The sequence below is a fragment of the Hemitrygon akajei genome, chromosome 12 (genome assembly GCF_048418815.1).
Source record: "Hemitrygon akajei chromosome 12, sHemAka1.3, whole genome shotgun sequence".
Lineage (NCBI taxonomy): Eukaryota > Metazoa > Chordata > Chondrichthyes > Myliobatiformes > Dasyatidae > Hemitrygon > Hemitrygon akajei.
The window spans coordinates 112,065,210-112,176,729 of record NC_133135.1 but is presented as its reverse complement, the minus strand read 5'-3'; the positions used below and the strand labels follow the sequence as shown (position 1 = coordinate 112,176,729).

The 111,520-nt window shown below is 44.2% G+C and overlaps 1 protein-coding gene across 2 annotated transcripts; it reads right to left on the bottom strand.

The window, feature by feature from the left end:
• Nucleotides 1-4,012: 4,012 nt before the first annotated feature.
• sars2 (seryl-tRNA synthetase 2, mitochondrial) lies at nucleotides 4,013-111,235 on the bottom strand. Of its 2 annotated transcripts, XM_073063864.1 has the most exons (16): nucleotides 110,973-111,235; nucleotides 102,663-102,758; nucleotides 94,136-94,165; nucleotides 89,845-89,985; nucleotides 88,548-88,602; nucleotides 87,274-87,337; nucleotides 61,165-61,270; nucleotides 59,318-59,365; nucleotides 52,569-52,677; nucleotides 48,450-48,495; nucleotides 35,088-35,175; nucleotides 31,364-31,476; nucleotides 28,086-28,179; nucleotides 17,097-17,189; nucleotides 13,846-13,911; nucleotides 4,013-7,710 (listed from the first exon to the last, which is right to left on the bottom strand). In XM_073063864.1, the coding sequence occupies exons 1-16, from the start codon at nucleotides 111,219-111,221 to the stop codon at nucleotides 7,579-7,581; spliced, it is 1,530 nt and encodes a 509-aa protein (XP_072919965.1). In that variant the 5' UTR covers nucleotides 111,222-111,235; the 3' UTR covers nucleotides 4,013-7,578. The 2 variants fall into 2 exon arrangements, with proteins under 2 accessions (XP_072919965.1, XP_072919966.1); XM_073063865.1 differs by lacking the exon at nucleotides 59,318-59,365.
• Nucleotides 111,236-111,520: the final 285 nt, after the last annotated feature.

Below are 111,520 nucleotides of genomic sequence, written 5' to 3'. Positions count from 1 at the left end.
TGTGGGAAGACGAATCTCAGGGTTGTACACTGCATATGTCCTTTGATAATAAATGTACTTTGAATCTCCACTTGGAAGGCTGACACTTTGGCTTTTCAGTCTGGGAAATTGCCTCATGTGCGATCATTTTGAAATGTTGAAGTGATGAAACACAATTATGACTTCAGTGTGTATGTATGTTTGTGTGTGAGAACCAGTGCTCCCTCTGTAAGAAGGATGACATGAGTTTGCTCTTCACCAGGAACATTAACGTAGAATGTACTTGCACATGAAAATCAGAGGAATTATTTGAGAATCAAGAATAATCATATGTACAAATAGTCTTAACGGTGTTATTCCCCATGTGACGCCAGAAGAAACAGGATGAATATTTATTTTGAATGCCATCTGTGACAGCAGAGGAAACGGGATGAATATTTCCATCATGGATAATTTATGATCCCTCTCAACCTCATTCTCCTGCCTTCTCCCCATAGCCCTCGAGGCCCTGACTAACCAAGAACCAATCAACCTCTGCTTTAAATATTATTCAATAACTTGGCCGGCTGTGGCAATGAATTCTGCAGATCCACCACCCTTCAGCTAAAGAAATTCTTCTCATCTCTTTTCCAAATGGACGCCCCTCTACTCTGAGGTTGTGCCCTCTAGTCCTAGACTCACCTTCTGCAGGAAACATCCTCTCCATGTCCACTCTATCTAGGTCTTTCAATATTTGATAGGAGGCTCCATGACAGAAAGATGAAGGTCCATGTGGGAGGGAAGGGTTAGATTGATCTTGGAGTTGGCTGGCACTGCAGTCTAACACTTCATAGTGCCGTCTATAAGATTAGGGTTCAATTCTTGCTACTATCTGTAAGGAGTTTGCATGTTCTCCTGGTGACCATACAGGTTTCCTCCCATTCCAAAGATGTACGTGTTAGGATTAGAAAATTGTTGGGATGCTATGTTAGGGGCAGGACTGTAGCACTGTGCTTAGTATAATGCCAATGCAGTAGCAGAGACCCAGGTTCAACTTCCACCATTGTCTGTAACGAGTTTGTACCTTCTCCCCAGGACCACGTAGCTTTCCTCTGGGTGTTCAAGTTTCCTCCCATGTTCCAAAGACATCCAAGTTAGTATGTTAATTGGTCACATGGGTGTAATTATGCAAGGCAGAGATACATCTCACCAAAGCTGTAATGTGCTCCTTCCCTCCACCAGCCTGCAGGTGTAGTGCCTGTTTAGCCCCCCCCCCCCCCCACCCCCACTGAGTCAGGGTCACTTGAAACCACGGGAGCAGGTGGTGGACGGTCGTACGAGCAACTGGTACATATCACAAGTCTGGTTATGTGACCACTGACACTAGGCAGACAATCTCTGAAGAGTATTGATAATGGCTGAGGTCACCTGTCTTGTAAAGACACTGCCCAGAAGAAGGCAATGGCATACCAGTTTTGTAGAAAAAATTTGCCAGGGACAATCATGGTTATGGAAAGACCATGATCGCCTGCATCATACGACAAGGTACGTAACGAATGAATGGGCTGATTGGGCTGGTGGGGCCTGTGCTGTTCTGTTCTGTTTGTTCATACTAATGCTTGTGAAATACTGTTCTAATGCAGGAGGGGTAATGTAAAGAGCAGAGTGCCAGTGATAATCTCTTACTGAAGAACTAACGTAGCCCAAGGACACTGGACCAACTCTCTGAAAATGAGACTTTACACAGGGCAGAATGGAATCATCTGAGGGTATAGAGCTAGCCCAGAACTATCCAAGATGTGCCTGCCTAGATAAGGCCTTAAGGCCATAAGCCATAGGAACAGACTTAGGCCATTTGAACACAGAAATCTACAGCACATTACAGGCCCTTCGGCCCACAATGTTGTGCTGACCATATAACCTACACTAGAAACTGCCTAGAATTTCCCTACTGCATACCCTCTATTTTTCTAAGCTCCACGTACCTATCTAAGAATCTCTTAAAAGATGCATTTGGTTCATTGATTCTGCTCCGCTATTCCATCATGGCTGATTTATTATTCCTCTCAAGCATATTCTCTTGCCTTCTTTCCATAATCTTTGATGCCCTGACTAACCAAGGACCTATCAACGTCTGCTTTAAATATACTCAATGACTTGGTCTCCATGGCAATGAATTCCACAGATTCACCACCTTCTAGCTAAAGAAATTTATTCTCATCTCTGTTCTGTTGGGATGTCCCTCTTTTTCGAAGCTGTGCTCTCTGGTCATAGACTCACCCACGATAGGAAACATGTTCTCTGCATCCACCATATCTAGGCTTTTCAACATTCGATAGGTTTCAAGCACAAGGATAGATCTTATGCTTGGGACTCAGAAGCACAAACTCAGCTGCTAACACAAGGGTTCCCAACCATTTTCATACCATGAAGCCCTAGCATTAACCAAGGGGTTTGTGGACTCCAGGTTAGGAACTCCTGCGCTAGGAGGAATTAACCCACCCAAAGGTCGCAGGTGCAGACTGGAATGGTTGAAAGATCAACACCGGCAAAACACCATTCTGCTGAGCATTGTGGGTATGCTACGTTGGCGCCAGAATGTGTGGCCACGTTAGCAGACTGCCCACTGTGCAGCTTTGGGTTCTGTTGGTTAACACAAATGGCACACTTTACTGCAGTGAAATTTCACGTATGTGTGATAAATAAATGTATCTGAATCTGACACGCTTTCTTTTCCAAACTAATGGGAAATAAGCAGCAGAAGCAGTGATACAAAACATACGTCAAATGTGCAAGAAATCCCATATTATTGTCTACGTAACTCTACTACAACTGAAGTGGGAATCCTACTTCAGCCAAAGTTGTCAAGTCTGGAAGTCAGAGGCCCAAAAGTCAAAGCCCTGGAGTCAGTGTATCAAGAAGCCAAGAGTTCCAACGTCTGCGAGAATGGAGGTTGTAGGCTTGGAGGCAGCTTGCCCTGTGGCTGGAGGCTCGTCTTTGTGTGTGAGTGAGAAAGTGGGTTTGCTTTACTGTTGTTTGTTGTGTTCTGTGTTGCTCTGCTAAACACTGTGGGCATGTTCTGTGGTGACACTTGCAGACGTTTGAAGGAGGTTCATGAAAGTTATGCCTGGATTGAAAGGCTCATCATATGAGAAGCATTTCATGGCTTTGGACCTGTACTCTCCAGAATTCAGAAAAATGAGGGGGTATCACATTGAAAACTATTGAATGTTGAAAGGCCTTGAAAGAGTGGATGTGGAGAGGATGTTTCCTATAGTGGGGGAGTCTAGGACCAGAGGGCACAGATAGAGTGGATGTGGAGAGGATGTTTCCTGTAGTGGGTGAGTCTAGGACCAGAGGGCACAGATAGAGTGGATGTGGAGAGGATGTTTCCTGTAGTGGGGCAGTCTAGGACCAGAGGACACAGATAGAGTGGATGTGGAGAAGATGTTTCCTATGGTGGGGCAGTCTAGGACCAGAGGACACAGATAGAGTGGATGTGGAGAAGTTGTTTCCTATGGTGGGGGAGTCTTAGAATAGAGGGATCTCCATTTAGAATGGAGATGAGGAAGAATTTCTTTAGCCAGGGAGTGGTAAAATCTGTGAAATTCTTTGCCACAGCCGGCTGTAGAGGACAAGACGCTGGGTGTATTTAAAGCAGAGGTTGATAGATTCTTGATTAGTCAGGACATGAAGGGTTTTGGAGAAAAAGTAGGAGACTGGGGCGAAGAGGGAAACGGATCAGCCATGATGAAATGGGCCACAAATGGCCTAATTCTGCTCCAATATCTTATGCTTAGGTTGCTTTGGCTTTCAACACAAATGTTCCCATGTACATGTTCAAAGAAGTAAATTTCAAACTAAATTTTAACCAGTGAACACATATGTCATCATATACTATCTGGAGATTAATTTTCCTGTAGGCATCCTCAGCAAAGATACAGAATAATAACTATAACAGGATTAATGAAAGGTCAACTAGAGTGCAGAAGACAACAAACCGTGCAAATGCAAATATAAATAAATACAATAAATAAAGGGAACATGAGTTAATGAGATAAACAACTTTAATGACTTTACGGAAACATCCATTTTTGGTCAAGAGGCTGATGGGTGAGGGGTAGTAACTGTTCTTGAACCTGGTGGTGTGAGTCCTGAGGCTCCTGTACCTTCTACCTGATGGCACCATGCCTGGGTGGTGGGGATTGCTGGTAATGGATGCTTCTTTCCTATGGCAGCATATCACACAGGTGTGCTCAATAGTTGGGAGGTCTTTACCCGTGACGTACTGGGCCGAATACATGTGAGAAATAAATGAATCTGAAGTACTCTCTGCAGTTTACCAAGTAAAATTGTGAGAAAGAAATCTTGCAGGGTGTCCCCAGCATATTCTTGGGTGTTGGTTGATTCAAACATGTTTCACTGTATGCTTCGATGTATGTGTGACACAGGAATCTAAAACACTCACAGAACAGCTTACAAAGTAAAATTGTTAAAAACAAATCTTTATTCTCCTGCTGCAAGTAATTGTGCCGCCAGTGATTCACACCCAGACGCTTTATGTTTTGAGCAGTGATCTCCGCTGATTCTCATGAGTGCCTGCAGTAAAATTAAAATTCCACCATCTGCTCTGAGACTTGCTGTAACTGCTCCTGAAAGTGCATCGGATATTCTCACAGATGGTTGAGACCAAAGACACAGGTGGCTGAGGAAGAGGTGGGGTGCACACTGGCACCCTGTGGGTGAGCACACTTGAGATTGCAGGTAAGATGAAGTGATGTACCCAGGACAAGGGGAAGTTGCAGCTCCACAGTATGTTGACCCTCACCACTTTGGGCAAAAGGTTTCCAAAAAAAACCTAAAACAACACTAGATTCTGCAGTTGCTGTAATCCCAGATCAACACACACAAAATGCTGGAGGAACTCAGCACATCATGCAGTATCTATGGAAATGAATAGAAAGTTGATGTTTTGGGTTGAGAATCTTCACGGAAAGGAAGGGGACTGAAGACAGAATAAGCGAGGGGCAGGAGAACAAGCTGACAGGTGAGGAGGAGAGGTGGATGAAGTAAGAAGCAGGGAAGGGATAGGTGGAAGAGGTAAAGGGCTGAAGAAGAAGGAATCTGATAGGAGAGGAGAGTGGACCATCAGAGAAGGAATGGAACCAGAGGGAGGTGATGGGCAGGTGCCTGATGCATCGACTGTTTATTCCTCTCCGTAGATGCTGCCTGACCTGCTGAGTTTCCCAGCATTTGGTGTGTGTTGCTCCAGGTTTCCAGGAAAGATTCATAGAGAGACACAGTGTGGAAACAGGCCAATTAGCCCACTGGGTCCACTTTGACCCTCAACCACTCTTTGTATTCATCCTACCTCCATTCTCTTTTCTCAATCATCCTCATATTCCCTCTAAACTTCCAGCCCCTCAGATTTTAACACTCACCTGTAGGGCGATCACTTGAGTCGAGTACAATGTTCTCCTCAGAGGTTGTCCACTAATGCTGGGTCTTCAGAGGCCAGTCCGGGATTCACATATTCTGGCGCGTTAATCTGGGATGTTCGGGCGGATTCCCTTAACGGAGAATGCCTTAATGGTGACTTCATTTAACACGGGAAGGCTGATGCACGGGGAGTCGCCACACAGTCTTTGACAGACCGGGGTCAGGGTCCAGTGACGTGGAGTGCAAAATGACTGGGGACCCCTCACTACTGCAGCTTTCCTCTGCCTTCACTGCCCTTGCGATACGTTGCCATCTTCTGCCAGCTCCACTTTTGAGGTCTTGGTTCTTGTGTCTAGAACCACCCCCTTGACTTTAACACCATTAGTGACAGTACCAGGAACTGCTAAACTCCAGAATGCATTGCTCTTGGGAGCTCAGGAACTCTCAAGCCTCTTCACCATGACAAGGTGACGATCCTCAGAGAATGCTCATCCATACACGGCGGCCAAGGGGTAACGGAAACCGAAACAAGCCAAGAATGTATTCAGGAGTAGACATCACCACCAAGGTACATACTGTCTCATTGGAACACTTGGGGCTGCTTCACTCCCACTGAAGAATTCTGTGCTTGATGCCCACACCATCATAAGCAAACCGTCAAGTCACTGGCTGCAGTCTACCATCGCTGCATGACTTGTATGCATCCAGGACAAAGAAGTGGGCAGGAAAAAAATTAGTCTGAATACCACCCGCCCTGCAAACTGCCTTCAGTAAAGTATTATAGGACTATTAAAACAAAAAAATCTATGCCATCTGACAAGATTCTTCCCCCAGGCAGTTAATCTGATCAAACATTCTAGCTAGCCCCCCACACTCCCCTCTATTTATTACCCCAGTCACTGTAAACAATTTAAACTACTTCTTATAGCACTGCTCACATTGTAAATATATGCAGATATTTGTGCACATTTTATTCCATATCCATACTTTAATCTCTGGCTTTATTTTTAGACAAATCTTTCAAATTGTTAAGTATTGTTGTTTGTTGCGTGTCATGTCAAGACATCACAACGAAGTCCTAATACATGGAAATGCAAATGGCAAATCAGGTAGTAGATCCTTTGATAAGAAGGTGATGTTCTCGGGGAGGTCAGCCTTGCCAGTCTCGATCCTGCCCCTTGTTGGGTCAGCCAATCAGCAATATGGTGCACATTTCAAATCCGTCTCTGGTGGTACAAGGGCATTCATTACCTCATTTGATCGGTTTTGAAGAGTGGCTCATTATGTCATGCCACGGTTACTCTTGGATTACACAATGCTGCAAAGCCAATGGGGAAGGGGAATTCCTCTTCCCAAGGTGAAGTACATTAAATCAACACACTAGTTACCCATTGACCCCAAGTCTTAATTGATGTATTCATGGTTTGGACTCTTCATTCGACGCTGTTTGCGGTTTGGACTCTTCAGTCGATGCGGTTTGGGGATAGGACTCTTAATCTGGATTGGGCTCTTTAATTGAGGCGGTATGTGGACTGGATTCTGTAGTTCACATTATGGTGCGTTTCTGGTTTTCCTTTCTTTTTATTGCTGTTTTGTGTGATTCTGATCGGGGTGGACTAGCACTGTGGTCTGCAGATAGCGAGGGACTGGATTGAACTGAACTGGGATGACAGGATATGGCTGGACTCTTTTGATGTCTTTGTGATTTGGTGTTTTATATTCTGTTTCTACTTTTCAAAAAATAGTTTTCCTTTAAAGAGATTCCAGGGTTTTCTTTATTTCATGGCTGTCTGTGGGAAGATGAATCTCAGGGTTGTATACTTTACATATACTTTGATAAATTAATGTACTTTGAATCTTTGGAATATTATGTTTAAAATGTTGTTCAAGGTACAATTAGATTGCACCAAACCTCCTCCAGACCTTAATTGTAACCCCACCTCTGCACCTTGTCCTTTCCCTTCACCTTTCCAACAAGAGTTTTCGACATGTCTCTGGGTTAGGCGCAGGAAAGCAAGACTTTGAGATATCAGGCACAGGGTGCATGTTTCCAGACCCAGCTGTAGAAAAGAGACAATCGGTTGTCCAGTGAGATGAGTACTCTTGGTCAAGTCTCTGTGGCAACAGCCTCAACATATCAAAAATAGGTTGATTGAAGGGATCCTCAAATCCAGATGCCCGTCAGTCCAAATGGTTGAGCTTCCTGTGGTACTGGTTAGGTCCGATATATCGTAGTGGACTGTGTTTGGAGTGACTGATGATTTCTTTGCCAAGATAAGGCTGCAAGACTGTTGGTACACGAACACTGCCATCCTGGAGATGAAAAATGCATTACTACTTAATAGAAATAAAAACATCTCTGTTTACCTTTCTTTATCCTGCACAGCACTAACATCGAACTCTACCCGTAACATCCAGGATACCTTCAAGGAGTGATACCTCAAAAATGTGACGGTATCCATCAGTAAGGACCCCCATCACCCAGGACATGGCCTCTCTCATTGCCACCATCAGGGGGGAGGTTAGGACCCTGAAGGCACACACTCAATGATTCAGGAACAGCTTCTGTTATCCAGTTTCTGCATTAATTACTCATAAAATGTCATTTGATTTTTTATCTAAGTCACAACAATAGATAAACACAATTTGTTGAAACTAATAACACATGTTTTTATTGAACACATTGCAAAAGACCACCTGGATGTTTAACTCTTCTGGCACACCGCTATGTTTGGAGGAAAAAGGGCTCTGCACACCAACACCAAAACCTCATCCCAACTGTGAAGCATGGTGGAAGGAGCATCATGGTTTGGGGCTGCTGTGCTGCCTCAGGGCCTGGACAGCCTGCAATCATTGAGGGAACAGTGAATTCAAAGTTGCATCGAGACATTTTACAGGAGAATGTCAGGGTAGCAGTCCATCATCTGAAGTTTGATAGAAGTTGGATGATGCAACAAGACAATGACCAGGAACACAAGAGTATATCAACAACAGAATGGTTGAAAAATCATAACATTTGTGTTTTGGAATGGCCAAGTCAGAGTCCAGATCTTAACCCATGACCTGATGAGGGCTGTTTATGCAGAAATATTGATGAACTGAAACAGTTTTGTATGGAGGGAAGGTCTTTAATTCCTCCTTGCCATTGGGTAAGTCTGATTAGCAGCTACAGGAAACATTTGGTGGAGGTTACTGCTGCTAAAGGAGGTTCTACCAGTTATTAAATACAAGGTTTCACATACCTTTTCCATCCAGCCTGGACTGTGAATGATTAAACAATGTGTTCAGTAAAGAAATGGAAAGTACATTTGTTTCTGTGTTATTAGTTTAGGCAGATTGTGTTTGTCTATTATTGTAACTTAGATGAAGATCAGACCACATTTTCTGAGTAATTAATGCAGAAACCCAGGTAATTGCACAGGGTTAACTGTTTCTTGCAACTGTATATATATTTACTGTGATTGAGAGATTTTTCCTATTATTATGTGCTGCACGTTACTGCTGCCGCAAAGTCAATAAAGACAAGTTTCATGACATATGCCAGTGACATTACACCTGATTCAGATCCCGGTTTGTTTGATAAAGTTCTTGTCTGATACCCATATCCCTCATGTCCAAAGGTCTCGCTCTTAATGTTGGCTTGTGCCTTTGAGGAGTCTCAGAAATTCACAAGTCCATCAGATAACAAATTATTATTTGTTTAAGTTTAGAGATACAAGTCCTTCCAGCCCAATTACACCCCCATGACCAATTAATCTACTAACTGATACATCTCTGAACTTTGGGAGGAAATCAGAGCACTCGGAGGAAACGCATGCAGTCACAGGGAGAATGTAGAAACTCCTTACAGACGGTGATGGATTTGCACTCAGGCTGTTGTAATATCTGCAATGTTACCATGCTGCCCAACTTGTCCAATGAAATTTGTTGTCTCCAGTGATTATGGCTGCCCTCTTATCCTGAGTGTGGGCCAGTATCAGGCTCCCCAACCCAAGGAAGTATCTACCCATCAGTCCCTCTCAGAATCCCTCATGACAAGCTCACTGCTTGGGTCCTCTGGACTCCAGTGAGCACAGCTGAACGTCAGCAGTCTTTCCTACACTCATACCTCTCAAATCAGTCTAGTGTATCTGAACTGCCTTCTACAGAGGCTGGAAATCAGAGCAACAAACACAAAATGCTGGATGAACTCAGCAGGTCAGACAGCTTCTACGGAGGGAAACAAACAGTGAAAGTTTTAGACTGAGATACTTCATCAGGACTGGAGAGGAAGGGGGAAGCACCCAGAGTAAGAAGGTGGGAAGGAGTGCAAGGTGGCAGGTGATAGGTGAGACCAGGTGAGGGATGAAGTACAAAGCTGTGAGGTGATAGGTGGAAGAAGTAGGAATCTTATCACAGAGTCATAGAGAAGTACGGAACAGATATCGGCCCTTCGGCCCATCTAGTCTATGCCGAACCATTTAAATTACCTACTCCCATCGACCTGAAGTGGAACCATAGCCCTCCATACCCCTACCACCCATGTACCTATCCAAGTTCTCTTAAACGTTCAATTTGAGCTCGCATGCATCACGTGCTGGCAGCTCATTTCACACTCTCACCATCCTCTGAGTGAAGAAGTTTCCCCTCATGTTGCCCTTAAAATTTTCACCTTTTACCCTTAACCAATGACCTCTAGTTGTAGTCCCACTGAATCTCAGTGGAAAAAGCCTGCTTGCATTTACCCTATCTATACCCCTCATAATTTTCTATACCTCTATCAAATCTCCTCTCAATCTTCTACATTCCAAGGATTAAAGTCCTAACCTATTCAATCTTTCCACATAACTCAGGTCCTCCAAACCCGGCATCATCCTTGTAAATTTCCTCTGTACTCTTTCAACCTTATTTTCATTTTTCCTGAAGGTAGGTGAACAAAACTACACACAATATTCCTAATTAGGCCTCACTAATATCTTTTACAACTTCAACATAACATCCCATCTCCTGTACTCAAAACTTGCATTGCTGAAGGAATGTGCCAAAAGTTTTCTTTACAACTCCAACTACCCGTGATGCCACTTTCAACGAATGATGGATCTGTATTCCTGAATTCTTTTGTCCTACCGCACTCCTCAGTGCGCTTCTGCTCACTGTGTAAGACCTGCTCTGGTTGGTCCTTCCGAAGGGCAACATCTCAGACTGACGGCGAGGAGAACGGACCATGGGAGGAAGGGCACTTTGCTACACCTTCTGCTCACTCTGCAGTCAGCCTGTCAAGACTCACCAAGAGTTAGTTTCACTTAAAGGTGAAAAGGAATAAGAAAAATGCTGAGTTTAAAATAAACTAATTTATGACTCGGTAGTATTGCTGGCATTTTCCTAATGATCTATTGAATGATACATGACTAGGAAAAAATAAATGCAGTGCTATAGGACAGCAGCTGGGGATCATGACTAACTATACACTGTTCCAGCACAAAAAACATGGGAAACATCAGTTCTCTCTACGATTTTACAGCTGGGATTATCAGCTAAATGCAGAGATTATACGTCTTGTTGATCATTGTCAAAGAACACTACAGCATAGAAACATACCCTTCCACCCATCCTGTCTGTGTCACTATTAATCTGTCCTGTCCCATCGACCTGCACCCAGACCATATCCCTCTGTAACCCCCCATGTACCTATTCCTATATTAATCTGTCTCATCCCATCGACCTGCACCCAGACCATATCCCTCTGTAACCCCCCATGTACCTATTCCTATATTAATCTGTCCTGTCCCATCGACCTGCACACAGACCATATCCCTCTGTAACCCCCATGTCCCTATTCCTATATTAATCTGTCCTGTCCCATCGACCTGCACACAGACCATATCCCTCTGTAACCCCCATGTCCCTATTCCTATATTAATCTGTCTCATCCCATCGACCTGCACACAGACCATATCCCTCTGTAACCCCCATGTCCCTATTCCTATATTAATCTGTCTCATCCCATCGACCTGCACCCAGACCATATCCCTCTGTAACCCCCATGTCCCTATTCCTATATTAATCTGTCCTGTCCCATCGACCTGCACACAGACCATATCCCTCTGTAACCCCCATGTCCCTATTCCTATATTAATCTGTCTCATCCCATCGACCTGCACCCAGACCATATCCCTCTGTAACCCCCCATGTACCTATTCCTATATTAATCTGTCTCATCCCATCGACCTGCACACAGACCATATCCCTCTGTAACCCCCCATGTACCTATTCCTATATTAATCTGTCCTGTCCCATCGACCTGCACACAGACCATATCCCTCTGTTCCCCCCATGTACCTATTCCTATATTAATCTGTCCTGTCCCATCGACCTGCACCCAGACCATATCCCTCTGTAACCCCCATGTCCATATTCCTATATTAATCTGTCCTGTCCCATCGACCTGCACCCAGACCATATCCCTCTGTAACCCCCCCATGTACCTATTCCTATATTAATCTGTCTCAACCCATCGACCTGCACACAGACCATATCCCTCTGTAACCCCCATGTACCTATTCCTATATTAATCTGTCTCATCCCATCGACCTGCACACAGACCATATCCCTCTGTAACCCCCATGTACCTATTCCTATATTAATCCGTCTCATCCCATCGACCTGCACACAGACCATATCCCTCTGTAACCCCCCATGTCCATATTCCTATATTAATCTGTCCTGTCCCATCGACCTGCACACAGACCATATCCCTCTGTAACCCCCCCCATGTCCCTATTCCTATATTAATCTGTCCTGTCCCATCGACCTGCACACAGACCATATCCCTCTGTAACCCGCATGTCCCTATTCCTATATTAATCTGTCTCATCCCATCGACCTGCACACAGACCATATCCCTCTGTAACCCCCATGTCCCTATTCCTATATTAATCTGTCTCATCCCATCGACCTGCACCCAGACCATATCCCTCTGTAACCCCCCCATGTACCTATTCCTATATTAATCTGTCCTGTCCCATCGACCTGCACACAGACCATATCCCTCTGTAACCCCCCCCCCATGTCCCTATTCCTATATTAATCTGTCCTGTCCCGTTGACCTGCACCCAGACCATATCCCTCTGTAACCCCCCATGTCCCTATTCCTATATTAATCTGTCTCATCCCATCGACCTGCACCCAGACCATATCCCTCTGTAACCCCCCATGTCCCTATTCCTATATTAATCTGTCCTGTCCCATCGACCTGCACCCAGACCATATCCCTCTGTAACCCCCCATGTACCTATTCCTATATTAATCTGTCCTGTCCCATCGACCTGCACCCAGACCATATCCCTCTGTAACCCCCCATGTACCTATTCCTATATTAATCTGTCCTGTCCCATCGACCTGCACACAGACCATATCCCTCTGTAACCCCCCATGTACCTATTCCTATATTAATCTGTCTCATCCCATCGACCTGCACCCAGACCATATCCCTCTGTAACCCCCCATGTACCTATTCCTATATTAATCTGTCTCATCCCATCGATCTGCACACAGACCATATCCCTCTGTAACCCCCCATGTACCTATTCCTATATTAATCTGTCTCAACCCATCGACCTGCACACAGACCATATCCCTCTGTAACCCCCCATGTACCTATTCCTATATTAATCTGTCCTGTCCCATCGACCTGCACACAGACCATATCCCTCTGTAACCTCCATGTCCCTATTCCTATATTAATCTGTCTCAACCCATCGACCTGCACACAGACCATATCCCTCTGTAACCCCCATGTCCCTATTCCTATATTAATCTGTCTCATCCCATCGACCTGCACCCAGACCATATCCCTCTGTAACCCCCCATGTCCCTATTCCTATATTAATCTGTCCTGTCCCATCGACCTGCACCCAGACCATATCCCTCTGTAACCCCCATGTCCCTATTCCTATATTAATCTGTCCTGTCCCATCGACCTGCACCCAGACCATATCCCTCTGTAACCCCCATGTCCCTATTCCTATATTAATCTGTCTCATCCCATCGACCTGCACCCAGACCATATCCCTCTGTAACCCCCATGTCCCTATTCCTATATTAATCTGTCCTGACCCATCGACCTGCACCCAGACCATATCCCTCTGTTCCCCCTCCATGTCCTTATTCCTATATTAATCTGTCTCATCCCATCGACCTGCACCCAGACCATATCCCTCTGTAACCCCCCCCATGTCCCTATTCCTATATTAATCTGTCCTGTCCCATCGACCTGCACCCAGACCATATCCCTCTGTTCCCCCTCCTGTTCCCTTTCACCCACGACCCATCCAACCTCAGTTGGCATTTACCCTATCTACACCCCTCATAAACTGCACACATCTACCAAATCTCCTACGCTGCAGGGAACAAGGTCCTGACCTATTGGTCATCGTTGTAAGACAGAACCCGAGACTTGCAGGGTTTTACCTTGTTCTGGTTACACTCCAAGATAGCGATCAGAGTCCGCGGAACCGCACAGGCAGTCCCATTGACCTGAATTGGAGCAGAAAGGAGGCAAAGGTTAACTGAGTAGACAATGGACCGTCAAGGAAACACTGAGCTGAAATAGAGCAAGAAATAAGTCCGTGTCTTCCTAAAATTCACAGAACGAATTCAACAAGAACTCCAACAGTCTATATAGGAGAAAAAGTGAGTTCAGTTCCTAATCTGCAAAACAGAAAAATAAATAGCTTTCTTTGGCACACGTACATCAAACACAGAGTGAAATGTGTCGTTTGCGTCAAATCAAATCAATGAGGACTGCGCTGAGGCAGCGCGCCATGTTCACACACTTTCAGCGCCAATGCAGCGTGCCCACAGCTTACTAACCTTAACTGTATGCCTTTGACCTTCCGGAGGATCACAACCTCGTTGTGGGGTTTGGAGGGCTGCGTGCCTCAATGACCGGAGAGCTATGTTGGCTGGGGTCAGGGCTTTCTGCTTTGGCTCTTGGCAGGGTCATCCATGCCAAACAGGTCAAAGGGCAGAGGCCAGACTAAGAGCGGTCCTCCAATCCTCCAGGTTCGGGAGTTCAGCTCAGGGTTAACAACCCTGACTGGTCAAACAAAACTGTTACAGAAACAGCAATGAAGAATCCTTCTACACCTGAGTGTGACGGTTTTCCTGAGTCTCCACCCGGGACGGGTGACTGACAGTAGTGAAAACCGAGAGGAAGCTACTGACACGATGAAGGAAGCCTGAAACACCGCCAGAGATGGAGGACTTACACTGCTGCCCGAAACACCAGCGGAGTAATAGGTATGCCTTTGTAACGTGGGAGGAAACTGAATCACCCAGAGCAAACCCATGCAGTGGCGGGGAGAACGTACAAGCTCTACATAGACAGTGGTGGGAATTCAACCCCAGTCAGTGACAGCTGGCACCATGAAGTCTCACTTCTCCCTGTCTTTCATTATCGTAATAAAACAAATCTTCCTTCTGATCACTGTCCTCCTCCCCCTTATGCATTCAAAGGACCAGGACAACATTCTGAAAGAAAAGAGTAACATTTCCACAGAGGTTTTGAAAGCCATTCCAAAGAAGATAATGAAGTTCTCTTGTAGTTCAAAGTACATATACATCATACAACTTTGAAAGTTGTCTCCTTACAGGCAGCCACAAAACAAAGAAACCGCAAAATAACCCACCAAAAGAAAAAAAAGAGTCAAACACCCAATGAGCAGTGGGAGGGGGAGGAGGGGAAGAGGGGGGATGGGGGGAGAGGGGGATGGGGGAGAGAACAAATCACACAAGCAACAGAAGCAAACACACAGCTTCAGATCTGGAGTTCTGTGGAAGACACAAAGGCCAAGCATCACTACTGCAGGCAACAGCCATAGTTCATTCCAAAGCCAAGACAACACCGCGAGACCACGGACGCGAAGCCAGGCCATTGCTGTGGCTGTTGCAATGAAAGGAACATAGCAGGCAATTCACATACAGCAAGCCCTCTCTCGGGTCGACTGAGCGAGAATAACAAGGACAGCACTCTTCTTCCAAATAACACCACGTCCGAACAGGGGCTGGGTTTGATATCTCATATGGAAGACCGATTCTCCAAACAGTGCAGATCACTACATTACACTGCAGAATCAGCCTAAGCCGGGGTTCCCAAACTTTTTTTTTATGCCATAGACCCTTATCGTTGACCAAGGGGTCTGTGGACCCCAGGTTGGCCCCAGTCCGGCCTCAACTTTGTGCTCAGGACTCAAGGCAGGTTCAAGATCAGCTACTTCCCTGAAACCATTTGCTTCTTCAACCAACCAACAAAACCTTAATCAATACAGTTTAGCAATACTGTGTCCATTTTGCACTAAAACGAGCCCTATTTTTCGTTCTAATGGTGTTTTCCTGTAAAAGATTGTATATACTGTCATAGAAAAGTACAGGACCGAAACAGGACTTTCAGCCCATCTAGTCCATGCTGAACCATTTAAACCACCCGCTCCTATCTACCTGCACTGGGACAATGGCCCCTCATACGCTGGAACTCGTTCCACACTCTCACCACCCTCTGAGTGAAGAAGTTCCCTCTTATGTTCCCTTTAAACTTTTTACCTTTCAGCCTCTGGTTGTAGTTCCACCCAGCCTCAGTGGGAAAAGCCTGCTTGCATTTACCTTATCTATACTCCTCATCATTTTGTATATCTCTATCAAATCTCCCCTCAAGCTTCTACATTCCAAGGAATAACACCCTAACCTATTCGATCTTTCCTTATAACTCAGGTCCTCTAGTCCTTGCAACATCCTTGTAAATTTTCTCTGTGCTCTTTTAAACTTACTTACATCGTTCCTGTAGGTGGGTGACCAAAACTGCACCCAATACTCCAAATTAGGATTTACCAACGTCTTTTAGAACTTCAACATAAACATCCCATCTGCTGTACTCAATACTTTGATTTATGAAGGCCAATATGCCAGGAGCTTTCTTTACGACCCTATCTACCTGTGATTCATGAAGGCAACTTTGATTTATAATTTATGTTTTCTTGTGAACGCTGCTTATTTGATGCTAGGTGCTTACGAAGCTGCTGCTAACAAGCTTTTCATTGCATCTGTACATTAACGTACTTGTGCAGATGATAATAAACTTGACTTTGACTTCACCCACAATCTTCTGATATGAATGAAAAACTGCTGACCTCTGACTCACAGGTTGAAGAGGAAAGAGTCACCTGTCGTGCTTGGCGAATGTTTAACCCCAAATTAACTTACCTTAGTTACTACTTGTTACGCCGCTGGTGTTTAGGGCAGCACTGAAAGTCCTCCCTCTCTGTCTGTCCATACCATTGCCCACAGAGGTTGAACAATGCTTCATTGCTGTTTCTGTAACAATTTTTTTTGACCAGTCAGCAGTTGTTAGCCCTGAGCTGAACCAATGGATCACTCAGTCTGGCCTCTACTCTTTGATTGTTTGGCATGGCTGACGCTACCAAGAGCCAAAGCATAAACCCCTGACTCCAGCCAACACGGCTCTCCGGGTCATTGAGCCACGCAAGCCTCCAAACCCAACGACAAGGATGTGGTTCTCTTGGAGGAGCTCTAAATCGACATCGTGGGAAATATAGATTGCTGTTAACTATCTCTGTACTGAACATAATTTCTATCAATGACTTTACCCAAGAAAGCAGGAATGATAACAGAATCTGAGAGCACAAATAGGGCTTCCTCTTACTTACAGTGTGAGCGTATTTTAACTGAGCTGCCTCGTCATAGTACATGATATTCAGTCTTCTGCTCTGGTAGTCCGTGCAGTTGGAGGCACTGGATATCTAGCAAAGGGAAATGCAAAACAATATTGTCATGAACTTGAAGGAAGGAGTAGAGATGCAGATGGCAGAGTAGTGCACTGGTTAGTACAAAGCTTTACAGTATAGGTGACCCAGGTTAATTCCCACAACTGTCTCTAATGCGTTTGTCAATTCTCCCCCTGACAGCATGGATTTCCTCAGGAAAGGTGCTCCTGCTTCTCCCACAGTCGAAAGGTGTGAGAGAGAGAGTGTGTGTGTGTGTGTGTGAGAGAGAGAGTGTGTGTGTGTGTGTGTGTGAGTGTGAGTGCTTTGTGTGTGTGAGAGTGTGTGTGTGTGTGTGTGTGTGTGTGAGTGTGTGTGTGAGTGTGTGTGTGAGAGAGAGAGAGTGGGTGTGTGTGTGAGTGTGTGTGTGCGAGTGTGTGTGTGAGAGTGTGTTGAGTGTGTGAGTGTGTTTTGTGTGTGTGAGTGTGTCTTTTGTGTGTGTGTGAGAGTGTGTGTGTGAGTGTCTGTTTTGTGTGTGTGAAAGTGAGTGTGTGTGTGTGTGTGTGTCTGAAATGGAGATAGAGTGTTCAAGGGAGAGATAGACAGAGACAAGCAGGGAGGGAGGGGAGAGAGAGACACACACATACACACACAGAGACAGAGACAGAGAGAGAGGGAGACAGAGATAAAATTAAATTCTACACTTTGGGATTAGCAAGGTGAAAATCTGCCTTGACGACCATTGGGAAGATACTGTGCAGAAGGAAGTTGTAACCCAGAGGCCATTTATGTTCTGAAACGCCATTCTATTTGTTACTATTTTCTGAATTTTGTCTCTTCCATAACTCAGTATTTCTTCATAGTATGAAACAAACAGTAGCAGGGGTGGTGAACATGTGGCACACGTGCCCAAGAAGGCACGTGGAATAATTCTGATGGCACACAGCATGTGGTGCAGCCCTCTATCTTTAAACCCCAATGGGCGACAGAGATTTTGCTCCCTGAATACTGTAGGGTGTATCTTACGGAATTTGGGTCGCTGATCATAACAATCACTGCAAAATTTCACTATCATGCATCATTTTATTGAAATTGCCTATATTTGTTGTTTCAATTCATAACTCAAGTCAGAATAACTGATGCCAAACTTTTGTTGGTTCACAAATCAAACAGGTCATCAATGACAGGCAATTTGAAGAATTTCTAGTGGGACCGGAGAAAATCACATGGAAGGCATTCAAGGATGTTGTTGAACATTTTCTTGGCAACTACGGAGCACAAAACCACATGACAACATGCTTCAGCATGAAGTGCAACATGTCACTAAAGATTCATTTCCTGCATTCCCATTTAGACTTCTTCCCTGTAAATCTTGGTGCTGTTAGTGATGAGCATGGTGAAAGGTTTCACCAGGACATTGCCGTCATGGAGAAACGGTATCAGGGAAACTGGAATCCATCGATACTGGCTGATTATTGTTGGACACAAATGTGAAGCCTCAGACAAATGAAATTCATCAGCAAAACATTTTTAGCTTAGTTGAACTACTGCAAAGCATCAGCCCTGTTATTCAATTAGATGAACTATATTCAATAGAAGTTGATTTCTTGTTTCTCCAAATTCCTGTGATACAAGTAATCTGAAATTCTATTTTCAGCTTCAAGTGTCCTATCATAGACCAAAAAAATTGAGAAAGCAACCCTTTTGAAAAAATTTATTGTCCAGTGAAATCCTCATGATAAACTGCATTTTACATGAGCAACACTCAGAGGGCATCCCAGCAAGCTGTATCTCCATCTGGTACGGGAGCAGCAGAGCATCAGACCGGAAGTCCCTACAAAGGGTTGTGAGAACAGCTGAGAACATCATAGGGGTCTCCCTACCATTCAACGGGGACATTTACCAGGAGCACTCCGTACGCAGGGCCCTTAGTATTATCAAGGATCCCATCCATCCATCCATCCAGCATCCTCCTTGACTTTCTACCATCAGGCAGGAGACTCCGATGCATAAAAACGAGAACAGTCAGGATGAGAAACAGTTTCTTCCCTCAGGCCATTAGGCTTCTGAACTCCCTGCCGCATTGTACCGTAGATTCCGGACTACAGAGCGCACCTGATTAAAAGCCGCTGGCTCTAATTTTAGAAATAAAATCAATTTTTTACTTGTAAAGGCCGCACCGGATTTTAGGCCGCACCGGATTTTCGGCCGCAGGTGTCCCACGTTGTAATATGAGATATTTACACAGAAAGATATTACACGTGAGGATTTTTTAACTTTTAATTAAATCCATATGGTAACATAAACAAATACATATTGCAAATGCTTTTTTTCGAACCGTGCCCGTAACGCGGCTACTTTTAAATATACGTTGCGTATACTTCTTTACTGAACAACATTCCAATATCTCCTAACGACTGGTAAAAAATATATATACTGCAGCCTACCAGGAAAAGTTATTGATCGCCTTTAACTTAAAAGCAGCGTTCGCTCAGATCTAATGCCGCTCCGCCGCTCGCCCCCCGCCGTCCCGTTTATCGCAAACTGGCATTTTTCCCACAAGACGCGGCGAAACCGGGTGTGACATCATAGCATCCCGCGATGTAGTACAGAAAACAAATATAGTTAAAACTCTTCTAACTTTAACTAGAAAATGAATTACTAAGCGAAAATATTATAAATTAAATAACTGCCATAAAGGCAGCACAATGCTTTTCTTCGAGTGTTTTCCATGTTGATGAGGGTGAGTACAAATGACTGATTTACAATAATTTAATTGTGAAAGTGCGCTTGATTTATCGTACAATTTCATTGGACCTCTGTGAACTACTCATCAATTTTATTGGTCTACTGTTACGAGGCAAAATGTTTTCGGCGGCATGAAAAAAAAAATACATTAGCCGCTCCGTATTAAAGGCCGCAGAGTTCAAAGCTGTTCAAAATGTGGGAAAAAAGTAGCGGCTTAAAATCCGGAATCTACGGTATTCAAAGTGTCACTGGTTAATCTGTTCCAGTATAATTATTAATATTATATCCTTACCTTGTGTGCTCTGTGTGTTACTGTGCTTTACACCCTGTTCAGAGAAACGTTGCCTCGTTTCTATCTACATTATATGGTTGTATGCTATTACATGTACGTAGTTAAATGACAATAAACTTGACACTTGATATCATCATTATGTGCCGTGTTGTACGACATGTGCAATCATGGTCTTTCCATTAATTTCAATGTCTGTTATACTTTCACCAATAGTAAAACAATTACTACACATAAATAAACAACTTAACTCATCTTTTGTCCTTAAAAATGCCCATAATTATAGTTACTAATGAATTAAACAAAAACTTCTGTTCAAAATCACCATGATGTATCAGAAAAGTAATTAGAAGATTTTCACAAACTTGGGCTCATGCTCTGGAGGATCACCAGCCATGCACTACACCACCACGGATGGACAGAGGTGGCTGTCTGCCCCTCACACACAGCAGGACTTGAAGATCCAAGGGGCTCTGTATGTGAACTCCCCAAGGACAAGCTGGGAGCTGGAGGAATACCAAATGAGCAGCCATTGCTCTTTCTTGCTGCTTTTCCCCCAGTGAGCCTTCCTCACACCAGTGGATCAAAGTTTGTTCTGGTATTATGGTTGGCTTGTTAAACAGACCGACTACTATACATAAAAGAACATGATAAAAGACCATTCGGTCCCAAAAATCAGTTCTGCCACGTGAAGAGATCTTTTATTTAGACTATGCTGTGTAGCCAGCCGGTGGTGTAGTGGCATTCGCATCGGAGTGCTCCCAGGCTTGTACCTGGCCTGCTCATTGCATCCGTGCTGGGTCGAATGTCGAACCTCGTGAAAAAAACAGACAAATGCCAAAGAAACGGCCGGCTGACGTGCCACGAGGCACAGAAAGGAACAATAAAACAACAGAATCTTGATGCAGGAAGTGAGGCGACATTTGCAGGCTGCCCAGCACAATTCTCACTGACTTGATTTGATGCAAACGATGCATTTCACCGATGATTCAAAATCCATCTGACAAATAAAGCTAATCTTAAAAATCTTTAACTTCCACACCATTTTCCTAAATTAACCCTCAACTTCCATTATACCTAAAAACTAGTCAGCTCTATCATGGGCACTAGTCTCCGTAGTTTCTTTGGACATCTTCAAGGTGCAATGCCTCAAAATGGTGGCATCCATCATTAAGGACCCCCATCACCCAGGACGTGCCCTGTTCTCACTGTTACCATCAGGAAGGAGGTACAGAAGTCAGAACACAGAAACTCAATGATTCAGGAACAGTTTCTTCCGCTCTGCCATCTGATTTCTTAATAGGCAATGAACACTACCTCCACTTTTTTATTTTCATTTTTACCGTACTTATTTAATTCACCTATTTTATATTTACTGTCATTCATCTTTTCTATTAGGCATTGCATTGTACTGCTGCCACAAAGACAACAAATTTCACGACGTATGCTGATGACGTTAAACCTGATTCGGAATCAAATGATCCATCTTAAACATACTGAGTATTAGAGACTCCATTGACACAAACAATTCTGCAGCTGCTGGAAATCCAGAGTAATTCACACAACATGCTGGAAGAACTCTGCAGGTCAGGCAGCACCGATGGAGAGGAATAGTCAATCGATGTTTCCTGACGAAGTGTCTTGGCCTGAAACATCAACTATTCATTCCTCTCCATAAATGCTGCCTGAACTGCTGAGTTCCTGCATCATTTTGTGTGAGAGCCTCCATAGTACTCCTGTTGGTCCAGAAATTCCTTCATCAGTGTCCTCAACGTATCTAGTCACCCCAGTGAGGAAACATTAACTCCCCGTTCACCTCTGTTACAGCTTGTTTCGACAAGATGGGAGTTTTCCCACAATCTGCATTACATCTCCTCCTGTTTCAACATCCTGATACGGCAAATCCAACACACAGGAACACAAGAGGATGCACAGAGCAGTGGGCACAGCCCTCCCCATCAATGAAAACATCGACAAGAGGCACCACCTCAAAAAGCTGGCACCCGTTATCATTTACTTTCTTACTGCCCACTACGCCGCTGGCGTTTAGGGCAGCAGTGAAGATCCTCCAACTCTGGTGGTGTTCAGGCCTTCCTTCATCCTGTCAGTAGCTTCCTCTCGGTTTTCACTGCTGTCAGTCACCCGTCCCGGGTGGAGACTCAGGAATACCGTCACACTCAGATGTAGAAGGATTCTTCATTGCTGTTTCAGTAACAGTTTTGTTTGACCAGTCAGGGTTGTTAGCGCTGAGCGGAACCCCCGAACCTGGAGGACCGGTGGACCACTCTTAGCCTGGCCTCTACCCTTTGACCTGTTTGGTACGGGTGACCCTGCCAAGAAGCCAAAGCATAAAGTCCTGACTCCAGACAACACGGCTCTCCAGGTCATGGAGGCACGCGACAAGGTTGGAAGATCTGTTATCAAGAATCTCCACTGCAGTATCTGGGCTGCTACTACTATCGTGTAAGAGGTAGAGTCCTGAAGTCCTACACCATCAGTTTCACAGAATCTACAGCACATTACAGGCCCTTCAGCCCACAATATTGTGCTGACAATGTAATCTACTCTAGAAGAATTACCTTACCACATAGCCCTCTATTTTTCTGAGCTCCATGTACCTATCTAAGAGCCTCTTAAAAGACCACATTGTATCTGCCTCTAACACGCTCGCTGGCAGTGCATTCCATGCACCCATCGCTCTCTGTGTGAAAAACTTACCCCTGGACGACCCTCTATCCTGAGGCTGTGCCCTCTTGTCCTAGACTCTCCCACCATGGGAAACATCCTTTCCACATCTACTGTCTAGGCCTTTCAACATTCCAAAGGTTTCAATGAGATCCCCCCTCATCCTTCTGAATTCCAGCGAGTACAGGCCCAGAGCCATCAAACGTCCCTCGTATGGACCCTTTCATTCCTGGAATCATCCTTTCAACCTCTCCAATGCCAGCACATCTTTTCTAAGACAAGGAGCCCAAAACTGTTCACAATATTCAAGTTGAGACCTCACCAGTGCCTTATAAAGCCTCAGCATCACATCCCTGTTCTTGTATTCTAGACCTCTTGAAATGAATGCTAACATTGCATTTGCCTTCCTCACCACCGACTCAACCTGCAAGTTAATCTTCAGGGTGTTCTGCACAAGGACTCCACAGTCCCTCTGCATCTCAAATTTTTGGATTTTCTCCCCATTTGGAAAATAGTCCGCACATTTATTTCTACTACCAAAGTGCATGACCATGTATTTTCCAGCATTATATTTCATTTGCCACTTTCTTGCCCATTCTCCTAATCTGTCTAAGTCCTTTTGCATCCAGTTTTCTCAACACGACCCGCCCTTCCACCAATCTTTGACTCATCTGCAAACTTGGCAACAAAGCCATCTATTTCATCATCTAAATCATTGATATACAGCATAAAAAGAAGTGGCCCCAACACTGACCCCTGCAGAACACCATTAGTCACTGGCAGCCAACCAGAAAAGGATCCTTTTATTCCCACTTGCTGCCTCCTACCAATCAGCCAATGCTCTAACCATGTTAGTAACTCTCCTGTAATTCTATGGGCTCTTAACTTGGTAAGCAGCCTCATGAGTGGCACCTTGTCAAAGGCCTTCTGAAAATCCAAATATACAATATCCACTGCATCTCCTTTATCTATCCTACCTGTAATCTCCTCAAAGAATTATAACAGGTTTGTCAGGCAGGATTTTCCCTGAAGGAAACCATGCTGACTGTGTCCTATCTTGTCCTGTGTCACCAAGTACTCCATCACCTCATCCTTAACAACTGATTCTAACATCTTCCCAACCACTGAGGTCAGGCTAACTGGTCTATAATATCCTTTCTGCTACCTTCCTCCTTCTTTAGAGTGGAGTAATGTTTGCAATTTTCCAGTCCTCAGGCACCATGCCAGAGTCCAATGATTTTTGAAAGATCATTTCTAATACCACAACAATCCCTAATGCTACCTCTTTCAGAACCCTAGGGTGCAGTTCATCTGGTCGGGTGACTTATGTACCTTTAGGTCTTTCAGCTTTTTGAGCACCTTCTCCCTTGTAACAGTAACTGTACCCACTTCTCTTCCTTCACACACGACAACATCAGGCACACTGCTAGTGTCTTCCACAGTGAAGACTGTTGCAAAATATTCATTTAATTCATCAGCCATCTCCTTGTCCCTCGTTATTATTTCTCCTGCCTCATTTTCTAGCAGTCCTATATCCACTCTCATTTCTCCTTTATTTTTAACATACTTGAAAAAAACTTCTACTATCCACTTCGATATTATTTGCTAGCTTGCTTTCATATTTCAACTTTTCCTTTCTAATGATTCTTTTAGTTGCTCCTTGTAGGTTTTTAAGAACTTCCCAATCATCTGTCTTCCCACTAATTTTTGCTTTGTTGTATGCCCTTCCTTTTGCTTTTACATTAGCTTTGACTTCCCTTGTCAGCCACGGTTGTACTATTTTGCCATTTGAGTATTTCTTCATTTTTGGAATATTCATGTCCTGCACCTTCCTCATTTTTCCCAGAAACTCACACCATTGCTGCTCTGCTGACGTCCCTGCCAGCAGCTCCTTCCAATGTACTTTGGGCAACTCCTCTCTCATACCACTGGAATTTCCCTTACTCCACTGAAATACTGCTACATCAGACTTTACATTCTCCCTATCAAATTTCAAGTTGAACACAATCATATTGTGATCACTGGTCACTGGTTCCTAAGGGTTCTTTTACCTTAACCATCTCTGGTTCATTACGTAATACCCAATCCAGTATAAGCTGATCCCTTAGTACAAACGTAGGTTCAATGACATACTGCTCTAAAAGAACCATCTCTTAGGAGTCAACAAACTCACTCTCTTGAGATCCATTACAACCTGATTTTTCCAATCGACCTGCATGTTAAAATCTCCCACGACTACCATACATTGCCCTTTTGACTCGCCTTTTCTATTTTCTGTTGTAATCTGTGGTCCATCTACCAGCCACTGTTTGGAGGCCTGTATATAACTCAACAACGTCCTTTTACCTTGCAGTTTCTTAACTCAACACACAAGACTTCAACATCTTCCATTCCTATGTCACATCTTTCTACTGATTTGATGCCATTTTTTTACCAGCAGAGCCACGCCACCCTCTCTGCCTACCTTCCTATCCCTCCGATACAACGTGTAACCTTGGACATTCAGCTCCCAACTACAACCATCCTTCAGCCATGATTCAGTGATGGCCACAACATCATACCTGGCAATCTGTAATAGTGCAACAAGATCACCCACCTTATTTCTTATACTCGGGTGCTTTGAGATACAATTGCTATCCTTTTTGATTTTGCATCGTTAATGCACTAATACTCACCCTGCTGGTTGCAATTATTTCCCATCACCTGCCTCCCCTTCCTGACAGTCTGACTGCACTCTATCTTTACTTTTTTTAATTATCCGACCTATCCTGAGTCCCATCATTCCAGTTCCCAGCCCCCTGCCAAATTAGTTTAAACTCTCCCCAACAGCTCTAACAAACCTGCCCGCGAGAATATTGGTCCCTTCGGGTTCAGGTGCAACCCGTCACTTTTGTACAGGTCACACTCCCCCAGAACAGATCCCAACAATCCAAGAACCTGAACCCCTGCCCCCTACACTAGCTTCTCAGCCATGCATTTATCTGCCAAATCATCCTGTTTCTACCCTCACTGGCACATGGTACAGACAGCAACCCAGAACTTACTGCCCTGGAAGTCCTGCTTCTCAGCTTTCTACCTACCTCTCTAAACTCTCTTTTCAGGACCTCGTTGCTTTTCCTTCCTATGTCATTGGTACCAATATGTACCAAGACATCTAGTTGCTCTCCCTCCCCCTGCAAAAGGTTATGGATGGGATCTGAGACATCCTTGAGCCTGGCACCTGTAAGACATGACCTGCCCTTGACAAAGCCATACTGACTGTCCCTAATCAGCTTGTCTCTCCAAAAGCTCACAAATCCTACCTCTCAGGATCTTCTCCAACAACTTGTCCACCACTGAAGTAAGACTCACTGGTCTATAATTTCCTAGGTTATCTCTACTCCCTTTCTTGAACATGGGAATGACATTTGCAACCCTCCAATCCTCTGGTATTTCTCCTGTCCCCATTGATGATGGAAAGATCATCAGCAGAGGCTCAGCAATCTCCTCCCTCACCCCCCACAGTAGCCTGGGATGTATCTCGTCCGGTCCCAGCGACTTACCTAATTTAATACCTTTCAAAAGCTCCAGCACATTCTCTACACACTCAAGCGTTTTATTCCACTGTAAGTCATTTCCACAATTGTCAATGTACCTTTTCACTGGTGAATACTGAAGCAAAGTATTCATTAAGTACCTCTGCTACCTCCTCTGACTCCAGGCACACATTTCCACTATCGCACCTGATTGGTCCTAATCTCACACGGCTCATCCTCTTGCTCTTCACAATACTTGTAAAATGCCTTGGGGTTACACTTAATCCTGCTCACCAAGGTCTTCTCATGGCCCCTAATTTCATTCTTAAGCTCCTTCCTGGCACATTTGTAATGTTCTATAGCTCTAGCAGTACCTAGTTTCTTGAACCTGTTGTAAACTTTTCTTTTTTTCTTAACTAGATTTTCTAGATCCTTTGAACACCATGGTTCTTTTACCCTACCATCATTTCCCTGCCTCAATGGAACGCACCTGTGCAGAACGCCATGCAAGTGCTCCCTGAACATTTGCCACATTTCTGCTTTGCATTTCCCTGAGAGCACCTGCTCCCAATTTAAGCTCCCAAGTTCCTGCCTAATAGCATCATATTTCCCCCCTACCCCAATTAAATGTTTTCCCAAATTGTCTGCTGCTATCCCTCTCCAGCACTATGGTAAAGGAGACAGAGTTGTGATCAGCCTCCAAAATGCTTTACCGCTGCGAGATCTGACACCTGATCAATACCCAGATCAAGTACAGCCTCTCCTCTCAGTGGCTTATCTACATACTGTGTCAGGAAATGTAACACACCTAACACACTCCATTCCATCTAAACTCTTGCTAGTCAAATCACCCATCACCACAACCCTATTATTATTATTCCACCGTTCCAGAATCTGCCTCTCTATGTGCTCCCTGATGTCTGTTACTGTTCAGGAATAGCTCCATTTTTACCAGGTTCTTTGAACAATCTGCACAACCCTAACCTGACCTCAGTAAAGAAGCACAAAGAACCACCTCTTGTACTACCACGGACTTGTCTCCTATAGTGGTTATGTTTTGCACAGTCCTGTCTTGTATAAAATATGGAATATTACAGAAGAGTACAGGCCCTTCAGCCCACAATGTCATGCCAACCCTTTCAACTTCTCTAAGATCAACCTAACCCTCCCATCCCACACAGCCCTCCATTTTCTGTCATCCATGTGCTTATATGAAAGTTTCGTAAAAGTTTCCTAATGCTTCTAACTCTGCCACCACCTTTGCCAGTGAATTCCTCACACCCGCCACTCTGAGTAAAGAACTTACACACGACATCCACCCGTACAATTTCCTGCAATCACCTTGAAACTTTGCACCCTTGAATTAGGCACGTCCGCCCTGGGAAATAGTCTCCAGTATTCATGCTTTCCATGGTCCTTTTCATATTGAACACCTCTATCAGGTCACCTCTCATCCTCCTTTGCTTCAAACAGAAAAGCCCTGGCTCGCTCGACCTATCGTTGTAAGACATGCCCTTTAGTCAAGGCAGCAGCTAGTCGAGTCTCCTCTAAGACACTGGATATATAAGTATTTGAATCGACATGGACTGCAATGCTGCTGCAAGTTTTTCACTGTACCTCTACCTCACTGCATTTGTCCTCACGACAATAAACTCAACAACTTGACTTGGCATGTCAATACAGCTTCCACCAACCTACCTCTCCATAATCACCCCTCCCAGGCATCCAGGCTTCGATGTCAAACTTGCGGTAAGCAGGCAGCCCCAGTTCCTGAGTCGGCATGTCCAGAAGTCTGCCAAGCAAAAAAAAAAGCATGCTCAGGTCTGCAGTGACGGAGTGAGGGCGAAAGTCAAGCTTAAAACGGGCAGGGAAGTGCAACACCACATTAAACAGATCCAGGATTGGCAAAGCAATCACCGGTGGGTTTCAATGGAAAGCTCCAGTTTCCTTCCACAATGTAATTGAGGGCTAGTTTGTGGCAAGGGTACCAGAGGAACCATGTGGCCACAGTAGCATAGCGGTCAGTGAGACCTTACTGGGTGCATCAGAGTTTGGAGTTCAATTTTGATGCCATCAGAAAGGAGGCGACAAGTTCTTCCTGTGAGCACGTGGGTTTCCTCCAGGTGCTCTGGTTTCCTCCCACAGTCCAAAGACGTACCGTCAGTAGGTTAACTGGTCATTGTAAGTTGTCCTGTGATTAGGTTAGGGTTAAATCAAGGGGATTGCTGGGTTGGGCTGGAAGGGACTGTTCTGTGTTGCATCTGTAAATTTAAAAAGGGAGTTGATAGACCAAGATTAAAGAGATTAACTTTATTTGTCACATGTACAGTACATGTAATCACACAATGAAATGTGTCATTTGCATCAAATTAAATCAGCCAGGGTTATGCTGGGGCAAGAGCTGCCATGCTTCTGGTGCCAACACAGCATGCCCATAACTCACTGACCCCAATCCATACGGACTGTGGAAGGAAACTGGAGCGCCCGGTGGAAAGCCATGTGGTCATGGGGAGAACGTACAAACTCCTTACAGACAGTATGGGAGTCAAACCCCAATCGGTGCTGTAAAACACCACGCTGACTGCTACATTACAGCACAGCGTGGATGCAAGCACTTTCAGTCCACCCCCGACCCCCCCAACCTAGTCCCAATGTTCCTGGGTCAGGCCCATATCCTTCCAAGCACCTGTTTCTTAAATGAGACGATAGTAACTGCCTCAAGCACTTTGTTAGGTGTTCTGCAATCAAGCCAGGTGGATTAAATTGTGAAACAGATTAACCGGATTGATAGGGGGAGCAGCACACTTCACAAGGTCTCGAGCATGAGAAGATCCACAGAAGCTGATAGTCCAGAGCAACGCATAGAGCACGCTGGAGGAACTCGGCAGGTTGAGTGTCGGGCAACATCTATGGAAAAGAGTGAACAGTCGATGGTTCAGGTCGAGACCCTTCATCAGGACTAGAAAGGAAAGGGAGAAGTCGGAATAAGAAGGTGGGTAGGGGAAAGAGGAGGAAGAAGTACAAGGTGGCAGGTGATTGGTGAAACGGGGAGAGGGGTGACGTAAAGAACTAGGAAGTTGATTGGTGAAAGAGACAAATGGCAGGAGGAGGAGAGGCCTGAAGATCATGGAAGAATGGGAAGGGGGAGGAGCACCAGAGGAAGGTGATGGTCAAGTAAGAGAAGGTGTGAGAGGGAAACAGGAATGGAGAATAGTGCAGTGGATGGGGGGGGGGGGGGGGGGGGGCGTCATTACCAGAAGTTCAAGAAACCAATGTTCACACCATCAGTTTGGAGGCTACCCAGACGGGAATACAAGGTGTTGTTCCTCCAACCTGAGTGTGGCCTCATCGAGACAGTAGAGGTGGCCATGGACTAACATGTCGGTATGGGAATGGGAGGCAGAAAGACACAGGGTCTGTCCTCGTATAGCATCTTTCAAGTGGCAAAATTTCCCCACGCTGTCACACCTGGCTCAGGTGACCAAATGCATTCATGTGGTATATTTTAAAGGGACCATATGCTGGGTCGGCTGGGTGTGGGGGAGAATTCCTGAGTTTATTGACAGGATTATAAAGATGAAGGAATTACAGACAGGAAGTGGCCAAGCTATTGAGGAATGTGAAGATTTTGTTTGCTAGTGGCCTGGACATGTCAACAGGCACTGGAGTGGTGGTCCCACTGTACGATGAACTGAGGCTCCGAGGGCCTGCTCCAGCTGCTCTGGGGTGTGGGGCTATGGACTCACTTCTGTTCTGAATGTTGTTGCTTTTATCACTTGCACAATATCTCTCTGCACGTTGAGTGTTGGTCTTTATTTTAAATTGGGATCTTTCGGTTTTCTTGTGGCTGCCTGTAAACAGACAAATCTCAAGGTTGTATCAGTTATACATACTTTGACACCAAATGTACTTTGAACTTTGAGAACATTGGCTCCTTGCTGGGTTAACAGGTCTCGACTACCTTGCAAGATTCTCTATCAGCTACTCAAACGAGGCCTTATTCAAAGCAAGGATGTATGCTGAGGCTGTATAATGCATTGGTGAGGCCTCACTTGGCATATTATGAGCAGTTTTGGCCGCTTATCTGAGGAAGGGTGTGCTGACATTGGAGAAGGTTCAGAGGAGGTTTATGAGAATGATTCCGGGAACAAAACTGTTATCATATGAGCAGCAATGGTGGCTCTGGGCCTGTGTTCACTGGAAATTGAAGAATGAAGTGGAGGGGCGGGGGGGGGGAATCTCACTGAAACATATTTAATGTCAAAAGGTCTAGATAGAGTGGATGTGAAGACGATGTTTCCTTTGGTTGGGGAGTCTAGGACCAGAGGGCGCAGCCTCAGAGTAGAGGGACGTCCATATAGAACAGAGATGAGGAGGACTTCACTTAGCTAGATGGTGGTGAATCTGTGGAATTCATTGCCACGGGCTGCTACGGAGGCCAGGTCACTGGGTGCATTTAAGGCAGAGGTTGATAGCTTGTTGATTATTCAGGGTGTGAAAGATTATGGGGAGAAGACAGAAGGATGAGGTTGAGAGAGAAATGGAAAAGCCGTGATGAAATGGCAGAGCAGACTTGATGAGTGGATGTCCTAATTCTGCTCTTGTGTCTCCTGATCATTGTCTGCCAACCACATTCAGGGGATGGTCACAATTGGGAACTGGATGCAAGAAAAGCTGTGGATGCCAAGTCATTTGGTATCTCTGAGGCAGAGTTTGATAGGTTCATGATTTGTATGGACATTTGAAGGTGACAGGGAGAAGGCAGGTGAATGGGATTCAGCCAGAAAATAAATCAGCCATGATAGAATGGTGGAGCTCACTCGACGGGCCAAATGGCCCAATTCTGCTCCTATGCCTTATGGTTTTACAGAACTTCAACAGGGGAAGGATCATCCTAACCAGATCTTCACTCAGCAGTAAGGTACCCCGCCCCTAGCTACCCAAGCAAAACAGACTTGGTCGGGAGTCATTCGCACTTGTAATGGAGTCCAAGGTCAGAGAAGATCTCCTTCTGAAGTGACACAAACTCATCCAGTAACTCTGTGCTCTCGCTTCCTGTCTCGGCTGCCGTCACTCCAAACATCTCCACCTTGAATGGAACACAAACAAGCTGATAGAAACCAATCCTTTAGTAGAGAGAAGGCAGGCTACACCTGGGCACTGTGTGCAGAGGTGGTTGCCACACAGTAAGACTGTGCTGGAGAGGGTACAGAGGAGATCTGCCAGGACACCGCTTGGATAGGGGCTTTTCAGTTAAATGGAGACAACTGTTTAGGTTGTTTCTCTCTGGAGAAGAGGAGGCTGGTCTGATAGAGGTGTACAGAATAACGAGGGGGGAGATTGGGTAGTGTACCGTATCCCATCAATTGCGAGAATGTGGCGAGTGAATCGGCTAGACCTCCGATGCACCGAGTACTCTCTGTGAACACGGGCTCTTGTCTTTTGTCCCAACAGGTCCAGTTCGTCACTCCCACACTGCAAGTTGCCCAGCGTGTATCATTACTAATACAACTCAGTAAAAACACTTACTCAGACCTCTCCATTGTCGTTCTTGCTCTGCACAATACCTAACAGGTAGATAGTAAAAATCTTCTTTTGCTGGGGGAGGTGTCTACAACAGTCTTAATATAAGATTGAGATAAGCTCTATTTGTCACACGTACATACGAAACAGTGAAATGCTTCGTTTGGCATTAATGACCAACAGTCCAAGGACTGCGCTGGGGGCAGCTCGCAAGTGTTGCCACAGTTCCGGTGCCAACATAGCGTGCCCACAACTTACTAACCCTAACTGGTACATTTTTGGAATGTAGGAGGAAACAGGATCTCCCGGAGGAAACCCAAGCAGTAATGGATAGAACGCACAAACTCCTTACAGTGACAGGAATCGGAGACCGATCAGTGATCACTGATTCTGTAAAATGCCGAATTACTACCATGCCATATTCTTGCTGCTGCCTGTAAGGAGCTTGTATGTTTTCCCCATGGGTTTCCTCCCGGTGTTCCGGTTTCCTCTCGTAGTCCGAAGACATACAGATGGGTTAGAAGGTTAATTGGTGACATGGATGTAACCGTGTGGTGCGGGCTCACTGGGCCGGTAGGGCCTGTTATCAGGCTGTACTTCTGAATAACAATCTAGATAAGCACTTGAACTGTCAAGGCAGAGAAGATTGTGGATCAAATGTGGGCAAATGACACAAAGGGCCTGTTTCTGCATTGTACAACCACGTATAACTCACTGCCTTTGTCTCTATTGTAATAGTCACTTTAGGGGTTTTGGATCAGAATTCCAAAACTTTCAATGTTATCTTAACCACTCAGACTCCAGTGTAAGACAGTCTTCTGTGTCACAACATGGACCAGCTGCTGTGCTCCCTTCCATTCCCCACTCCCCCCACAAGTTGCCCACATCCCAAGAACCAGGCATTGGCACATGTACATGTTAGGGTGTATTTCAGGGTTAGGACATATACTACTTCAGCTACCAACCTTCAGATCTGAATAGGGACTGTGGATTAAATTTAACTCCCTGTTTGACCTGCTGCCATCCAGCAAAAGGTTCAGGACACTGAACAATAGACAAATAGACTGAGGAACAGCTTCTACCCCACAGCTGTGGCCTCCATCACAGAACAACGACTGAGACTGTGAGCACACACAAGGATTCAAATACTCGCACTAATGACACTTTGTGCATTACTGTGATATTCTGGTGCTGCTGCAACTTATTTTCTGCTACTTATCTATTTAATACTGTTTTTCTATTACTGTCTTGTTTTTATCTACCACTTTGTTTGATTGCCTGAGAGGACGCCAAACAGAGTTTCATTGTACCTTTGTATAATGACAATAAAGATCATTCAATTCAATTGCATGATTGCAATTGACAGCCCACTGCATGAATACGACAGTAATTAATACTCATTTTGGGTGTGTCGGTCGTGAAGAAAACTACATGTAACTCAAAAGAAGCATTAAGGGGGCATTGTAACTATAGAAATTGTCCTGTAATTGTAACTATAGAAATTGTCCTGTAACTTTTGTCCTTTAACAAATAAAAATGTACTACAATGTTGGGTTGGGGAGTCTCTCTCTCATGACTTCAAAGGGCTGTCAGCTTACATGTCTGTGTTGAATAAGACTACTTTCATAGCCACCAGCTGCATTTGGTCAGTGACTGTTCACTTTACGACATACCCAGCAAATAATTTGTTGGCACACGGCAGGCAGTGCTGCCCCTTGATTCTTTCAACTCTCACCATAATAAAAAGGTACACACTGATAATCTGTGCTGCCAAATAAAGCAGTGAATGATTTTTTTTACAACCTACCAAGCGTCTCATGCTAGCTTGGAGTCAGCTAGATGGAGGCGAGAACACAACATTGAATGAAACGTTTAAAAATCCTAATGCATACATCAGTATTTGGATAATAAATGGTTACAGTAACAGTATTATTTATAAATTACGTCTTTTTTTCCAATTGCCTTTTTAAATCTTTGAACAAGTCATTTATTTGAATGCCCGTTATACTTTTATGAATGGCAAAAGCACAGGTAGTACAGTATGGTAGGGCATCACGGTAACATAGCAGTATCAGCGACTTGGATTCAATTTCCGCCACTGCCTGTAGGAAGTTTATACGCTTTCCCCGTGACCGCGTGTGTTTCTCCCAGGTGGCTGACCTTATCAACGACAACGATGAGTTGGAGTATAAAGAGGAAGTGGAGTGGCTGCTGGACTGGTGTGAGAACAACAAACCGAGTCTGACTGTGGAGAAGACGAGGAATTGATTGTGGATTTTAGGAAGGTGCCCCCCTCTGCGCACACACGGCTCCTCTGTAGAGAGAGGTAAGAGTACCAATTCACCTGGTCCCTCAATAGCACCTCCCTGAACAAGAAGGCACAGCATCACCTCCACTTCCTGAGGAGATTGAAACAAGCGAGGTACACCCCACCCCATCCAGGAGCACCATTAACAGCGTCCTGACAAGCTGTATCTCCACCTGGTCTGAGCATCACACTGGAAGTCCCTACAAAGGACCGTGAGAACGGCCGAGAGGATCATAGGTGTCTCCCTACCATTCATCAGGGACATTTATCAGCAGCACTGTGTACGCAGGGCCCTTAGTATTATCAAGGATCCCACCTACCCATCCAGCATCCTCTTTGACTTTCTACCATCAGGCAGGAGACTCCGATGCATAAAGACAAGAACGGTCAGGATGGGAAACAGCTTCTTCCCTCAGGCCGTTAGGCTTCTGAACTCCCTACCGCAACACAATTCAAGTGTCACCAGATAATTTGTTCTGAACGTTGTCCTACAATACTTAATTTACACGCTTTACTTTGTTTATCCATGTGTAATTCATCTGTAAATTTAATTCTTACTTTCCGAAGTTATTGTGTGTTACATGTACTACTGTGCTTTATACCCTAGTTCAGAGAAACATTGTCTCATTTGACAGCATATATACGTACAGTTAAATAGCAATAAACTGGACTTGGCTAGATAATGAATTTACTTTTTGACATTTATTGTTACTGATTCATTAATTAATGATAACCTCTGCTCAAAATTACCACGGCACATGAGAACCTTCTGAGAAGATAACCGTCCATTTGGTCACAGGCTCTCGAAAAGGTTCCCCACCCCCTGCCAAAAGCAAATCAAATGATGCATCAGGTAAAGGAAGTGGTACCTTGGTAAAATGGTGAACCCGAAAGAGCCCCCGGGGATCCCTCGCTGTGTCTGTCTCTGCACGGTAACACGTACTACTGCACACCATCCTGCAACGGGAAAGACAGCATTCACCAACGAGCCTCACACGCTGAACTGGCCCGTGGTCATTCACAGAAACAACAGTCAGACTGGGCTGGGAATCGTAACAGGAGATACACGGAAAGATAATCCTCACCTTGGTCAAAGACATTGTTTGTTGGAGGAAGGCCAAAACATAAGACACAGGAACAGAATTAGGCCATTCGGCCCATTGAGTCTGCTCTGTCATTTCATCATGGTGTATCCATTTCCCTCATAGCCTCAGTCTCCCGCCTTCTCCCCGTAACCTTTCACACCCTGACTAATCAAGGACCTATTGACCTCCACCTTAAATGCATCCAGTGACTTGGCCTCCACAGGCACCTGTGGCAATGAATTCTACAGATTCACCCGTCTCTGGCTGAAAAAACTTCCTCATCTTTGTTCTAAATGGACACCCCTCTATACTGAGGCTGTGTCTTCCGGTCCTAGACTCCCCCCACCAAAGGGAACACCCTCTCCACAACCACTCTATCGAGGTTTTTAACATTCAATAGATTTCAGTGAGATTCCCCCCACCCATTGTTCTAATTCCAGCAAAAACAGGCCCAGAGCTTTCATTCGCCACTCATATGATAACCTTTTCATTGCCAGATTCACTCTGGTGAACCTCCTCTGAACCCTCCCCAATGTCAGCACATCCTTTCTTAAACAGGGGCCCAAAGCTCCTCACTACTCTCAAAGTGAGGCCTCACCAGTGCCTTATTCAGCCTCTGTATTACATCCTTTCTGTTTTCTCTGAAAAAGAATGAGGGCACAGTACTTAGATAACAGGTTCTAGAATCAGCGATGCAGATAGTGAAGGCATGAACACTGATGGTGCGGTGAGTGAAAGGAGGGAAACACCTGGAAAATGGGGTCTCATATGCAAGACTGCTGTTTATAAACGCCAGTTCAACCGCATCCTACTCCAGAAGCCGGGAATCAACTGCTCCCTCTGTAACTGGATGCTGGACTTAATGGCAAGGCCACAGTCAGTCCATGTGGGCAGCAAAGTCTCTAGTGTCATTATGCTGAGCAGTTGCTCTCCCCAAGACTCTGTGCTCAGCCCACTGCTGAGGCACGACTGTGTCGCAGGGTCCAGCTCAAACCACGTCATCAAGTTTGCAGATGACACAACAGTGGTCGACCTCATCGAGAACGATGACGAGACGGAGTAGAGAGAGGAAGTGAAGCGGCTGGTGGATTGGTGTGAGAAGAACAATAGGTTTCTCCTGAACCTGGAGAAGACCAAGGAAATCATTGTGGACCAATTCCCCTCTGCGAATAGATGGCTCCTCCGTAGAGAGAATTAAGTACACCAGGTTCATGGGAGTTCATGTCACGGATGACCTCACCTGGTTCCTTATTATCACCTCCCTGAACAAGAAGACACAGCAGCGCCTCCACCTCCTGAGGAAATTGAGGCAAGCGAGGCTCTCCCAGCCCCCCAAACTCAACTGGATTTTACAGGATAGCATCTTGACGAGTTGCATCTCCATCTGGTATGGCAGCAGCAAGGCATCAGACCAGAAGCCCCTACAAAGGACTGTGAGAATAGCTGAGAGACTGGGACATTTATCAAGAGCACTGCGTACACAGGGCCCTTAGCCATTAAGTGCCATCAAGGATCCCACCAACCAGCCAGCATCTTTCTTTTTACAATATTTTTATTCAGAAGAAAAAAAAGATTTACAGAGTGCAACACATAGATACATCTCAACATAACTTGTGTACATTCATATATTGTAATAAAATTGATCAAAATGTTATAGCATAACACATAAAGGTATACCACTCTGTAATCAAAAATTTAAAGACAGGTCATACATCATAAACAAAAATTTTTAAATATATATATAGAAAAAAGTCAACCCCCTACCAAAGAAAAAAGCTGATGGATGACGATGGATAATTAGAAAAAAAAACATTCACTTAAGAAGAGAAGATAAAAATATACATAAAAGTCTGTGCACTGTTAAACTTTATAAATTGGAAAAGTAATTTAGGAAAGGTCCCCAAATATCATAAAAAGATTGTTTCGAATTTAAGACTGAGCAGCGGATCTTTTCTAAATTTAAATAAGACATAATATCACGTAGCCATTGAAGATGTGTAGGAGGGGTAGACTCCTTCCATTTAAGCAAGATTGCTCTTCTTGCTAAAAGAGAGGTAAAAACTAAAACCTGTAGGTTAGGAGTATTTAAAGTTATCTTGTTACGTAACCTCGTAACCAGGTAACTTACCAGCAAAGATAGCGGGATCAGCTGAGTCGGATGCTACTATTTTCAAACGTTTTATTCAAAAAGGGGCACAAACGTATGGTTAATACAAAACATTCAGATCATATACATCGTCAAAACTCAATCTAAAACACCGGTGTAATAATAATCAATCAGAAATAAGCTCTATAGTTGTCTAGGGGATAATACTGAGTCCAATTGAAATATAAAGAGTCACTCAGAAGGCTGCAGGCTTTTCCCTTTTGGGAACCGCTGGGGTTTCACGTTGTGGAGAGAGAGAGATGGTTGAGAAAGGATAAACACTTGCCCGTTGTCTTTACAGAGCAAATCCTTGGAATCAGGGGAGCAGGCTTCCCCGTTGTTAGTTAGAAGCGGTCTTCCGATGGTTCCAGCCACAGATTCAAAATTTGGAATCTAACGCACGTGGCTTCCTTCAAAATGGCTTCCCGCTCCCACGGGAATCGGTATCGTGCTTCCTTGGTGTCTCCTTGGTGCGTCTGAGGGTTGTCCCCCCCTCAGACCCTCCTTTATACTTCTTCACGGGATCGCAGGTGTCAATCAGGTTGCAGGTGATGCGATCTCTCTCTCAACCAGCCCACTTTGCCCGAGGGCTTTTCACGTGGTCTCCATGAGACAATAGTCAATGTCGCCTTTATTCTGCTTCTCGGGAGAACGTGGTCTTCCGCACGTCTCCCTTTCTTGGGTCAGTTGACCCCCCCTTGACTAGGGCTCTTGTGATTCTCACAAAGGAGGGGGCCGAGGGCATAACAATATCTTCATTTGCAATAATACCAAACAAGGCAGTAAGGGGATTTGGGTCAAATTGGACCCTAGAAAGTTGAGAGAAGATATGAAATACTTCCCGTCAAAACTTTTCAATTGTAGGGCAAAACCAAAACATATGAATTAAAGAGGCATCAGCAGAGTTGCATTTATTACAAAGTGGAGAAACATTTGGGTAAAAACTGGAGAGCTTCTGTTTGGAAATGTAAGCTCTATGAACCACTTTAAATTGTAGAAGAGAATGACGAGCACAGAAAGATGATTTATTAACCCGTTTAAGAATTTTATTCCATCTATCATCAGAAATCTGACAATTTAGGTCATCCTCCCAAGCTTTTTTTATTTTATCTAAAAAGTCTTGTCTACTAGAATCAATCAACAAGTTATAGATACCGGTAATAGAACCATTAACAAAAGGTTTTAAATTTAAAAGATCGTCCTCTAAATTTTTATCAGGACCTATAAGAAAAGTAGCTAATTGGAAACGTAGAAAATCTCTAATTTGAAGGTATCTGTAAAAATGTGATTTTGGGAGTGCAAATTTATTTGACAATTAGTCAAATGAAGCAAGAGATCCTGAGATAAACTGGTCCCAAAAACACTTAATACCTAATTCATCCCAATCTTTAAAGTCTTTTATCAGTCATGGAAGGGATAAAAAAAAATTAAGGAGAATGGGAGATGATAATGAAAAATTCGCTAAACCAAAAAATTTTCTAAATTGAGACCAGATCCTTAAAGTTTGCTTAACAACTATGTTATCTGTTGTTTTATTTGCTGAAAAAGAAGAGTATGATCCAAGAAGAGAGACAATAGAGGAATTTTTTACAGAATTAACTTCTAAGGAGACCCATGATGGGCAATCTTTACGATAAATATAATAGGACCAGAAAGTAATATTCCTTATATTGGCAGCCCAATAGTAAAACCTAAAATTGGGTAGGGCCAATCCACCCATCTCTTTATTTCTTTGTAAGTAAACTTTACTTAAATGAGCTTGTTTATTATTCCAAATATAAGATGTTAAAATTGAATCTAAAGAATCAAAGTAGGTCTTGGGAATAAAAATAGGGAAGGCCTGGAAAAAGACATAAAAATTTAGGAAGAATCTTCATTTTAATTGAATTAATTCGGCCAATTAGGGATAAAGAAATAGGGGACCATTTAGAAAGCCTCTTTTTCACATAATTCAATAAGGGGTTTAAGTTTTCTTTGAATAAATTCTTGAAGTTTTTAGTAATTGTTACACCTAAATATGTAAATTGACTTGTAACAACTTTGAATGGAAATTTGGCATTTGATGACATTAGGTCATTTAAAGGAAATAGCTCACTTTTATGTAGATTCAGCTTATATCCTGAAAAAGAACTAAACTGGGAGATTAAAGAAAGAACCAAAGGTAAAGAAGTTTCAGTGTTAGAGATAAAAAGTAAAATATCATCAGCGTATAATGAAATTTTATGAGACATACCTTCCCTTAGTATACCAGAAATGTCCTTAGCTTCTCGAAGTGCTATTGCTAAGGGTTCTATAGCTAAAGCAAAAAATAAAGGACTAAGAGGACATCCTTGTCTAGTTCCCCGCTGTAATTTAAAGGGCTTAGAAATTTGGGAGTTAGTAATAACCTGAGTGGTAGGAGTCAAGTAGATTAATTTAACCCAATGAATAAAATTAGGCCCAAAATTAAACTTTTCTAAGGTCTTAAAAAGATAATTTCACTCAATCCTATCAAAGGCTTTCTCTGCATCTAAGGATAATATACACTTGTTACGCCTGTGCCCCAACTCTGAGGGGCCGAAGGGTACAAAGTAGCCCCCTCCTTTTTGAGAATCGCAAGATCGCTATTAATTCAGGTCAGGAGACCCAGGAAATGAGAGAAAGACATGCAGAATTCACAAGGGGTTTGGAATGAATGTCCTGGCCCCTCAGCGATACAAAGCCACGGGAAACGGCCATTGTCTCTTGGAGACGGAATTGTGTATTGAGCGCTGTGCTATTCATCAAAGCCCTCAAGGAATGAGCAACGTGGGCTGGTTGGGGGGGGTGGCATCATCCCAACCTGATTGACATCTGAGAGCCCGTGAGTAAGGATAAAAGAAGGTCTGGGGAACAACCCCTTTAGACGCACCAGGAGAAATGCTAGAAATCCCGTGACAGCGTTTAATAGCCACAGCCGGTGGTGACTCGTGTGTGTGTCCATCCTTGCCCGGATGACGAGTTTTCCACGGCTTAGCTAAAGGACCGACTACAAAAACTGAACTCTCGAAGGATCGACATCATAAAAAGGAAAAGCCGGCAAGTTTAAAGCATCTGTCTCTCTTGACTCCAACCAAAGGCTGCAGCCTGAATGAACTAAAGTGACTTTTATATTTCCATCGGACAATACATTATCCCCTAGACAACGATAGAGCTATTTCTTAGTGATTATTATTATACCCGCGCTTCTAGATTTAGTATTGACGACGTACATTATCTGTATGTTTGCATTGATATTATTTTTGTGTAGTTTTATCAATAAATACCGTTAAAAATAGTACCATCAGACTTCAACGGACCTCTCTATCTTTGCTGGTAAGTTACCCAGTTACGGGGTACGTAACACACTCTGATATTTTTTTGGATGGTGAATATATCACATTCAATAGCCGACGTATATTAAAATGTGAATAACGATTTTTAATAAATCCTGTCTGGTCATGTGATATAATAGATGGTAGAATATTTTCAAGTCTTCGAGCTATGATTTTGGCTAAAATTTTTGCATCAACATTTAATAAAGAAATTGGTCTGTATGAAGAACATTCAGCTGGATTTTTATTTTTTTTAATAAGAGAAATAAAAGCTTCATAAAAAGATTGAGGGAGTTTACCTGATTTAAAGGACTCTGATAAAACAGAGGATAAATAAGGTGTAAGTAACTTAGTGAAAGTTTTATAAAACTCCCCAGGAAAGCCATCAGGTCCTGGGGTCTTACCAGAATATAAAGCACGTATAGCCTCAGCCACTTCTTCATTGGAAATAGGCTGATCTAACTGTGTTAGACTATCAGCAGACAATGTAGGAATGTTGATATTACTGAAAAAAGCATTCATATAGGTATCACCTGAAGAAGAGTCAGACTGATACAACTTAAGGTAAAAGTCCTTAAATACATTGTTAATTTCAGAATGGTCAGATGTCTTAGTTCCATTATCTTTAAAAAATTCTGTGATTTGACGATTAAATGTAAAAGATTTTAAGCGATTGGCTAATAAACTACCAGTTGTATCCCCGTGAATGTAAAATTGAGTTTTATCACTCAACAGCTGTCGTTCAATTGGGTAAGTCAGCAGAAGATTATACTTGGATTGGATTTCAATACGCTTATTATATATATTTGGATCTAAAAAATAGGGCATACTTTCGATCAAGATCTTTTAATATCGCTGCTAGGTCAGACCTTTCTTTGTCAGCTTTTTTCTTTATATAAGTAGAGTAAGAGATAATTTCTCCACGAATATATGCTTTAAAAGTATCCCAGACTATATTACCAGCAGTATCTCCTTTAAAATTTTCTTTAAAGAAAAAAGTAATATGGTTTTCCAAAAACTTTAGAAAATTTTTATCAGATAACAATGATAAGTTAAAACGCCAACTTCTATTTGGTACAGAGTAAACAGGTAATCTTAAAGCCAGAAGCACAGGTGCATGATCAGACAAAGCAATCTCCTTATAATCACAGGATCGTACCAGTGGAAGCAAGTTTCTATCTATTAAAAAAATAAGCAATCCAAGAGTACATATGATGAACCTGAGAGAAATATGAATATTCCTTTTCTTGGGGGTGTAAAAAACGCCACACGTCGAGAATACCACATTGAAATAGAAAAGATTTAAAAAGTAGGATTGATTTATTAGTGACAGGGGTTTTACTTGAAGAGCGGTCTAATATAGGGTCAAGCCAAAAATTAAAATCTCCACCCATCACTAAGGAATACAGATTCAAGTCAGGCAGAAAAGAGAAAAGACGTTCAAAGAACAAGGAGTCATCTGTATTTGGAGCGTATACATTCACAAATACGATTAGTTTATTCCCAAGACTACCCAAAACAATAACAAAGCACCCATTTGTATCAGAAATTACATTATGTTGAATAAAGGATAAATTCTGATCAAACAGGATAGAGACGCCTCTCGATCTAGATTGAGAGGGTGAGTGAAAACGTATACCCTTCCATCCTTTGAAAGAACGTGAAATATCATCTTTACGAATATAGGTTTCTTGGAGAAAGATTATATGAGTTTTAAGTTTCCGGATATAAGAGAAAATCTTATTTCGTTTAACAGGGTTATTTAGACCTTTCACATTAAAACGGAGTATATTAATAAAAGAATCCATCAAGTATCCTTTAGTAATGTATAAAAGGTAATCACAGACATGTAGATAGTGAATAAGTAAAACAGTAAAAATATCCAATCAGCTTTATAGAAGAACCCATTTCCCCCCTCCCCCCCCAAAGAGAGAAATCAGCCAAGGGAGGCTGGAGACTAATTCTAACGTTCCCAATCCAAAACTCCGGTGGCTCCAGAAAATATATATGTATAGCTGTGCTGAATAAACATTTGTAAATATATATATACAAAAAAAATCAAAGTAAATAAGTTTGCTAATTATGATAAAAAAAACCATGGGAAAATATAAGTATTAGTCTTGGTAAAAAAGCAAAGACAGGTAAGGAAAATCAAATATGGAAAATCAATAAGTAAAACAACATATATTCGCGGGTGCAAAAAAGAGTAAAGAAACAAATAGAAGATAATTAAAAAGGGAAGCGGTTTAGATAGCTTCCCACATAACACAGAGAAAATAACGTATTGTTTAAAAAGAGCTGCGAAAAACAGCTAAAGAGAAAATGGATGCAGTCTGCCTGCATGTTTTGCATGTTTGAAAGATAACAAGGTGCCAGTTACTTAGTCAAACAAATGATTAAGACTTCGTAAAACCAAGAAACCTTGTTATCAACAAAACTCCAATTACTTGATTGAACACCTGAAATTAAAACATTTAACATAAAACATCTCAAAGTTGAATTTAAGGATGGAGACTTTGTAAAAGTTTCTTAGCTTCTTCAGGCTTCGTAAACCAAGAGACCTTATTATCAGAAGTAGTAACCTTGAGTTTACACGGATCTCTGAGAGAAAGGCGACAGCCAAGCTTAAAAAGATCGCACATGACCTCTTTAAAAGCGTGTCTAACTCTTAGAACTTCCGGTGGATAATCTTGAACAATCCAAAACTGTTGATCACGAAATTGTAATATACGTTTCTTCCTTGATTCACGAAGGATCTGTTCTTTAATCTGATAGTCATAAAAGCGAATGATAATAGAGCGAGGTTTGGCAGGATCCCAATTAGGCGGGGTAACTCGGTGAATGCGCTCAAATTTTGGTAGTTCCGATAATATATCAGGGAATAAATCTTTCAGCATTTGAGCACAAAAATCGATAGGTTGATTACCCTCCAGTTTTTCAGGAAGCCCAAGAATTCTGATATTGCACCTTCGATTCCTGGTCTCCAAGTCTATAAGTTTCTTCAGTAACGCGTCATATTTTTTAAGTTGTTCCTTAGACTGTAGGTCTGACACGGTGGTCAGCAGCACAGGAGCGCCGCAGGGAACCGTACTCTCTCCGGTCCTGTTCACCCTGTACACATCAGACTTCCAATATAACTCGGAGTCCTGCCATGTGCAGAAGTTCGCTGATGACACGGCCATAGTGGGGTGTGTCAGGAATGGACAGGAGGAGGAGTATAGGAAACTGATACAGGACTTTGTGATATGGTGCAACTCAAACTACCTGCGTCTCAATATCACCAAGACCAAGGAGATGGTGGTGGACTTTAGGAGATCTAGGCCTCATATGGAGCCAGTGATCATTAATGGAGAATGTGTGGAGCAGGTTAAGACCTACAAGTATCTGGGAGTACAGTTAGACGAGAAGCTAGACTGGACTGCCAACACAGATGCCTTGTGCAGGAAGGCACAGAGTCGACTGTACTTCCTAAGAAGGTTGGCGTCATTCAATGTCTGTAGTGAGATGCTGAAGATGTTCTATAGGTCAGTTGTGGAGAGCGCCCTCTTCTTTGTGGTGGCGTGTTGGGGAGGAAGCATTAAGAAGAGGGACGCCTCACGTCTTAATAAGCTGGTAAGGAAGGCGGGCTCTGTCGTGGGCAAAGTACTGGAGAGTTTAACATTGGTAGCTGAGCGAAGGGCACTGAGTAGGCTACGGTCAATTATGGATAACTCTGAACATCCTCTACATAGCACCATCCAGAGACAGAGAAGCAGTTTCAGCGACAGGTTACTATCGATACAATGCTCCTCAGACAGGATGAAGAGGTCAATACTCCCCAATGCCATTAGGCTTTACAATTCTACCGCCAGGACTTAAGAACTTTTTAAAAGCTATTATTAATGCTTTTTGAGATAGTGATTTAGATGCATATCATATTTTTTTTTACTGAGTTAAGTATTGTATGTAATTAGTTTTGCTACAACAAGTGTATGGGACATTGGAAAAAAAGTTGAATTTCCCCATGGGGATGAATAAAGTATCTATCTATCTATCTAGAAATGTTCTTGAAACCTTCGATATCCTTCTGCAACACCGGCAGAGATTCTTTGTGTAGCTTAATATGAATTTTGTGGTCATTCGCAGTCTGCTGTATACTTCCAAGTTTCCGATTAAGCGTTTTCAGTTCAGATTTAACCAGGTCGAAGGAATTCTGTAACAAATCAAACTTGGATTCCAAGTCATCCAGTTTATCCAATTTTTCGAGTTTCTCTGACATTTGTTGAATTATTTCAGTCAAAGTCTCTAAAGTAGTCTCTTTTTTTGACAGCTTTCTACTCACGGTGTTCTCACCGAGACAGGTTTAAACAGTAAAGTAAGCAAATAATTTCGGAGCACGTAGCTAGTGCAACCTACTCCATTACAGCCACCGTAAGTACCCCCCAGCCAGCATCTTCTTTGACTTTTTACCCTCAGCAGAAGACTCCAACACATAAAGACAAGAGCAGTCAGGATAGGAAATAGTTTCTTCTCCCAGGCCATTAGGCTTCTGAACTCCCTGCTGGTTAATATGTTCCAGTACAATATTTAATATTAATGTACTTTAGTTTTTAATTACCGGTATGTGCGATTCATCTGTAAATTTTATCCTTACGACCATAAGTTATAGTGTGCATGTGAGTTCTGTGTACTACTGTGCCTTATACCCAGGTTTGGAGAAATGTTGTCTCTTCTCTATATACATTATATGGTTATATACGTTATACACCTATATGTAGTTAAAAGACAATAAACTTCAATAAATTTGGAAGATTTAAGGCTGAGGAACAGAGTACCAATTTGCCTGAGACATAGCTACCCACTCAGATAATAGGAACAAGATTATGTTTATGTCATAATGACCCAGAGCATTGGCAGAACTCCCTTCTTTCTCTTCCAGTGTTATTTGTTTAATACAATGCCTATAAAATGTATTCACTCCCTACTTGGAAGTTTTCATGTTCTATTGTTCTGCCACATTGAATCACAGTGGATTTAATTTGGCATTTTTGACTGATCAACAGAAAAAGCCTCTGTTGTGTCAGAGTGAAAATAGATCTCTACAAAGTGTTCTAAATTAATTACAAATATAAAACACAAAGTAATTGATTGCATAAGTATTCACTCCCTTCAAGTCAATATTTAATAGAGCAACACACACAAAATGCTGGTGGAACGCAGCAGGCCAGGCAGCATCTATAGGAAGAAGTACAATCGACGTTTTGGGCCGAGACCCTTCATCAGGACTGACTGAAAGAAGAGATAGTAAGAGATTTGAAAGTGGGAGAGGGAGGGGGAAATCCAAAATGATAGATGACAGGAGGGGGAGGGATGAAGCTAAGAGCTGGAAAGGTGACTGGCAAAAGGGATACAGAGCTAGAGAAGGGAAAGGATCATGGGACGGGAGGCCTAGGGAGAAAGAGAAAGGGAGGGGAGCACCAGAGGAAGATGGACAGCAGGCAAGGAGTGATTGTGAGAGGGGCAGAGAGAGAAAAAAAGGGAAATAAATAAGGGATGGGGTAAGAAGGGCAGGGGAGCATTAACGAAAGCTAGAGAAATCAATGTTCATGCCATCAGGTTGGAGGCTACCCAGACGGAATACAAGGTGTTGTTCTTCCAACCTGAGTGTGGCTTCACCTTGCCAGTAGAGGAGGCCATGCATAGACAAAAGCTATTTGGAGTCAGGTGCTCCAATCAATGAGATGAGATTGGAGGTGTGGGTTGTTCAGGTGCCCTGCCCTATAAAAAGACAAAGTCCGGTTACCGACAGAGCCTGCTCTTCTCAAGAAAGATCTCTTTGTGTGCACTATGCCTTGATCAAAACAACTTTCAGAGGACTTTAGAAGAAGAACTGTCGAGATTAATGAAGCTGAAAAAGGCTACAAAGGCATTTCTAAAGACCTTTGTGTTCGTCAGTCCACAGTAAGAGAAATGGTCTACAAATGGTGAGTACTGTTGCTACTCTCCCTAGGAGGGGGCATCTTGCAAAGATCACACCAAGAGCGCAATGTACATTGCTGAAGGAGGTGTAAAAGAACCCAAGGGTAACAGCAAAAGACCTGTAGAAATCTCTAGAACTTACTAAAGTCTCTGTTCATGTGTCCAGCATAAGAAAATGGTGTTCATGGAAGGACACCACTGTTCTCCAGAAAAAAACATTGCTGCCGCCTCAAGTTTGCAAAAGACCACGTGGATGTTCCGCAATGCTTCTGGGCCAACGTCTAGTCAGATCAGACAAAAGTTGAACGTTTTGGCAGAAATGCACACCGCTACGTTTGGAGGAAAAAGGGCTCTGCACACCAACACCAAAACCTCATCCCAACTGTGAAGCATGGTGGAAGGAGCATCATGGTTTAAGGCTGGTTTGCTGCCTCAGGGCCTGGACAGTCTGCAATCAATGAGGGAACAGTGAATTCAAAGTTGTATCGAGACATTTTACAGGAAAATGTCAGGGTAGCAGTCTATCACCTGAAAGCTTAATAGAAGTTGGATGATGCAACAAGACAATGATCCAAAACACAAGAGTAAATCAACAACAGAATGGTTTAAAAATAAGAAAATTTGTGTTTTGGAATGGCCAAGTCAGAGTCCGGATCTTAACCCATGACCTTTATGAGGGCTGTTTTTTGTGCAAGGTATCCCAGAAATATTGATGAACTGAAACAGTTTTGTATGGAGGCAAGGTCTTAAGTTCCTCCTTGCCGTTATGGAAGTCTGATCAGCAGCTACAGGAAACATTTGGTGGAGGTTATTGCTGCTAAAGAGGTTCTACCAGTTATTAAATGCAAGGTTTCACGTACCTTTTCCAGCCTGTACTGTGAATGATTAGTGTAGAAAACCAGGTAATTGCAAAGGGTTCACTAATTTTTTTCTTGCAACTGTATATATGACAAATAAAGCTAACCTTTTCAAAACCCTTAACAAAAGGTTCTACAGGACGAATGTGCATTTGGAATGTAGCTTTTTTGAATGCATTATGGTCGGATATACATTGGGTGGCCACTTTATGAGGTATTATGCCTCCTGTACCTGATAAAGTGGCCACTGAGTGTATGTTCGTGATCTTCTGCTGCGGTACCCATCCATTTCAAGTTTCAATGTGCTGCGTGTTCAGAGATGCTCCTCTTCACACCAGAGTTGTAACGTGTGGATGTTCGAGTTACTGTCAACTTCCTGGTCTGGCCATTCTAATCTGGCCTCTCTCATTAACAAGGCATTTTCAGCGGAACTGTTGTTTGTTTATCGCACCATTCCTTGTAAACTCTAGAGCAGGGATTCCCAACCTTTTTTCTGCCATGGACCAATACTATTAAGAAAGGGGTCTACGGACCCCAAATTGGGAACCCCTGCTATAGATACTTTTGAAAATCCTAGGAGATCAGCAGTTGCTGAGTTAACCAAACCACCCCATCTGGCACCAACAAATATTTCATGGTCAAAGTCACTTAGATCATAATTCTTCCCCATTCTGAAGTTTGGTCTGAACAACAACTGAACCTCTTGACCATGTCTGCAAGCTTTAATGCATTGAGGTACTGTCACATGATGGGCTGATTAGATATTTGTAAGATTCAGAAATAGCGCAAGGCAGACAACTGACACAAAACTTTCCAGCAACACCCAGTGCTTCTCCATAATTCATCAGCTTACCTCATGGGCAGATCCTGGATGTTAACAGCATGATCCATGAAGTACCCTGGAAAAAAACAGCGTCTTTCACTGAGAGAGCAGCTTAGGGAGTATGACAAACTAGGATTCACCAACTTCAACATATCATTCCTGTATTCAATACTTTGACTTGGAATGGCCAAATGCTCTCTTAAGACCTTAAGACTTTAAGATAATGCAGGAGAATTAGGCCCATTTGGCCCAGCAAGTCTGCTCCGCCATTTCATAGTGGCTGATCCACTTCCCCTCTCAGCACCAATCTCCTATCTTCTTCCCAGATCCCTCCACGCCCAGACTAATCAAGAATCTATCAAACTCTGCGTTAAATATACTCAACGAGTTGGTCTCCAGAACAAATTCCACAGAGTCATCACTCTCTGGATAAATGAATTCCTCCTCATCACCATTCTAAATGGATGCTCTCTATTCTGAGGCTGAGTCCTCTGGTCTTAGACTCCCTCACCACAGGAAACATTATTTCCACATCCACTAGTCTTTCAACATCCGACAGGTTTCTTAATGACTTTATCTACCTGTGATCTAGGTGACTTTCAAGGAGTTATGGATCTATATACAGGGAGACACAAAGGCAAAGGCAAACTGTATATAACTAAGTGTTTGCAGCTGGTGTGTCTGGCGTTGATGTTCCAAGCAGCCTTTTTTCATCATCTTCACCTCAGTGCCTTCAGAACCACCACTCTTTTCCCCCAATGTCTTATCCAGCTTCCCAATAAATGTATCTCCTACCTCCCTCCATCCTCTTCTCCTTCCATCTACTGGGTGGCACCGTAGCATAGCGGCTACAGTAACGTTATCAGCGTGCCAGAGATCGGTGTTCAATTCCTGCTGCTGTCTGTAAGGAGTTGGCATGTCCTCCCCCATGACAGTGTGGGTTTCCTCAGGGTGATCCGATTTTGTCCCACGTTCTAAAGACACACGGGTTAGGGTTAGGAAGTTGTAAGCATGGTAACACTTGCAGGCTACCACCAGCACATCCTCAGACACTGTTGGTCATTCATGTAGATAACGCAGTTCACTGTATGTTTTGATGTTTTGACACCCATGTAACAAATAAAGCTAATTGTTAATAAGACCTAAGACCATAAGATGTAGGAGCAGAAGTAGGCCATTCATCCCATTGATATTGTTCCACCATTCAATCATGGGCTGACCCAATTCTTCCAGTCATCCCCATCCCCATTCCCCATACCCTTCAATGCCCTGGCAAATCAAGAACCCATCTATCTCTGCCTTAAATGCATCCAATGACTTTGCCTTCACAGCCGCTCATGGCAACAGATTTCACAGATTTACCACCCACTGACTAAAATAATTTCCATGCATCTCTGCTCTAAATGGACATTCTTCAATCCTGAAGTCTTGCCCTCTTGTCCAAGACTCCCCTACCATGGGAAATAACTTTGCCATGTCTAAATCTGTTCAGGCCTTTTAACATTCAGAATGTTTCTAATAAGAACCCGCCCCCCCCCCCCCCCCTCCAGGGAATACAGCCCAAGAGCTGCCAGATATTCCTCATACAGTAACCCTTTCATTCCTGGAATCATTCTTGTCAAAGTTCAAAGTACATTTATCATCAAAGCGTATATATGTCACCATAGACAACACCAAGATTCATTTTCTTGTGGACATACTCAATAAATCCAACAGCCTTAATGGAATCAAGGAAAGACTGCACCAACTAGACACACAACCAGAGTGCACAAGACAATAAACTGCGCAAATAATAAATAACTAAGCAATAAATATCTGGAACATGAACGGAGAGTTCTTGAAAGAGAGCCCCCAGGTATGGGAACATTTCAATGATGGAGCAAGTGATGCTGAGGGTAGTTATCCCATTTGGTTCAAAAGCCTAATGATTGAGGGGTAATAACTGTTCCTGAACCTGGTGATGAGAGTCCTGAGGCTCCTGTACCTTCTTCCTGATGGCAGCAGTGAGAAGAGAGCATGTCCTACGTGGTGTGGGGGAGGGGGGGGGCAATGATGGATGCTGCTTTCCTGCAACAGCGCTCTGTGTAAATCTGCACAACGGAGAAGAGGACTTTACCCATAATGGACTGGGCCATATCCACTACTGACGGTAGGACTTTCCATTCAAGGACATTGGTGTTTCCACACCCGGCCATGATACTATATCATGACCACACATCTATAGAATTTGTCAAAGTTTTAGATATTATATCGAATCTTCATAAAGTTCTAAGGAAGTAGAGACACTACCATGCTTTCTTTGTCATTTTAATCAGCCTCCCTTTAGAACAGGTATCCCCAACCATTAACTGAGGGGTCCGTGGACTCCAGGTTGGGGAACACTGCCTTAAATATATCTAGTACTCACATCTCTCTACTGCCTGTGGGAGCTAGAACCATATCCATCAGATATGCTAAGGACAACTTCCAGGAACAAATTAGCATAGTAACCTGCACGCGTTTGGGACGTGGAAGGAAACTGGAGGACCGGAGCAGACTCCGTCACAGAGAGAATTCCACTCAACACTTCCACCTCTCATGCATGTTCACCTATTAACCCCCGCTTACCTGGATCCACCCTTGCTTCACATCTTCCCCTACCTCCCGCATTTTTTTATACTGCCCATCTCTGTACTGTGTTGTTCTTCGTTCTAACAGTTATAATGCCATCACTCGAGCTGCGTATGACATTTTCCTGAGGGGTTATTCCCTTAATGGAGAAAGCCTGTGCATGACTTTGTTTAACGTGGGGAGGCTGATGCACGGGCAGCCACCACATGGTCCTGGACAGATCGGGGTCAGGGTCCAGTGGCATGGAGTGCAAGATGACTGGGGACCCCTCACTGCTGCAGCCTTCCTCTGCCCACAGTGCTGTTGTGATGTGTCATCACCTTCTACCAATTGCACCGTGAAGTTGGATTGGTCTTGGTCTGGAAGCTCACTGCCATGGGGGACCTAACAAGGAAGTAGACAGCATTGCTCTTGGGACCTCAGGAACTCAAACTCATCCACCACATCAAAATGATGATCCTGGGAAAAGCCGACCAATGTTCTAGTACCTGACCTTAGACCAACATCATTAAAAAAAACAAAAAGCACGCGACTCACTGCAAGTAGACACGATGCTGGAAATTCAAGCTGGTGGAACGCAGCAGGCCAGGCAGCATTTTGTGTGTCACTGCAAGTAGATAAGGCTTTGAAGGAAGAGATTACGCAGGTACATTTCAGAAGAGAAATAATGAAGGGAGAAAGGAATATGTTAATAGGGTGAGAATTTGGGCAGAAGGGGGTATTATAGGACATAAACATCAGAACTGTGGGTTAGGGCTTGATCCAAAAACATCGATTAACCATTTCTCACCATAGGTGCTGCCTACCATCCAGTGCCTTTGTGTTGCTCACAAGGAGAAAGCCCAAACTCTATTCCAGATTTCAGAAACTGACTTGGGGGGGGGGGGGGGGGGGGTCACTGGAGCTAAGGGACATCTGCATTACCTGTTGTATTATCTCCACTCTGTGGTGTCAGGTACTCAGCCCATGGAACCAATCAATCTCCCTCCCTCCATTCCCCTCTACCTCCCTCCAGCCCCCTCCCTCTCTGCTCATCCTTTCTCTACTCCTCCCCTCCCCAATCCATCCACCTCTCCCTTGCTCCTTCCCTCTCTCCTCTTCCCCAACTCCTTATCCCCCACTCCCCTCCATTGCACTCTCCCCTCCCATCTCTCCTCAGTCTCTCTTCCCCTCCCCAACCCCCTCCCCTCTATTCCTCTTGCTCTCCTTCTCCCCCTCTCTCCCCTTCCTGCTCCCTCTCTACTTCTCTTTCCCTCCCCCACTCCACCCTCTCTCCCCACTCTGTCAGTCTACCCCCTCTCCCACTCCCTGTTCCCACTACCTCCCTCTTGGTCTCTCCCACCACTCCCCTCCCCGTCTCTTTCACCTCTCTCTCCCTCCCCCACTCCACCCTCTCACGTCAGTCAACCCCCCTCCCTCCTCCCTCTTCTCCTCTCCCACTCCCTTTCCTCCCCACCCCCAGTTTATCCATTCAAGGTTAAAGTTATGTAATACTCAGGGAATGCAAAAGGCTGCTAACTCATTCTGCCATGCCCTTACCTGCGATGCCAACCTCTGCTGTTCCTGCTAGACAGAGATCACCGAAGCGGGCCGAATCCAGCTGATACACCTGAGACGATTTGGCATTGGGCATCATTCCACAACCCTCCTGTAAATTTAGGAAATTCAAATGTTAAAGGCATCCTCATCCTCTAGTGCACCGTAGAGCACTTCCAAAATTCAGTTCCATTGCCTTCAATGCAACTGCCGGAGTATATTGCTGCTAACATACACTCAGTGGCCACTTTATTAGGTATATCTCAGAACCTGCTGTAGCCTGTCCACTTCAAGGCTTGACGTGTTGTGTGGTCAGAGATGCTCTTTGGCACATGACTGATATAACGCATGGCTATTTGAATTAATGTCACCTTCTTGTCAGCTCAAACCAGCCTGGCCATTCTCATTAACAAGGTGTTTTTGCCCGAGGGACTGCCACACATTTGATGTTTTTTTGCTTTTCGCATCATTCTCTGCAAACACTGGAGACTGTTGTGCAGAAAAATCCCAGGAGATCAGCAGTTTCTGAGATACTCAAACCACCCCATCTGGCACCAACAATCATTCCAGTCAAAGCCACTTAGATCACACTCCCTCTGCATTCTGATGTTTGGTCTGAATAACAACTGAACTCTTGATGATGTCTGCATGCTTTTGTGCACTGAGTTGCTGTCACATGATTGGCTGATGAGATATTTGCATTAACGAGCAGCTGTGCAGGTGTAACAATAAAGCAGCCACTGAGAGTATTGGCTGTTGAGTACATACGTGAGAGCTCCACATCTCTGGTTTTCTTCCAAGTTAATTAATGAGATCAAAGGTTTATTAATATTAATGTCTGCCAATGAGCTGATAGACAATTAGTGCGCTTGGAGTAGGTGAGAGAGAGCCTGTGTGAGATACCGAAGTTAAGGATGGATTGTAGTTTTTGATGCTCCAGATCAAGGTCTATTTAGAGGTTTTGTTATTGATTGCATGGTGGGGGGGGGGGAAATCAGTGATTTTGATAGGGTAAGTGGGGGGGAATAAGAGGGTTGATGCTTTTGTTACTGCTTGTGTGTGGGAAGGGGAAGGGGGGCTTTGGGGTTCTGATACTTCTGTCATTCATTGTTTTGTTTTCCCGTTTGAGTAAGAATTTCAGACTGTATACTGTATACATTCTCTGATATCAAATTGAACCAGTAAACCATTGTTTGAGGACCAGCAGAGATGTCAGAAAACTTCAGCAATTTCGCTCAACAAAGGTACAGCAGGTAGTTCGAGTAGTCTGGCTGTTACAGTCTTGGCAACCCAAGTTCCATGGTGAGTTTCAGGAGCAGACAGCGTGGAGTTTGCACGTTCTCTGTGAGTGCAGGGGTATTCACTGGGTGCTCCAGTTTCCTCTCTCATGGACAAAGTGAGAAAGATCTCACTGCATCCAACAGTAAGCCCTCATGGGCTCTTGATTCTGGGTCAGGAGGTCCTGTCAAAATCTAGGCCACATCTCCAGTACAATACTGAGGTGTTTGGGAAGGGGTTTCAGAGGTTGTTTGTTTGTTTGTTTTTTTAAACAGAGAATGATGGTGCATGGATCCTGCCAGGAATAGTGGTAGATACTTAAGGAATCCTTAGATAGGCACATGGATGATAGAAAAATGGAGGGCTATGTGGGAGGAGGTTCCTTAAATTGTAATAGCCAATCATGTGTGCTTGAAATAGTCTCTGACAGTCAACCCCAGCTCCTGGTATGTGTGTGGCTTAGCTACTAAGCCCAGCAGAACTGCTTCTGCTGACAGGAGAAGTGGCAAAGGTGGGTTTCTGGTGCCTTAAAACCAGTCACTTTGGGCAGATGGGGCTCATCAGCCATGGTTGGCATTTCAGGAAAACTTTGATCTCCAACCTCCACTGCCTTGCAGCTACACCCAACTCACGGGGAAGGCTTTAGGAATAAACCTTGAGGAAAAATCTGGAGCTGGAATCCCAAAGGCAGAGCTATGTTGAATTTAACACTGACTGGCAACTTCTACAACGCTGCTGGTACCAAACGGTATCGGTCTCTGCCACTCCTTTGGGTTCATCAGATGTGTGAGAAGGGGAGTTTGCAACGTGGGCAACAGCCTGCTCTCCATATTGTGCTGCCCTGGCTTGTGCATCTGGACAGCGAGGACACAACGTCCATGATCAACTCTGACCGACAGAGGCCTCGGTCAGTCGTATGAGCAGCAAGTGTTAGATTGGTCATGAAGCAGTTAAAGCTTTGCAACATCATTGTGAGCTAAAAAGCCTGTACTGTGTTGTAATGTTCAACGTTCCAGCACTTGACCAGAGACAAACATCATTAACAAACAAGCCTGCTGCTGATGCATGACTGTGTCACAGGATTCAGCTCAAACCATGTCATTAAGTTTGCAGATGAACAGTGGTTGGCCTCATCAACAATGATGAGTTGGAGTACAGAGAGATAATGGAGCGGATGGTGGACTACTGTGAGAACGACCACTAAGTATGAATGTAGAGAAGACAAAGGAAATAATTGTGACTTCAGGAAAGGCCAGATGACCCATTCCTCCTGTGAATACAGGGCTCCTCCGTAGAGAGAGTTAAGTGCACCAAGTTCCTGGGAGTTCACATCACAGATGACCTCACCGGTCCCTCAATATCACAGTAGTGCCATCACCTTCCTAAGGAGAATGAGGCAAGCGAGGCTCTCCCCCAACCCCCCCCCCCCCCCCCCCCGTCGATTTTAACTGAATTTTACAGGACCGCCCTGACAAGTTGCATCTCCATCTGGTTTGGGAGCAGACAGGCATCGGACTATCCCTACAAAGGGCTGTGAGAATGACTGAGTGGATCATAGATATCTGCCGACTATTCATCAGGGACATTTATCAGGAGTGCAGGGCTTTTAGTAACATCAAGGGTCCCACCCATCTGTCCTGTGGGAGCATGGCTTATTTTGACTGTCGAAAGTCACCTCTGTCATGATCGGTCAGTCTTAGAAACTGCAGCTGCTTTTCCCATTGCTTAGCTGCCTGGTATCCAGTTTCAGATATCCCAGGAATAAAATAGCACCTGGAAGAGGCTTGCTCTCTCTTCCTTTGTTAAGGCAAGCGGTGCACACAACCATTGGGAAGGTAAGTTCTGCGTGCGTTTTTAGCTAAGTATGCTTCTTGAATATTCAGCTTTGCAGTTTCCATCATATGGGGAACAGGAATGTTTGGTCAAATTTTTAACTGTTTGTAAATAAATAATTAATATATGTTCTTGTAGTCAGCGGTTTCTGTCTCACCTGCAAACCTGATTCAACATTACACCATTCCTATCCAGCATTCGCTTTGACCTTCTACCACCAGGCAACACTTTATCCGAAGCATAAAGTCAGGATGTGAAACAGCTTCTTCCCTCAGGCCATTAAGCTTCTAAACTCCCTGCCACATCAAATTTGAAGTGTCACTAATGTTATATACACCCCAGGGTTCATTTTTTCTGTGGACTGTCACTTTAAAACGCCGAAAGAATGAGACTGACTTTTAGACTGACTGTTGGATTTCTGCAGACTGCAGAGTTGCTTGGTTACCACAGTGGAGAGAGGTGAAGTTATTTGATGGACAATTGAATGTTATGGTTTCTAGCGGCTAGTTTTGAATATACAAGGACACAGAGACACACACAGAAAGACACAGGCTCGAAGTCAAGATGATTCTGTCAATGGAAGACACCAGTGAGGCTGTCGCTGGTTTAAACTTCCAGTAGCCCAAAAGAGGCGAGTTGAGATCAATCCAGAGTATTGATCTCAGAGACTCTCTCCAAATAGCCCATGAGGGTGAGTTTGTTTCCATTCAAATACAAAAGTGTGTTTGTCACTTAGTCAATCCACAGGAGTGGGTTCTCTGGTGAGGGAAAACCTTTGTGAATACCACGTGCGTGTTTACCCTTTGTCTGGGTGTGGTAGTTCACTGAAGAAAGGCATCCCTGTGGCAAATCACTGTTGGAGTTATTTTGTATGTCGTGGAACTGGATAAGTGGCTATCACGTTGTGTGTGATTGGGGTAACTGTGTGAAATCTACTGTGTGTTGACCCTTGCCTGGGTGGTGGTTCCCTTGAAGATGGTCCCTTTTGTGATGAGCTACTGTTGGTGATAATCCATACGTGGATTCTGTTTGAGTATCCTGTGGCCACCACTTTGGGATGTCCCGTAGCTGAATTCGGGTGTGGTACCACTTGCGTTGAAAGGATATTCGTTGAAGATCACTGTCGGTGATACTTCGTGTGTGGAGTGGAACAACTTCGGAGATGAAACCTGCTGCTGTTGTTATTTTGTATTGCTGTCGTGGAATCTGTGGAATATCGACGTTATTGCCTTCTCACAACATTCGCCTTTGGATTACAAACATCTCACATTAATTAACCTGTGCATTTGAACTGAACGTTTCTTACATGCCATCATAAGACTGTAGCACTTACCACCTTACACACCATCGTAAGACTGTAGCACTTACCACCTTACACACCATCGTAAGACTGTATCGCTTACCACCTTACACACCATCGTAAGACTGTAGCACTTACCCCCTTACACACCATCGTAAGACTGTATCGCTTACCACCTTACACACCATCGTAAGACTGTATCGCTTACCACCTTACACACCATCGTAAGACTATATCGCTTACCACCTTACACACCATCGTAAGACTGTATCACTTACCACCTTACACACCATCGTAAGACTGTATCACTTACCACCTTACACACCATCGTAAGACTGTATCGCTTACCACCTTACACACCATCGTAAGACTGTAGCACTTACCACCTTACACACCATCGTAAGACTGTATCACTTACCACCTTACACACCATCGTAAGACTGTATCGCTTACCACCTTACACACCATCGTAAGACTGTAGCACTTACCACCTTACACACCATCGTAAGACTGTATCACTTACCACCTTACACACCATCATAAGACTGTATCACTTACCACCTTACACACCATCGTAAGACTGTATCACTTACCACCTTACATACCATCGTAAGACTGTATCACTTACCACCTTACACACCATCGTAAGACTGTATCGCTTACCACCTTACACACCATCATAAGACTGTATCACGTACCACCTTACACACCATCGTAAGACTGTATCACGTACCACCTTACACACCATCGTAAGACTGTATCGCTTACCACCTTACACACCATCGTAAGACTGTATCGCTTACCACCTTACACACCATCGTAAGACTGTATCGCTTACCACCTTACACACCATCATAAGACTGTATCACGTACCACCTTACACACCATCGTAAGACTGTATCACTTACCACCTTACACACCATCATAAGACTGTATCACTTACCACCTTACACACCATCGTAAGACTGTAGCACTTACCACCTTACACACCATCGTAAGACTGTATCACTTACCACCTTACACACCATCGTAAGACTGTATCGCTTACCACCTTACACACCATCATAAGACTGTATCACGTACCACCTTACACACCATCGTAAGACTGTATCGCTTACCACCTTACACACCATCATAAGACTATCACTTACCACCTTACACACCATCGTAAGACTGTATCGCTTACCACCTTACACACCATCGTAAGACTGTAGCACTTACCACCTTACATACCATCGTAAGACTGTAGCACTTACCACCTTACATACCATCGTAAGACTGTATCGCTTACCACCTTACACACCATCGTAAGACTGTAGCACTTACCCCCTTACACACCATCGTAAGACTGTAGCACTTACCACCTTACACACCATCGTAAGACTGTAGCACTTACCACCTTACACACCATCGTAAGACTGTAGCACTTACCACCTTACATACCATCGTAAGACTGTATCACTTACCACCTTACACACCATCGTAAGACTGTATCACTTACCACCTTACACACCATCGTAAGACTGTAGCACTTACCACCTTACACACCATCGTAAGACTGTAGCACTTACCACCTTACACACCATCGTAAGACTGTATCACTTACCACCTTACACACCATCGTAAGACTGTAGCACTTACCACCTTACATACCATCGTAAGACTGTATCACTTACCACCTTACATACCATCGTAAGACTGTATCACTTACCACCTTACACACCATCGTAAGACTGTAGCACTTAACACCTGAACTTGAATGAGTTTGGGGATTTATATATTTACACCTATTTATGCATAACACTGTTAACTCTTGATTTACCTGGTTTAGATTTACTATATGACGTAGTTACTAGTAAAATAGTGTTTTGTTAACAGCAAAACCAGATTCCAGGTGTGTTCTGTTGTTGCTGATACTTTTACAGGGCTGCGTGTAGGTAACACTGAATAATCAGTTCTGTACCCTACAACATTTAAATTATGCACTTTACCTTGTTTATTTACGCATAACCCATCTGTAGATTTCCTAAGTTACTGTGTGTTTTATGTGTCACCTGTGTACTATTGTGCTTTGCACCCTGGTCTGGAGAAATATCTCATTTGACTGTAAAGTGACAATAAACTTGATTTGACTTGAAGTAGATAAGGCTTTGAAGGAGATTACAGAGATACATTTCAGAGGAGAGACAATGAAGGGAAAAGGGAAAACGCAGAGAGGGTGAGATGCAGTCAGGCAGGAGTATGATACAAAAATTAAAATATCAGCGCCACAGAAGACTTGGGCTGGATGGCCTGCTCAGTGCTTTTAATGATGTGCAATTGAACAAATTTCTATACTTACAAACACAGCCCCTTTCAACATATCAGGAACAGATATTGCCTCAAATCCCTGAAAAAAAAGTTATGGGAAAAGTATTAAATCTGTCAGTACAACATTCAGTCCAAGTTAGCCACGCTGACCAGTGGGCACCACCATGTTACAGCAGTTAGTATAACACTTTACAGTGCCAGCGGTAATACTGGGGTTCAATTCCCACTAACTCCCGTAAGGAGTTTGTACATTCTCCCCCTGACCACGTGGTATCCGGTTTCCTCCTACATCCTGGATCAGGGTTAGTAAGCTGTGAGCACCCTGAAGCATGGTTTCACTTGCCCAGCCTAATCCACGCTAATTTGATTTGGCACATTTCACTGTATGCTTTGACGTACACGTGACAAGCTAATCTTTTAAACTTTTCTTTAACACTGTCACTGAATACTTGGCCCAGAGCCTTCATTCATTCCGGCCTTACAAGGTTCAGCTGAAACGCTAAGCTTAACCAGGCCATCTCATTTCATTGACACTTCATCCCCTCTATGTCCAAGCAATTCAAGTATTCATCTAGACTGGGGGTTCCCAAGCTGGGGTCCAAGGACCCCTCCGTTAACATGGCATAAAAAAGCTTCTGAACCCCTGATCTAGGCATTACTTAAATACTGTCAGCCACCAGCCTCAACCACGTTCTCAAACGCTCTACTTATGCCCTGGCATGACAGCTTAACACTTTACAGAACCGGCAACCCTGGTTCAATTCCCGCCGCTGCCTGTATCCTCTCCGGGTACTCCAGTTTCTTCCAAAGACGTACCGGTTGGTAGGTTAATTGGTCATTGTAAATTGTCCCGTGACTAGGCCAGGGTTAAGTCGGGGGATTGCTGGGCGGTGTGTCTCGAAGGGCCAGAAGGGCCGATTGTGTGCTGTATCTCAATCAATAAATACAGGTGGGGGAAGGGGAAGGAGTTAAAACTGGCAGGTGAGAGGTGAGACCAGATGGGGGGTTAGGGGAAGGAGGGTGGGTGAGGGAGGAGGGCGTGAAGTGAGAAGATAGCAGGGGATATGAAGTGGAAGGAATCTGATAGCAGAGGACAGTGGACCATGAGCGAATGGGAGGTTGGAGGGCCATCAGAGAGAGGTGATGGTTAGATGAGAAGCAGTGTTAAGAACAGGGAATAGAAAAGGAGAGGAGGGGGAAGAGGGGAGAAACTACCTGAGGTTAGAGAAGTTGATGCTCACGCCATAAGTTGGAGAATTAGCTAGAAAAGAAACCTAATAGAAGAATTACAATTTTATGAAAAATAAACAAAAACTGCTGAAATCTGAAAGAAACTCAGTGTGGGAGGAGAGGAGCTGAGAACAGGTGTGTGGAATAGCACAGACATAGTTGAGTGTGTTGCACAGGGGAAATTATGGTTGAGGAAATAGGAAGGCATTTCAGAAGCTATGTGGATAGCGTTGACTTCAGAACAGATGGCGCCGAAGAATTTAGGAGAAAGGACTAAATAGAAGAGATTCTGCAGATGTTGGCAGTCTGGATCAACACGCACAAAATGCTGGAGGAACTCAGCTGGTCAGGAAGTATCTATAGAAGGGAGTAAACAGTTGACATTTCAGGCCAAGACCCTTCATCAGGACAACAGTTTATTCTCCTGTATAGATGCTGCCTGACTTTCTGAATCCCTCCACCATTTTGTCCATGTTGCTGGGAGAAAGGGGTGTGGTCAAGGCAGCTGTGAAGAAGTTGAGAAAGGCAAGAGTCAGAATGGCCCACGTGAAAGTATGAGCAGTGTGGAAAATGCAGCAGTTAATGATACCTGTGATGCTCGTGCAAGGCGCATCGAATGGCACAAAGAAGGCAGGAAGGAGAGCTCACCCTTTTCAGCAGCTTGCTCGTTGTAAATTGGACCAAAGCCTGCTGCAGTTCACTGCCTGGTCCTCGGAGGTAGTAGGATCGATGGCCAGAGACGTGGGAGAGCCGCCTGCATCAAGATCAAATACAAAGAGTTTAATGTTTAAACTCGAAACCAGCTTCCATTATCCGAGAAGTCATGGCATGATCCAGCTGGGTTTTTTATATAAACAATGGTTACCAGAGTGGTTTGGAAAGACTGGGTTAGGGGAAAACACCAAAGACCCTAAAATTACACCTTAGATTCTGTCTGAGTACTCTACAATTTGATGGCATGAACATCAATTTCTCCTTCCAGTGAACAAAATCGCCCCCTCCCCTGTTCTCACCAGCCTATCACCTCCCCATGGGTCCCCTCCTCCTTCCTTTTCTCCTATTGTCCACTCCTTCGCCATCAGACTCTTTCCTCTCCAGCCCTTGACCTTTCCCACCCACCTGGCTTCACCTATCACCTTCCAGCTAGCCTTCTTCCCCTGCCCTCTCCGAAGAAGGGTCTCGGCCAGAAACCTCAACTGTGTACCCTTTTCCATAGATGTTGCTTAACCTGCTGAGTTCCTACAGTATCTTGGATGTGTTACCTTAAAATTACAGCTGGGATGCTCAAGAAAAAAGCCACAAACATCAAGTTCTCTGCCCAACAGATGGTGGGATCAATGGAAAATTTTACAACCACCATTATTTTCATAAAAACACAGATGATGCTGGAATCAGAAAATAATTATTGGAGTGGGGATACGTCTCTACCAAAGGAGGTGTAAGGTTTCTCCTGCCCTCTGCTAGCCTGCAGGTCACCTTTAGGCAAGGTGTAGCACCTGCTTAGCCTCACCCACCACCCAGATCAGGGTCACATGAAGCCATGGGAGCAGATGGTGGATGGTTGTATGAGCAGCTGATGCATATCACAAATCTCGGTTATGTGACCACTGACACCAGGCAGACAATCTCTTTAAGAGTATTGATAACAGCTGGGGTCACCCGTCTTGTAAAGACACTGCCCAGAAGAAGGCAATGGCAAACCACTTCTGTAGAAAAATCTGCCAAGAACAATCATGGTCATGGAAAGACCATGATCGGCCACATCATAAGACACAGCCCATAATGAATGAATGGATTCAACATGTCAGCTAGCATCTGTGGAGAGAGGAAGAGGGTTGATGTTTTGTCAAAACTGTTAAAGCTTTCTCTGGACAGGGTTTAAGAGGATATGGAATGTGGATGATGAATGGAGTCCAACGTCAACATAATTAGTCATAGAAAAGTACAGCACATAAACACGCGTTCTGGCCCATCTAGTCTTTTCTGAACCATTTAATCTACCTACTCCCATCAACCTGCACCGGGACCATAGCCCTCCATACTCCTACCATCCATGTACCTATCCTAACTTCTCTTAAACATTGAAATCGAGCTTGCATGCACCACTAGAACGGAGAATTGGCTTGTGTGAGAGAATACTTTTTTTCTACAACTTCTTTCAAACAAGAAATATTTCCATTGCAAAAAATATACAAGGTTTTCCGATATTTGGTGTCTATGCTGTACTGCAACAGGTCCCAGAAACCCTAGAGCTGACACAGATTGACCAACAGAAAAGTCAAAAGTTCATCTAATATTCATCAACCCTGTCCTGTCCATATCGAGACCAGAATGGCCAAGTACTAATGTGAAGAACTTCCCGGTCAAAGAGTCCATCAACATTCAAGTTCCCTTCCCTGTGAAGAACTTATTACAGGAAACATACTAGCATGAATAGAAGACTGGGTGATTGGCAGGAGGCAAAGAGCAGGAATAAAAGGGGGCCTTTTCTGGTTGGCTGCCAGTAACTAGCGGCATTCACAGGGATCGGTGTTGGGACCCTTTCTTTCCTTACGGCCTTCCTGTGATGGACCTTCATTGGACCAGGGAACAATGGCACCTCCTGGAATAAGCAAACAAACTGATGCACAATAAAAGTAGGAGATCGTGCCATCTTATGCCTGCATCCAGTTAAAACATCTGCACCAGTTTTTACAAGTATGATTGCTATTCCATTTGGAAAGAGGGCTGGTGAGTTACTGCGCTTGAAATCTGAGGTCCTATTATCGGCGAGGCAGGAGTTCGAGTGTGCAGTTCAGTATCCTGTCATCAGTGAGGCAGGAGTTCGAGTGTAGAGTCTGGTGTCCCGTCATCAGTGAGGCAGGAGTATGAGTGTGGAGTCTGGTCTCCCGTCATCAGTGAGGCAGGAGTTCGAGTGTGGAGTCTGGTGTCCCGTCATCAGTGAGGCAGGAGTATGAGTGTGGAGTTTGGTCTCCCGTCATCATTGAGGCAGGAGTATGAGTGTGGAGTCTGGTGTCCCGTCATCAGTGAGGCAGGAGTATGAGTGTGGAGTCTGGTCTCCCGTCATCATTGAGGCAGGAGTATGAGTGTGGAGTTTGGTCTCCCGTCATCAGTGAGGCAGGAGTATGAGTGTGGAGTCTGGTCTCCCGTCATCAGTGAGGCAGGAGTATGAGTGTGGAGTCTGGTGTCCCGTCATCAGTGAGGCAGGAGTATGAGTGTGGAGTTTGGTCTCCCGTCATCAGTGAGGCAGGAGTATGAGTGTGGAGTCTGGTCTCCCGTCATCAGTGAGGCAGGAGTATGAGTGTGGAGTCTGGTCTCCCGTCATCAGTGAGGCAGGAGTATGAGTGTGGAGTCTGGTCTCCCGTCATCAGTGAGGCAGGAGTATGAGTGTGGAGTCTGGTCTCCCGTCATCAGTGAGGCAGGAGTATGAGTGTGGAGTCTGGTGTCCCGTCATCAGTGAGGCAGGAGTATGAGTGTGGAGTCTGGTCTCCCGTCATCAGTGAGGTAGGAGTTCAAGTGTGGAGTCTGGTGTCCCGTCATCAGTGAGGCAGGAGTATGAGTGTGGAGTCTGGTCTCCCGTCATCAGTGAGGCAGGAGTATGAGTGTGGAGTCTGGTCTCCCGTCATCAGTGAGGCAGGAGTATGAGGGTGGAGTCTGGTGTCCCGTCATCAGTGAGGCAGGAGTATGAGTGTGGAGTCTGGTCTCCCGTCATCAGTGAGGCAGGAGTATGAGTGTGGAGTCTGGTGTCCCGTCATCAGTGAGGCAGGAGTATGAGTGTGGAGTCTGGTCTCCCGTCATCAGTGAGGCAGGAGTATGAGTGTGGAGTCTGGTGTCCCGTCATCAGTGAGGCAGGAGTATGAGTGTGGAGTCTGGTCTCCCGTCATCAGTGAGGCAGGAGTATGAGTGTGGAGTCTGGTCTCCCGTCATCAGTGAGGCAGGAGTATGAGGGTGGAGTCTGGTGTCCCGTCATCAGTGAGGCAGGAGTATGAGTGTGGAGTCTGGTCTCCCGTCATCAGTGAGGCAGGAGTTTGAGTGTGGAGTCTGGTCTCCCGTCATCAGTGAGGCAGGAGTATGAGTGTGGAGTCTGGTGTCCCGTCATCAGTGAGGCAGGAGTTCAAGTGTGGAGTTCAGGATCCCATTATCAGCATGCCTGGTCTGGAGTTCAGTCTATCGCCATTGGCTAGTCAGGGGGAGAGGTCAATGGGTCAATACTTAAGATCAAAGCCCAAAGGTCAACTGGAAGTCCAGAAATCGAAGCTCAATAGTTGAAGACCAAAGACTGGAAACCTGTGCTGGGATTGAAGAACTGCTGATGTGTGTTGGAAGGTGTGAGGGAGGAATATGGCTCATCTTGTTGTTGTTCTGTTGCTTATTGTGTTTGGTGTTGTTCTGCTGAACATGTTTGTGCCAGAATGTGTGGTGACACTTGTAGGTTGTTCCTAGCACTTTCTAGGGTGTGTTAATGCAAACTACGTATTTTACTGATATACTGATTTACTATATACTCAGTGTCCACTTTATTAGGTACCTCCTGCACAGAGAAAAGATCAAAGATGAAAGTAAATTTATTATGAATGTACACATGTCACCACATACAACCCTGAAATTCAGTTTTTGTGGGCATACTCAAAAATTCATAATAGAATAACCACCATAAAAGAATCAATGAAAGACCACACCCCAAGTTAGGTGTTCAACCAGTGTGCAAAAGACAACGAATTGTTCAAGTACAAAAAAATTAAAAATAATAAACAAACAATAAATTCAACAACACTGCTAGAGTTCATCCACTTCAAGGTTCATCACTTCAAGGTTCGGAGATACTTCTCTGAACACGTGGTTGTAGCCTGTGGTTAGTTGAGTTATTATCACCTCCCCATCAGCTTGAACCAGTCTGGCCATTCGGTCATTACCAAGGCATTTTTGCCCACAGAGCTGCTGCTCACTGGAATTTTTTTTTTTTGGTTTTTTTTGCACCATTCTCTGTAAACTTTAGAGACTGCTGTGTGTGAAAATCTCATGAAATCAGCAGTTTCTGAGATACTCAAACCACCCCATCTGGCACCAACAATCATTCTACTGTCAAAGTCATATCTCTTTCCCACTCCGATGTTTGATCTGAACAATGACTGAACCTCTTGACCACGTCTGCATGTTTTTATGATTGGCTAATGAATATTTGCACTAACAAGCAAGCGTACAAGTGGCCACTGGGTGAACATGTGATAAATAAATCTAAATTGGAAACTGGCCAGAGGCTCTTCTTGCTCTGTGGAAAGCGGTTGTTTGTTTAAAAAAAAAATCCCTATGTCGGCGGTGAAAAAAGCTAGCCAGCCAATCTCTCAATGGTCTGCTGTAATAAGGTATCACTGCCAGCCAGCCGCAGGACAGAAGGGGATGTGTGAGTGAGCAACAGAGCTGTCTAAGAGATAATGAATGTGTGAGCCACAGGGACAGCCCTCCACTGTTCCGCAGCGGACAGGAAGAAAGAACCTTAAATAATACAATACCTGCGAGGGTCAGTCATATCCGGACAAGCACTCATTCACACAGAGATTACCGGCTGGTTCAATACACGTTAAAACAGCTGACACTGCCGTCACGCAGGGCACATAATGTTCACTGACGTGGGATTATGGGCATCATTAGAAGGGCTAGTATTTATTACTGATCCCAAATACCTGAGATGGCAGCAGCGACAACTGAGAAGCTATGAAGTTGCAAGATTGTTTAATGTCATTTCCACTACAACTGTAAAGGAGAAAGAAATAATCTTTTCTCCAGATCTAATCGGCACATTAAAACACAATAAAATAAAAAACAATTTTAAAAAGAACAATAAATATAAATACATACAATGGCTCAGACATAGATTGTTCCTTATAGATGGGGGTGGTAATGGGGACGAGCTCCCAGTACCTATTAAATAGCCTCTGACAACCAAGTCCAGCTCCTGGCCTTTGTGCATGCCTTAGCTACTGAGCCCAGTAGAACAGTTTCTTAGAAAGAAGGGGGAAAGGCAGGTTACTGGTGCCTTAAAACCAGTCACTTTGGGTTGTTGGGGCTTTTCAGCCGTGGTTAGCAGCTCACCTAGAAGGAAAACTCTGATCTCAGACCTCTGCTGCCTTGCGACTATACCCACTCATGGGGAAGACTTCATGAGTAAACCCCGAGGGAAAAAATCCGGAGCTGGAGTCCCTAAGGCAATCCTACGTTGAGTTCAAAGCTGACTGGCAGCTCCTGTGATCCCTCTGGTGTCAAACTGTATCGATCCCTCCCATTCCTTTGTGTTCATCAGATGTGTGGAGAGGGGGAGTTTGCTACAAGGGCAACAGCTTGCTCTCCATATTGTACTGCCCTGGTTTGTGTATCTAGACAGCTAGGATGCAACGTCCATGATCACCCCAGACCAACGGAGGCCTCGGAATACATAGATTGATTGCGTGCCCTCAAAGTGACACTAGGCACAGGAGTATGCATTCATAAGGTGGCTCTGATGATACAATAGTGGTGGTGGGCTGAGTTAGTGCATGGAAGTCAAAAGAATTTCACACGGTGGAGTTACTACTGTGTGGATCTGAAATAACCCAAGGACAAGTCTAAACAAAGCAAACTGGTTTCTTTCAAAAGACCTTCAAAGTACAAAGCTCTCAGTAAATTTATTATCTATGGAAAGTGTGTAAGCAGCACACCCAGGACCTCCTGCCTGGAAGTGCGGTACCGATGCCACAGCACCGCCAGCCGGCATATCAGAGAACATATAGATCAACATATACAACACGGAGAGTCATCATCTTGTGGGCATTCACTGTAAATACAAGAAACACAATAGAATCAATGAAACACCGCGCCCAACAGGATGGACAACGACCAATGCGCAAAAAACAAACTCCTGCAAATACAAAGAGAAAAAAATCATGATAATAAATAGCAAGAACATTACTCACTCCTTTAAAGTGAGTCCAGTGGGAACAGTTCCGTGATGGAGCAAGTGAAGTTGAGTGAAGTTATCCACAATGAGCCTCAGGTCCCACACCACCAGGTTCAGGAACAGTTATTACCCCACAACCATCAGGGTCTTGAACCAGTGTGGATAACTTCACTCACCACAATGAGCCTCAGGTCCCACACCACCAGGTTCAGGAACAGTTATTACCCCACAACCATCAGACTCCTGAACCAGTGTGGATAACTTCACTCACCACAATGAGCCTCAGGTCCCACACCACCAGCTTCAGGAACAGTTATTACCCCTCAACCATCAGGCTCCTGAACCAGTGTGGATAACTTCACTCACCACAATGAGCCTCAGGTCCCACACCACCAGGTTCAGGAACAGTTATTACCCCTCAACCATCAGGCTCCTGAACCAGTGTGGGTAACTTCACTCACCACAATGAGCCTCAGGTCCCACACCACCAGCTTCAGAAACAGTTATTACCCCTCAACCATCAGACTCCTGAACCAGTGTGGATAACTTCACTCACCACAATGAGCCTCAGGTTCCACACCACCAGCTTCAGGAACAGTTATTACCCCTCAACCATCAGGCTCTTGAACCAGTGTGGATAACTTCACTCACCACAATGAGCCTCAGGTCCCACACCACCAGGTTCAGGTACAGTTATTACCCCACAACCATCAGGCTCCAGAACCAGTGTGGATAACTTCACTCACCACAATGAGCCTCAGGCCCCACACCACCAGGTTCAGGAACAGTTATTACCCCACAACCATCAGGCTCCTGAACCAGTGTGGATAACTTCACTCACCACAATGAGCCTCAGGTCCCACACCACCAGATTCAGGAACAGTTATTACCCCACAACCATCAGGCACCGGAACCAACGTGGACAACTCTGAACCTATTCCAAAACCACTTGCATGAACTCTACAACTGAGTATATCACAGTAAACCCTGAGGAAAAAATCCAGAGCTGGAGTCCCGAAGGGGATCCCATGCTGACTGGCAACTCCGGCAACGCTCGGTCTCTGTCATTCCTTTGGGTTCGTCAGATAAGTGGTGGGGGTAGCTACATTGGCTACAGCTCGCTCTCCATATCGTACTGGAGAGGCTTACGGATCTGGACCGATCGGATGAAACACCCATTGTCGACTCTGACCCTCGGAGGGCCTCATTTCATTTGATATCATTTGATTTTTTGTATTTGCACAGTTGGTCTTCTTTTGCACTTTGGTTGTTCGTGTGCAGATTTCACTGAATCTACTGAATTGATTTTTTTCTACTGTGACTGCTCTTAAGGAAATTAATCTCAGGCTAGTGTACTTAGATAATAAATTTCCTTTCTACTTTGCTACATTTATAACAGGGCTCACACTTCATGTGGTATTCAAAAGAAAAGAGAGACTTGTATTGCAAGACCATAAGGCACAGGAGCAGAATGAGGCCATTTGGTCCATCAACTCTGCTCCACCATTTCATCATGGCTGATCCACTTCCCCTCTCAGCCCCAATCTCCTCCTTCTCCCCGAATCTCTTGTCCTGATTAATCAAGAATCCATCAATCTCCGCCTTAAATATACCCAATGACTTGGCCTCCACAGCCGCCTGTGGCAATGAATTCTGCACATTCACCACTCTCTGGCTAAAATTATTTTATTGCCTCTTACAAGAGGGAAGGAGGAATGCTTAGGGGAAAAGGGAAGCTGATTAGAAATGATGCCAGTTGATCAATGCAGTGGGTCCAATGGACCAACAATTTTAAAAATCCCTCTATGGTCTTGGACCATAATACATAGGAGCAGAATTAGGCCATTTGGCCCATCGAGTCTGCTCTAACATCATGGCTGATTTATTATCCCTCTCAACCCCATTCTCCTGCCTTCTCCACGCAACCTCTGGCACCCTGACTAATCAAGAACCTATCAACCTCTACTTTAAAATATACCCAAAGACTTGGCCTCCACAGCTGCCTGTAGCAATGAATTCCACAGATTCACCACCTTCGTCTTGTCCCTACCCACCTCTGTCATCAATGCTATGAGATTCTTACAATCCGCCAACTCTGGGTCCCTAACCATCCCCCAGAACTCCGCCATGGACGGTCAGAAGCCCGGATGTGAGAGGAGGAGGCTCGCCACCTCCTCCCATAAAGCAGTGCTACACGAACAGAAGCTCCAAGAACCTCATCCCTGGAAGGAGGAGGATCTCCTGAAAGAATGGCCCAGGACAGAGGATCTGGCGAGCTGCTGTAGGCACCCCTATGCCCCCAGTACGGGTGATGGGCTTAAGAAGAAAAATCATCCCCAAATTCAGTTATTCCATTACAGTCGGGCTATGCTATCACTGCCTGGATCACAAATTGTCTGGAATTCCCTCCCATCTCTCTGCCTATTTTAAACTAAGTCTCGTTGTTCACAAGACTGCTGGAGGTCTGGCAGTCTGTGCTGGGGTGGGGGGTGTGTGTGCGAGGGAGAGGGGGGGAGAGTGGGAGGGGGGAGGGGGGTGGGGGAGGAGAGGGGAGGGGAGAGGGGAGGGGGGAGGAGGGAGAGGGGGAGGGGGAGGGGGGAGGGGGAGGGGGAGGAGGGGGAGAGGGGGAGGAGGGGGAGAGGGGGGGAGAGGGGAGGGGAGAGGGGGGGAGAGGGAGGGGGATGAGAGAGAGGAGAGAGAGAGAGAGAGAGAGAGATGGGGAGGGGAGGGAGCAAAGGAAAGGGCTTATATCTTTGCTGTTGTTGTTGAGTCCTGTGTTGCTCTGCTGAAGACGGTGGATGTGCTATGTTGATGCTGGAGTGCGTGGAAACAATTGAGGGCTGCTGCCAGCACATTTAACACAAACAACACATTTCACTCTACATATGATAAACAAATGAATCAGAATGTGAAAATGTACTTTTAATCAGGCTTAAATTTTTGTCTGACAATGCTGCCCCTACAGGACATTTTCCTCAGGGAAAAGTTATAGCGGTTAGTCTAACACTATTACAGTCCCAACAGACCCAGGTTTATTTTCCATCGCTGTCTGTAAGGAGTTTATACGTTCTCCCCATAACAGTGTAGGTTTCCTCTGGGTGCTCCTGCTTCTGCCCACATTTCAAAGGTGTACCGGCTACTAAGGATTACTAAGTTATGCTAGGTTGGTGCCAGAATCACGGTGAAGCTTTGGGCTGCCCCCAGCATATCGCCGTACTGTGTTGGTTGTTAACACAAATGTCACATTTCACTGTATGCTTCAACATACATATGACAAGTAAAACTAATCTTTAAAAGATCTTTTAATATCAGAGAATGAATACAGCATACAACCTGAAATTTGTACTCTTCAGACCCACCCCCAAGAATGGATTACAGTAAAACGTTAGAGCCCCAAAGCCCCCGTCCCCTCCCAAGCTAATGCAGCAGCAAATCATCAGCCCTCTCCCCTTCCCCTCTTACTCAGCAGGAAGCATCAGCCCACATCACCAACCAGGCAGGCAATAGCAAAGCCCCTAAAGAGAGACCATGATCCAACGAAAACTATTGTTCACCCTACAATTTGACATGCCACGGGCTCTCTCTTTCCCCAACAATGGACGGAGTGGTGTCACCTTTTCACAGTGAGAGGGGAGACCAACAAAACAGCTCACCGATTACGGTTTTACAGTCTGCCGCATTGCTTTCATTCCGAGTTTCCCCCACTCGAGAATCGACGGCAAACACTCCCCCACCGTAGAGAGAAAGAGGATTGTAAGAGTGACCTGTTCATAGAGGGGCAATGTGTGAACGGAACCAGTTGCCAGAGGAATGGGTATGGTTACGGTATTTGGACAGCTACATGGACAGGAAAGGTTTAGAGGGATACAGATCAAAGTATTGAGTTAGGCTACGTAGACCAGTTACTCTGAAGGGTCTGTCTTTGTGCTGTGTGCCATTAAAGTTGCTACACAAATACAAATTGCCATGGTCGGCTGGATGACCTAAGCTTTTTGCTCTGCCTTGCTGACAGATCAATTGATCTAATTTAATCGATTCAAGAGCTTATTCTGAAATCTAATTAAATCCATGGCTTGCTTGTGTGTCTCTATCTTTCTCTTAGGCATCACTGGGGATCTCTGAAAGCCACTGCCGATTAAAGACTAAATATCAGCTTTATTTTTCACAGGTCTAATCGAAATATACAGCGAAATGCGTCATCTCCAATTCAATTCAAGTTTAACTGTCATTCAACCATACAGGAGTACAGCCAAACGAGACAGCGTTACTCCAGGGTCAGGGTGCAAAACACAGTACTGACGGTCACACACAGCACAAAGCACACGCAAAGTAGCAAGCACAAGTGGTATCACAATCACTCTAAAAAGGGAGACCAAAACACTCAACCTACATCTGCAGCCAACCGCAATAGAGCCTGTCTCCTGCCGAGCAAACACTGGGGGGGGGGGGCAGCACCAACTCCATCAGGACGCCGTACCACACCGACCCCGGTAGACTACACCAGCTTCAGCGCCTCTCTCCTGGCTGCTGCATTACGGCAACACCAAGGGGAAATAAACAAGGTCAGAGTGAGAATACTAAACTTCTTTAGGACGGTGTTGGTGCTGAAAAGCATCATGCTAACCACTGGGCTACCCCCTCATTCTTCTAATTGCAGTGAGTACAGGACCAGAGCCATCAACACTCCTCATGCAACGTCTTTCAAACCCAAATCATTTCTGTGAACCTCTTTTGGACAGTCCTCAATGGCGGCACACCTCTTTCTTAGATAAGGGGGTCCCAAAACTGCTCACAATATTCCCAAGTGAGGCCTCACCAGTGGCGTATACAGCCTCAGCACTACATCCCTGCCTTCACATTCCAGAGCACCTCGAAAATATGCAACACTGCCTCTGCCTTCCTTACCATCAACTCAACTAGCAAGTTAACCTTAGGAATTCCTACACAAGGACTCCCAAGTCCCCTTTGCACCCCTGAATTTTGAACTTGCTCCCATTTAGAACATTTTCTGTACTCGTGTCTGCTTGTTCCTTTTCCAGGTGGTTGAGGTCCATGAACTACAGCTGGTGTGTTTAAGCTACAATCTTCTCAGACGGTGGGTCCTAGCTCTTTGAACCTGCCAAGCAGCTCGGGTTGCGGGATCTCCAGCAGCAGCTCGGAAGGCGTGCACCTTCAGGGTGCGGCCCTGGGGACGACCTGATTCCTCGCCAATGTCGCTGACTGAAGCGTTGTGGGAGATGGAAACACCAAGACAGCGGAAGCAGTTGTTTGGAGGCCTTTGGTCCCTGGGTGATATCTCTCTCCTCTCTCTCCCCTCTCCCTCTCTCTATGAGGAGAGATGTCTGCTGACTCTCGAGTCTGGGGAACTCGAAAGAAGTGACACTGCGGACTGTAACGTCGAAACAGCGAGCTGTTGGCCTCCCCCTCTCGCTGTTGAAGGTGTGATTCTTAGTGAGAGGGCCTGCTGAGGTGTTGGGATGAACTGTAGTTTGTAATGGACTTTGGGGGCTTACTACTGCTCGCGTGGTGGGGGGAGCTGGGATGCTTCTTACTGGATTAAGTGGGGGGGAGCGAGGAGAGGTGAAGTTTCTGCTGCTGCTTGTGCGTGGGAGGGGGGATTTGGGGTTCTAACGTTTTTCTGTCAGTCATTCTTCGGGTGTTTCTCTCTGTTTCGTGAACGTCTGTGAAGAGTGCAAAATTTCAGGTTCTCCCGACGTTAAATTGAACGGCTGAATGCCACCAAAATGGTCCAGTATGCCTCTAATCCCTGGACTGCCTACAGCCAGGGTCACATGGTGTCAGGGAGAGACAGAACAAAGCCGTTGATCACTTCAGACACTCGGCTGCAACGTAATTAGGTTCACGGCTTGCCTGTATGTGATTATCGACTGAACCTCCAGGGAGCCGGAATGAAGGGGAAATGACATGAATTAAAGTTACATTAAACAGCTGGAGACTAATTGCTTCATTTGTTTAGCAAGGACAGAGTGTTTCTTTTAAATTATTCAGCCTTCAAAGACAACATCCCTTGTTATCTAAAGGGGAGAAATAACCTTGGATTGGTATAATTGGAAAATTGGGACATAACCTAATGAGGATGTTTCAACTTCAAAAGCAAATATTACCTTCATTTCAGACTTTTGTTCGTGGTACATTACACCTGAGAGCAATGCATCGCTATAGAAACACAGTGCCTGGGATGTAGGCATACATAATGAACCAGTCGTCATTTATTTTACTTACCGTAGATGTCGGATTATAAGCCGCTACTTTTTTCCCACGCTTTGAACAGCTTTGAACACTGCGGCCTTTACTACGGTGCGGCTAATGCATGATTTTTTTTCATGCCGCCAAAAACATTTTGCCTCGTAACAGTAGACCAATAAAATTGATGAGTAGTTCACAGAGGTCCAATGAAATTGTACGATAAATCAAGCACACTTTCACAATTAAATTATTGTAAATCAGTCATTTGTACTCACCCTCATCAACATGGAAAACACTCGAAGAAAAGCATTGTGCTGCCTTTATGGCAGTTATTTAGTTTATAATATTTTCGCTTAGTAATTCATTTGTTAGTATTTTCTAGTTAAAGTTAAAAGTGTTAAGTATATTTGTTTTCTGTACATCCCGGGATACTATGACATCACATCCGGTTTCGCCGCGTCTTGTGGGAAATACCGGTTTGCGATAAACGGGAAGGTGGGGGCGAGCGCATTACGCGAGCGGCATTAGACCCGAGCGAAAACGCTGCTTTTAAGTTAAAGGCGATCAATAACTTTTCCTGGTAGGCTGCAGTATATATTTTTTTACCAGTCGTTAGGAGATATTGGAATGTTGTTCGTGCACTGTTCAGTAAAAAAGTATACGCAACGTAATTTGTGTGTTACCGATACGTATGTATATTTAAAAGTAGCCGTGTTAGAGGCACGGTTCGAAAAAAAGCATTTGCAATATGTATTTGTTTATGTTACCATACGGATTTAATTAAAAGTTAAAAAATCCTCACGTGTAATATCTTTCTGTGTAAATATCTCATATTACAACGTGGGACACCTGCGGCCTAAAATCCGGTGCGGCTTGTACAAGTGCAAAATTGATTTTCTTTCTAAAATTAGAGCCAGCGGCTTTTAATCAGGTGCGCTCTGTAGTGCAAAATCTACGGTACTTATTGATGCACAGTGCTGAACAGGCCCTTCGAGCCCTTCAAGCCGTGTCACCCATTAAACCGTAGTCTAAACACAGGGCAATTTACAATGACCAAATACCCTACTAACAGGTATGTCTTTGAACCATGAGAGGAAACCCACAAGTTCAACGGGAGACTGTCAAACTCCTTACAGACAGCAGCAGGAATTGCACCTGGGTTGCTGGTGCTGTAAAGCCCTGTGCTAACCATAACATTACCATGCCATCCTATTAGAAAAATACTCGCTTAAAGGACACTCATTTGTTCATTGTGTGCCACGTTTTATAACATGGGCAATGATGGTTCTACCATGATTGTTCTCGACAAATTTTTCTGCAGAAGTGGTGTGCCATTGCCTTCTTTTGGAAAGTGACTTTAAAGATGGGTGTCCCTAGCCACGACAATTCTCTTCAGAGGTCATTTGCCTGGCATCAGTGGTCACATAACCAGGATTTGTGGTATGTACCAGCTGCTCATATGGCCACCCAACGCCTGCTGCCCTGGCTTCATGTGACGCTGATCGGGGGGAGATATGGGCCTGAGCAGCTACGATAGCTTGCCGAAGGGTGACCTGCAACGCTAGTGGAGGGAAGGAGTACCTTGTACCTCCTTTGGTAGAGACCCCACCACCCAATAAAGAACACTCGCATTTCCACAGAAAACTGTCCCAGAGAGCTGTAAACTTAGTCAGCTCCATCATGGGCACTAGCCTCTGTAGTATCCAGGACATTTATCCAGGTGCCCCAGGAAGGCAGTGTCCATCATTAAGAACCCTCATCACCCAGGACATGCCCTCATTGCCACCATCAGGGAGGAGGTACAGAAACCTGAAGGCACACACTCAGCTTCCTCCCCTCTGCTATAAGATTTCTGAATGGACACTGAACTCACAAACACTGCCTCACTATTTTTATATTTCCTTCCCCCACCCCCCCGCAACATATAAATAAATAAACACACTTGTGCATTTACTGTAATTCTGATTTTTTCTCTGTATTATCATGTACTGCTGCTGCAGAGTGAACAAATTTCATGACATATGCCAGTGAAATTAAACCTGTTTCTGATACACTAAGACTGCCAACACTACCACTTAGACTGCTTATTTCGTTATAATTGCTAGATTTAGTCTAATTTGTTTTTTTAAAAAATTATTACAAGACTGTTCATCATTGCTGGTTACTTAAAACTTCATTATTTTGGAGCGCAGTGTCACCCACCCCCTCCCCGATCCCTAGCTTAGTCTCTGCTCAGTTTTGGCTTGTTTCCAAATAACTGCTACACCAATTAACTAAATGTCATTCCACCTGCTCTCAATCAAGTAAAGTCAAGTTTACTGTCTTCTAACTACTAGGATAGATAAGAAATTGAAGTTATTAGGCATTGGGCAGTTTTACCTGGCTGCATCATCAGGGACCCTCACACTTGAGACACGCTCTCTTCTCGCTGCTGCCACCAGGGCGAAGGTACAGGAATCTCAGGCCCCACACCACCAGGTTCAGGAACAGTTATTACCCCACAACCATCAGGCTCCTGAACCAGTGTGGGTAACTTCACTCACCACAATGAGCCTCAGGCCCCACACCACCAGGTTCAGGAACAGTTATTACCCCACAACCATCAGGCTCCCGAACCACTGTGGGTAACTTCACTCACCACAATGAGCCTCAGGCCCCACACCACCAGGTTCAGGAACAGTTATTACCCCACAACCATCAGGCTCCCGAACCAGTGTGGATAACTTCACTCACCACAATGAGCCTCAGGTCCCACACCACCAAGTTCAGGAACAGTTATTACCCCTCAACCATCAGGCTCCTGAAACGGTGTGGATAACTTCATTCACCACAATGAGCCTCAGGTCCCACACCACCAGGTTCAGGAACAGTTATTACCCCACAACCATCAGACTCCTGAACCAGTGTGGATAACTTCACTCACCACAATGAGCCTCAGGTCCCACACCACCCGGTTCAGGAACAGTTATTACCCCACAACCATCAGGCTCCTGAACCAGAGGGGATAACTTCACTCACCACAATGAGCCTCAGGTCCCACACCACCCGGTTCAGGAACAGTTATTACCCCACAACCATCAGGCTCCTGAACCAGTGTGGATAACTTCACTCACCACAATGAGCCTCAGGTCCCACACCACCAGGTTCAGGAACAGTTATTACCCCACAACCATCAGACTCCTGAACCAGTGTGGATAACTTCACTCACCACAATGAGCCTCAGGTCCCACACCACCCGGTTCAGGAACAGTTATTACCCCACAATCATCAGGCTCCTGAACCAGAGGGGATAACTTCACTCACCACAATGAGCCTCAGGTCCCACATCACCAGGTTCAGGAACAGTTACTACCCCTCAACCATCAGGCTCCTGAACCAGTGTGGATAACTTCACTCACCACAATGAGCCTCAGGTCCCACACCACCCGGTTCAGGAACAGTTATTACCCCACAACCATCAGGCTCCTGAACCAGTGTGGATAACTTCACTCACCACAATGAGCCTCAGGTCCCACACCACCAGGTTCAGGAACAGTTATTACCCCACAACCATCAGACTCCTGAACCAGTGTGGATAACTTCACTCACCACAATGAGCCTCAGGTCCCACACCACCCGGTTCAGTAACAGTTATTACCCCACAATCATCAGGCTCCTGAACCAGAGGGGATAACTTCACTCACCACAATGAGCCTCAGGTCCCACATCACCAGGTTCAGGAACAGTTATTACCCCACAACCATCAGGCTCCTGAACCAGTGTGAGTAACTTCACTCACCACAATGAGCCTCAGGTCCCACACCACCAGGTTCAGGAACAGTTATTACCCCTCAACCATCAGGCTCCTGAACCAGTGTGGATAACTTCACTCACCACAATGAGCCTCAGGTCCCACACCACCAGGTTCAGGAACAGTTATTACCCCACAACCATCAGGCTCCTGAACCAGTGTGGATAACTTCACTCACCACAATGAGCCTCAGGTCCCACACAACCAGGTTCAGGAACAGTTATTACCCCACAACCATCAGGCTCCTGAACCAGTGTGGATAACTTCACTCACCACAATGAGCCTCAGGTCCCACACCACCAGGTTCAGAAACAGTTATTACCCCACAACCATCAGGCTCCTGAACCAGTGTGGATAACTTCACTCACCACAATGAGCCTCAGGTCCCACACCACCAGGTTCAGGAACAGTTATTACCCCACAACCATCAGGCTCCTGAACCAGTGTGGATAACTTCACTCACCACAATGAGCCTCAGGTCCCACACCACCAGGTTCAGGAACAGTTATTACCCCACAACCATCAGGCTCCTGAACCAGTGTGGATAACTTCACTCACCACAATGAGCCTCAGGTCCCACACCACCAGGTTCAGGAACAGTTATTACCCCACAACCATCAGGCTCCTGAACCAGTGTGGGTAACTTCACTCACCACAATGAGCCTCAGGTCCCACACCACCAGGTTCAGGAACAGTTATTACCCCACAACCATCAGGCTCCTGAACCAGTGTGGATAACTTCACTCACCACAATGAGCCTCAGGTCCCACACCACCAGGTTCAGGAACAGTTATTACCCCACAACCATCAGGCTCCTGAACCAGTGTGGATAACTTCACTCACCACAATGAGCCTCAGGTCCCACACCACCAGGTTCAGGAACAGTTATTACCCCACAACCATCAGGCTCCTGAACCAGTGTGGGTAACTTCACTCACCACAATGAGCCTCAGGTCCCACACCACCAGGTTCAGGAACAGTTATTACCCCACAACCATCAGGCTCCTGAACCAGTGTGGATAACTTCACTCACCACAATGAGCCTCAGGTCCCACACCACCAGGTTCAGGAACAGTTATTACCCCACAACCATCAGGCTCCTGAACCAGTGTGGGTAACTTCACTCACCACAATGAGCCTCAGGTCCCACACCACCAGGTTCAGGAACAGTTATTACCCCACAACCATCAGGCTCCTGAACCAGTGTGGATAACTTCACTCACCACAATGAGCCTCAGGTCCCACACCACCAGGTTCAGGAACAGTTATTACCCCACAACCATCAGGCTCCTGAACCAGTGTGGATAACTTCACTCACCACAATGAGCCTCAGGTCCCACACCACCAGGTTCAGGAACAGTTATTACCCCACAACCATCAGGCTCCTGAACCAGTGTGGATAACTTCACTCACCACAATGAGCCTCAGGTCCCACACCACCAGGTTCAGGAACAGTTATTACCCCACAACCCTTAGGCTCTTGAACCAAATGGGCTAATGTCACTCAACTTCACTTGCCCCATCATTGAAATGTTGCCACAACCAATGGACTCACTTTCAAGGACTTTTCATCTCATGTTCTCGCTATTTATTGTTTATTTATTTGTTATTATCGTTGCTTTATTTTTGTATTTGCATTGTTCATTGTCTTCTGCACACTGGCTGAACGCCCTAGTAGGAAGATCTTCCATTGATTCTGTTAAAACCTCTGGTTTGATCATTATTCTATAGATTTATTGAGTATGCCCACAAGAAAATGAATCTCAGGCTGACATTTACTTTGAACTTGAACTATCCAAGTCTCTTAAATGCATCCACGTCTACCATCACCCCCACAACTCTGTGTAAGTCAAGTTTATCATCATTTAACTCTATATATGTATGCAGTCAAATGACATATTTCTCCGGATCAGGGTGTAAAACACAGTAGTATACATTACAGACAAGTAACATACAATAACTTGGGAAGTAAGGTTAAGAACATAAGAAATAGGAGCCGGAGTAGGCCAACCGGCCCATCAAGCCTGCCCCACCGTTCAATAAGATCATGGCTGATCTGTCCATAAACTCAGCTCCATCTACCTGCCTTTTCCCCATAACCCTTAATGCCCTTACTAAGAAAAAACATATATTTAGTGAGGAAGCCTCAACTGCTTCCCTGGGCAGAGGATTCCACAGATTCACCACTCTCTGGGGAAAAACAGTTTCTTCTCATCTCCATCCTAAATCTCCCCAAATCTTGAGGCAATGTCCCCTAGTTCTAGTCTCACCTACCAATGGAAACAACTTTCCTACTTCTATCTTATCTATCCCTTTCAAAATTTTGATTGTTTCTATAAGGTCCCCCTCATTCTTCTGAATTCCAGAGAGGGGTGAGTGGGGTGCCGCAGGGGTCGGTGCTGGGGCCACAGCTGTTTACCATTTACATTGATGATTTGGAAGAGGGGACTGAGTGTAGCATATATTCCTCTGCAGACTCTCCACATCCTCTACAATTTGCTTTTCCATTCAACTTAGTGTCATCAGCAAATTTTGCTACGCTACACTCAGTCCCCTCTTCCAAATCATCAATGTAAATGGTAAACAGCTGCGGGCCCAGCACTGACCCCTGCGGCACCCCACTCACCACTGACTGCCAACCAGAGAAACACCCATTTATACCAACTCTCTGCCTTCTATCGGTTAACCAATCCACTATCCATGCTTCCTCCAACTCCATGCATCTGTATCTTATTTATAAGTCTCTTGTGCGGCACCTTATCTAACGCCTTCTGGAAATCCAAGTATACGACATCCACCTGTTCCCCTCTATCCACTGCACTCATTGTCTTCAAAGAACTCCCGTAAGTTTGTCAAACAGGGCCTGCCCTTTCTGAATCCATGCTGCGTCTGTCTAATGGAACCACTCCTTTCTAAATGTTTCGTTATTTCTTCCTTAATGACAGCTTCAAGCATTTTCCCGACTACAGATGTTTACAATATTTTTATTCAGAAGAAAAAAAAAGATTTACAGAGTGCAACACATGGATACATCTCAACATAACTTGTGTACATTCATATATTGTAATAAAATTGATCAAAATGTTATAGCACAACACATAAAGGTATACCACTCTGTAATCAAAAATTTAAAGATAGGTCATACATCATAAAAGAATTTTATATATATATATAAAAAGTCAACCCCCTACCAACTACCAAAGAAAAAAGCTGATGGATGACAATGGATAATTAGGAAAAAAAACATATTCACTTAAGAAGAGAAGATAAAAATATACATAAAAGTCTGTGCACTGTTAAACATTATAAATTGGAAAAGTAATTTAGGAAAGGTCCCCAAATATCATAAAAAGATTGTTTCGAATTTAAGACTGAGCAGCGGATCTTTTCTAAATTTAAATACGACATAATATCACGTAGCCATTGAAGATGTGTAGGAGGAGTAGACTCCTTCCATTTAAGCAAGATTGCTCTTCTTGCTAAAAGAGAGGTAAAAACTAAAACCTGTAGGTTAGGAGTATTTAAAGTTATATCTTCATTTGCAATAATACCAAACAAGGCAGTAAGGGGATTTGGGTCAAATTGGACCCTAAAAAGTTAAGAGAAGGTATGAAATACTTCCCGCCAAAACTTTTCAATTGTAGAGCAAAACCAAAACATATGAATTAAAGAGGCATCAGCAGAGTTGCATTTATTACAAAGTGGAGAAACATTCGGGTAAAAACTGGAGAGCTTCTGTTTAGAAATGTAAGCTCTATGAACCACTTTAAATTGTAGAAGAGAATGACGAGCACAGAAAGATGATTTATTAACCGTTTAAGAATTTTATTCCATCTATCATCAAAAATCTGACAATTTAGGTCATCCTCCCAAGCTTTTTTTATTTTATCTAAAAAGTCTTGTCTAGAATCAATCAACAAGTTATAGATACCGGTAATAGAATCATTAATAAAAGGTTTTAAATTTAAAAGATTGTCCAGTAAATTTTTATCAGGACCTATAGGAAAAGTAGCTAATTGGAAACGTAGAAAATCTCTAATTTGAAGATATCTGTAAAAATGTGATTTTGGGAGTGCAAATTTATTGAACAATTGGTCAAAAGAAGCAAGAGATCCTGAGATAAACAGGTCCCAAAAACACTTAATACCTAATTCATCCCAATCTTTAAAGACTTTATCAGTCATGGAAGGGATAAAAAAAAATTAAGGAGAATGGGAGATGATAATGAAAAATTCGCTAAACCAAAAAATTTTCTAAATTGAGACCAGATCCTTAAAGTTTGCTTAACAAATTATGTTATCTGTTGTTTTATTTGCTGAAAAAAGAGTATGATCCAAGAAGAGAGACAATAGAGGAATTTTTTACAGAATTAACTTCTAAAGAGACCCATGATGGACAATCTTTACGATAAATATAATGGGACCAGAAAGTAATATTCCTTATATTGGCAGCCCAATAGTAAAACCTAAAATTGGGTAGGGCTAGTCCACCCATCTATTTATTTCTTTGTAGGCAAACTTTACTTAAACAAGCTTGTTTATTATTCCAAATATAAGAGGTTAAAATTGAATCTAAAGAATCAAAGTACATCTTAGGAATAAAATTAGGTAAGGCCTGAAAAAGATATAAAAAATTTAGGAAGAATCTTCATTTTAATCAAATTAATTCGGCCAATTAGGGATAAAGAAAGAGGGGACCATTTAGAAAGCATCTTTTTCACATAATTCAATAAGGGGTTTAAGTTTTCTTTGAATAAATTCTTGAAGTTTTAAGTAATTGTTACACCTAAATATGTAAATTGACGTAACAACTTTGAACGGAAATTTGGCATTTGATGACATTAGGTCATTTAAAGGAAATAGCTCACTTTTATGTAGGTTCAGCTTATATCCTGAAAAAGAACTAAACTGGGAGATTAAAGAAAGAACCAAAGGTAAAGAAGTTTCAGTGTTAGAGATAAAAAGTAAAATATCATCAGCGTATAATGAAATTTTATGAGACATACCTTCCCTTAGTATACCAGAAATGTCCTTAGCTTCTCGAAGTGCTATTGCTAAGGGTTCGATAGCTAAAGCAAAAAGTAAAGGACTAAGAGGACATCCCTGTCTAGTTCCCCGCTGTAATTTAAAGGGCTTAGAAATTTGGGAGTTAGAAATAACCTGAGCAGTAGGAGACAAGTAGATTAATTTAACCCAACGAATAAAATTAGGCCCAAAATTAAACTTTTCTAAGGTCTTAAAAAGATAATTCCACTCAATCCTATCAAAGGCTTTTTCTGCATCTAAGGATAATATACACTCTGAAATTTTTTTGGATGGTGAATATATCACATTCAATAACCGACGTATATTAAAATGTGAGTAATGATTTTTAATAAATCCTGTCTGGTCATGTGATATAATAGATGGTAGAATATTTTCAAGTCTTCGAGCTAAGATTTTGGCTAAAATTTTTGCATCAACATTTAATAAAGAAATCGGTCTGTATGAAGAACATTCAGCTGGATGATTTTTTTTTAAGAATAAGAGAAATAAAAGCTTCATAAAAAGATTGAGGGAGTTTACCTGATTTAAAGGACTCTGATAAAACAGAGGATAAATAAGGTGTAAGTAACGTAGTGAAAGTTTTATAAAACTCCCCAGGAAAGCCATCAGGTCCTGGGGTCTTACCAGAATGTAAAGCACGTATAGCCTCAGCCACTTCTTCATTGGAAATAGGCTGATCTAACTGTGTTAGACTATCAGCAGACAATGTAGGAATGTTGATATTACTGAAAAAAGCGTTCATATAGGTATCACCTGAAGAAGAGTCAGATTGATACAACTTAAGGTAAAAGTCTTTAAATATGTTGTTAATTTCAGAATGGTCGGATGTCTTAGTTCCATTATCTTTAAAAATTTCTGTGATTTGACGATTAACTGTAAAAGATTTTAAGCGATTGGCTAATAAACTACCAGTTCTATCCCCGTGAATGTAAAATTGAGTTTTATCTCTCAACAGCTGTCGTTCAATTGGGTAAGTCAGCAGAAGATTATACTTGGATTGGATTTCAATACGCTTATTATATATACTTGGATCTAGAGATAGAGCATACTTTCGATCAAGATCTTTTAATATCGCTGCTAGGTCAGACCTTTCTTTGTCAGCTTTTTCTTTATATAGGTAGAGTAAGAGATAATTTCTCCATGAATATATGCTTTAAAAGTATCCCAGACTATATTACCAGCAGTATCTCCTTTAAAATTTTCTTTAAAGAAAAAAGTAATATGGTTTTCCAAAAACTTTAGAAAATTTTTATCAGATAACAATGATAAGTTGAAACGCCAACTTCTATTTGGTACAGAGTAAACAGGTAATCTTAAAGCCAGAAGCACAGGTGCATGATCAGACAAAGCAATCTCCTTATAATCACAGGATCGTACCAGTGGAAGCAAGTTTCTATCTATTAAAAAAATAAGCAATCCGAGAGTACATATGATGAACCTGAGAGAAATATGAATATTCCTTTTCTTGGGGGTGTAAAAAACGCCACACGTCAAGAATACCACATTGAGATAAAAAAGATTTAAAAAGTAAGACTGATTTATTAGTGACAGGGGTTTTACTTGAAGAGCGGTCTAATATAGGGTCAAGCCAAAAATTAAAATCTCCACCCATCACTAAGGAATACCGATTCAAATCAGGCAGAAAAGAGAAAAGACGTTCAAAGAACAAGGAGTCATCTGTATTTGGAGCGTATACATTCGCAAATACAATTAGTTTATTCCCAAGACTACCCAAAACAATAACAAAGCACCCATTTGTATCAGAAATTACATTATGTTGAATAAAGGATAAATTCTGATCAAACAGGATAGAGACGCCTCTCGATCTAGATTGAGAGGGTGAGTGAAAATGTATACTCTTCCATCCTTTGAAAGAATGTGAAATATCATCTTTACGAATATAGGTTTCTTGGAGAAAGATTATATGAGTTATAAGTTTCCGGATATAAGAGAAAATCTTATTTCGTTTAACAGGGTTATTTAGACCTTTCACATTAAAACTGAGTATATTAATAAAAGAATCCATCAAGTATTCTTTAGTAGTGTATAAAAGGTAATCACAGACATATAGATAGTGAATAAGTAAAACAGTAAAAACATCCAATCAGCTTTATAGAAGAACCCATTTCCCACCTCCCTCCCCCCAAAGAGAGAAATCAGCCAAGAGAGGCTGAAGACTAATTCTAACGTTCCCAATCCAAAACTCCGGTGGCTCCAGAAAATATATATGTATAGCTGCGCTGAATAAACGATTGTAAATATATATATACAAAAAAAATCAAAGTAAATAAGTTTGCTAATTACGATATAAAAAAACCATGGGAAAATACAAGTATTAGTCTCGGTAAAAAAGCAAAGACAGATAAGGAAAATAAAATATGGAAAATCAATAAGTAAAACAACATATACTCGCGGGTGCAAAAAAAAGAGTAAAGAAACAAATAGAAGATAATTAAAAAGGGAAGCGATTAGATAGCTTCCTACATAACACTGAGAGAATATAACGTATTGTTTAAAAAGAGCTGCGATATGCAGCTAGAGAAAATGGATGCTGTCTGCCTACATATTTTGCATAGTTTGAAAGATAACAAGGCGCCAGTTACTTAGTCAAACAAATGATTAAGACTTTGAAAAACCAAGAAACCTTGTTATCAACAAAACGCCAATTATTTGATTGAACGCCTGAAATTAAAACATTTAACATAAAACAACTCAAAGTTGAATTTAAGGATGGAGACTTTGTAAAAGTTTCTTAGCTTCTTCAGGCTTCGAAAACCAAGAGACCTTATTATCAGAAGTAGTAACCTTGAGTTTACACAGATCTCTGAGAGAAAGGCGACAGCCAAGCTTAAAAAGATCACACATGACCTCTTTAAAAGCCTGTCTAGCTCTTAGAACTTCCGGCGGATAATCTTGAACAATCCAAAACTGTTGATCACGAAATTGTAATATACATTTCTTCCTTGATTCACGAAGGATCTGTTCTTTAATCTGATAGTCATAAAAGCGAATGATAATAGAGCGAGGTTTGGTAGGGTCCCAGTTCAGGGGGGTAACTCGGTGAACACACTCAAATTTTGGTAGTTCCGATAATATATCAGGGAATAAATCTTTCAGCATTTGAGCACAAAAATCGATAGGTTGATTACCCTCCAGATTTTCAGGAAATCCAAGAATTCTGATATTGCACCTTCGATTCCTGGTCTCCAAGTCTATAAGTTTCTTCAGTAACGCGTCGTATTTTTAAAGTTGTTCCTTAGAAATTTTCTTGAAACCTTCGATATCCTTCTGCAACACCGGCAGAGATTCTTCGTGTAGCTTAATATGAATTTCATGGTCATTCACAGTCTGCTGTATACTTCCAAGTTTCCGATTAAGTGTTTTCAGTTCAGATTTAACCAGGTTGAAGGAATTCTGTAACAAATCAAACTTGGATTCCAAGTCATCCAGTTTATCCAATTTTTCGAGTTTCTCTGACATTTGTTGAATCATTTCAGTCGAAGTCTCTAAAGTAGTCTCTTTTTTTGACAGCTTTCTACTCATGGTGCTCTCACCGAGATAGGTTTAAACAGCAAAGTAAGCAAATAATTTCGGAGCACGTAGCTAGTGCAACCTACTCCATTACAGCCACCGGAAGTCTCCACAGATGTTAAGCTAACTGGCCTACAGTTGCCCGTCTTTTGCCTATATCCTTTTTTAAAAAGTGGTGTGACATTTGCTGTCTTTCAATCCGCCAGGACCTGCAGGGTCTGAAGAGTTTTGATAAATGATTACCAATGCGTCTACTATAACCTCAGCCAGTTCCTTCAGCACCCTGGGATGCATCCCATCAGGACCAGGTGACCAATCTACCTTCAGGCCCTCTAGTTTGCTCATCACTATCTCTTTAGTGACAGTGATTTCATCGAGGTTCTCACCTCCCATTTCGTCCATAACATCCTTCTTTGGCATATTAGATGTGTCCTCCACCGTGAAGTCCAACACAAAATAGTCATTCAAAGCCTCAGCCATTTCCTTATCTCGCAATATCATCTTCCAAGGGACCTACATTGACTTTAGCCACCCTCTTCCGCTTTATTTATAAAAACTTTCGCTGTTTTTATATTTTGTGCTAATTTACTTTCATACTCTATCTTCCCTTTCCTTATTTCTTGTTTAGTTGTTCTCTGTTGCTTTTTGAAGTTTTCCCAATCCTCCAGTCTCCCACTGCTCTTTGCAACTTTGTACACGAGCTTTTAATTTGAAAATATGCAAATGAATCACACATATCTAAACAAAGTAAATTAAATATTGTCAGGTGCAGAACAGATTAACCGGTGACACTTCAAATGCAACACGGAGCTCAGAAGCTTAATGACCTGAGGGAAGAAACTGTTTCCCATCCTGAACGTTCTTGTTTTTATGAATTGGAGTCTGACGGTAGAAAATTAAAGTGGATAAAAGACGGATGGATGGGATCCTTAAAAATACTAAGGGCCCTGTGTACGCAGCAGTCCTGATAAATACCCCCCGATGGATGGTAGAGAAACCCCTACGATCTTCTCAGCCATTCTCACGGTCCTTTGTAAGGACTTCTGATCCAATGTCTGATGTATTGAACCCCAAAGAATTAAAACCCATTCCCACTTATTCTGATGATGTAAATTGCCAAATGACTCCTCATTCAAATCAACCATTATCCAGTAATTAATACTCAAACAATCTACTGACAGTCTCACTGTAAAACTCAGTACAAATTCAGTTTTTCAACCGGCAATGTTTTGACATAAGAAAGTTCATCTTACCTCTGTCTAATAATATCCAGCTCTTCGCCAATTTGCAAATGACCCTTGGGCTCAAAATCAAATTCTAGAAAACAGAAGGAAAAGATCAGAACAGAATTGTGAAATTGCAGGCCATTAAGGCTAGAGATAAAGATTACCTTTATTTGTCATGTGTACATCGAAGCATGCTGTGAAATGCACTGTTTGTGTCAAAGCAAATCAGCGAGGATTGGTGTCATTTGCATTGAAAATGGGCTGGGGGTAATCCGCAAGAGTTGCCATACTTCCTGCAGCATATAGCATGCCCACAACCTACTAACCCTAACTTGTAGGGTTTTTGTGGGAGGAGCCAGAGCACCCAGAGGAAATGCACGCGGCCACAGGGAGAAGGTACTGACTCTTTAAAGACAGTGAACCACAATCTTACAGCTAGGCGCTGGAAAGCATTAAATTAACCACGCCAGCGCACTTAATGTTACGTAGTGACTGCTTAAGTGCTTGACCACTCTATCACTTTAAGGACTTTATTTATGCACATTGTGCAAATTACTGTGATCAGTTACAATTAAATTTCACAAGTCAGTGTGACACGTTTACAAGTTTCAACTTCAAGATCAGAATTCCCATGGAATAAGCCTATCTTTTAAAACCACATTTTGCTTCAACCTGCAGGCAAATGAGAGATTAGGAACGCAACGGGCACAATGAAACTTTCAGACTTTGTTCCATATTGAACCCAAGGTTACTGAGAGTGCAAAACTGGACAGCACGGTAACGTAGTGTTTAGCATGACATTTTACAGTACAGACAACACAGGTTCAATTCCCGTCCTTTGCCCGTGAAACTTGGTACATCCTCTCCGTGACCGCGTGGATGTCGTCCCATAGTCCAAAGACATATGGGATGGTAGATTAATTGGTGATTGTAAATTGGCTAATTTTAGGTATCACGATTTAAGGAAAAAAACTTGCCAATGTATTTATTTGTTGAGATACAGCAACACAGACCCTACTGGCCCTCCAAGCCACGAGCCCAGCAATCCCCCGATTTCATCCTAGCCTAATCACGGGACTATTTATTATTACATTTTTTTTCTCTCTCTTTTGTAGTTGCCCAGTATGTGGAATATGCACAGTGGTTGCTTGTCTGTCTCTGTTTTATGCATTGTATTGATACTATCGTATTTCTTTGCATTAACAATAATTGCATGAAAGAAAAGGAATCTCAGGGTTAGATATGGTGACATAAATGTACACATTTGATAATAAATTTACTCCAAACATTGCAACGCTCACCTGGTTTGTCACCAACCACTTCGACCACGACAGCCTGGCTCTCATCACCTACAGGCTTCCAAGATAAGGGAATAATTAGAAATCAGAACAACAATGGGAACAAGTTTGGAGGCAGATGGTTTCTCCCGATTCGGCCTCGCCTACGTTGGAGGGCCTTCCCATTTGGGCCTCCCCTACATTGCTGAGCTCCCCATTAATCTCCCTCCAGCAGCCTAAGTGCTACACTTGCCCCTATACCTTCTCCCTCGCCTCCATTCACTGCCCAAATAGTCCTTTCCAGATGAGTCCTTCAAATCTGCTAAGACCAGAGCTGCCAATGTGGGCTCATCTACATAGGTGAGACCTGTCGTAAATTGGGGGATTGCTTTGTCAATCTAATTACTGTTCTCTTGTAAAAAAAAATGTATAAAATTACTTTGGTTGAAACATAAGGTTAAAGCTGTTTTTCCAGACGATACTGGGCTGGAAATTTACCTTCTCTTGCAAGTAAAATAATAAATGCATTAATACTGTGATCCACTCTGAATTTGTTGGTAGTTTGTTACTTTATATTAGAAGACCTAGCTGAACAGCACATGACAAATGTCAATAACTCTTGCCCACGTGGGTCTTATCAGCCAAAATACTAAAGGGATGGTCCATGTGACACACCCTTTGAACTCCTGAAGGGCATCAGTGAATCATAAACACGAGATTCTGCAGATGCTGGAAATCTAGAATAAGCACACAAAAAGGGTTGTACATCATTAAGGACCCCATCACCCAGGACAAGCCCTCTTCTCATTGCTACCATGAGGAATGGGGTACTGAAGCCTGAAGACACACACTCAGTAATTCAGGAACATGTTCTTCCTCTCTATCATCAGATTTCTGAATGAACATTGAACCCATGAACACGACCTGACTATCCTTTTAATGCTTGCACTACTTAATTAAACTATTTAATGCCATTCCGATTGTTTTCTCTATCACTGAGTATGGCATTGTACTGCTGCAAAGACAGCAAATTTCATGACATATGCCGGTGATACAAAACCCGACTCGGATTCTAAATCCTGCAGGAACTCAGCAGGTCGGGCAGCATCCATGGAGAATAATAAGCAGGCGACATTTTGGGCCAAGACCCTTTATCAGGACTACATCAGCTATTTATTCCTCTCCGTAGATGTTCCCGACCGGCTGAGTTCCTCCAGCATTTTGTCTGTGTTACATCGGCAAATCAGATTGGCACAAATACAAATGCAGGGCGACTCGCATGTGTACAGGAACGAGTTTTAAACAGATACACACAGCTTACCACACTTGGATGAGTCCAGTTGGGTAGTTTCAATGCTTTCAGAAAGAAACGTTCGTCCAGCTCACTCTCTTGATGATACAGTCTATTTAATTCTGAACGAATTTCCTTCCCCCTTCTTCGCAGCCTTGAGAAATCAGGATGCTGTTTACAATAGTAAGATGTACAGTACATTAAGTTTAGAAATTCATCCCTGAACAGCTGTTCCATACAATGATCCACACTGGGCTTTGCCCTTCACGCTCACTGTACCAAAACAGCAGTGCACTACATTCGTCTTATTATCAAACAACGTACTTATGCAACTTTGAAATTTCTCTTCTGCAGATAGACATGAAACAAAGAAAAGCCACGCAAGTCATTAAGAGAGAAACATCAAACCCACCCCCCGGCACAAAAAAAGAGCAGCAACTCGAAAAATACTAACAAAATGCAAAAAGAACGTCGACCCCCAAGCCCTCCTCCCCTCATACAACAAAACAAAAAAGAACGGACGAAAACACAGAATATAAAAACCACAAGACTGAAAAAATCTACGGTCCATTAATACAAACAGTCCAATCGATAAAAGCAGAGTCTCGGAATTAGGAATGATCTAATTCTGCTCCCGTGTCCTACTGTGGAAACAAAGGCGAAGCACCGGAGGTTCTGCAGTCGCTCGGGTAGAAGCTGTCCCTGAGTCTGGAGGTACATAGACTACCATCTTGCTCCTGTCCCTGAGTCTGGAGGTACATACACTACCATCTTGCTCCTGTCCCTGAGTCTGGTGGCACATACACTACCATCTTGCTCCTGTCCCTGAGTCTGGTGGTACATAGACAACCATCTTGCTCCTGTCCCTGAGTCTGGTGGCACATACACTACCATCTTGCTCCTGTCCCTGAGTATGGTGGTACATAGACTACCATCTTGCTCCTGACCCTGAGTCTGGAGGTACATACACTACCATCTTGCTCCTGTCCCTGAGTCTGGTGGTACATAGACGACCATCTTGCACCTGTCCCTGAGTCTGGTGGTACATAGACTACCATCTTGCTCCTGTCCCTGAGTCTGGTGGTACATAGACTACCATCTTGCTCCTGTCCCTGGGTCTGGTGGTACATAGACTACCATCTTGCTCCTGTCCCTGAGTCTGGTGGTACATACACTACCATCTTGCTCCTGTCCCTGAGTCTGGTGGTACATACACTACCATCTTGCTCCTGTCCCTGAGTCTGGTGGTACATACACTACCATCTTGCTCCTGTCCCTGAGTCTGGTGGTACATACACTACCATCTTGCTCCTGTCCCTGAGTCTGGTGGTACATACACTACCATCTTGCTCCTGTCCCTGAGTCTGGTGGTACATAGACTACCATCTTGCTCCTGTCCCTGAGTCTGGTGGCACATAGACTATCATCTTGCTCCTGTCCCTGAGTCTGGTGGCACATAGACTACCATCTTGCTCCTGTCCCTGAGTCTGGTGGCACATAGACTATCATCTTGCTCCTGTCCCTGAGTCTGGTGGTACATAGACTACCATCTTGCTCCTGTCCCTGAGTCTGGTGGCACATAGACTATCATCTTGCTCCTGTCCCTGAGTCTGGTGGCACATAGACTACCATCTTGCTCCTGTCCCTGAGTCTGGTGGCACATAGACTATCATCTTGCTCCTGTCCCTGAGTCTGGTGGTACATAGACTACCATCTTGCTCCTGTCCCTGAGTCTGGTGGTACATAGACTACCATCTTGCTCCTGTCCCTGAGTCTGGTGGTACATAGACTACCATCCTGCTCCTGTCCCTGAGTCTGGTGGTACTTAGACTACCATCTTGCTCCTGTCCCTGAGTCTGCTGGTACATACACTACCATCTTGCTCCTGTCCCTGAGTCTGGTGGTACATAGACTACCATCTTGCTCCTGTCCCTGAGTCTGCTGGTACATATACTACCATCTTGCTCCTGTCCCTGAGTCTGGTGGTACATAGACTACCATCTTGCTCCTGTCCCCTCACGTCCAACAGTGTGGCACCATCTTCCATAAAACCCTAAGTCGGATTAGGCCATTCGTCCCATTGCGTTTACTCCATCATTTGATATCATTGCTGATTTAATGATGAAATGGTGGAGCAGACTCGATGGGCCAAATGGCCCAATTCCATTCCTATGTCTGCTGTTACCCTGCACACAATTTCAGCCAGGTGTCTGCATCTAACCTCAATAAATCATCAGGCTATGGGGAGAAGAGTGAAAGACAGGATTAAAGTAACGGCCTCCTTCTATACTGTAATGGTTCTTCAGAGTCTATATTTGCAAGCCCATCAATTACTTGTCCAATTTGATCCCACTCAACCTTCCCTTTGTTTCCAGGGCCCGCTTCAGGCTGAAGTCGCGACAGGCACGGACGGACTATTGAGGATGAGAACTGCAGACGTAGACAGGTCTCTTGCATTTGCTTAGTTAAATATTCCTTTGCTGCATGCTTACTTCTTCAGTCTTGTAATATGAGGAAATTTGACAGAATACCCATTAAGTTATAAATGTTCATAGAACAACACAGGAGCAGGCTCACAATGTTGTGCCAAACCAGCTAAAAACCAAATCGAAAACACCCAAACACTAATCCCTCCTCCCTACAGCAAGTCCATATCCCTCCATCTTTCGTATATTCATGGGTCTATCCAAATGTCTCTCAGAAGCGTCTACCACCATACCAGGTATCCATGACCCAGAGTAAAAACCTTACCCTCACATCCCCTCTGAACATACCCCTTCTCACCTTCAATGCACGCCCTCTGGGATGGGACAATTTAACCCTGGGTAACAGATACTCTCTGTCCACTCCATCTATGCCTCGCATAATCTTCCGAACCTCTAAAAGATCTCCCCTCTGCTTTCGGCACAGCAGAGAAAACAACCCAGGTTTGTCCAGCCTCTCGTGACAGCACATGCCCTCTGAACCAGGCAGCATGCTGGTAAACCTCTTCTGCACCCTCTCCAAAGCCTCAACATCCCTCCTATAGTGGGGTCACCAGAACTGTACGCAATACTCCAGATGTGGCCCAACCAGAGTTTTATAAAGTTGCAACATTACCTCCTGACTTTTGAACTCAATTAATAAAAGCACACTTTCCATAAGCCTGCTTAACCAACTTATCAACCTGTGTAGCCACTTTCAAGAAGTTATGAACTTGGATCCCAAGATCCCTCTGCTCAGCGACACTGATAAAGACCTTGCCTTTAACTGTGTACTGTCTGCTTGTGCTGGCCTCACCGTGGTGCAGCACCCTCACATTTATCTGGGTTAAACTGCATCTGCCGTTTCTCAGCCCATATCTGCAACTGATCCGTACCCTGCTGTATTCTTTGTCAGTAACCTGGTTTTGTATAGATTAAGGTAGTTCAGATAAACACTTGGTCATTTATAAATAAAAGTTAATATGCACGCTGGAAATCTGCGCCTTCTGTTTCATTCACTAGATCTCCAATCTGAAGCCGCCCCACGTTACACCCCTCTACCTGCCAGGCATTCTTTCTTTTCCATACCAGCCCTGCTAATCCTCCCCCAATTCACTTTCTCCTCAGTGTCTTCTCCCTGCACTGGACGAAGCCGTGGCAGAGGAGCCCATTCTACCTAGAATGATGTTTTGGGTTTCTGCATGACGCAACAGCGGAGCCCCCCTGCCCCCACCAGGAGGGGCTCCTCCACGCATCATACCCAGAATTCTTATGGGCCTAGTTCCGTCAATATGACGTCTCGTCTAGATATTTGCCCACAAGGTAAAGATTAGAAATACGAGAGATTCCGCAGAGGCTGGAAATCTGGAGTAACACACAAAATCCTGGAGGCACTCAGCAGATCAGGCAGCATCTATTGAGAGGAATAGATAGTCCACGGTTCAGGCCGAGACCCTTCATCAGAACTGGAAACAACGAAGGTGGAGAACTCAGAAGAGAAGGTGGGGAGAGGAATGGAGTACAAGCTGGAAGATGATAGCCAGGTTTGGGGGGGGGGCGGTGGATTTAACTGTGCATCAAAACATACCGACTTGCAGCATTTGCAGCAAATCAGCGAGGATTGTGCTGAACAACCGTGAGTGTCACCATGCTTCCAGCAGCAACACTAACCCAGACATCTTAGGGATATGGGCAGAAATCCACAGAGTCACGGGAAGCACATACAAGCTCCTTGCAGCCAGCGGAGGCAATCACACCTCGATCTGGTGCTGTGAAATGATTGCACTGACCGCTGTACTACCATGCAACCCACAACCCTCACTCATAGCCGGAAAGCAGACGAGGTGGATGGTACTTACCGACTGAAGTGCTTCTTTATTTTGCTTATCCTAAAAAAATACAAAATTACCAGTTCAAGTTAATAACACCTAAACGTATAGAACACTTGCACTGATAACATCCCCCCCCCCCTTACCCATTGGGCACAGGATTCCACATACTAAACATCCCATTATTTTTTCTTCTTCTGTGTAATCCCACAGATTTTCTCCTCCAGTTCTTCTGGTGTCCACCAAACATGGAAATCTATTAACAACACACACAAAATGCTGGTGGAACACAGTGGGCCAGGCAGCATCTATAAGGAGAAGCACTGTCGACGTTTCGGGCCGAGACCCTTCATCAGGACATGGTTAAACCTAACCCTAACCCCAATCTATTAACAGCTTCGAACTACTGAGGAATGCACACAGCTAGACTCTCAGTTCACCTGATACTGCCTAGTGTGGCTTCAAAGTAAATTTATTATCAAAGTATATACCGTATACAACCCTTGCGGCCATTCAGAGAAGAATAAAGAAATACAATAGAATCAATGAAAAGCTACACACAAAGGCTGACAGATAGCCAATATGCAAAAGACAAACTGGGCAAATATTTAAAAAAATACAATCTAGTAAATAAATAATATGTAACCCCTGGGTCGCCTCAGGCATCGCTCAAACTCGTTCTAGTCTAGGGGGAGCAGCCTTCGGCCCCGCCAAACTGGGTAATCAGCTGGTGTGGATGCTGTGTGATGTCCCCGCCTTGCCAAAAAACAGACAGTACACCTTATGCGATTAAATGAGTACAATTTATAAAGATTACTATAACTAAGCGATTACTAACGATACAGTATATATGAATAAGAGGAAAAAAAGAAAAGGCGCCAAACTTATCAAAGTCCAAACCACTTCGTGCACAATCGTTGGAGCTCAATTACTGAAGTCTTTTGGCCACCCTTCGATCCCCTCCGAATTCCTCGACCTGCCTCCTGGGACCACCACGGTGGTCGACCAGACGCTCCACACTCCTCTGTCTCCGTCTCCTCTCCTCACCGAAAACCTTGGGCCGGGGACCCCCGCTCGGGGTCCGTACCGTCGCCCAGCTTCCAGCACCCCGTCCTCTCTCTCTCACTCCATCGCGCCTACTCCCCAAAATCCCCGCCAACAATCAGTTTACAGTCCCAAACAAGCTTCCAGCACTTATCATAACAAAGACGCTAGCATTCCTACTATTAACACAGGCGCCAGCATTCCTACTTTTAACAAAACAAAGACGCCATTTTGATTACATACACAGTAACAAAGAAAAAGAAAAAAACCCCCGTTACAAATACGTGAAACACGAGGTGTAGAGTTCTTAAAGTGAGTCTATAGGTTGCGGAATCAGTTCAGTATTAAGGTGAGCGAAGTTATCCACACTGGTTCAGGAGCCTGATGGTTGTGGGGTAATAACTGTTCCTGAACCTGGTGGTGTGGGACCTGAGGCTCATTGTGGTGAGTGAAGTTATCCACACCGGTTCAGGAGTCTGATGGTTGTGGGGTAATAACTGTTCCTGAACCTGGTGGTGTGGGACCTGAGGCTCATTGTGGTGAGTGAAGTTATCCACACCGGTTCAGGAGTCTGATGGTTGTGGGGTAATAACTGTTCCTGAACCTGGTGGTGTGGGACCTGAGGCTCATTGTGGTGAGTGAAGTTATCCACACTGGTTCAGGAGCCTGATGGTTGTGGGGTAATAACTGTTCCTGAACCTGGTGGTGTGGGACCTGAGGCTCATTGTGGTGAGTGAAGTTATCCACACTGGTTCAGGAGCCTGATGGTTGTGGGGTAATAACTGTTCCTGAACCTGGTGGTGTGGGACCTGAGGCTCCTGTATCTCCTTCCCGATGGTAGCAGTGAGAAGACAGCATGGCCTGCCTGGTGGGGTCCTTGATGATGGATGTTGCTTTCTTGTGGCAGTGTTCCTTATTGTGCTCAGTGGTGGAGTGGGGGTTTTGCCCGTACCCAGTATTTTTTTTAGGCATTTTCTTTCTTGGGGTTTCCATGCTGGTTTGGTGTGTGCCTGACACAAAATTGCAATGCTTCCAGTCCAACTCCAAAATAACCAGCTAAAAAAAGAGGGTGCTGGCTGCACTGTTGACTTTGCCTTCCCTCAAGAAGAGACTTCCATTCTACTGTATTCAATGCTTTCTCCACGTTTCAGCCACTCTGTTCAGAACTGATGAGGAGTGAGGGGAGGAGCTGGAGAAGATGGCGCCAGAGGTTTTTGTTGATCCGGGTATTTCCTCCAGTTTGTCCACAAAACAGTTTTCCTCATGTTTCTCTTTACTTTTCGAGGTGGCTAGGGTCCTGTCAGAGTCCGTGATCTACAGCTATGGCTCACGCAAGCAATGCATTGTCGGACCCACTGTGCAGACTGGCGTTTCGATATCTCCAGGTGCGGCCTGGAAGACGTGTGCCTTTGGGGTGTGGCCCCGTGGACGATCCAATTCCTCGCTGATGTTGCCACCTGAAGCGTCGTGGGAGACCAAAACATCGAGACAGCAGGTGGTGTCACAAGGCGGCCCCTGACTCTCTTTTTGATGGTGAGTGAGAGTCTGTTGGTCCAAGTCTCGGGGGGGAGGTGGTCTCGGAAAGCAACACAGAAGATTTCAACATCAAACACCAAGCTGCTGGTATCCCATTCTCATTGCCACAGGAGTGATCTCTCTCTCTCTCCCTCCCCCCCCCCCCCCGCCACCGCTTGTGAGAGAAAGCCTGTCTGAATTACTGAAGTGTTGGATTATGTGTGATTCTTTGTTTTTTGTGTTTTCTGGATGTCTGTGAGGAGTAAGAATTTCAGGCTGTATACTCTATACAGTCTCTGATATTAAATTGTCTGTGAGGAGTAAGAATTTCAGGCTGTATACTGTATACAGTCTCTGATATTAAATTGTCTGCGAGGAGTAAGGATTTCAGGCTGTATACTGTACACAGTCTCTGATATTAAATTGTCTGTGAGGAGTAAGAATTTCAGGCTGTATACTGTACACAGTCTCTGATATTAAATTGTCTGTGAGGAGTACGAATTTCAGGCTGTATACTGTATACAGTCTCTGATATTAAATTGTCTGTGAGGAGTACGAATTTCAGGCTGTATACTGTATACAGTCTCTGATATTAAATTGTCTGTGAGTACGGATTTCAGGCTGTATACTGTATACAGTCTCTGATATTAAATTGTCTGTGAGGAGTACGAATTTCAGGCTGTATACAGTATACAGTCTCTGATATTAAATTGTCTGTGAGTACGGATTTCAGGCTGTATACTGTATACAGTCTCTGATATTAAATTGTCTGTGAGTACGGATTTCAGGCTGTATACTGTATACAGTCTCTGATATTAAATTGTCTGTGAGGAGTAAGGATTTCAGGCTGTATACTGTATACAGTCTCTGATATTAAATTGTCTGTGAGTACGGATTTCAGGCTGTATACTGTATACAGTCTCTGATATTAAATTGTCTGTGAGGAGTACGAATTTCAGACTGTATACAGTCTCTGATATTAAATTGTCTGTGAGGAGTACGGATTTCAGGCTGTATACTGTATACAGTCTCTGATATTAAATTGTCTGTGAAGAGTGCGAATTTCAGGCTGTATACTGTATACAGTCTCTGATATTAAACTGTCTGAGGAGTAAGAATTTCAGGCTGTATACTGTATACAGTCTCTGATATTAAATTGTCTGTGAGGAGTACGGATTTCAGGCTGTATACTGTATACAGTCTCTGATATTAAATTGTCTGTGAAGAGTGCGAATTTCAGGCTGTATACTGTATACAGTCTCTGATATTAAATTGTCTGTGAGGAGTACGGATTTCAGGCTGTATACTGTATACAGTCTCTGATATTAAATTGTCTGTGAAGAGTGCGAATTTCAGGCTGTATACTGTATACAGTCTCTGATATTAAACTGTCTGAGGAGTAAGAATTTCAGGCTGTATACTGTATACAGTCTCTGATATTAAATTGTCTGCGAGGAGTAAGGATTTCAGGCTGTATACTGTATACAGTCTCTGATATTAAATTGTCTGTGAGGAGTACGGATTTCAGGCTATATACTGTATACAGTCTCTGATATTAAATTGTCTGTGAAGAGTGCGAATTTCAGGCTGTATACTGTACACAGTCTCTGATATTAAACTGTCTGTGAGTACGAATTTCAGGCTGTATACTGTATACAGTCTCTGATAGTAAATTGTCTGTCAGGAGTAAGAATTTCAGGCTGTATACTGTATACAGTCTCTGATATTAAATTGAACCATTTGATTTGATGGTGATGTCGACATCCTGAATAAAACTGGCAGGAGTGACTGAGCTTCCAACTGAAACGTTGCCACAACCAATTATCTCACTTTAAGGACTCCTTGTCTTATTGTCTCGTGTTATTATTTATTGCTATTTATTTATATTTGTATTTGCACAGTTTGTTGTCTTCTGCACTCTGGTTAATCTTTCACTGATCCTGTTATAGTTAGTATTCTATCGATTTGCTGAGTATACCCATAGGAATTTGAATCTCTGGGTTGTATATGGTAGGGACATTTATGCATTTTAATAGCCAGATTTCTTTGAATTTTCAAGGTTCCCTTTCTTCTACCTCCAGTTCCTTAGACTAAATTGCTCTCTTTTTCTCAGTCCAGATGAGAGTCTTTGATCTGAAACATTAGCTAGCTTCCCTTTCCACATACTACCGAACTGACAGAATTCATCCAACATTTTCACCTTTATTTTAACGGGATTAATTGAGCGCACTCAGGTGAACTGAAGAGAGCCACAGGTTCTGATCTGAAGAACGAAGGAATCTCAATCTCCTGGCCAATATCTCTAAAATCACACTCCTCAGCAACACACAGGAGGACAGGCAGCATCTGTGGAAACGAATAAACAGTTGACGTTTCAGGCAGAGACCCTTCTTCAGGACTGAAAATGACGGGGGAAGATGCTAGAATGAAAAGGTGGGGGTGTGAGGAAAGGAGGACAGCTGGAAGGTGATGGGTGAAGCCAGGTAGGTGGGCAAGGTCAAGGGCTGGAGAGGAAGGAATCTGACAGGAGAGTGGACCATAAGAGAAAGGGAAGGTGATAAGCAGGTGAGAAGAGGTAAAAGGTCAGAGTGGGGAATAGAGGAAGAGGGGAGGTGGAAATCTGTTCACCAGAAGGAGAAATTGATATTCATGCCATCAGGCTGGTGGCTACCCAGATGTTATATATGGTGTTGCTCCTCCAACCTGAGTGTGGCCTTGTCATGGCACAAGAGGAGGCCGTGGACTGACATGTCGGAATGGGACCGGGAACACTCTCATACTCTGTTGCACATAATGCTGAAAATTGAGGATCCTATTGAAGTAAAGTTGTATAAATGGACTTTAATCTGAAATGTACACACTATTTCTCCAAGGAGACCACAACCTTGTCGTGGTGTGCCTCAATGACCCAGAGGGCTACGTTGGCTGGAGTTTGGGCTTTATGCTTTGGGTCATGGTAGGGTCACCCATGTCAAAGGGTAGAGGCCCGACTAAGAGTGGTTCACTGGTCCTCCAGGTTTGGGAGTTCAGCTCTGGGCCAACAACCCTAACTGGTCAAACAAAACTGTTACAGAAACAGCAATGAAGAATTCTTCCACATCTGTATTCCTGAGTCCCCACCCGGGACGTGTACGACTGACAGTAGTGAAAAACAAGCAGAAGCTACTGACACAATGAAGGAAGCCCTGAACATCTTCAGAGATGGAGGACCTTCACTGCTGCCCTAAACACCAGCGGTGTAACAGGCACTAAACATTTACACTATTCATATAAGAGTGATGCTTTCCGTACATCCTTTAGGAGGGCTTTTGTGCAGCTGAATAATGCGACATCCCGGCTTGCCAATGGCCTTTGAGTGTCATGGACTACCGAAGACACTTGTTGCATGTAAATATGGGAAATTTTCTTTAATTAAACTGTACTGCGTGTATTGTAAATTATCTGTTTTTCATGGACTGGAGTAGCATCACAATCTCATTGTCTTCAGCAATGATAATAAAGTTCTAATCTATTCTTTCTGCATGCTGACTTACAGAATCAGAATCCTGTTGAAAATCAAAAGCATCAAAATAACATCTGTTTGCCTCGCCTTTCACTATGGAAAGATGATATCTGTCTTTGAGTCCTGACGAAGGGTCTCGGCCCAAAACGTTGACTGCTCGTCTTAACGGATGCTGCCCGACCTGCTGAGTTCCTCCAGCTTGTTTGTACGTGTTGATTTGACCACAGCATCTGCAGTGTACTTTGTGTTTGATACCTGTCTTTCCCCTGTTAGCAAGAGAAAGAGAGAGCCTGAGGGATGTCGAGTTGTTGGAATGAAGTTTTGAGCGGACTGTAAACTATGGTCTCTCTTTTGGGCCATTGCTGTTGCTTGCGTGGTGGGAATACTGATGTTTTGTACTAGAACAAGCAGGGGGAGCTGAAGCTGCTTCTGCACGGGAGTGTGAGCAGGGGGCTTTGAGGTTCATGCATTTCCTTTCTGTCATTCTTCAGCATTTTTCCTCCATTTTGAGGATGTCAGCCGAGGGTGAGAATTTCAGGATGTAAACTGTGTATATTCTCTGATATTAAACAGAACCATTGAAATTTGTTGTCTTTGTGGCAGCCGTAAATGCAATACACGATTTAAAAAATGACTTCATGTCTAGTGAAATCTCAAAGCCTTTAGGATTCCTGTTCACAGGATTTTACTCTCAGTGTCTCAATGTCTGACCCGGAAACGGCACTTCACTCAAATACTGAACGTGGTCTTTCCTCAACAAAGGCCAAAGCTGAGTGTTGGTCACCCCTCAAAAAGGACAAAACATTACAACCGTATTCATTCGCTGTTGCACTTGACTGAAAGTGCAGTGACCACACCCCCTTTTATATAAAACAGAATCTGCCCAATCTGAAATGCTTTTCCCAAAGGGGTTGTTGATGTAAGGTCACTGCTCCCAATCATGAGATTGTGGATGATCTGTGACCTAGCTTGATGTATCTGTCTTTACTGCATATCCGTTAATTAAGAAAAGATCTAGATTTGTTTTTTTTAAATCTAGCATCAATTATCATCAGGTTGCAAGTTTATATCATTGTCTGTATGCTGAAGTGTTAAAAATAAATCCCTGACTAACTTTCAAGATTGCTTACTCTAAACTTACATGTTCTAAACAAAAGCAGTAATTTCTTTAACCTAAGATGTGCTGGAAATCCAGAGCAACACACAAAATTCTGGGGGAACTCAAGATCTCAACCTGAAAATTAGATTGTTGATCCCCTCTACAGACCTGCTGAGTTCCTCCAGCATTTTGTGTGTGTTACTCTGTCCATAGACACTGTCTGACCTGCTGAGTTCCTCCAGCATTTTGTGTGTGTTACTCTGTCCATAGACACTGCCTGACCTGCTGAGTTCCTCCAGCATTTTGTGTGTGTTACTCTGACCATAGACACTGTCTGACCTGCTGAGTTCCTCCAGTATTTTGTGTGTGTTACTCTGACCATAGACACTGTCTGACCTGCTGAGTTCCTCCAGCATTTTGTGTGTGTTACTCTGACCATAGACACTGTCTGACCTGCTGAGTTTCTCCGGCATTTTGTGTGTGTTACTCTGACCATACACACTGTCTGACCTGCTGAGTTCCTCTGGCATTTTGTGTGTGTCACTCTGTCCATAGACACTGTCTGACCTGCTGAGTTCCTCCAGCATTTTGTGTCTGTTACTCTGTCCATAGACAGTCTGACCTGCTGAGTTCCTCCAGCATTTTGTGTGTGTGTTACTCTGTCCATAGACACTGTCTGACCTGCTGAGTTCCTCCGGCATTTTGTGTGTGTTACTCTGTCCGTAGACACTGTCTGACCTGCAGAGTTCCTCCAGCATTTTGTGTGTGTTACTCTGACCATAGACACTGTCTGACCTGCTGAGTTCCTCCAGCATTTTGTGTGTGTTACTCTGTCCATAGACACTGTCTGACCTGCTGAGTTCCTCCAGCATTTTGTGTGTGTTACTCTGTCCATAGACACTGTCTGACCTGCTGAGTTCCTCCAGCATTTTGTGTGTGTTACTCTGTCCATAGACACTGTCTGACCTGCTGAGTTCCTCCAGCATTTTGTGTGTGTTACTCTGACCATAGACACTGTCTGACCTGCTGAGTTCCTCCAGCATTTTGTGTGTGTTACTCTGTCCATAGACACTGTCTGACCTGCTGAGTTCCTCCAGCATTTTGTGTGTGTTACTCTGTCCATAGACACTGTCTGACCTGCTGAGTTCCTCCGGCATCTTGTGTGTGTTACTCTGTCCATAGACACTGTCTGACCTGCTGAGTTCCTCCAGCATTGTGTGTGTGTTACTCTGTCCATAGACACTGTCTGACCTGCTGAGTTCCTCCGGCATTTTGTGTGTGTCACTCTGTCCATCAATGTTGAGTTTCTTTCCATGTGTTCAACCTGTTCCCCATAATACCTTTATTTCGTTAATTAAATTACTCAGCCAGCTACCACCTCCAGGATTCATTCTTACCAGCAGCGCTTTAATCGAATCACTGATATCATTTTTCTCATTCTCCAACTTCTCAATATCCTCTTTTACTTTTGTCAGCTGTTCCCACGTGGATACCTGTTAGGGTGGATCAATTGGAAAGATGATCATATCAGAAAGAGTGAAGTTCATTGTGTTTCTTCCCCACACTCCCCAAGAGCCGAGAAATATTTTAAAATCTGTTAAATCTTGCTAACAAATCAATTTTCTATTTCACTCAATGTACTAAAATTAATACATTTGAAAAGAAAGAAAAATCAGGTTTATTTGTCACAGGTATATCTAAACACTGAAACGCACGGTTTTTTCTGTAAGGAGTTTGCACACTCTCCCCGTGACAGCGCGAGTTTCCTCTGGGCGCTCCGATTTCCTCCCATGTGGCTGGCAGGTTAATTGGTCATAGAAAATTGTCCCATGACTAGGCTGGGATAAATCAGGGGGGTGCTGGGCAGTGTGTCTTGAAGAGTCTGCTCTATGCTGTATCTTCATAAATGAATTAATGCTTTGGTTTTGGCATCAACAGCCAACACAGTCCGAGGATGTGCGAGCGGGGGGCAGCCCGCAAGCGTCACCACACTTCCAGCACTAGCGTAGCAAGCCCACAACTTACTAAGCTGTACGCCCTTGGAGGAAACAATCACCCAGACGAAACCCACAAGACCATGGGAGGCACATGCAAACTCCTTAGAGAAAGCAACGGGAATTGAACCCTGATCACAGGCAATGTGAAGCATTATGCTAACCGCCACACGACCACACCACCCTTTCCGATGTGCTGTTAACTACTTCCATTGGACATTAAGTCAGCACTAATAATCAAAACTGCTTTCATAGCCGGGGTGCTGGTGGGATAAAGCTCCCACTAGCTGTTAAGTGCTTCCAATGGTGTGCGCCTCAAATAGCCTCTGACAGCCAAGTCCAGCTCCTGGCCTGCTGAATAAAAACTCTGCTGCCATGTGGCGAGACCCACTTACATGGGGAAGGCTTCAGAAGTAAATCCAAAGGGAAAACCCGGAGCAAGGATCCCTAAGACAGTCCTACGTTGAGTTCAACACTGACTGGCATATCCTGTGATGCCGCTGGTGCCAAACGGTATCCATCTCTGTCGCCCCTTTGAGTTCATCAGTTGCATTGAGAGGGGGAGTTTGCTACGTGGGCAACCGCTTGCTCTCCATGTTGTACCGCCCTGGCTCGCGGATTGAGACAGCCGGGACACAACGTCCATGCTCAGCCCTGTCAACGGAGGCCTCAGTATAACAATGGTCCTTACATAGTTAATTCATCCACTATGTGGGCAGCAAGGTTGATGTTAATTGTCCTTGGCAAGTAAATCATCTTCTTCAACCACTGCATCTTTGGTCAGATGACATTCCCACTATGGTGCCTCAAAGGGAGTTCCAAGATTTAGAGCCAGTGATAAAAGAATGGCAATACACTTCCAGGTCAACCCACCATACAAATCAGATGGAATATGCAGTCTCAAATACTCTTGTGCGTTGCTGCTCTGGTTTGTCCTGATGTGATCAAAGGACTAAAGAAAGCTTGGGGGGTGGGGGTGCAGAAAAGAAACTTCAAATTGAGATTGAGTTTGGTCCAACCAACGCAACTCATGAGAAAAGCTGCAGAAGCTGGAAATCCACAGCAACACACACAAAATGCTGGAGGAACTCAGCAGGTCAGACAGTGTCTATGGACAGAGTAACACACACAAAATGCTGGAGGAACTCAGCAGGTCAGACAGTGTCTATGGACAGAGGAACACACACAAAATGCTGGAGGAACTCAGCAGGTCAGGCAGTGTCTATGGACAGAGTAACACACAAAATGCTGGAGGAACTCAGCAGGTCAGACAGTGTCTATGGACAGAGTAACACACACAAAATGCTGGAGGAACTCAGCAGGTCAGACAGTGTCTATGGACAGAGTAACACACAAAATGCTGGAGGAACTCAGCAGGTCAGACAGTGTCTATGGTCAGAGTAACACACACAAAATGCTGGAGGAACTCAGCAGGTCAGACAGTGTCTATGGACAGAGTAACACACACAAAATGCTGGAGGAACTCAGCAGGTCAGACAGTGTCTATGGTCAGAGTAACACACACAAAATGCTGGAGGAACTCAGCAGGTCAGACAGTGTCTATGGACAGAGTAACACACAAAATGCTGGAGGAACTCAGCAGGTCAGACAGTGTCGATGGACAGAGTAACACACACAAAATGCTGGAGGAACTCAGCAGATCAGACAGTGTCTATGCTCAGAGTAACACACACAAAATGCTGGAGGAACTCAGCCGGTCAGACAGTGTTGATGGACAGAGTAACACACACAAAATGCTGGAGGAACTCAGCAGGTCAGACAGTGTCTATGGACAGAGTAACACACACAAAATGCTGGAGGAACTCAGCAGGTCAGACAGTGTCTATGGACAGAGTAACACACACAAAATGCTGGAGGAACTCAGCAGGTCAGACAGTGTCTATGGTCAGAGTAACACACACAAAATGCTGGAGGAACTCAGCAGGTCAGACAGTGTCTATGGACAGAGTAACACACAAAATGCTGGAGGAACTCAGCAGGTCAGACAGTGTCGATGGACAGAGTAACACACACAAAATGCTGGAGGAACTCAGCAGATCAGACAGTGTCTATGCTCAGAGTAACACACACAAAATGCTGGAGGAACTCAGCCGGTCAGACAGTGTTGATGGACAGAGTAACACACACAAAATGCTGGAGGAACTCAGCAGGTCAGACAGTGTCTATGGACAGAGTAACACACACAAAATGCTGGAGGAACTCAGCAGGTCAGACAGTGTCTATGGACAGAGTAACACACACAAAATGCTGGAGGAACTCAGCAGGTCAGACAGTGTCTATGGACAGAGTAACACACACAAAATGCTGGAGGAACTCAGCAGGTCAGACAGTGTCTATGGTCAGAGTAACACACACAAAATGCTGGAGGAACTCAGCAGGTCAGACAGTGTCTATGGACAGAGTAACACACAAAATGCTGGAGGAACTCAGCAGGTCAGACAGTGTCGATGGACAGAGTAACACACACAAAATGCTGGAGGAACTCAGCAGATCAGACAGTGTCTATGCTCAGAGTAACACACACAAAATGCTGGAGGAACTCAGCCGGTCAGACAGTGTTGATGGACAGAGTAACACACACAAAATGCTGGAGGAACTCAGCAGGTCAGACAGTGTCTATGGACAGAGTAACACACACAAAATGCTGGAGGAACTCAGCAGGTCAGACAGTGTCTATGGACAGAGTAACACACACAAAATGCTGGAGGAACTCAGCAGGTCAGACAGTGTCTATGGACAGAGTAACACACACAAAATGCTGGAGGAACTCAGCAGGTCAGACAGTGTCTATGGAAGAGAGTAAACAGTCAATACTCTTCAGAGATTATCTGCCTGGCAATCCCTGATTTAATCTGAGCCCAATCATGGGACAATTTACAATGACCAACTAACTCACCAATCAGTACATCTTTGTTCTGTGGGAGGAAACCACAGCAGCTGGAAGAAACGCATACAGTAACGGGGAGAACATGCAAACTCCTAACAGGCTGCAGTGGGAATTGAACACGGGTTGCCTGTATTGTTGAGAGTTGTGCTAACCACTACACTACTGAGCCATGTTGAGGTTTTGTTATATTTTCTAACTTCAAAACATTAAACTCATTCAATTGAAGACATGAGAGTCAGAAATGTGGGTCTAACTTTGAGTTTATTTTAAGCAAGACACACACGTTATCACATGGTAGCATGATGACATATGCAATCCACATATTTATACATATAACCTGAAATGAATTATTTAAATAACCAAGATGAACTAAAGAAGGGTATCAGCTCAAAACGTCGACTGTTTACTCTTTTCCATCAATGTTGTCTGACCTGCTGAGTTCCTCCAGCATTTTGTGTGTGTTATTCTGTCCATAGACACTGTCTGACCTGCTGAGTTCCTCCAGCATTTTGTGTGTGTTACTCTGACCATAGACACTGTCTGACCTGCTGAGTTCCTCCAGCATTTTGTGTGTGTTACTCTGTCCATAGACACTGTCTGACCTGCTGAGTTCCCCTAGCATTTTGTGTGTGTTACTCTGTCCATAGACACTGTCTGACCTGCTGAGTTCCTCCAGCATTTTGTGTGTGTTACTCTGTCCATAGACACTGTCTGACCTGCTGAGTTCCCCTAGCATTTTGTGTGTGTGTTACTCTGTCCATAGACACTGTCTGACCTGCTGAGTTCCTCCAGCATTTTGTGTGTGTTACTCTGTCCATAGACACTGTCTGACCTGCTGAGTTCCTCCAGCATTTTGTGTGTGTTACTCTGTCCATAGACACTGTCTGACCTGCTGAGTTCCCCTAGCATTTTGTGTGTGTTACTCTGTCCATAGACACTGTCTGACCTGCTGAGTTCCTCCAGCATTTTGTGTGTGTTACTCTGTCCATAGACACTGTCTGACCTGCTGAGTTCCCCTAGCATTTTGTGTGTGTGTTACTCTGTCCATAGACACTGTCTGACCTGCTGAGTTCCTCCAGCATTTTGTGTGTGTTACTCTGTCCATAGACACTGTCTGACCTGCTGAGTTCCCCTAGCATTTTGTGTGTGTTACTCTGTCCATAGACACTGTCTGACCTGCTGAGTTCCTCCAGCATTTTGTGTGTGTTACTCTGGCCATAGACACTGTCTGACCTGCTGAGTTCCTGCAGCATTTTGTGTGTGTTACTCTGTCCATAGACACTGTCTGACCTGCTGAGTTCCTCCAGCATTTTGTGCGTGTTATTCTGTCCATAGACACTGTCTGACCTGCTGAGTTCCTCCAGCATTTTGTGTGTGTTACTCTGTCCATAGACACTGTCTGACCTGCTGAGTTCCTCCAGCATTTTGTGCGTGTTACTCTGTCCGTAGACACTGTCTGACCTGCTGAGTTCCTCCAGCATTTTGTGTGTGTTACTCTGTCCATAGACACTGTCTGACCTGCTGAGTTCCTCCAGCATTTTGTGTGTGTTACTCTGTCCATAGACACTGTCTGACCTGCTGAGTTCCCCTAGCATTTTGTGTGTGTTACTCTGGCCATAGACACTGTCTGACCTGCTGAGTTCCTGCAGCATTTTGTGTGTGTTACTCTGTCCATAGACACTGTCTGACCTGCTGAGTTCCTCCAGCATTTTGTGCGTGTTACTCTGTCCATAGACACTGTCTGACCTGCTGAGTTCCTCCAGCATTTTGTGCGTGTTACTCTGTCCATAGACACTGTCTGACCTGCTGAGTTCCTCCAGCATTTTGTGTGTGTTACTCTGTCCATAGACACTGTCTGACCTGCTGAGTTCCTCCAGCATTTTGTGCGTGTTACTCTGTCCATAGACACTGTCTGACCTGCTGAGTTCCTCCAGCATTTTGTGTGTGTTACTCTGGCCATAGACACTGTCTGACCTGCTGAGTTCCTCCAGCATTTTGTGTGTGTTACTCTGTCCATAGACACTGTCTGACCTGCTGAGTTCCTCCAGCATTTTGTGTGTGTTACTCTGTCCATAGACACTGTCTGACCTGCTGAGTTCCTCCAGCATTTTGTTAAATGCTGCTGCAGTCAACTCAACTAACGTTTTAAGTTCCCAGTACAATGCTGCAAAAAAAAACTGTAATTAGAACACATTTATTTATTGAGATAGAACGTGGAACAGGCCTTCAAGCCACTCATCCTCTAAATCAATCCTAGCCTGATCACTGGACAATTTACAACAACCAATTAACCTACCTACTGGTAGCTTTTTGGACTGTGGGAGGAAACCAGAGCACCTGGAAGAAACGCATGTGGTCATGGGGAGAATGTGCAAACTCTGACAGGCAGCGGCAGGAATTGAACCTGGGTCACCTGTACTGCAGAGCGTTGTGCCGCCCTTCGTATGATCACGAGATGTTCACCTCCACAAACTTCTGTCACCTGCCCTGTCTCATTCCCTAATCATAGACCAAGGTGGGTGGCAGACTGGAGATATTTCTCCACCAAAGGAGGTGTAAGGCGCTCTTCCCTCTGCTAGCCTGAAAGTCAATCTTGGGCCTAGCCTTCCCCCCCCCCCCCCACCCACAACCAATCAGGGTCAGTGAAGCCACGGGGGCAGGTGGTGGATGGTAGTATGAGCAACTGGTGCAGATCACAAGTCCTGGTTATGCGACCACTGATACCAGGCAGACAATCTCAGAAGAGTATTAGGCCATTTAGCCCATTGAGTCCGTCCACCATTTCATCATGACTGATCCATTTTCCCTCTCAGCCCTAATCACCTGCCCTCTCCCTGTATCCCTCATCCCCTGACTAACCAAGAATGACGATCAACACTGGTGCACCTCAGAGGTGTGCTTAGCCCACTGCTCTACCCTCTGTGGCTAGGCATAGCCCAAATGCCATCTATAAATTTGCTGACGATACAATCATCGCTGGTAGATTCTCGGGTGGTTATGAGAGGGCGTACAGGAGTGAGATATGCCACCTAGTGGAGTGGTGCCGCAGCTACAACCTGGCACTCAATGTCAGTAAGACCAAAGAGTTGATTGTGGACTTCAGGATGGGTAAGACGGAGGTACACATGCCAGTCGTCATAGAGGGATCAGCTGTTGAGAGAGTGAGTTCCTGGGTGTTAAAATATCTGAGGACCTAACCTGGTCCCAACATATCAATGCAGCTATAAAGAAGGCAAGACAGTGACTACACTTCATTAGGAGTTTGAAGAGATTTGATATGTCAACAAATACACTCAAAAACTTCTATAGATGTACCATGGAGAGCATTCTGACAGGCTGCATCACTGTCTGGTATGGAGGGGGTACTGCACAGGACCGAAAGAAGCTACAGAAGGTTGTAAATCTAGACAGCTCCATCTTGGGCACTAGCCTACAAAGTACCCAGGACATCTTTAGGAAGCGGTGTCTCAGAAAGGCAGCGTCCATTACTAAGGACCTCCAGCACCCAGGGTATGTCCTCTTATCACTGTTACCGTTGGGTAGGAGGTACAGAAGCCTGAAGGCACACACTCAGCGATTCAGGAACAGCTTTTTCCCCTCCGCCATCCGATTTCTAAATGGACATTGAACCTGTGAACAGTACCTCACTTTTTAAATATATTTCTGTGTTTGCATGATTTTTAATCTATTTAATATACATATACTGCTAAGTTAACAAATTTCACAACACATGCCGGTGGATAAACCTGATTCTATCAACATCTGCCTTAAATATGCCCAAAGACTTGGTCTCCACAGCTGCCTATGGCAACAAATTCCACAGATTTCACCACTCTGTAGCCATAGAAATTCCTCATCACCATTCTAAAAAGACACCTCTCTATTCTGAGGCTGAGTCTTCTGGTCTTAAGACTCACCCCAACCATATGAAACATCCTCTCCACATCCACTTTATCGAAGCCTTTCACCATTTGACATGTTTCAATGTGATCTCCCATCATTTATCTGAATTCCAGTGAGTACAGACCCAGAGCTATCAAACGCTCCTCACATGACAAGCCTTTCAATCCCAAAATCATTTTCATGAACCTCCTTTGAACCCCCTCCAACGTCAGCAAATATTTTCTTAGATAAGGGGCCAAAACTGCTCACAATACTCTGTGAGGCCTCGGCAAGGGGTTTGGCAGAGAAATGGAGGGCAGTGTACAGAAGGAGGGATCACCTGAAGTTAGTGAAATCTAAGGAAGATTGTATGGTGTGTAGGTGAAATCAATACGTCAAAGGGATGGTAATGCAAGGTGAAACGGCAGAACCAGAGTTGGTATTTAAAAAGACAGCAGATGCTGGAAATCTGTGTTGTACAGGAATTCAGCAGGTCAGGCAGCACCTCTGGAGGGGAATACGGTCACGTTTCAACACGAGACCCTTCATCGGGACCGGTCTGCCCATCGCCTACCCTCTGGTGCCACTTCCCTTTCCTCCCATTGTCCACTGCATTCTCCTATCAGAATCCATCTTCTTCAGCCTGTTACTGCTTTCACCTATCACCTCCCAGCTTCATCCCCTCTTCCCCTCAGCTACCGGCTTATACTCTTTCCCCTCCGTCCGCCACCACCTTTTCGACCTTCCTTTCGAGTCTGATTATTCCCCTCCATTGATGCAACCCGACCTGCTTAGCTCCCGCAGGCTGTGTTCCTGAAGGTGTTCAGCATCTGCAGGATTCCTTGTGTTTATAACATTAGTTTGTTCACTTTAGTGTATTTTGCTGCAGGCGCCTACGCGAGCACTTTATCGACGGAACCTACTATATCAGGCACATCTTCCCCGGTCAGCTCTCCCTTGCGATTCCGCACATTGTCCAGCAGCGCCGGCGTCTGCCGGCAGACAAGCCCCATGTCCAGCCGGGGCCTGTCCGAGTAGCCGTCCCTCACATGGTCGTACAGGCTGCTCCTGCTGCACCAACGCCCGACTGCAGGAGCCCAGCCGTGGGAAGGCGAACGGAGCCAACATCGAGCACCGAGCCGCCACAGTCCCCACCACTTGGGGCCCGCCATCTCGATGACCTTCGACCCGGTGACGTAAATGCCGCTCTTCCAATCAACAGTTCGTAATCTTACCGTCCTTCGATACCCGCCCCACTCCGTGACATCATTACTTCTTTCACCAATCAGAAACCAGCCATTTTGCTGACCTTCGGTACCCGCCCAACGTCGTGACGTATGCAGCTTCTTCACCAATCATCCCGCTGGTCGGTGACGTAAGGCTCAAGACGGTCTGGTCTCACGTGATGAGCCGTCAAGTTCAATTGGAAAAGTCAATCTGTATAAGGTTCCTATTATGCAACATACAATAA

Bases quoted from the DNA above. Each gene is read 5' to 3' on its own strand.
- sars2 (XM_073063864.1), bottom strand. From the start codon at position 111,221: ATGGCGGGCCCCAAGTGGTGGGGACTGTGGCGGCTCGGTGCTCGATGT. The intron at 61,271-87,273 runs GTAAGATGAACT...ATCTTGATGCAG, and splicing joins CTGGATATTATTAGACAGAG to GCGGCTCTCCCACGTCTCTG. The intron at 59,366-61,164 runs GTGAGCTCTCCT...CTTTTTTTTCAG, and splicing joins CGAGCAAGCTGCTGAAAAGG to GGATTTGAGGCAATATCTGT.